Genomic DNA, 131,911 nt, shown 5'->3' on the forward strand with positions numbered 1-131,911 from the left:
GCCTCCTCACCCTGTGCCTGGCCCCCAACAAAGGGTGAGCATGTATCCTTCCTGGACACGGTGTCCAGGGCAGGGCACTCCCGAACCAGGATGCCCCCTAGGCCACAGGACCCCTCAGCCCCAGCTGACAGCAGCCGGGGATCTGGGGAGGCCCCCAGGAGGCAGGGCGGCAGCCAAGCAGAACACCATCCCTGGACCCACTCTCCAACTGCAACCAGGGCCCGCTCCCCCGAAGGCACCAGCTCTCCCTAGGGGCAGGACCTTGATCCAGAGCAGGAGTGGAGGCCCCCAACAGGGGACGGCTGGAGAGGCCCTGGGCTCACGAGCCAGGGAGCGGCGCCTCTGTGCCCGGAAGCCCCTGGGTCCTGCCTGGGCTGCTGGTAGCTGCTGCGGGCCGAGGGGTCCGGACGCCCCTAGGGTGCTCTGGGGCAGCTCCTTTGGGACCCTCAATGGAGCCAGTAAGTCCAGGAGGGCGCCGATCCGTCCAGGTGGGTGCATGGGCCGGGACAGGGTCTGGCTGCTGCCGTGGCTGTGCCCATCTGCCGAACAGGTCGCTAGGAGAGCACTCCCTGAGCGAGGGTGCCGGGCAGCCCGGGGAGGGAGGACACAGTCCCCGTCCAGGCCCCCGAGGCCCCCATAGCAGGGAGAGCCGGCCCTCCTCGCTGTTCTTCCCGCGGGATCGGGCCGGCACCTCGGCTCAGGGGAGAGAGGGTCACAGAGGACAGCCAGCAGGCAGGTGGCCCAGGAGTGTGGGGGGCCGGTGGGCCTGACCGTGTCCTGAAGCACCCCAGGACCCTGCACCCGACACCCTGGGGGAGGGGCTGTCCCCACTTGCCAGGAACACATTCCTCAGGGAAGGCCCGGCAACCTGCTCTCGTCGGGTTCAAGAAGGGCCAGGCGGCTTTGGAAGGGGCCAGGAGCTGTCACCAAGGGCCCCCGCATTGCCCAGAGGCGGCGCGGGCCAACAGGAAAAGCACTCACCGCCCACGGAACCTCTGTGACAAACTCAGAGCCACGGAGAGCGTCATCAGCAAGTCACTTGCCAGTCCCAGTGGGAAGGATGGGGCACGTCTCCAGGGAAACGAGACGCCAAGGTCTTCCTGGGGCCCCAGTGGAAAGCTCCTTCCAGGACCCACCTGGCCCTCCACATCCCACCCTCCAGGCCAGGGACCGGAGCCCAATATCCAGCAACCTGACACATCACGGAAAAAAGGAGCTGCTCTGCCTTCACCATGACGACGCGGCACACCCCCTCCCTGCCCCGGCCCCTCCCCTTCAGGGCTGCATGCGGGGAGGAGAGGCCTCCCCTGTCTGCAGAGAGAGGTCGCCCCACCTGGGGCAGAGAGGGGACAGGGGCAGGAATGAGCCCCTGGGAGGGGGGCATTGGAGGTGGGGGGCACATCCTGCCACCCAGGCTGGCGTGGGGCACTCATGCCATGCAGACCAGAACGGGCTTCCCACCGGCTCCTGGGGATGTTGGACCGGGGCTCCCCGACCAGGGCTGGGAAAGGCTTCCATGAAGAGCCAGAGAGCACACGGCGCAGACCCTGCGGGGCACACGGGGTCTCGGTGGCAGAGTCTCCCTTCTTGGGGTTCTCTGTGATGGGTTTTGCAACCCTTTCAGGATGTCAAAGCACGCCCCGCCCTCAGAAATGCAGGCCCCGGCCAGTGTCAGCCCCAGGAGGTGGCCTGCTGCTCCCGCTGACACCAAGGACATGTTCCTGAGGCGGCCCGCTCGGGATCTCCAGCAGCCGACGCAGGTCTACACGTGCAAGGGTGCTTCTGACTCGCAGCACTCAGGAACAGCCTCCACCCTGAGCGTGGCGCCCTCTCCAGCACGTGCCAGGGTGGACCTGTGAGACCAATAAAAACCACAGCGGAGGCGAGGCGAGTCACTTAGGAGACCAGGCCATGAAGAGACTGTGGCCGGGTCTGGGGCGCCCTCTCCTGCTGGTTCGACTGGATTGCAGGTCCGGGGGAAGCCCAGCAGCCCTGGGGAGGAGGCCCGGTGGGGAGGAACTGAGGCCTCCTGCCACAGCCTCCAGAGGGAGAGTCATCACGAGGGCTCCCCACCCAGTCAGATAGGATGGCTGGGCCCCAGTGGACACCTGACCGCAGCCTGAGAGGGACCCTGAGCCACAGTCCTGGCTCCCCGAGAGCCCTCCCAGAGCCTGTCCCTCAGAACCCTGGGGGGGTGACACGAGTGCTGGGGGGGTGAGACGAGTGCTAGGTGGGGAAGGACCGAAACGTGAAGTCGTCTGTTACCCAGTAGTCGGAACCGGTGCCCAGCGTCCAGGGGGCAAGACACGGCGTGAGCCAGAAGGAAACAAACCGACAAGAACCCCCAGAAGCCATCAGGAAAGCCTGGAGATTCTGATGACACGAAAACTAAAATCCCCTCTGTGACCAAGCACAACCCGCAAACCACACAGTCAAGAGACAAGTGATAACGAGGGGAGAAAATAGTAGCAAGAGGTGACTAAGGGCTCGCGTCAGTCACACACACACAGAGCCGGACACACGGACAAGGCAAAGTGCAAGGACAAGAGAGCAAAAGGGGGCGGAGGAGAGGAAGGGAGAGGGAAGGAAGCGTCTTCTCCACCGGGATGCAATTCCTTGGGAGCCCGTCTGACCCCAGGGCAAAGAGATGCTGGGTCGCCAGAGCCGCCGCGGAGAAGTCCCGCCGGGCCTCAGAGCCCAGCAAAGAGGAACCAGGGCGGACGGGCCAAACCCAGCGGCCGGCTCCCGGGGGGGGGGGGGTGGGTGGTGGCGCTGCGGGGAGTCGCCTGAGCAGCATCACCAGCAGCTGGGAACCCTCCCGGTGCGGGAAGGTTGGCGGGTAAGGCGGGGCTTCCCCGGAAACACTGGGCTGGACCCAGCGGTCCCATGGGTGCTGGAACCAGCCCTGCGGGTGTTCCCAGGCACCCTCCCGCGGGAAGACCGGCTGGAGGGATGGCTCCTGTTGGCACCCACGTCGAGGGAAGCCACCGCCTTCTCTGCGGGGCTCGCCTTTCCTACCTCCCCCAGGAGACAGTCAGGCCAGGAAGCGCCCCAGCCCACGACCGCCCGCAGCAGAGCAGGATTCCCTCCCCGGCGGCCACCGCTGTCAAGGGACGGGGAAGACTTTGTTACCCCACCGCGCGCCACCGCGGAATGGTGCACAGACACCTCCAGACGCCACTTCCCCCAAGACGGCCGCCCGCCCCGCTCTGCCCACCTCTCCCTGGACGCTGCCGGGTGGGCGCGGCCCTGCTTCCCCACGACCCCCCAGACGCGCCCCGAGGCACTTTCGCAGCACAGTGGAGTGGGAAGGGCGGGGCGGCCCCTCGACGGCGCCGAGGCGAGAGCGGCTCACGGGGCTTCCCGGGCCCTGATCTCAGGGGACGCCTGTCCGCCTCGTCCCCGGGGGAAGACAGTGACCACCGGTCTGCAAAGGAAGGGGACTCGGCGCATGCCCCGCAGGGCCGGCCCAGGACTCGCAGGCGCGGAAGGCGGTGCCGAGGCGGGGGCGGGGCGTGGAGGGACAGCCCTAGTCTCCGCCCGCCGGGGCCCACAGCTGCCTCGCTCCCCGCCTCCGCTTCGGTCGCTCCTCGTAAGCTCCAGGCGCCCACGGGAAGCCCCGCCCAGCCCCGCCTATCCGTCCTCCTCTTCGCCTGTCCTCGCCAATGACCATGCTCAGATTGCACGGAATTCCCGCCCCTCGCCCTTGACTGACGCTCCTGCTGCCCAGTGGACGACACCCCGTCGCGTGCGCGCCGCTGCGGCCCTGCCGGGTGTGGCGCGGCGCTCTCAGGCTCCTAGGCGTTCCCGGGGCGAGACCCAGGGCGCTGGCCGCAGAGTCGCCGGTGCACACGCAACAGTGCCGCCTTGTGTTTTGGGTGTGGACCTGCGCTTCTCTAAGCGTTCCATTCCCGAGAAGGGGCGAGAAACGTCCAGAGGTCGTGGCACCTGCCCGCCGCTGCCGGGGCGTCGGCCGTGGGCGCAAGTGAAGCGCCCCGGGAGCGCGGCGCGACGTCCGTGCCTTCCGAGGGCGGCCCGGGTGTCGCCGCGGTGCGCGCGGGAGGGCGCGGCCGTGGGCATTTCCGCGCTTGCGCGGGTTCCTGTCCCGCCCCGGCCCCGGCCCCTCCCTCTCGTGGCCCCGCAGTAGACGCAGCCCCTCCCTCCCGCGGTGCAGCGCAGCCAGGGCTCTGCTCCGGGAGTCGTGGAGTCCATCACCGCGGAGCGTTATCTCAGCGGACCCACGCGGTGTCCTCCGCTGGGGTGGGCCGAGTACCCTCCGCCTCCCGCCCGCGAGATCCATCCCAGCCCTTGGCGGGGGCCCGTGGTTCTTCCCGCTCATGGCCACGGAACGGTCCACGCTCGCGGAGCCGCAGGCTGAGCTTTTGCTGGTGAGGGACAAGGTCGTGGTTTCCCGTGGCTGGTGGCCCTCACGGAGGAGCCTGCTGGGAGCACGCCCGTGTAGGGTTTCCTGTCATCGGGTTGCCACGCCCATCTTGAACGCTCGAGTCCACGCAGAAGTGTAGAAGTGGATGTGTAGCTTTATTTGTAATTCTCTTTCTTTCTTCCTTTCTTTCCTTCTTTCTTTCCTTTTCTTTCTTTTTGAGTCGGGGTCTCACTCTGCGCCCAGTCTGGAGTGCAGTGGCGCGATGAGGGCTCACTACAGCCTTGACCTCTCCACCCCAGCGAGGGCTTCAACCTCCAGCCTCAGCCTTCCGTGTAGCTGGGACTACAGCCGCACGCCACCACCATGTCCGGCTAATTTTTTACTTTTTGTAGAGATGGGGTCTCGCTTTTTCGCCCAGGTTGGTCTGGGATTCCTGGGCTCAGGTGATCCACCCCAGCCTCACAAAGTGCTGGGATTCTGGGCACCGGGCACCGGCCGCCGCGCCCGGCTTGATGTGTAGTTTCAATAGAAACCACCAAGGTCTTCAGGGTGGCCTGTGCATCACTTTACACATACTCAAGCGAATCATTGAGAGGTGTTTGAGGCCGGGCGCGGTGGCTCACGCCTGTGATCCCAGCACTTTGGGAGGCCGAGGCGGGTGGATCGTTTGAGGTCAGGAGTTTGAGACCAGCCTGACCAACATAGTGAAACTCTGTCTCTAATAAAAATACAAAATTAGCCGGGCGTGGTGGCGCCCTCGCCTATAATCCCAACTACTCAGGAGGCTGAGGCAGGAGAATCGCTTGAACCCAGGAGGCAGAGGTTGCACTGAGCCGAGATCGCACCACGGCACTCCAGCCTGGGTGATAGAGCAAGATTCTGTCTCAAAAAAAAAAAAAAAAAAAAGTTTTTGAAACAACTTGAAGCAAGTTATCCCATGTATAAAAAAGCATAAAGTTATTTATACTATTTTTCTGTGCAATCACCCACATAATTAACCAAGTTAAGACCCATTATGCAGCCGGGCGCGGTGGCTCACGCCTGTAATCCCAGCACTTTGGGAGGCTGAGGCGCGTGGATCACGAGGTCAGGAGTTCGAGACCAGCCTGGCTAATATGGTGAAACCTCGTTTCTACTAAAAATACAAAAATTAGCTGGGCGTGGTGGCGTGTGCCTGTAGTCCCAGCTACTCGGGAGGCTGAGGCAGAAGAATCGCTTGAACCCGGGAGGTGAAGGTTGCAGCAAGCCGAGATCGCACCACTGCACTCCAGCCTGGGTGACACAGTGAGACTCCGTCTCAAAAACAAAAACAAAAAAAACCGTTATGCTACACGTTTTGTAGTGATTTTGTTTTGTTTGTTTGTTTGTTTTAGCTTTTTTATAATTTCAACTTTTTTGTTTTTGAGATAGAGTCTCACTGTTGTCGCCCAGGCTGAGTGCAGTGGCACCATCTCGGCTCATTGCAACCTTTGCCTCCCAGGCCGAAGGGATCCTCTCACCTCTCACCTGGGTTGGTCAGGCTGGTCTCAAATTCCTGACCTCAGTGATGCACCAGCCTCGGCCTCCCAAAGTGCTGGGATTACAGGCATGAGCCACCGCGCCCGGCCTGATGTACTTTAAACTTTTTTTTTTCTTTTTTTGAGACAGAGAGTTTCACTCATGTTGCCCAGGCTGGAGTGCAATGGCGTGATCTCAGCTCACCACAACCTCCACCTCCTGGGCTCAAGTGATTCTCCTGCCTCAGCCTCCCGAGTAGCTGGGATTACAGGCATGTGCCACTGCACCGGGCCTCCATTTGATGTACTTTTAAAGCATTATTATTTCTACCTTGCATTTACTATGAACACAGCCTTGAACGTGCATCCATCTCTCTCTAGAATAATTACCTGTAAGTGGAATTGCTGGGTCGAGATATATGTACATTAAAAAAAATTTTTTTTTTTTTTTTTGAGACAGGATCTCAGTCTCTCGCTCAGGCTGGAGTGGAGTGGCTCGATCACAGCTCACCACCGCCTCAACCTCCTGGGCTCAAGTGATCTTCCTATTTCAGCCTCCTGAGCTGCTGGGACCACAAGTGTGTGCCACCATCCCTGGCTTTTTTTAGAAAACTTCTTTTTGTACAGACAGGGTCTCACTGTGTTGCCCAGGCTGGTCTTGAACCCCTGGGCTCAAGTCCTCCCTCCTTGGCCTCTCAAAGTGCTGGTTTTACAGATGTGTCCCACCTTGTGTGGCCTGCATTTAAAATTGTAAGAGACACTAGGGAATTGCCTCCCCAAAAGACCCTACCTTTGATACTGTCCGTCCCTCGCATTGTACCCTCAGCGTTTACACCACAGCCTCACCAGCACCTTTTGGGCTAACAGCTTTTTAGGTAGCTGAAAATTAGATGGGAGAACTGTAGCTTTTCGCTTTTTCCTTCTTCCCTGTTTCCTAGTCCTGTTCCCCTCCCTCCCAAAGGGGTCATTTAAAATGTGGTGTCATTTGGAATGTGTTTGTTCAATTGTATTTTAGTTTTCTGAGACAGGGCCTCGCTTTGTCACCCAGGCTGGAGTGCAGTGGTGTGATCATAGCTCACGGCAGCCTTGATGTCCCAGACTCAAGTGATCCTCCCACCTCAGCTTCTGGAGTAACTAGGACTACAGGCATGTGCCACCACGCCAGCTAATTTTATTTTTTTGTAGAGACGAGGTCTCACCCTGTTGCCCAGGTTGGTCTCCTATTTCTGGCTTCAAGCGATCTGCCCGTCTCGGCCTCCCAAAGTGCTTGGATGACAGGCGTGAGCCACTGCCCTGCACCTGTGGATTTTTTGTGTGTATGGTTTTGCCCACCGTAACTGTCCCTGTGCTGCATTCCTATTCTGCTGACTGCTTCCGTCATTCAACAGGGTTTCTCAGCTCTTTGTCTGTGGCCCTGGAGACATACAGTTGACTCCTGTGCTCCTGCAGAGGATTTCAGAGCTTGGATGCAACACATTTGATCATTCCCACCCTGAGTGATGCAACCCCAGGGCTTCAGCTCCTGGTGTGCCACAAACCATGCCACGAAGGCCATGGCACGGAATGTGGCCTTAGCGAGAAGGGAGAATTGCTCTTGCTGACGTATCAAGGGGTAGGATTGCTGGGTTCAAGAACACTGATGCTTCATTTTCTTATGTTTGTTCTGTTCTTTTTTTTTTTTTTTTTTTTGAAAGAGTCTCACTCTGTCACCCAGGCTGGAGTGCAGTGGCACAATCTCGGCTCACTGCAACATTCACCTCCTGGGTTTAAGCAATTCTCCCACCTCAGCCTACCGAGTAGCTGGGATTACAGGCGTGAGCCACGACGCCCAGCTAGTTTTTGCATTTTTAGTAGAGACGGGGTTTCACCATGTTGGCCAGCCTGGTCTTGAACTCCTGACCTCAAGTAATCCCCCCGCCTCGGCCTCCCAAAGTGCTGGGATGACAGGCGTGAGCCACCGCGCCTGGCTCCTTTCCCATTTTCTAAGGGACAGTCAGTCTCCTCCATACCATTTGTCACACAGCCTTTCCCCCATGATGGCACTGCCATACTCCCGCTAAATGCGCAGGCATCTGTGGTCTCCTCTGCACTTGTCCTTCCAGGGAACAATGCAGTGGGCTCCTTGCTTTGCATCTCGCCATACCTGGTGCACCTGCCAGCTCCCTCAGCAGGACCTTGCAGACAGTTTCAGTCATTCTTGGCCATTTTCTTCTCCATGTGAAGTTTCCCATCATCTTGTCCCGGACCATTAGACACCCACATCCCTGGCTTCCTGGGACTCTGGTGGCGTGATGGGAAGAGCCCACTTCTCAGCATTGCTTTTTTCAAGAGGATCTCATTCTTAGTCCAGGCGGCAGGAATGGTTTCCCCTGCTGGCCTCAGCTCTGTTGGCAAGGGATACCTGCAGTCTGGGGCCTGGAGTTGGAGCGCTCCAGACACGGTCCCTTCCTTCCGGGAGTTTCTTTCTCGTGGGTGAGCCAGAAGCAAACACCTCATCCCACAGTTCTGAGGGCCTGGGTGGGGCCATCGTCCTGGTCCAGGTAAGAGACCATGGAGTCTGGCCAAGCACGTTGGCTCCTGCCTGTAATCCCCGCACTTTGGGTTAGGGTTAAGGCAGGAGGATCACTTGGCTCCAGCAGTTCAAGACCAGTCTGGGCAACCTAATAAGGCCCCATCTCTACAAAAGAAAAAAATAGTTATCCAGGCATGGTGACGTGTGCCTGTAGTCCCAGCCGATTGGGAGGCTGAGGCAGGAGCATCTCTGGAGCCCAGGAGTTCGAGGCTGCAGTGAGTGTTGATCATGCCACTGCATTCCAGTCTGGGCAACAGAGCAAGACCCTGTCTCAATTAAAAAAAAAAAAAGCCGGGCGTGGTGGCTCACACCTGTAATTCCAGCACATTGGGAGGCTGAGGCGGGCAGATCACCTGAGGTCAGGAGTTTGAGACCAGCCTGACCCACATGGAGAAACCCTGTCTCTACTAAAAATACAAAATAAGCCAGGCATGGTGGCACATGCCTGTGATCCCAGCTACTCGGGAGGCTGAGGCAGGAGAATCGCTCGAACCCGGGAGGCAGAGGTTGCGGTGGGCCAAGATCGTGCCATTGCACTCCAGCCTGGGCAATAAGAGCGAAACTCCATCTCAGAAAAAAAAAAAGACAGTGGAGTCCTAGATGGCGAGGGTAGCAATGGAGAAACCCACTTCAATTTCTTTGAGCCAACGGTTGGAAGGATTCCCGTGGGAAGGTCAGGAGGGAGAGGCGCCAACAGGTGGAACTCCAACAGTTCCCCCGTCCTCACCTTGTAGGGCTGCAAGATTCCTTGGTGCCTGTCTGGGCTCCAGGGCCCCCACCCACCCCTGCAGGCTTATGTGCGGATCAGCAAGAGGCACTCTGCTCTCGGGGCAGGTACTCGGCTGGAGGCGAGGACACGGGAGGGATTTCAGCCCTCTCGCTCCCCAGGAAGATGTCCTTGTGCAGAGAACAGCCTGCACGACCTACTAGGGCACCCAGGATTAGGCTGTATCCTCCGTCTGCCCAAACTGGCTACAGAAAGTTCATTTTAACGCCCACTAGAGAGTGAGGAGACTGTAGGTGCAATTTCTTTTTTCTTTTTTTTCTGAGACAGATGAGTCTTGCTCTGTGGTCCCAGGCTGGAGTGCAGTGGTGTGATCTTGGCTCACTCAAACCTCCACCTCCCAGGTTCAAGCCAGATTCTCCTGCCTCAGCCTCCCGAGTAGCTGAGATTACAGGCATGCGCCACCATGCCCAGCTAATTTTTTTATATTTTTAGTAGAGACGTGGTTTCACCCTGTTGGCCAGGCTGGTCTCCAACTCCTGACCTCAATTGATCCACCCACCTCGGCCTCCCAAAATGCTGGGATTATAGGCGTGAGCCACTGCACCCGCCCTGTAGGCAGATTATTATTATTATTATTTTCTGAGATAGTTTCTCTCTGTAGACTAGGCTGGAGTGCAGTGGCATGATCTCGGCTCACTGCAACCTCTGTCTTCCGGGCTCAAGCAATTCTCCTGCCTCAGCCTCCCAAGTAGCTAGTATTACAGGTGTGTGCCACCACACCCAGCTCATTTTTGTATTTTTAGTAGACAGGGTTTCACCATGTTGGCCAGGTTGGCCTTGAACTCCTGACCTCAGGTAATCCGCCCGCCTCGGCCTCCCAAAGCGCTCGGATTACAGGCGTGAGCCAGGGCGCCCAGCCATACACGAATTTTTTTGAGACAGTCTTGCTCTGTTGCCCAGGCTGGAGTACAGTGGTGTGATCTCAGCTCACTGCAATCTCTGCCTCCTGAGCTCAAGCGATCCTCCCACCTCAGCTGGGATTAGAGTGTGCCGCCACGCCTGGCTAATTTTTAAATATATATATATATATATATATATATATATATATATATATATATTTTTTTTTTTTTTTTTTTTTCTGAGACGGAGTCTCGCTCTGTCACCCAGGCTGGAGTGCAATGGCGTGGTCTCGGCTCACTGCAACCTCCGCCTCCCGGGTTCAAGCGATTCTCCTGCTTCAGCCTCCGAAGCAGCTGGGATTACAGGCACCAGCCAGCATGCCCGGCTAATTTTTGTATTTTTAGTAGAGACGGGGTTTCACCATGTTGGCCAGGCTGGTCTCGATCTGCTGATCTCATGATCCGCCCGCCTCGGCCTCCCAAAGTGCTGGAATTACAGGCGTGAGCCACTGCGCCCAGCCAATTTTTAGTTTTTAATTTTTGTAGAGGCGGTTTTTCGCCATGTTGTCCAGGTCTCAAATTCCTGGGCTCAAGTGATCCGCCCACCTCCGCCCCTCAAAGTGCTGAGATCACAGGCGTGAGCCACGGCACTCCGCCGCAATTCCTGACTTGTACTGCCCCAGTGGTGTTACAGCCTCGAACCCAGTTTCCAGACCTAAGTCACCGCCGGGATCCAGAGTCCCATGATGGAAAGGGAGGCTAGGTTCCCCTGGGAAGGACCTTGCACCATTGCTGCAAGTGCACCCCAGAAATCGTCCCAAGCTTTTCTCAAAGGGACCTGCAGCCATTTATAAAAGCGACATATCATCCTGGAAAACAGGTGCGCTCGAGCAGGATTTCCTCCCGTCCTTCCTGTCAAAGGACGGGAAGACTTTGTTACCCCACCGCGCCCCACCTGCAGAATGGTGGACAGATACCTCCAGATGCCACTTCCCCCAGGACGCCCGCCTGCTCTGCGCACCTCTCCCCGGATGCTGCCCCGTGGGCGGGTGGGGGCGGCCCTGCTTCCCCACGACCCCCAGACGCACCCGGAGGGACTCTTGAGCACAGTGGAGTGGGAAGGGCGAGGTGGGGCGGTGCCCAGGCGACAGCGGCTCATGGGAGGCGGCGCCCGAGACGCAGCTGGTCGGGACGGTGCGGGTCAGGGTGGGCGGAGCGGGGCTAGAGATGCCCCGGGGTTTCCCAGGCCGTGAGTCTCCGTGGAGATTTCTCCTCGACCTCTTCCCCGCGGCAATGTGCGAACCCTGGGTCTCCAGGAAACGGGGATACGGGGCATGGCTCCCAGCAAGGCCTGGTCCAGCCTCTCCGGTAGGGGAATGGGTCTCCCCCTCCGGCCTCCCGGGTTGACAAAGGAACGCGGGCCCAGATCCCCGTATGGCGCTTCACCGCCGGGGCCTCTAGCCTAGAAGGAGGCACGGAGCGCGTGTCCGAGACCCGTGCAAGCTCAGGGACACTCTCGCGGTCGCCGGGAGGCCCACCTAGGTTACTTTCCTTTTTTCCACTCTCAGAAATATACGTCTGTCACAGTTAACGGCAAAGCCTAGGGCAAGAGTTCTACGCCCAAGATGGCCAGCCGGAAGCGGGCTTCTCGCGACCATGTGGCGAAGCCCCATTCGTCAGCTGGCCACCCGCGGCCCTGGTACCCGGTCACCTCTCTGATCTGCGCATGTGCCGGGCTACGCCCGAGCGCAAGCGCCAAGAGCGGCTGCGTCTATGGTCATGACGTCTGACAGAGCGTCCACCCGTCTTCGCCAGGACTCTATGGTTCTTACGCGCGCAGACAGACCGCGTATATAAGCCATGCGCAGGCGGAGGAGCGCCTCTTTCCCTTCGGTGTGGTGAGTAAGCGCAGTTGTCGTCTCTTGCAGTGCCGTTGCTGGTTCTCACACCTTTTAGGTCTGTTCTGGTCTTCCGTTCCGACTCTCTCTTTTTCGTTGCAGCCACTGAAGATCCTGGTGTCGCCATGGGCCGCCGCCCCGCCCGTTGGTGAGTCTTGAATCCGTGTACTTTCACTGCTGGGAAACGGGCGGGGAAAGAAGTGCCTATGGCCGCTGAAAACAATTGTGGGGTGGAGCCTCCCCCGTGCGGCGGCCCTGTCTTGGGAACTGACCCTATGTTTTACACCTCCCGGCTATTTTTTAGTCAGCAATATTACTGTCTGTTCCTTCTTTCCCGTGTCGGTGTGGAAGCGACGGTTCCCTCATATCTCTGCCTGTGTCCTGCAAGCTCACCGTATTTTCGGGCGCTCGATACGCTCTTGGGGCCTTTGTGTGCGTTCTCTGTCTTATTTCCGGGCGACGTGCCGCGTGCGTTGTCGGACGTGAAGGGCAGTCCGGGAAAAACGGGTGCGGCCGCCTCCTGTGTCCTACAGGGGGCGCCAGACGCATTTCCACTCGGCTCGGAGGTGGATTTAGTGCCACGTGCCCGAAAGTCTTAAATTGGGTGACCTGAGCTGTGCAGTGATAATGCGGCGATTTTGTAGTACGCAGTGTCTTGAAGAGAGAATTTTTAACTAGGAAAGTTTGTTGCAAAGTGTTTATAGGAAGCGTAAGACAAAGTAACGGAAGATGGTGGCTGTTGTTTCTAGTCTTGGGTGTTCTCTGTGTTGCAGCAGCCAACTGTTGCTTTGTAGTTTATTTCCCCGAATGGAAACGGTTTAGAAGTGGACGTGCATTCCCCACCCTTTTTCCGTCCCTCGTTTGGGTTGTTCCTTGAGGGGCAAAGTGCCTGTTGGGCTTTCTGTGAACCTCACCTAACCTGTGTTTTTTCACTCCCCTGCAGTTACCGGTATTGTAAGAACAAGCCGTACCCAAAGTCTCGCTTCTGCCGAGGTGTCCCTGGTAAGTAGTGGAAGAGCCCCTGCACTGGTTGGCTCTGCGGACTCAGCGTCCGTCTGTGACACCCCCTGCATACTTACCCAATCCTTTTAGATGCCAAGATTCGCATTTTTGACCTGGGGCGGAAAAAGGCAAAAGTGGATGAGTTTCCGCTTTGTGGCCACATGGTGTCAGATGAATATGAGCAGCTGTCCTCTGAAGGTAAGGCAGGATTCTTTGTTCGTCACCCCCCAGTCCTTCCTCCGTGCTCCCTCAACCCCACCCACATACACCTGCACTGGAATTGGGAGTTGATGAAACATGAGCCTTACAAAACTCAGCCAACACAATTCCCCCGAGCTGGAGATAGTCGTGGTGAATGTTTCTCTATTATCTTCTCTCACTTTGCTGCTTTTCTTCTCCCTACCTAGCCCTGGAGGCTGCCCGAATTTGTGCGAATAAGTACATGGTAAAAAGTTGTGGCAAAGATGGCTTCCATATCCGGGTGCGGCTCCACCCCTTCCACGTCATCCGCATCAACAAGATGTTGTCCTGTGCTGGGGCTGACAGGTGAGCTTGGTCTGGGCCTTTTAAGGCAGTTGGAGTCTCTACATTATTAGGCTTACATTATTTTATCAGAGCATAGAGGTGGCCCCAGTGACTCAGCCACTATGGCTACTAGAAAAGCCAGGCTGGCAAGTGACTTTCAGTGGTCACTCAGGACCCCTTCCTGTGGACTGTTGCAGATACAAACAAAGCATGAGTAAGTCTTAGCAAGCTCTTCCCCACAGGTTAGGGGAAACAATGGTGATGGGAGTAGCTCTTCTTGCTTTTAGCTGAATGACAACCATCTTGCCAGCAGGTAGCTGAAGCTGGCAGAGGAGCCCAGTGGCGCCTTTTCAGTGGTTCTTGGGATGCTCCGCAGCCAATTAAGCCGACTGAGTTCCTTTCCTCATGGGGACCCAGTGTGCAATGGCTGCACACAGCAGCTTCCTTGGTAGTGTACGCAGCCTGTTGGTTGTATGGGTTGCTCTAAGGGACCTTGGAGACAGGCCTTTCCGGTGGATGTTCGTGTTTCTGACCTTGCACTACCCCAATGTAGGCTCCAAACAGGCATGCGAGGTGCCTTTGGAAAGCCCCAGGGCACTGTGGCCAGGGTTCACATTGGCCAAGTTATCATGTCCATCCGCACCAAGCTGCAGAACAAGGAGCATGTGATTGAGGCCCTGCGCAGGGCCAAGTTCAAGTTTCCTGGCCGCCAGAAGGTATGTAGTGCTGCAGCCCCCTTCTCCCACCTTTCTTTGCCCCAGGCCTCCTGACTCAGTTCTTTCCATTGCTCCCTAGATCCACATCTCAAAGAAGTGGGGCTTCACCAAGTTCAATGCTGATGAATTTGAAGACATGGTGGCTGAAAAGCGGCTCATCCCAGATGGCTGTGGGGTCAAGTACATCCCCAATCGTGGCCCTCTGGACAAGTGGCGGGCCCTGCACTCATGAGGGCTTCCAATGTGCTGCCCCCCTCTTAATACTCACCAATAAATTCTACTTCCTGTCCACCTATGTCTTTGTATCTACATTCTTGACGGGGAAGGAACTTCCTCTGGGAACCTTTGGGTCATTGCCCTTTCACTTCAGAAACAGGTTGACAACTCAGCCCTGCTCATGAGGCAGCAAACCCTGCAAAGGGCTGGGACTGGTGGCCTTATGTCAGTTGTCTACTCTGGAGCTTGACTTGGACCTCCCCAGGTCCTAGGCAGTAGGTTGAAAAACACTGAAGTGCTTTTCATGAAGCACAGCTGCAGCAAAGCCTTGCAATCCCAGGCTGGGGTCAGCCTACAGTTGTGTTGCTTATTACAACACATGCGGACCAAGAGGGGCTTGTGGGCTAGAGGCTGACCAGCAGCGTTTATTTAGCAAGGGTAGGTGTGCATCACATTGGGCTTGTTCTCACCCATCTGGTTTGGCCATTCCTCCTTGGTGGGAGTCATCCAGGTACTGCTGATGTCACCTGCGATTTGCCCCATTTCCTATCTCTAGCAACCTCCTAGGCCCCATGCCCCCACCCCTTCTAGAGCCTGCATTCCCAGGGCCTTCACCACCTGACCAAAGGTCTAGGCTAACCTTTGGTCATTTGTAACAAAAAGACCTCGGAACAGACACGTGTGTGGCATGGTTTGGCCTGGGGATCTTAGATGTCTGACCTGAACTATTGTAGAACAGCGCTGGCTTTTGGGGGAGCAGCAAAAATGAGAGGAGTGCTAGGTGGGTGGCCTGAGCATCTGTATCCAGGGACAGAACTCCAAAGGCTTTTGGTCCCAGAGCTGGGGTATGTTGGCCCCAGCCCCCAGCCTGTGGCTCCCAAAAGGCCTCTGGTTTTTTGTAATCTCAGTTTACAGCCATTTCTTAGGTTTTTAATTACCTTTATTTTATTTTGCCAAACATACCTGGGAATACCTTTTATTTTTTTTTTACCTTGGGGTGATGGTTCCAAACCATAAATGTGATTATAGTTAACACATGACCCTTCTAGCGTCCCAGCCAGTGTTTTTCCTGACCTCTGTTCTTTGGAGAGGAGGATGGAAGGGAGGGGTCCGGCACGCTGCTGGCATTTTGCTGTGTCCTGCAGCCCCTTTCCGGGGCACCTGGGTTCACACAGCTTTTTAGCTTACGTAACTGGTGCAGATTTTCTGTGTGGAGATGTTGCCTTGACCAGCCTTGGCTGGACTTTACCAGGCATGCAGAAGCCTGTGCCAACACAGACTACAGCACCCAGGAGGTGCGAGTGTGGCTGCTCAGCGGTTATAACAGGCCTGACTGCATTGTTCACCGGATTACAATGAACCGAAATGTTTCCCGGTGTTTGCTGGTTTCAGGGAAGGAGTTTGATATAGCAGATTAACCACCCTCCTTGTAGCTATTGGGGCTTAATGGTTTCCTGGTGATTCTTACCAATCCACAATAAACACGGCCCATTGGCGTATCTGCTGCACAAGTGTCCTATCTCACCAATCTGGGTTTTTGTTCTCAGTAACTTTCCTTCTTGTCATACAACATCTTGATTCCTCTTTCTGAGCCCTCCCTTCCCCTACCCCAACCCAGAGCCCACTTTGTCTCCACTCCTGATACTACACTACCTGGCAGGTGGCATGAGTGCAGGGCCCCTGGCTTCCTCTCCTAATCTAGGCACAAGCCCAACCAAAGAACAAGAGCCAAATCAAACAAGGCAGGCAGGGGTGGACTACAGTCACAGGGCAACTGTAGTTGAAGCCCCCCAGCCCCAGGGCTGGATGGACGGGGGAGGCTGGGGTTTAAGTCCCAAAAGGCAGCAGGCCCTGGGGGGGTAGGGGGACGCTCAGGCGGCAGGGCACAGCTGAGGGGACAGGAGTGATAGCAGCAACAGAACAGTGAGGCTGAGAGGTTGGACGCTGTGCGCCTGGCTCAGCTTCAGCTCCACCTCCACGGGGTAGTGGTCACTGATGTTGAGGGCCTGGGAATGGGTGGTGGGGCAGTGTCAGTGCCCGGGGCCGAGGGGCTTCCCTGTGACCCTGCTGCTGCCCTCCCTCCTCATGCCAGCCCCTTCCCTTCACCTCCTCCTCGGTGAGCTGGAAGCTCGTGGGGAAGTCAAAGGCAGCCGCAGTGTGCAGCAGACTCCGGCAGCGCTCCCCGTGCAGCACGATGCGGTCATAGGTGCAGTGGGTGCTGGCCCGCACTGTGGTGTCCTCCCCGTCGGCAATCACCCAGTGGAAGCCTGGCTCAGTCCGCAGCTCCAGCTTGTCCAGGCGCTTTTTGGTCAGTGAAGCACAGTCAGCATTGAAGTCCCCGAGCAGGATCACGTCCTAGAGACACAGCAGCCAGCCATCAGGCTGGCCGCTGGGCCGCCCTATCCTTGTCCCTCCTGTACAAACTGCCCAGGCCTACCTTGCTCTGCCAGTGCTGGGAGACCTCCAGAAACACATCGTAGAGGGCGTTCAGCTCCTTCTCTACGGCCTTAGGAGTTGTGTGCAGCGGGACCAACACCAGGCTGGGAAGGACTGCAAGGCCCAGGGACCGAGGGCTGCCATCCACTCCTGGACCTTCTCCCCCTAGCCCGTCTGGGTGAGGAAGCCCCCAGTGGAGCCAGCCAGAACTCCCCTTCTGCTCCCACATACCAAGCCCACCCTTCCCTTCCTACCATTGCTGGGCAAAGAGAACTGGGCCACAAATGGCTCCCGGGCAAAGACGTCATCCTCATCGTTGTACACGTAGGAACTCAGGACCTGTGTTTTGTGTGACCTGGGAGGACAAACGGATGGGCAGCAGTGGCCCCACGTCTTTGATTTTGGCTTGCAAGTGCCAAACGGCGCTCAGGGAGGGGCCCTCCACTAACAGCGGCAATGTGGGCACAGCCTTCCCAACCTGTCTCTAGAACTTTCAAAAATCAGACATAATTCATATGCCATAAAATTCACCTGCTTCAAGTATACAACACGGTTCTTTTGTACATTCATAAGGCTGTGCAACTATTGCTACAATCAATTTTAAAACATTGGTATCCATTACCCCTAATAAAAACATAACATCCATTACCAGTTACTCTCCATTCTCCCCTCCCCCCAGCCCCTGCAACCATTAATGTGTTCTCTATCTTGTACATTTGCCTATTCTGGATATTTCATATGAATGAAATCAGCTCATCAATGTTTTCTGTGTTCGTCCATATGCTGTGGCACGTCTGTGCTTCATTCCTCTTTCTGGCTGAATAATATTCCACGGACTGGGTATAGTACATTTTGACATTTGGACACTTTGATGTCATTCTTTTCTTTTTTTTTTTTTTTTGAGACATGGTCTCACTCTTGCTCAGGCTGCAGTGCACTGGCACAATCATAGCTCACTGCAGCCTTGAAGTCTTGGGTTCAAGTGATCCTGCTGCTTCAGCCTCCCAAAGCGTTGGGATTACAGGCATGAGCCACTGTACCCTGCCTACCCAGTAATTTTGGAGCACATACCAGATGTCATATCATTTTATTTATATAGAGAATCAGTTCTCCTTCCCTGCAGCCTCCTTTGCCCTCTGGATCCTGACTCCAAAGGGCTCCCTGCCAGCCTGTCCTCCCAGGGACTTAGAAGATCGGGTCTACCCAAGGCCCATAAGTGGTCCCCACGGAGCCTCTTCCCAGGAGCTGCAGCCCTTGCTGGCCACTTTCATAGAGGGGGCCAGCCACACCCTGAGCCCCAGCAGCTCCCACAGGAGAGAGGAGGAGGGACCCCACATTTGTGCTTATAGAAGGAAGGCCTCCTGCTCTATGGACACTCCGGCGGGGGTCGAGGATGGGAAGAGCCCAGAATAAAAGGTGTTGAGAAGAGAAAGCATGCAAAGCAGGTGAGGCTGTCCCAGGATGGGGGGCCTGTGGCCCCGGGGACTAATGAGCCTACCTCACATTAGGGCCAAGGACCGCCCCCCACCCTGCTGCGCTGCCAGCTCCGTGCTCACCGATAGAAGTACACATACGTCTCCATGTAGGTGCTGCGCCCCAGCTGGGGGCTGCTCAGGGTGCTGTAGGGCCCAGAGCCATCAAATCTGCCAAGAAAAGGGGAGGCGGGGTCAGGGCCTCAAGCCTCTGGGTGTGCCCCTGATTAGACCCACAGAATCTTCCTCACCGATTGAGTTCTCGAAGCAGGAGGGGGATGGCGCTGCCAGAAGAGTCCACCACCTCCTGCAGCACCATGATGTCACAGCGAGCCAGTATCTGTGGGACATCAGGAAGGCCAGCCTGACTCAGTGCCAACTGCCCTGAGAGGAGGCAGTGGGCCCAGGGGACTGGCACTGTTCTGGCCAAGAGTGTTAAGGCTCACTGGCTGCAGCCCACAGAAAGCAGTGGGACTGGAAATGCCCCAGGAAAAGACTCATCCCACCCACATGTCACCTGTTTCACAGAGGAGGAGACTGAGGCCAGCAGCAGGCAAGCGCCTGCGCTGCATCTCCGTGCCACACCTCTTCTTCTCCCCTCTTCTCTAGAACATACCCCTGGTCAGGCAGGGCTGGGGCTTTGGGTCATGGTGGTTAGGGGCACGGCTTCCCTGAAGTGATGAACTTACCCGAACTAAGGTGTCCATCACCTGCTCCCTGGCCACCTTGGCCAGCGTCAGCCGCTGGGCATTGAAGGCGCAGATGCGAAAGGCCTGGGCCCCATTGGCCAGGATGAGGAAGAGGAGTGCAGTTGGGTAGTGCATGGCTGTGTGTGGCTGCCGGGGACACCCCAGGAATCCAGGCTGCCCCAGGGTGCGCTCTCACTGGGCTCAGTTCTGGCTCTGGAAGCGCTGAAATATGGAACAGAGAAAGTGGCACTAGCTGCTGCCCAGCACCAGCCTCCCAGTGACCTCCCGAGATCATACCACTGCACTCCAGCCTGGGTGACAGAGTGAGACTCTGTCTCCAAAAAAAAAAAATTGTTTTTGAGACAGAGTCTTGCTCTGTGAAGATCAAGCCAAGATCGCACCACTGCACTCCAGCCTGGGCGACAATAAGACTCCGTCTCAAAAAAAAAGTGAAATCCTACAGTATTTGTCTTTTTGTGACTGGCTCATTTCACTGAGCAAAATGTCCTCAAGGATCATTCATGTTGGAGCATATGTCAGAATTTTTTTTTTTTTTTTTTGAGATGGAGTCTCACTCTGTCGCCCAGGCTGGAGTGCAGTGGCGCAAACACAGCTCACTGCAAGCTACGCCTCCCGGGTTCACGCCATTCCCCTGCCTCAGCCTCCCGAGTAGCTGGGACTACAGGCGCCTGCCACACGCCCGGCTAATTTTTTGTATTTTTAGTAGAGATGGGGTTTCACCATGTTAGCCAGAATGGTCTTGATCTCCTGACCTCGTGATCTGCCCGCCTCGGCCTCCCAAAATGCTGGGATTACAGGCGTGAGCCACCGCACCCGGCTGTAGAATTTCTTTCCTTTTCATGGCTGAATCATATTCCATTGTCTAGGCATCTGGGTAGACCACATTTTGTTCATTCATTCATTCATCCATCCATCTGGTTTTTTTGTTTTTTTTTTTTTTTTGAGACGGAGTTTCGCTCTTGCTGCCCGGGCTGGAGTGCAATGGTGTGATCTCGGCTTACTGCAACCTCTGCCTCCCAGGTTCAAGTGATTCTCCTGCCTCAGCCTCCCAAATAGCTGGGACTACAGGCAGGCTCCACCACGCCCAGCTAATTTTGTATTTTTAGTAGAGACGGGGTTTCTTCATGTTGGTCAGGCTGGTCTCGAACTCCTGACCTCAGGTGAGCTGCCCACCTTGGCCTCCCAAAGTGCTGGGATTACAGGTGTGAGCCACCGTGTCCTTTTTTTTTTTTTTTTTTTTTTTTTAAATAGAGACAAGGTCTCACTATGTTGCCCAGGCTGGTCTTGAACTCCTGGGCTCAAGCAATTCTCCTGCCTCAGCCTCCTAAAGTGCTGGGATTGCAGGAATGAGCCCTGGTGCCGCAGCCTCATGCATCTCTTGACCTCGTGATCTGCCCACCTCGGCCTCTCAAAGTGCTGGGATTACAGGCGTGAGCCAGAGCGCCCAGCCCCTGCTTTCAGTTCTTTTGGGTATATACCCAGAAGTGGAATTGCTGGATCATATGGTAGTTCTAGTTTTAATTTTCTGAGGAACTGTCATATTGGTCTCCCTGGTGACTGCACCATTTTACGTTCTCGCCAACAGTGCACAAGCGGTCAAGCTTATTCTTTTATTGTTTATTTATTTGGGACAAAGTCTTGCTCTGTCGCCCAGACTGGAGTGCAATGGTGCCATCACAGCTCACTGCAGCCTCCTGAATTCTATGTTTCCCAGGCTGGTCTCAAACTGCTGGACTCAAGTGATCTTCCTACCTCAGCCTCCCAAAGTGCTGGGATTTTTTTTTTTTTTTTTTTTTTTTTTTTTGAGACAGAGTCTCACTCTGTCGCCCAGACTGGAGAGCAGTGGCGTGATCTCGGCTTACTGCAACCTCAGCCTCCTGGGTTCAAGCAACTCCCTGCCTCAGCCTCCCGAGTAGCTGGGATTACAGGCACCCACCACCACGCCCAGCTAATTTTTATATTTTTTAGTAGAGACAGGGTTTCACCATCTTGGCCAGGATGGTCTCGAACTCCTGACTTCAGGTGATCAGCCGGCCTTGGCCTCCCAAAGTGCTGGGATTACAGGTGTGAGCCACTGCGCCCAGCCAGTGCTGGGATATTATAGGCCTGACCCACTGCGCCTGGCCTAGTCTACCTTTTTTTTTTTTTTTTTTTTTTTTTTGAGATGGAGTCTTGCTCTGTCACCAGGCTGGAGTGCAGTGGCGTGATCTTGGCTCACTGCAACCTCTGCCTTCCGGGTTCAAGTGATTCTCCTGCCTCAGCCTCCTGAGTAGTTGGGGCTACAGGCGTGAGCCACTGCGCCCGGCCCCCCCCGCCTTTTTTTTTTTTTTTTTGATAGTCTCATTCTGTTGCTCAGGCTGGAGGGCAGTAATGTGATCTCAGCTCACTGCAACCTCCACCTTCCAGGCTCAAGTGATGCTCTCACCTCAGCCTTCCGAGTAGATGGGACTACAGGTGCATGCTGCCACACCAAGCTAATTTTTTTTTTCTTTTTTTGAGATGGAGTCTCACTCTGTCTCCCAGGCTGGAGTGCAGTGGCTCGATCTCAGTTCACTGCAACCTCTGTCTCCCAGGCTCAAGAGATTATCCTGCCTCAGCCTCCCGAGTAGCTAGGATTACAGGCGCGTGCCGCCACACCCGGCTAATTTTTGTACTTTTAGTAGAGACAGGGTTTCACCATGTTGGCCAGGCTGGTCTCAAACTCCTGACCTCAAGTAATCCTCCCACCTCAGCCTCCCAAAGTGCTGGAATTACAGGTGTGAGCCACCGCGCCCGGCTACCAAGCTAATTTTTTAAATTTGTTTGGAGAGATGGGGTTTCACCATGTTGTTCCAAGACCCCAGTGCTTTTCGCCTCCATTAGCAACTACAGGAACATCTTCGTTCATCTCTGTCTCCCCACTTGTGAGATGTTCTCTTTAAGATAAACTCCCGGCAGTGAAGGGTGTGTGCATTTTAAAAGGTCTCAGATATGGCCAAATCATCCCCATTGCAACCTGTGATGGGGACTCTTTCCCATGCCCCTGCCACCACTGGGGAGCCCTTCTTGTTCATCTCACCAGCTGGAGCCCCCCTCTCTCAGTTTATCTTTGTCTCACACTCACCTGACCTTGCAGGGCTCGGCTCCTTGCTCCACGCCCTGTCCATGTGGCTTTTGCATCCTGAGGCATGAGTTCCTCTGCTCTGTCTGCCTGCTTTTCTCTATCAACCTGTCACCTTCCCTTCGGGCTCACTTCCTGCCTCTCTGAGGCTCTGTCTGTCTCTGTCTCACTTTCCCTCTCGTCTCTGGTTTCCCTTCTCTGTCTCTCTGTTGCAGTGTCTCTCTCCTGGCTGGGTTTGATGTCTGTTTCTCCCTGACCACCTGCTCTGTCACTCATGCTAGTTTGGGTTCCCTACCCTGGTGCCTATTCTGGGATATACATGGGCATGTGGGCAGCCCTGGGCTGGCACAGGCAGCCTTGGAGGCTCTGGCGTCAGGGACCCCCATGAGGGCTACCAGTAAGAACCAGAGAGAGCGACGGTTCCTGGCTTCAGCCCCAAAGCCTGGCTGTCAATATCAGCCTTGGTGGGAGCCCTAGGCTTCCCTCTCCCTCCCAAACCCTCCCCAGGCAGAAGGCAACTTCCTCCCTTCTTCCGTCTCCCCAGGGGGCTCCCATACCTGCTCAGACCAGCTTGTCACCAAGTCTGCCTCATCCTTAAGTGGATCGCGATACCCCAGAAGAGCAGCTCCTGCCTGAATAGGGCTAGGAGGGGAAAAAAAAGAGGAAGAGGCTGTGTTCCTGAGCCACCCGGCCAGGAAGGGCCTGGCTGGGCCGGACGCCCCACCCTTGCCAACAGGCAGGCCCGCCCCGTCTCCGCCTGGCCGCCAACAAGGAGGACGAGCACCGGGCCTGGGAACTGCTGACCTGCCCGCCCACCTTCCCACCCAGACCCCGCCTTCCCAGGCCAGCGGGACATGACAGACCTGTGAGTCACTCAAGCCTGGCAGGCCAGCTGTCTCCGCGGCTGAGCAGCAGCAGTCCCTTAATGAGCAGTTACCTGTGCCAAGGGCCTGGGGCAAGGAGGGGCTGGTGCCTGAGTGAGACCCCGAGCTTCGCTCGCCAGGCCCGTCGCTCAGCTCCCGGTCTGGGTCCCCAGTCAGCAGTTGCTGGGGAAGGCGCAGGAGCTGGAAGTCATGCCTGATGCCACGAGACCGGGCACCCCAAGGGCGTGAGTCTTCTGTCCCTGTTGTTGGGTTCTGAGTCCCAGTGTGGCTGCACACTTCTGAGTTAGGGGTGTTTGATGCAAGCGCTCTGGAGACCCAAAGAGAGGGACAGTCCACACATGATCTGGCCATAGTCGTGAAGTCAAGGGAGGACTGAGGATCTGCCCCAGAGAGGAGGAGACCCAGGGAGCTGGCAGTCCAACGTCCTGGGGGTCCTGCAGTGACGCTGTTGGGACGAATGAGGTGCTCGGACAGGGTCTGTGAGCAGGAGGTGGGGCTGAATCCACTCAGCTTCTCATGGGATGGCTGTAGCTAATGGATTCGACGTGGTGATAGAAGGCTGGACAAATTTTAAAAAATCAATAAATTATGGGCTGGGCGTGGTGGCTCATGCTTGTAATCCCAGCACTTTGGGAGGCTGAGGCGGGTGGATACGAGGTCAGGCGTTCAAGACCAGCCTGGCCAACATAATGAAACCCGTTTCTACTAAAAATACAAAAAATTAGCCTGGCGTGGTGGTGGGCGCCTGTAATCCCAGCTACTCAGGAGGCTGAGGCAGGAGAATTGCTTGAGCCTGGAAGGTGGAGCTTGCAGTGAGCCAAGATCACACCACTGCACTCGCACTCCAGCCCGGGTGACAGTGCGAGACTCCATCTCAAAAAAAAAAAAATCAATAAATTATGGTTTAAAAATAAAAAACAGGCCAGGTAGGATGACTCACACTTTGGGAGGAGAGGCGGGCGGATCACCTGAGGCCGGGAGTTCGAGACCAGCCTGACCAACATGAAGAAACCCAGCCTCTACCAAAAATACAAAAATTAGCCAGGTGTGGTGGCTTGCGCCTGTAATCCCAGTTACTCAGGAGGCTGAGACAGAAGAATCGCTTGAACCTGGGAGGCAGAGGTTGCAATGAGCTGAGATCTCGTCACTGCACTCCAGCCTGGGCAACAGAGCAAGACTCTGTCTCAAAAATAAAAATAAATAAAAATAAAAATAAAAAACTGCCGGGTGTGGTGGCCCATGCCTGTAATCCTAGCACTTTGGGAGGCTGAGGTGGGTGGACTGCCTGAGCTCAGGAGTTCGAGACCAACCTGGGCAACATGGTGAAACCCCATCTCTACTAAAATACAAAAAAAAAAAAAAAAAATTAGCCGGGCGTGGCGACCTGCGCCTGTAGTCCCAGCTACTCAGGAGGCTGACGCAGGAGAATAGCTTGAACCCGGGAGGCAGAGGTTGCAGTGAGCCGAGATTGTGCCACTGCACTCCAGTCTGGCGACAGAGCGAGTCTCCTAAAAATAAATAAATAAATAAATATAAAATAAAAATAAAAAACTGGCTGCTTAATGCATAGGGGGCTTTCTTTCCAGGTCATGAATATGTTTCAGAACTAGAGATAGTAGCTGACATTGTGACTGTATCAGATGGTATAAAATACTGTTTCTTGTATTACATATGATACACAATATGTTTGTATATATTGCTGTATATATTGTATATTTTGCCATACAGTAGATTATACATTGCTACATACACATAGTATCATGTAGTACTGTAACTATGTAAAATTGTATATGTGGCTGGGCGGGGTGGCTCACGGCTGTAATCCCAACACTTTGGGAGGCCGAGGCGGGTGGATCAGAGTGTGATGGCGGGCGCCTGTGGTCCCAGCTACTCGGCAGGCTGAGGCAGGAGAATCGCTTGAGTCTGGGAGATCGAGGCTGTAGTGAGCCATGATCCCATCACTGCACTCCAGCCTGGGTCTGGCTGGACCCTGTGTCAAACAAAAAACAGAAACACTAGAGAGACAAAAGGCGAGCGCAGGAGGCTGCCAGGAAGCGGGAGCCCCACGGGGTGACGGCCACTTCCCGCCGCCCCGGGGCTGGCCTCGCTGCCGTCAAGCGGCCCGTGCGCGCTTTGCGACAGTCGGTCGGGCTGGGCACCGGCGCAGGTTCGCTTTCCGGCGGTTGCACCGGGCCGGGGTGCCAGCGCCCGCCTTCCCGTTTCCTCCCGTTCCGCAGCGCGCCCACGGCCTGTGACCCCGGCGACCGCTCCCCAGTGACGAGAGAGCTGGGCCGGGCGCTGCTCCGGCCTGACCTGCGAAGGGACCTCGGTCCAGTCCCCTGTTGGGCCGCGTCCCCTGTCCGTCCGTGCGCGGGCCAGTCAGGGGCCAGTGTCTCGAGCGGTCGAGGTCGCAGACCTAGAGGCGCCCCACAGGCCGGCCCGGGGCGCTGGGAGCGCCGGCCACGGGCCGGGTGGGGATGCCTCTGCACGTGAAGTGGCCGTTCCCCGCGGTGCCGCCGCTCACCTGGACCCTGGCCAGCAGCGTCGTCATGGGCTTGGTGGGCACCTACAGCTGCTTCTGGACCAGTGAGTGGGCCCAGGCCGAGGCAGGCCCGCCCGGGTACCCATGCCCGGCCGGAGGTGGGACTTAGGGTGGGGGACGCCGCGGCCCCGACCTAGCGGGCGAGCCCTGAGCGCCTGACCTCTCCTTCCCCGCCAGAGTACATGAACCACCTGACCGTGCACAACAAGGAGGTGCTGTACGAGCTCATCGAGAACCGAGGCCCGGCCACGCCCCTCATCACCGTGTCCAATCACCAGTCCTGCATGGACGACCCTCATCTCTGGGGTACCCGGGCCAGTGTGCTGGGCAGCGGGAGGAAAGGCGAGGATTCGGGACGGGCCCAGCCTCGTCAGAACAAACCCCTTCTCGCTGCCTTTTCATGGAGCCCTGGCCCTCCGATTTCCGGGTGTTCTGCCCCAGGGCTGAGACTTGGATTTGTGGCTCCTGCAGCATCCCTGAGGGAGCATGATTTGGAGAGGGCCTTGGGCATGGAGCAGGACCAAGGAACGGCCACAGGGCATATCTTACAGCTCCTTTAACGTCAGGCCTCCAGAACCCTCTGTTCTCTAAACCATCCAGGGCCCCACAGTCTTGGGAAAAATTTGGGGGTTGGACATAGGATATCCTGTGAGGAAGTTCTGGGCCAGGGACTGGAAGCCCAGTGTCCTGGCTTCAGGTTTGCCCCTGGCTGGGCGTGTACCGTTCAGCCCTATTTAGGAGCCTGGTTGCCATACCTAGAGGTTCCTGCTCTGCTGACTTTACAGGAAGTTGCTTGGCTCTGGTAACCAGATGGCCGGGTGGAGGGGTGCCCGGGGCTTCCACTCCTGAACAGAGGGCTTAGACTGTCCTAGAGTTCATGGGGAGCCACCTAGCCACACTGGAGCCCTTCAGAGCTCACCCTGGCTGCTGGGTGGAGAAAGGCCTATAGATGTCACAGGTGGATCCTGGGAGGCCAGGAAGGAGGACTTGGAGCCATCCACTAGCCTAGACTGGGCTGGTTGCAGTGACAGTACAGGGAGAAGTATAGAAGAATGGGCATTGTCCAAGTATGTTGGGGAGGTAGGCAGTCCAGGTGCAGTGATTAGTAAGATGTGGAGGGTGGGGGAGAGGGAGGAGCCAGGGAGAACTGAATGATCTGGCCTAAGGGTCTGAAAGATGCCACTTTGGGCTGTAGGGAAATGGTACTGCTGCTGTCCCTCATTCCCTGAGATGGGGTGAAGGAAGGGCACTCCCTGGGGATACGGGAAGTTGGGGCATGAAGCCTTTCCTGTCCTCTAGGGATCCTGAAACTCCGCCACATCTGGAACCTGAAGTTGATGCGTTGGTGAGGAGGAATGGGCCCCTCGAAGTGGGCCGGGCCGGCCCCACCTGCCTCTGCCCAGATTTGCCCTCCTCCTGCTCTGCCCAGGAGGTGGCGTCCAGCAGTCCAGGCAGGGCATGGGGTGGGGCCCCGCAGGCCCTCCCCTGTGCCTCCCTTCTGCATGCTGATGCTGGGGGCAGGGTGGTGGAGCCGGGTGCAGGGGGCAGGACTAATTGCATCTGTCCCTGCTTAGGACCCCTGCAGCTGCAGACATCTGCTTCACCAAGGAGCTACACTCCCACTTCTTCAGCTTGGGCAAGTGTGTGCCTGTGTGCCGAGGTGAGCTGCTCCTCCAGCGAGTGCAGGGAGGCACTTCTGGGGCAGGAAAGCTGGTGGCCAGTGTCTCTGTTTTGGAGGGACCTATGGGGGTAGGCATCCCGGGAGCCAACATGAGGCCCAGCTCCATCACATGCCAGCAGAGGGGACAGAGGCTGTGGGAGGAGGGATGGGTCCTTGGAGAGTCCTCAACTCTCTGCAACTGCCCAGGGATCGTGTGGACCTGGAGCCTTGGCATTAGAATTCAAGGAGGCATTATCCATACCCCCTTCTCTCAGGGATGTCACTAAGAGACTCATTGAGAACAGTGCGTTGTCATTGGTCCATGGTGGCAGTAGCATGTACCTGCAGGCCAGAGGGTTTTGCTTCTAGGAGAACAAACAGGCTTGTGGGGTGAGAACCCCAGGGGATAGGGGCCATTTTGATCCCTATTCTCCAGACAGGGAGGATCACAGAGATTAAGCTGCTGGCCCAAGGTCATGGGGTAGGAGGTGGCAAAGCCAGGATTTGAATCCAGATTGCTCCTTCCTCTGCAGGAGCAGAATTTTTCCAAGCAGAGAATGAGGGGAAAGGTGTTCTAGACACAGGCAGGCACATGCCAGGTGCTGGAAAAAGAAGAGAGAAAGGTAAGCCAGGCATAGCGGTTCACACTTGTCATCCCAGCACTTTGTGAGGTCGAGGTGAGAGGATCACTCAAGCCCAGGAGTTTGAGACCAGCCTGGGCAACATAGTAAGACCCTGTCTCTTTAAAAATAAAAATATTTTAAACAAAAGAAAGGTAGAAAATATGAGTTGTATGTAGAATATGAAGGTTCTAGAATAATCCTATTAAGAATTTTGGATTCTGGCTGGGCGCGGTGGCTCACGCCTGTAATCCCAGCACTTTGGGAGGCTGAGGCCAGCGGATCACGAGGTCAGGAGATCGAGACCATCCTGGCTAACACAGTGAAACCCCGTCTCTACTAAAAATACAAAAAATTAGCTGGGCGTGGTAGTGGGCGCCTGTAGTCCCAGCTACTCGGGAGGCTGAGGCAGGAGAATGGCGTGAACCCGGGAGGTGGAGCTTGCAGTGAGCCGAGATCGCGCCACTGCACTCCAGCCTGGGTGACAGAGTGAGACTCCGTATCAAAAAAAAAAAAAAAAAAAAGTGCCGGCCATGGTGGCTCCTGCCTGTAATCCCAGCACTCTGGGAGGCCGAGGCGGGCGGATCACGAGGTCAGGAATTCGAGACCAGCCTAACCAACATGGTGAAACCCCGTCTCTACTAAAAATACAAAAATTAGCCGGGCGTGGTGGTGTGTGCCTGTAATCTCAGCTACTTGGGAGACTGAGACGGGAGCATTGCTTGAACCCGGGAGGTGGAGGTTGTGGTGAGCTGAGATCCTGCCATTGCACTCCAGCCTGGGCAATAAGAGCGAAACTCCGTCTGAAAAAAAAAAAAAAAAAGAATTTTGAATTAGCTGGCTGCATTGGTGCATGCCTACAGTCCCAGCTCCTCAGGAGGCTGAGGTGGGAGGATCACTTGAGCCCTCGATTTTTTTTTTCCTTGAGACAATGTCTGTTTCTGTTGTCCAGGCTGGAGTGCCGTGGCGTGATGATGGCTCACTGCAGCTTCTGTTTCCTGGGTTCAAGGGATCCTGTCACCTCAGCCTCCTGAGCAGCTGGGACTAAGGAGTGTGCCCAGCTAATTCTTTTTTTTCGGTAGAGTTGGGGGTCTTACTACATTGCCAGGGCTGGTCTTGAACTCCTAGACTCAAGCGATCCTCCCGCCTCAGCCTCTCCAAGTGCTGGGATCACAGGCATGAGCCATTGTGCCCAACCCAGCCCAGGAATTTGAGGCCAGCCTGAGCAATATAGTGAGACCCCAGGTATAGATAGATAGGTAGATAGGTAGGTAGGTAGGTAGATAGATAGGTAGGTGGATAGGTAGATAGATAGGTAGGTGGGTAGGTAGGTGGGTAGATAGGTAGGTAGGTACCTAGGTAGATAGATAGATAGATAGATAGATAGATAGATACATACATACATACATACATACATACATACATACATACATAGATAAGATAGATAGATTGATTAGATAGATTAGATAGCCAGGTGGGGTGGCTCACGCCTGTAATCCCAGTGCTTTGGGAGGCTGAGGTGGGTGGATCACCTGAGGTCAGGAGTTTGAGACCAGCCTGGCTAATGTGGCGAAACCCTGTCTACTAAAAATACAAAAATTAGCTGGATGTGGTGGCGCACGCCTGTAATCTCAGCTACTCGGGAGGCTGTGGTGGGAGAATCGCTTGAACCCAGGAGGCGGAGGTTGCAGTGAGCTGAGATCATGCCACTGCACTCCAGCCTGGGCCACAGAGGGAGACCTGGTCTCAAAAAAAAAAAAAAAAAATATTTTTGTATTTGACTGTGCTCTCTCATCCAGGTGGTGACATGCTTGTATCTGTGGTTAAGAGATAGCATCTGCCGGGCGCGGTGGCTCATGCCTGTAATCCCAGTACTTTGCGAGGCCGAGGCGGGTGGTTCACCTGAGGTCAGGAGTTTGAGACCAGCCTGACCAACATGGCGAAACCCCGTCTCTACTAAAAATATAAAAATTAGCCGAGGCTGGGCGCGGTGGCTCACGCCTGTAATCCCACCACTTTGGGAGGCCAAGGCGGGTGGATCACGAGGTCAGGAGATGGAGACCATCCTGGCTAACAGGATGAAACCCCGTCTCTACTAAAAACACAAAATTAGCTGGGCATGATGGCAGGTGCCTGTAGTCCCAGCTACTCGGGAGGCTGAGGCAGGAGAATGGCACAAACCCGGGAGGCGGAGCTTGAGGCAGGAGAATGGCGTGAACCCGGGAGGCAGAGCTTGCTATGAGCAGAGATGGCGCCACTGCACTCCAGCCTGGGTGACAGAGCGAGACTCCGTCTCAAAAAAAAAAAAAAAGAGATACCATTCTAGTTGCAATGTGGCTGCAGCAGGGCTAGGTGGACATGAGGAGCCCAGTTCAGGGCTGTCACAGTAGCTCCAGCAGCAGATGATTGTGGCTGGGCCTCCCAAGTGTCACGTTGGAGAACCGGAGAAGGGGACTTCTTTGGGATGTACTGTGGACTTGTTGATAGATTAAGTGTAGGTGGGGAAGAGAACTCAAAGATGACACCAGGTGTTGGAGCTGAGCCACGGGGAGAAGGGTGCAAAGGGAAAGCAGTGCGGGGGCTGGGAGGGGAGAGGGTGAGTCCTGTTTTGCTTGTGCTGCATCTGAGGAGCCCCTCACCTGTGGAAGGAGAGCAGTCCCAGAGGCAGTGGGGTGTGCAGTTCTGGAACTTAGAAGAATGATCAGGGGGCTGGGTGCAGTGGCTCACGCCTGTAATCCCAGCACTTTGGGAGGCCGAGGCGGGCGGATCAAGTCAGGAGATTGAGACCATCCTGGCTAACACGGTGAAACCCCGTCTCTACTAAAAATATAAAAAATTAGCTGCGCATGGTGGCAGGCACCTGTAGTCCCAGCTATTCAGGAGGCTGAGGCAGGAGAGTGGCGTGAACCCGGGAGACGGAGCTTGCAGTGAGCTGAGATTGCGCCACTGCACTCCAGCCTGGGCGACAGAGCGAGACTCCGTCTCAAAAAAAAAAAAAAAATTATCAGGAATAAAGATACTGGGAATTCAACCACAAAAACCACAAAGTCACAAATACAGAGTGACAGTCTTCAGAGAGAGGGCAGAGGCCCAGGATGGCACAGAGGGAGAGAGAAGCCACCAAGATGGCAGGGAGCCATGGCCAGAGAGAAAAGCAAACCAGGCGCCTGTGGCACCATGGAAGCAGCAGGTGATGCTGGAGAAGCGTTTCCATGCAGTGACAGCTGCCAGAGCCAGATTATTATGGCCTGAGGGCTGGTGGTGCTGCAGTTGGGGGGGAATGGAGACCGCAGGGGGGGAATGGAGACCGCAGGGGCGGCAACTCCTCCCAGAGGTTCAGTTGGGAGGAAAAAGAGACGGAAGGGTAACCAAAGGATATTAGAGGTCAAGGAGGGGTTTATTATTTCTAGCTGGTCAAAGTAGAATGTGGTAAAACCCAATAAAGTAACAGCAAATAACAAAGAGGGGCTTTTAATGGAAAGCTGCAGTGCCTGCCCCTCACCTCCCTAGCCCCACTCCTCAGAAGCAGCCCCCTGGAGCGGTTTCTCTTTCTGCTGCTTTTGGAGGCTACTTCTGTCTCTGTAAAGGAACTTCTGTCTCTGTAAAGGAACAAGCAGAGGCCACAGTGTCTTGGCAAATGACCGTGGCATCGTTTATCCCAACCTGTTCTGAGAGATGGGGACTCTGCTGATTCACCCCTCGTCCCTGCCTCTTTAGTTCCTTCAGCAAAGAACTAATAATATGTCATTAAGGCAAAGGCAGTATTTGGCACACTTGGCTTCTGTGTTCCAAAAAATTCCCTTTTTCTCCAAGCGTAGATTTTAATATGGTATTTAAGTATCAAAGTGATTTGACACAAGTGACACAAGTGAGCAGTAGTAGCATTTGCAAAAGCTACAAATGATGAAGTCTTGCTCCAAAAGCATATTATTATTATTTTTTAAATTCCAGTTTCAAGCTCAATGGATAGGTTGCGTCAGTGGGTTTTAGTAGAGAAGGGGCCAGTACCTATGAAGACTCCCCTGTACTATTACACATGCTGCGTCCCAAGTAGGGAAACTCCAGTGGGTCATCACCCCCTCCCTCTAGCCCAAGTGGGCTGCTGGGTCAGGGCACTGTTTGGGTTGGGTTGAGATTCCTGGATCCCTAACTAGCACCTTCCAAAGAATCGGCCTTGCAGAGAACAAAGTTCATTGCCAGAGGTATTCCCAATGTCTGTCTCTCGCTCTGTGATAGGGCTTCTTTACTCCCCACTTTATAAGATGAGGATATCTGCTATACCCCATTCCTTCAACCTCTCCACCTCTTTCCTCTTTTGTCTGCCATGTGATTACTTTTCCATCACCAAGGTTGATGTGTACTTACTGTCTCCAAGCGTCCCCAGGCTTCCAGCCAGCACGCAGCAGCCAACATTGGCTTCAGAAGGAAGGAGGTTTGCATTTCCTTCTCTTGGGTCCAGTGCCATGGTCTCAGGGTTATCTCCAATGTGGAAAGTTGCTACACCAGGAGCAGTTTGACTCCACTGTTTTTCAGTCTAGCAAGTTTGAGTTTTTCCCAAGCTCTTGATGTGTGTTCAAATGAATGTTCTCCCTTTCCCAAGAGACCTCCCTATAAGGGAGGGTCTAGTTTCCCGGGGTGCCCTGAGAAGAAGGGGTCAGCAGGGGGGAGGAATGGTGGAGGCTGAGGCCTCAGGCAGGTGCCCTGTGAGGAGTGGCTGTGACAAGCGGCTGAGATCCCAGCAAAGGGTTGTTGCCCAGAATCTGGGGCCTAAGCGAGGTTGGAAATCACAAATGCACTTGGTTTCTCTAGCAGCTGGCACATGGTAGGATCAGCCCAGGAGGGGCACCTTCAAAGAGAAAGGAACGCATGAGGCTCCGAGAGCGGTCGGCTGGCAGCCAGGGCCTGGCTGGGGAGGGAGGGCAGGTGGTGCGCTGACCTGGGGATCTTTGAGAGCGTGCAGGAGTATGTGGCTGAAGCGGCCCAGCTGGTGAGCCACTGAAGATGGGGGTCATAGGTAGATGGAGGAATTGCCAGGTCAGAATCTCGGTAGGAGATGACTTGAGCTGATGCTGCCTGGCACATAGGGGTTTAGAAGATATTAGGAAGGAAGCCCCACAGCGTGCCCAAGTGCCATGCAGGCCCTGGAGACGGTCATTGGAGGGCGTCTGTGGATGGCGCAGTGGGGGATGGGAAGTCCCTAATCTGCTGGGGCTTTCCCAGCAAGCAGGGACTGAGGGGGATAGTCCCCAACACATGGGCCCCAGGGAGAAGGGCCTGTTTCATTGAGGTTTGGAGAGTGTTGAGGGTAAGCTAACCTGTCACCCCACGCCCCCGAGAATGGTTACTGATAGGGAGAGGCCTTTTCCTTGCAGGAGATGGCGTCTACCAGAAGGGGATGGACTTCATTTTGGAGAAGCTCAACCATGGGGACTGGGTGCATATCTTCCCAGAAGGTCAGCAGGGCTGACTGGGTCGAGCCCCCCCAGTATGAGCGGGATGGGCTCCCAAGCTTCGCCTCTGTGCTCTCTCACCAGGGAAAGTGAACATGAGTTCCGAATTCCTGCGTTTCAAGTGGGGTAAGGGCTGCTGGTCTCTGGCCACAGCCATCCTCCCGGCCCAGAGATGGCCCTGTGGGCCCCTGGCTCCCGCCCCCTCGGGCTGGGTTGTATGGGGGTAGATGGGCGTGTTGTAGCGCCAGGAAGGGGACAGGTGCTGAGACTAGGCCTGCCTCTCGCAGGGGCTTGCCCAAGGGAGCTGAATTGAACTGGAGGATGTCGGGGGTGGCAGTGGCCAGAGGCTGGCACAGAAGCTTGGCTCAGGGCCCAGCTTATGCTAACATTTCTACCTCCCCACTGGGCAGGAATCGGGCGCCTGATTGCTGAGTGTCATCTCAACCCCATCATCCTGCCCCTGTGGCATGTCGGTGAGCCTGGGGACGGGGACAGAGAGATGGCATCTGGGGTGGGGGGCCTGGGACTCCCTCTGGTCCCAGGCTGCCCTGCTCCACCCCACGTCTGGCCTTCTGTCCACTGTGCTGCAGGAATGAATGACGTCCTTCCTAACAGTCCGCCCTACTTCCCCCGCTTTGGACAGGTGGGTGGGGACTGCTGACCTTTGGCTGTCTGCCTGTCTGCTGTCTGCCCCGTGTCTCCCACTCAGCACTATGGAGGCCAGCTGCAGGAGGAGCTGAGCATGAGGCTACAGCAGGGGACAGAGTGGAACATAGACAGGGACTTCCTGGCACTGAGACATTAAAATGAGAGCAGAGGAAGTCAGGCTGGGGCAGAGGTGGGCTGTGGGGTCAGGACAGGACAGGTCATCTACAGCACAGGACCCAGGACCAGGACCTTGTTTTAGAGGAAGAGTGGCCCCTGGGGAGTGTGTGGCACAGCAGGGCCGGGGCTTAGCTTCTGGCTCCCGGGTTGCTTGGGCTGGGGCTGTGGGCACTCCTACTGCTCCTCATCACTCTTGGCGGCCACCCCACAGAAAATCACCGTGCTGATCGGGAAGCCCTTCAGTGCCCTGCCTGTACTCGAGCGGCTCCGGGCGGAGAACAAGTCGGCTGTGAGTTTCCTCCTGGGTCCCCCGTAGCTGTCCCCGGACCCCCTGCTGCTGGCTTCCAGCAGGGTGCCTCCACCCTCTCCATCCCGTCACCCTCCCAGGGCACCTTGGCCAAGCTTCCCGAGGGGTGCAGGCCATCCCTGGTCCTTTCCCTCAGGTGGAGATGCGGAAAGCCCTGACGGACTTCATTCAAGAGGAATTCCAGCATCTGAAGACTCAGGCAGAGCAGCTCCACAACCACCTCCAGCCTGGGAGATAGGCCTTGCTTGCTGCCTTCTGGATTCTTGGCCTGCACAGAGCTGGGGCTGAGGGATGGACTGATGCTTTTAGCTCAAACGTGGCTTTTAGACAGATTTGTTCATAGACCCTCTCAAGTGCCCTCTCCGAGCTGGTAGGCATTCCAGCTCCTCCGTGCTTCCTCAGTTACACAAAGGACCTCAGCTGCTTCTCCCACTTGGCCAAGCAGGGAGGAAGAAGCTTAGACAGGGCTCTCTTTCCTTCTTGCCTTCAGATGTTCTCTCCCAGGGGCTGGCTTCAGGAGGGAGCATAGAAGGCAGGTGAGCAACCAGTTGGCTAGGGGAGCGGGGGGCCCACCAGAGCTGTGGAGAGGGGACCCTAAGACTCCTCGGCCTGGCTCCTACCCACCGCCCTTGCCGAACCAGGAGCTGCTCACTACCTTCTCAGGGATGGCCGTTGGCCACGTCTTCCTTCTGCCTGAGCTTCCCCCCTACCACAGGCCCTTTCCTCAGGCAAGGTCTGGCCTCAGGTGGGCCGCAGGCGGGAAGAGCAGCCCTTGGCCAGAAGTCAAGCCCAGCCACGTGGAGCCTAGAGTGAGGGCCTGAGGTCTGGCTGCTTGCCCCCATGCTGGGGCCAACAACTTCTCCATCCTTTCTGCCTCTCAACATCACTTGAATCCTAGGGCCTGGGTTTTCATGTTTTTGAAACAGAACCATAAAGCATATGTGTTGGCTTGTTGTAAAATGTCTCTGGCCTCTCTGTAGGGGTGAAAATGGGAAGTGACTGCTGGACAGAAAGGCTGAACCCTTAGTGCCCTGGGGACATGGAGCACACTTGAGCAGATGGGCATCAACCTCTTCTGCACCAGTCACTTAAGGCTTCAGTTATTGTCTGTAATCCCTGTAACAACATTGCAGAAATAGGGATTAATCTCCTCATTTTGCCAAGGAGGTGGAGTGAGGCTAATGAACTTGCTTCAAAACCCAAAGCTAGCCAGGTAGATTGGGGCCACACTTCAGAGAGCCCCAAGTGTGGAGAATCAATTGGATCCTACCTGGGCTGCATCATAGGTGGGAGAGGAGCTCTGAAGAGCCCAGCAAGTAGCCAGCCATGAGCAGTGCACGCTGTGATCAGGAGGTAGGATTGGGGTTGCCCAGTTGGAGCTGGGGGTCCTGGGTGGGAGCAAAGGCAAATCCAGGGTGGTGGCGTAGGTAGACACAGTATTAAAAATACTATAACAGAAACGTGGAAAGAAAGAAAATACAGAACCACCAAAGATGAGCCAGCAACAAGAGAAGATTCAGACAACCAGGTCTTTCAGCAGTGTTGGTGCCTAATTATTTCAAAATAAAAGGTTTTTAAAAAAATGACCAAAAAGGGAAAAAATTACCTGGGAAAAAACAAACACTTGTAATTAAATATAGATAGAAGCAGCTGGGCACCATGGCTCACGCCTGTAATCCCAACACTTTAGGAAGCCAAGGTGGGCGGATCATTTGAAGTCAGGAGTTCGAGACCAACCTGGCCAACATGGTGAAACCCCATCTCTACTAAAATACAAAAATTAGGCCAGTCGCAGTGGCTCACACCTGTAATCCCAACACTTTAGGAGGCCGAGGCAGGCAGATCACCTGAGGTCGGGAGTTTGAGACCAGCCTGACCAACATGGAGAAACCCCGTCTCTACTAAAAATACAAAATTAGCAGGGCATGGTAGCGCATGCCTGTAATCCCAGCTACTTGGGAAGGCTGAGGCAGAAGAATCGCTTGAACCTGGGAGGCGGAGGTTGCGGTGAGCCGAGATCGAGCCATTGCACTCCAGCCTGGGAAACAACAGCGAAACTCCATCTCAAAAAAAAAAAAAAAAAGGCTGGGCATGGTGGCTCACACCTGTAATCCAAGCACTTTGGGAGGCCGAGGCAGGCAGATCACGAGGTCAGGAGATCGAGACCATCCTGGCTAACATGGTGAAACCCCGTCTCTACTAAAAATACAAAAAAATTAGCCAGGCATGGTGGCGGGTGCCTGTAGTCCCAGCTACTCTGGAGGCTGAGGCAGGAGAATGGCGTGAACCCGGGAGGCGGAGCTTGCAGTGAGCCAAGATCACACCACTGCACTCCAGCCTGGTCGACAGAGTGAGACTCCGTCTCAAAAACAAACAAAAAACCCCCAAATAATTAGCCGGCGTGATGGCGCACACCTGTAATCCCAGCTACTCAGGAGGCTGAGGCAGGAGAATCACTTGAACCCAAGAGGCAGAGGTTGCAATGAGCTGAGATTGTGCCACTGGACTCCAGCCTGGGCGATAGAGGGAGACTTCATCTCAAAAAACAAACAAACAAATAAACAAACAAAAAAACACACCAGGCACAGTGGCTCACGCCTGTAATCCAGCACTTTGGGAGGCCGAGGCAGGCAGATCACAAGGTCAGGAGATCGAGACCATCCTGGCTAACACGGTGAAACCCCATCTCTACTAAAAATACAAAAAAAAAAAAAAAAAAAAATTAGCCAGGCGTGGTGGCAGGTGCCTGTAGTCCCAGCTGGAGGCTGAGGCAGGATAATGGCGTAAACCCAGGAGGTGGAGCTCGCAGTGAGCCGAGATCGTGCCACTGCACTCCAGCCTGGGCAACAGAGCGAGACTCCGTCTCAAAAAAAAAAAAAAATTAAAAATAAAAGAAAGAAAAAGGAATATTTTGATACATGCTATCAAATGGATACTCTCAAAGGATTTTCAAGAAACATTATGTTAACTGCAATAAGCCGGAAACAAAAGGCTGCATATTATATGATTCCACTTATATGATGTACTTACCGGCTTCAGATCCAGAGTCAAAAAGTAGAAGGTTGGTTTCCAGGGCCTGGGAGGATGGGGGAATGGGAAATTGTATAATGGGGACAGAGCTTTAGTTTGGGAAGATGAAAAGAGTTCTGAAGATGGATGGTGGTGATGACTGTACAACAGTGTGAACGTACTTAATGCCACTGAACTGTACAGTTAAGAGTGGTTAAGGCCGGGCGTGGTGGCTCACACCTGTAATCCCAGCACTTTGGGAGGCCGAGATGGGCGGATCACCTGAGGCCAGGAGTTTGAGACCAGCCTGGACAACATGGTGAAACCCCCATCTCTACAAAAAAAAAAAAAAAATTAGCTGGGCATGTTGGTGGGTGCCTGTAATCCCAGCTACTCAGGAGGCTGAGGCGGGAGAATCACTGAAACCTGGGAAGCAGAGGCTTCAGTGAGCCAAGATTGTGCCATTGCACTCCAGCCTGGACAACAAGAGCGAAATTCCATCTCAAAAAAAAAAAAGAAAAAAAAAAGGCATTTCACAGAAGAGGAAACACAAAAGGCAGAGTGTGCACGGTATGGGTTTCCTGTGGCTGCAGTAACAAAGTGCCAGAGACTGGGAAGTTTAAAGCAACAGAAATTTATTCTCTCCCAGTTCTGAAGGCCAGAAGTCCGAAATCAAGGTGGCACCAGGGTGGGTTCCTTCTGGGGCTGTGAGGGAAAGTCAGCTCCAGGCCTGTCTTCTGGCTTCTTCCGGTGGTTCCCAGCGATGCTCCGTGTTCCTTGGCTTGCAGAGGTGTCATTCCAATCTCTGCCTTCAGCTGCATGCGGTGCTCTCCTCCCTGTGTCTGTCTCTTTTTCTCCTCCTTTAAAAACACCATGCATTGATTGAACTAGGGGTCACCCTTATGCAGTATAACCTCACCTTAACTTGATTCTGTCTGCAATGACTTTTATGGGGACACTACTCAACCCAGTGCATATACTCTATGACCTAGCAATTCCCCACCTAGTTATATACCTATTGAAATGAACATCTATGTTTAACAAAAGACACATACATCGGCTGGGCGCAGTGGCTCACGCCCATAATCCAAGCACTCAGGCCGAGGCGGGCAGATCTTGAGGTCAGGAGATAGAGACCATCCTGGCTAACACAGTGAAACCCCGTCTCTACTAAAAATACAAAAAATTAGCTGGGCATGGGGGTGGGCACCTGTAGTCCCAGCTACTCAGGGGGCTGAGGCAGGAGACTGGCGTGAACCCGGAAGGCGGAGCTTGCAGTGAGCTGAGATCACGCCACTGCACTCCAGCCTAGGTGACAGAGCGAGACTCCGTCTCAAAAAAAAAAAAAAAGAAGAAGAAAAAGAAAGACGTATACGTAATTGTTCACAGCAGCATTAGCCATAACAGCCCAAATGGGAAACCAACCAAATGTCAACAGTTGAAGGACACAATCAATGGTGACGTATTCATCCAGGGGAATACTATGCAGCAACATTGTTACATGCATAGTAACATCCCAGCACTATGCATTAATCTGCCAATGTTGAGCAAAGAATCTAGACACAAAATAATACTTCCCTTCAGAGTGGAGGAGAAGGCTGAGTGCGGTGACTCACACCTGTAATCTCAGCACTTTGGGAGGCCAAGGTGGGTGGGTCACCTGAGGTTAGGAGTTCAAGACCAGCCTGACCAACATGGTGAAATCCCGTCTCTACTAAATACAAAAAATTAGCCGGGCGTGGTGGCACATGCCTGTAATCCTAGCTACTCGGGAGGCTGAGGCAGGAGAATTGCTTGAATCCGAAGGTTGCAGTGACCCGAGATGGCGCTATTGCACTCCAGCCTGGGCAACAAGAGCCAAACTCTGTCTCCAAAAAAAAAAAAAAAAAGAGTGGAGGAGGGAAAAATATTATACTGAATAATTTCCTTTATTTAAAGCCTCAAAACAGCCAAAACAACACATCCCATCATTTTTAGGAATGCATGCTTAACTGGTCAAACTATAAAGACCAAAGTGATTAGCCTAAGAATCAAGTTCATGGTCACATTGGGAAGTGATAGTAAGGGTATGAGAGGGGCTTTCGGGGCAATGATATTCAAATTCTTGACCTGGGTGATGCCATGGAACTGTCTGCTTTGATAAGCATTACACTGTACATCTTTATTTTGTGGGGTTTTTTTTTTTTTTTTTTGAGACAGAGTTTCGCTCTGTCACCCAGGCTGGATGGAGTACAATGGCATGATCTCTGGTCACTGCAACCTCTGCCTCCTGGGTTCAAGCGATTCTCCTGCCTCAGCCTCCCGAGTAGCTGGGATTACAGGCGCATGCCACCATGCCCGGCTAATTATTTTGTATTTTTAATAGAGACGGGGTTTCACCATGTTGGCCAGGCTGGTCTCGAACTCCTGCCCTCAGGTGATCCGCCCGCCTTGGCCTCCCAAAGTGCTGGGATTACAGGCGTGAGCCAATGCGCCTGGCCTACTTCTTTTCTTTTTTGGGTTACGTTTCACCATAGAAATGCTTTTTTTTTTTTTTGAGACAGAGTCTCGCTCTGTCGCCCAGGCTGGAGTGCAGTGGCACGATCTCGGCTCACTGCAAGCCCCGTCTCCCGGGTTCACGCCATTCTCCTGCCTCAGCCTCCCCAGTAGCTGGGACTACAGGCGCCCGCCACCACGCCTGGCTAATTTTTCATATTTTTAGTAGAGATGGGGTTTCACCGTGTTAGCCAGGATGGTCTTGATCTCCTGACCTCGTGATCCGCCCGCCTCGGCCTCCCAAAGTGCTGGGATTACAGGCATGAGCCAAAGTGCCCGGCCCTTTTTTTTTTCTTTTTTTTGAGATGGAGTTTCGCTCTTGTTGCTCAGGCTGGAGTGCAATGGCACGATCTCGGCTCACTGCAACCTCCGCCTCCCAGGTTCAAGCAATTGTCCTGTCTCAGCCTCCTGAGTAGCTGGGACTACAGGTGCCCGCCACCACGCCCAGCTAATTTTTGTATTTTTAGTAGAGACGGGGTTTTGCGGTGTTTGCTAGGCTGGTCTCAAACTCTTGACCTCAGGTTATCTGCCCACCTCAGCCTCCCAGTGTTGGGATTACAGGCGTGAGCCACTACGCCCAGCCAGGATTTCAATGAACAAAATGCTTTTACCCTAAAGATGAAGTCCCCAGACAGAAGGTGCTCATTGGTGCTGTCAACATTTGGTGATTGGTTCAGTTTAGATATCGCCTCCTGGTGGGAGCAGCTTCATGGGTGCCCCTCTCCTTACATCCCTCCCAGTCCCATGTCTCAACCTTTGGAACATTCATGACCCTGTATCATGACCTGCTGTCCTGCATGTCCTCTAGACTAAACTGTCAACTTCCGGGGCAGAGTCCAGGTGCCTGGCCCATAGCAGGTGCTTCAGGAAGCCTCCAGGGCCATCACTCCAGGGACCCCTAGCAATGCAGGGAAGAATAAAAGCAGCCACAGGTGGGTTTCTTCCCTAAGCATGGAAGCAGCTCAGCAACAGAGTCCTGGCGGAGGCAAGATTGCCTTCCGCATTCCAGAGGAAGTATTTGCCTTGAAACTATGTAACAAAAGTAACAGAAACATAATAGACATGCTTTCCTTTTTAAGTTTGCTGGATTCTCCTGGGATACAGTGAAGCTCCAGTGAAAACCTCTCTCCTCAGCTAGTTAAGGCCTGGAAATGGCCACTTGGGGGTTTCCCTAAGCACCCGAAACTCAGTGAGCCCCCAAGTGACCTCGTCTCCCAGTCCCCAACTCAGAGAGACCCAAAAGCTACAATCTTCTTTGACTGTATCGTCAGACCCACTTCCTCTCTCCAGCTCAACTGCCACTATCCTAGTCCTAGTCTGAATCACATGTGACAATCATGACTACAATCTTTTTTTTTTTTTTTTGAGATGGACTCTCACTCTGTCGCCCAGGATGGAGTGCAGTGGCGTGATCTCGGCTCACTGCAACCTCCGCCTCGCGGGTTCAAGTGATTCTCCTGCCTCAGCCTCCCGTGTAACTGGGACTACAGGCGTGCGCCACCATGCCCAGCTAATTTTTGTATTTTCAGTAGAGATGGGGTTTCACCATGTTGTGCAGGATGGTCTCGATCTCTTGACCTCATGATTCGCCCGCCTCGGGCTCCCAAAGTGCTGGGATTACAGGCGTGAGCCACAGCACCCGGCCCGTTAGGGTGTCTTTGATGCCACGCTTCGCTCTGGGTTTTCTCCTTCCTCTTTGATTGCTCCTTGTCCGATCTCTTTTCTGGACCCTTCTCCTCCTGCCCAATGTAAGTGCTGGGTGTTCCCCTAGATGCTATCCTGAGCCCGCTTCACTCCTCGTTCTAAGGGATTACAGTCTCCTCTCACCTGTATCAGGGAGGGTCCATCTGCAGGAAAAAGACACCACTTTTGCAATTTTAAGGAAAAGGATTAAAACAGGGATTGGCCGGGTGCGGCGATGCGCGCCTGTAGTCCCACTTTTCCGGAGGCTGAGGCGGGAGGATCGCTTGAGCCCGGGGACTCGAGACCAGCCTGGCCAACATAGCGAGACCCCGTCTCTAAAGAAAAAAAAAAGACAAAAGAAGAGAACAACAACAAAAAAACCAAAATAAAAATAAAAATAAAAACGGACGGGCGAACGCGTCGGGTGGACGTAGGGTTCCGCGAAGCCTCCCTGTCCCTCTTGTCTCGTCCTAGTCGGTCTAGCTGGGCCCCATCCCCTTTCCCACTCGGAGCGTGAGTGCCTGGAGACACGTACAGCCAACCAGTGAGAAGGAGTGGCCGCGAGTGGCATGCACTTGGTCCAATTACCTGCGGCCCTGCCGGTCGGCCCGCGCTGGGGCCAATGGAGGTGCGAGGCGGGGCTCGGGCGGGGGCAACGGTCACCTGATCTGCTGCTGTCGAGGCCGCTGAGGCAGTGGAGGCTGAGGCTGTGATGGCGGCCATGGCGACGGCTCGAGTGCGGATGGGGCCGCGGTGCGCCCAGGCGCTCTGGCGGATGCCGTGGCTGCCGGTGTTTTTGTCGTTGGCGGCGGCGGCGGCGGCGGCGGCGGCGGAGCAGCAGGTCCCGCTGGTGCTGTGGTCGAGTGACCGGTGAGCGGGCCGGGGTGGGATGCGCTGTGGCGGCTGAGGCGCCCTCGCCCGACTCCGGCGCTGTCCTAGGCGAGGGGTGGTGAGGCCCGGAGGTGGACTGTTCCTTGCTCGGGGGCTCGCAGCGAATCTGCCGGCGACAGAGCTCCAGTCCACATGCGCCCCCGTCTGACAGCACCTCTTCTGTCCCCTGCCAGGGACTTGTGGGCTCCTGCGGCTGACACTCATGAAGGCCACATCACCAGCGACTTGCAGCTCTCTACCTACTTAGATCCCGCCCTGGAGCTGGGTCCCAGGAATGTGCTGCTGTTCCTGCAGGACAAGGTGCGCCCGCCCCAGCCCACTCTCCCCCGGTCATCGGGAGGCAGCCAGGCCCCTTCCCCCCATGACACTGACGCCCATTCCCCAAGGGAAGCTTCAGTGACCTTGTCCCAACTGTAGGGAGGTGGGGGTCGTCTCATGGGAAGGCCTGTAGTAAACGCTTCAGTGGGCATGGCGACAGCCTCGGAAATGGCACCAACTTGATTGGAGGAAGCGACGGATCAGAGGCCAGGTACCTACTGAGTACCAAGCACTTTGGATATCTGACTTAGTCCAATATGGTGGGTGGGGATTATCGTCCCTGTTTGTTTATAGATGAGAAGACTGAGGCTGGAGGTTAAGTGACTTGTCCAAGCTCATACAGCTAATGGGTGGCAGAGTTGTAATTCTAGCTGCGATGATCATAATAATGATAATTGGAAAATGCTCACCTGTTTAGTGCTTTGTAGGCACTTGCTACACTGATGTCATTATCTTGGTTTCACTGCCAAGGAAAGTAAGGTTTGTCGAGATACAATGTTTCACTACAGTTGATAGATACCACTTTGGTTCCAGCCTGAGTCTGCCAATCCTCCCTCCCAATTGGAGCTCATAACCCGCATGCTGTTTTCCTTCCCATCCAGGATCTTTGCCCCAAAAGCAGGCGTGGAGACCATGAGATGACTCTAAGATAGCAAGTCTCTGCTAGGCCCTCCCTTGTTGGTGGCCTGTATGGCTCATTGCCCTTGTAGTCTCCCTTGGTTGCTGTGTGGGCAGATGGCGGTGGCCTGAAGTCTTTTCAGGAGGTGGTAAATAATATAGTCAAATAGGAACTGAGTCCTAGTTCTACCATGTAACCAGCCATTGGAGGCATGAAATAATCTTTGTGAATGACAGTTTCTACATCTGTAAAATGAAGACACCACCTATATCAGAGGGCTGTGAGTGGGAAATCTTTTTTTTTTTTTTTTGACACGGAGTCTCGCTCTGTTGCCCAGGCTGGAATGCAGTGGTGCAACGTCAGCTCAGCTCACTGCACCCTCCGCCTCCCGGGTTCAAGCAGTTCTCTGCCTCAGCCTCCCGAGTAGCTAGGATTACAGGGCGCCCACCACTACACCCAGCTAATTTTTGTATTTTTTTGTATTTTTAGTAGAGATGGGGTTTCACCATGTTGGCCAGGCTGATCTTGAACTCCTGACCTCGTGATCCACCTGCCTCAGCCTCCCAAACTGCTGGGATTACAGGCGTGAGCCACCGCGCCCGGCCTGTGAGGGGGAATTCTTATAATCCACATAAAACATCTAGCCAGGATCCCCCAGTCTTAGGGCATTCACCCATTCATTCATTTGCCCAATATGGAAAGCCTACTATGTGCCAGGTATTGTGAAGTGTTGGGGATATGGCAGTGAGCAGAAGAACCCAAGCCCCCACCCTCAGGAAGCTGACATTCTTGTGAGGGTGGCCAGTAAATACTAAGTCGGTATAGGATACGATGTCAGTGTTACGGCCTTTAGGGAAGGAAGCAGGCTAAGGGGACAGAGTGACTGGGATGCTATTTTAGATAAGAGTGGTCAGGCCAGGCCTCATTGAGGAGGTGATATATGAGCAGCGATCTTAATGGAGGGAGGGAGCCGTTTGGGGAAGGACATTCCTGGAACAGCAAATGCGAGGGTCCTGGGCGAGGTGTGCTCTTGGCCAGCTCAAGGAAGAGCTGGTGTGGCTGGAGCACAGTGAGTGAGAGAAAGGGGTAGGAGATGTAGGAGATGGTTTGCAGGTGGCTAGGCGATGAAGTAGGACCTTGTAGGCCATGAGGGGGAAGGTCAGTTGCAGTTCGAAATGTGTGAGAAAGCCTTGGGTAACGTGGAGCAGGGAGTGGTGTGATTTCTCAATTAAAGAAAGCCCACAGGACCCACCAGCAGTTCCTGGGCTTTCCGACTGAGAACCCCGGTGGCCAAACAGCAGCAAGGTCCTGCCCACAAGGGAGGGGAGGCTGGGCGAGTGTGTATACCAAACAGGTTAGGGAAGCTGATTAAAATCTCCTCAGGGCCTAACTGGGAAGGGCCAGAGGAAGCTGGGGATGGGAGTGGAGGGTAGGAGCAAAAGGACAAAGGACATCTGTAGGTTGTGGAGAAAAAGGGATGGGGTCGGGGCCACTGTGGTCCTAAGAGCTCAAAAGACTTCAATGCTCAATGCTTCCTCCAGCGTGTTCTGAGATCTTCACCTCTCCCCTTCCGCCAAAAGCAGGTGGGGGGAGGGTCCTGTCCAGACTGGACATAGCCGACTCTCCTTTTCTCTGGCTGGGAGGCCTGCCACAAATGCTCTTGGCTGCCCCACCCCCTCCCCGCAGCTTCCCTGTTCCCTCCCCAGTTCCTCTTGTCTGTAGGGCAGGCAAGGCAGCTGACTCCTACTCCTGAGTTACCACAAGTCAGCTGCCTGCAGATCTCCCCACCCCATGACTGCCTTCCATGTCTTCTCACCCTGCCCTGAGAATGCTGGAGGGAAGAGGTGAGTCTCCCACCCCACCCCCACCAACACACAGTTGCGCTCCACCATACTGAACCTGACTCTCAGTGAGACTTTGCTGGCCCTGAGAATGCACGGGGAAGGTGGCTGTCCCCTGCCTTGGCCCCCATCACTTGCCAAACCTCCTCAGATGTCTCCCCTATTTCCCTATTAGCTGAGCATTGAGGATTTCACAGCATATGGCGGTGTGTTTGGAAACAAGCAGGACAGCGCCTTTTCTAACCTAGAGGTGAGAGTCCTCTCCCAGCCAGGGGCCATGGGGGACATTCTGTGCTCCTTCTCCCAGCATAAGAACTGTACTCTGACCTCATATCAGGGTTACTTGGGTCTGAGTCTCTTCTGGGTCAACCATCCCCCCCAAAAACAACAACAACAACAAAAGCCACCTCATACTCTTAGGGAGCAGAGACGCTGGCTTTGGGGTAGAAAGGCCTGGGGCCTGAATGTCAGGGGCTGGGGTGTGGGCCATTTTCTTGGTGAGCCTTTATGGGTATGGCTTGCCAGAGGAGAGCTGCCAGAGAGGTGTGGGGGGCTGGGCCAGGCCCACTGGCCCCTGGCTAACTCACCTTTTGCCTCTCCCCTGTCCCCAGAATGCCCTGGACCTGGCCCCCTCCTCACTGGTGCTTCCTGCCGTCGACTGGTATGCAGTCAGCACTCTGACCACTTACCTGCAGGAGAAGCTCGGGGCCAGCCCCTTGCATGTGGACCTGGCCACCCTGCGGGAGCTGAAGCTCAACGCCAGCCTCCCTGCTCTGCTGCTCATTCGCCTGCCCTACACAGCCAGGTACTGCCCACATGGCCCAGCCACCAGCCTCGGGGCCCAGAGAGCAGCAAGGCCCTGGGCTATGGCATGTGGTGGCACCGTTTGGCTAAAGATGCCAGTACTCCCCACCCCCTCACAGCCCTTCCAGAAGGTGCCCTGTGTGGCCAGAAGAGGAGGGGAGGGCCTCTTCTGTGACTCAGGAGTTGGTGCCTAGCACTGAGCTGGGCCTCCAGAGATGAGGCAGATGTGAGCCCTGCGGGTGGGGAGCCTTCTCACCTAGCCAGGCCCTTGTCACAGAGCAGGTGGCCAGGACTTGAGTGTGACTGAGAAGCCTCGGGGTGGGATGGGCTTCCAGGAGGGGGCACTGAGGTAAGAGTGTGCAGGCTTGGTGCGTGGGGCTAGTGGGGAGGAGAAGCTGGGGTCGGGGAAGGGTAGTGGGCAGTGCAGGTCCAGGCCGCCTGAGGACTCTGGCGCTCTGTTTGTCTTCCATAGCTCTGGTCTGATGGCACCCAGGGAGGTCCTCACAGGCAACGGTGAGTAGAATCAGGGAGGATGCACGTCCTCATCTAGCCCTTGGGTGGGGGCCACAGAGAGAGCTGGCCTGCAGTTCCTCGGCCTCCTCACTCCCAGGGTGGCCCGCCTGCTTCTCGGGGCAGCTGGCAGTGGAGCAGGGAAATGCTGGCTCCCAGGACCAGCCAGGGACCACCTGACAGAAGACCCTGTCCAGCCAGACCCCACTTGGCAGAGGGGGGCGGCTCTCTGTGCTGGAGGCTGTGGAGCCAGTTTCTGTGCAGGCAGCGTGAATCCTAGAGTTATGGGTTTAATAAGACTGCAGACATTTGGAAAAACAATTCTGGGGACTCATCTATTTGCAATAAAGGACAGTCACTCCCCATGGAAAGGCAGTCGTGAACCTTTCATGGGTGGATGTGGAGTTTTCTGTATTGATATGTATTTTCTTATGTCACATAGGTAGGGCTTGGCATTAGGGAATCGATGACTGAAGCCACAGTTGTCTCTGGGGGAGGCTGGGAATGGGGGTGGGATGAGAAGTAGCTGCTCCTAAGGATCCTCAGTGGAAAGTAAAAACACCACTTTCAGATGGTCTAGAAGGTTTCTAAAGCAGACAGTGGGGAGTGTTTCTTTATGCAGGGTGCCTGGTGACCTGAGTCTCTGCTCTCCTTGTTGACCCTCAGATGAGGTCATCGGGCAGGTCCTGAGCACACTCAAGTCCGAAGATGTCCCATACACAGCGGCCCTCACAGCGGTCCGCCCTTCCAGGGTATGTGCCCTTCCGGCAAGGGCTCTGGGGCGTGCAGGGAGAGGCAGTGTGGTGAGTCTGCTTGGAGGTGGGGAGTGTATGCCACAGGTAGGCTGCCCAGGAGGCCCAGCATAGGGGAAGCATCAGGCACAGAACCCCTGTGGTGTGACTATTTGGAGTGGCTGACTCTGGGGGCAGGGCTAGGATGAGCACTCAAGTCCTGCCTCCCCATTCCAGGGGCAGCTTTCCATCTCGTCCTGTGAGGCTTGTGGGTGGCAGACTTGGACACTAAGTCTAAATGACCCTAAGTTTGAGGGACTAGGAATGTCATCAGGGTTTAGGGGGCATCAGGGAAGGCTTCCTGGAGGAAAGGTCTCCTCTGGCTGATGGGACTTTGAGATAGTGGACAGGGTGTCCTGTTGGGAGGGGAAGGAGGGCACGACAATTGGGTTCGAGTGTGACACTCTCCCAGGGCTGCTGAAAGAAGGCTGGTTGGGTGTTTCTGCAGGTGGCCCGTGATGTAGCCGTGGTGGCCGGAGGGCTAGGTCGCCAGCTGCTACAAAAACAGCCAGTATCACCTGTGATCCATCCTCCTGTGAGTTACAATGACACCGCTCCCCGGATCCTGTTCTGGGCCCAAAACTTCTCTGTGGCGTACAAGGACCAGTGGGAGGACCTGACTCCCCTCACCTTTGGGGTGCAGGAACTCAACCTGACTGGCTCCTTCTGGAATGACTCCTTTGCCAGGCAAGGGCACTAGGCTGGGGAGGACTGTGCCACCACAGGTGACCTTCCCATCACTGTGGGTCGCAGGTGGGGCAGGGAGCCAGGGTCAGGTCTGTGTGTTGGGGTGGGGATGGCCATGGTCTGGTTGGGGTCTGGGCAGCGTGAGGATGTAGGAGGTGTCATGGCATGGGGTGCTGTTGGAGGGGGAGTTGCTCAGACTTCTGCCTCCCCATGCTTGCGAGTCTTTGGTTGGGACCTTGGTTGTTAACACCTCAAGGTTACCTGGGAACCTGTCACCTCCCCCTTGAGCAAAACCTCTGGGACTTTGTGTGGGCAAATACCAGGCCAGCTACCTGAGCCATTTATGGGGCAACCATGCCCTTCTGTTTGCTCTCGCCCCCAAAGCCCAGCCCAGGCACCTTAGTGACCCTAAGAGGGAGTAAAAGGAGGGGCAGTGAGCTCAGGGGAACCAGAGGAAGGACCCCCATGCTGGTGGCAAGGGGGACCTGGGTCCTGGCTTCCAGCTCTGTTCTGACCTTGCAATGTGACTGGATCCTCAGTTTTCCTATCTGTCAAGTGGGGACACTGCTTCTTCAGGTGGCTGCAAGGACCCAAGGCAGCTTAGGTAGGAGCAGAGCTGAGGAACTTGTTCCTCTAAGATGCCAAAGGCCCTCCCAGAGCCTCAGAGTGCGCCTCTTTCTCTGGCCCCACAGGCTCTCACTGACCTATGAACGACTCTTTGGTACCACAGTGACATTCAAGTGAGTCCTGGGGGTGGTTGAGGTATGGGTGGGCTGGTGTGGCCCCAGCCTCCCCAGCTCACCTGACATCCCTGCCACCTTCCCCAGGTTCATTCTGGCCAACCGCCTCTACCCAGTGTCTGCCCGGCACTGGTTTACCATGGAGCACCTCGAAGTCCACAGCAATGGCTCCGTCGCCTACTTCAATGCTTCCCAGGTCACAGGGCCCAGCATCTACTCCTTCCACTGCGAGTATGTCAGCAGCCTGAGCAAGAAGGGTAGTCTCCTCGTGGCCCGCACGCAGCCCTCCCCCTGGCAGATGATGCTTCAGGACTTCCAGGTATGGAGCGGGCGTGGCCCAGCTTCAGGTGGGGGAGCCCAGGCTAGTGGTTGAGAGACGAAGAGAGGCTTGGGCTTGGGCATGTAGTTGAGAGTCCTGTCCCTGCGCTGCCCCTGTCCCAGTTCTTGCTGGGCCTCCCAACGGTCCTTTCTGACCCGTGTCTGTGTGTCTGCCAGATCCAGGCTTTCAACGTAATGGGGGAGCAGTTCTCCTACGCCAGCGACTGTGCCAGCTTCTTCTCCCCCGGCATCTGGATGGGGCTGCTCACCTCCCTGTTCATGCTCTTCATCTTCACCTATGGCCTGCACATGATCCTCAGCCTCAAGACCATGGATCGCTTTGATGACCACAAGGGCCCCACTATTTCTTTGACCCAGATTGTGTGACCCTGTGCCAGTGGGGGGGTTGAGGGTGGGACGGTGTCCGTGTTGTTGCTTTCCCACCCTGCAGCGCACTGGACTGAAGAGCTTCCCTCTTCCTACTGCAGCATGAACTCCAAGCTCCCCTCAGCCCATCTTGCTCCCTCTTCAGCCCGCTGAGGAGCTTTTTTGGGCTGCCCCCATCTCTCCCAACAAGGTGTACATATTCTGCGTAGATGCTAGACCAACCAGCTTCCCAGGCTTCGTCGCTGTGAGGCGTAAGGGACATGAATTCTAGGGTCTCCTTTCTCCTTATTTATTCTTGTGTCTACATCATCCCTGGCTGTGGATAGTGCTTTTGTGTAGCAAATGCTCCCTCCTTAAGGTTATAGGGCTCCCTGAGTTTGGGGGTGTAGAAGTACTACTTAACTGTCTGTCCTGCTTGGCTGTCGTTATCGTTTTCTGGTGATGTTGTGCTAACAATAAGCAGTACACGGGTTTATTTCTGTGGCCTGAGAAGGAAGGGACCTCCACGACAGGTGGGCTGGGTGCGATCGCCGGCTGTTTGGCATGTTCCCACTGGGAGTGCCTGGTAGGAGCATGGGGTGCTTGGTTGTTTCCTTCCTAATAAAATAAACGCGGATCGCCATGCGTTGGGCCTCTTGTCGCTCATTTCTGCGCTGGGCTTTAGGCGCGTGCTCGCCGGAGGGATGCGGGAGGATGGAGCCTGGCGAGGGGGAGGCGAAGAGGCATCCGCGGAGACCGGGAGGGGCTTCAGCAAGCTGGGCCCTAACCGCTGAGGGTAGGGAGGGGCGGTCGGGCCGAGTCTCGGTGCGCTTCGGCGTCTCAGGAGGCCGTCGTGACAATGGCAGCCTTCGCGTCGTGAGGGGGCCGCCCCCGGCTGCCGCAGCGGCGCGCGCCCGGCCGCGGGGCCGCGCCGAGACTCCCGGGGGGGTGGGCGGGGGTAGGGGAGGTGGGCGGGCGCGCGCGGGGCGGGGAGGGGCGGGGCGCGGCGGGTGGGGCGGGGCGCGCGCGGCTCCCGCGCACGGATTCTTCCCGGGCCGCAGCACCGGCCGCCGGCCCGCCCCGCCCGCCCCGCCCCGCGCCTCTCTAGACTCTCGGCGAGCAGCGTCGCCCGCGGAGCCGCGCTGGTGCTGTGGCCCGGGCCCTGGCAGCCCTCCCGGGAGGCGAGCCGGGGAGGCGGTGGCCCCTGCCGGGTGCGGCGGGGCGCGGGAAGAGGCGGGACTCTTTGACGCGGCGGAGGGGTCGGGCGACGGCCGACGCGCCGCCATCTTTGGTCCAGTGCGGTGGTGGTGGCGGCGGCGGTGGCGGCGGCGGCGACTGCTGCGGTGAAGGAGGAGGAGGAGCCGAGCGGGCGCTGGCACCGAGGCCTGACCATGGACGAGGAATACGATGTGATCGTGCTGGGGACCGGCCTCACCGTAAGTGCGGCCCCGGCGCCCCTGGCCCTGCGTCGTGCCCTCGCCATCCCCCGCGATGATGCGGCCGCCGGCCCATCCTCCTGTCACTGCCATCTTCTGCGCTCCGCTCCCCGAAAAGCCGGCGCCGTGCCCACCCCGCTGCTCCCCCCGCGACATCGCCTCTGCTCGTTGCCATGACCCCATCTCCCCGAAGAGGCCCCCTTCCTGGCCGCCTCCTGGGCTACCCGGGTCCGACCCCCGGCGCCCTCCCATCTTCCCTACCCCTGCCCGCTGGACCGGAAAACGCACCCCCACTCGGCCCGATGCCCCCGACCCCGCCCACCCATCGCCCCCACCCATCACGGCATCCACCCGTCGCCCGCACCCATTGCCCGCCTAGCGTTGCCTCTCAGCGTCCCTTCCCATCTTGCGCTAATCCCGGTGGGGATGAAGTAGAAGGACCTGGGGTCAGGGGGCCTCGCCAGAGTGGGCCCTCAGCCCGCCTCCTTATCGTCTTCTGGGGCCAGGGGATCCAGGGAATGTTCCAGAAGGAACAGCAGTGGGGGCAGTAAGCACATTCCCGCAACCCCACCTCGGTTGCCCATGGAGACCTCAGGCTGGGTAGCATCTGCAGCCTTTGTCCTTGGGCTAGTGACAGTGACTGGTGAGGGTGTTTATCTTCCCCCTTTCCCCGAAAACCCCGTTGGCCTACTCCCCTCAGAGACTCTTCTTCCTCGGTCCAGGCCCAGATGCCCCTCCTCAGCGGCAGGGGCTCCTGCTATTTGAAGAAAGAGCGAGCAGTCCAGGGTGGGGCCTACAATTTCAAGGACTGTGCTAAGCCTTTCTTTTCCTCCCTTTCGAGTGTCCTTTGCAGTCCAGCTGGGTCTCCTCTGTGCCTTATTGTGTTTTATCGGCCTTTTTGTGCGGCTCTGCGTAGGTAGATGCCTCTCGGCGTGTTGGTACTGGAAGGCCATCCTGTGTCTGCTGGATGCCCTGCCTCCCTCAAAGCCTCCGTTATTTCACTCTCCGCCTTGTGAGGGGGACGGGACTCCTTTGCCCAGCAAGGTTGCAATGGAGAGTGTGGTCGTATGAAGCCATCACCCCAATTTTAGGCGAGGCAACTAGCCAGTGGGGATGGTGGGTGGAAGGAGCTGTCCACTGAGGCAGGTTTGGGTGGGGAACAAATCGGGTCTGCTGGTAGGAGCGGAGGCAGGTGGGAGTGCAGCGGATGGTGTCACCCTCCCCCAGGAATGCATCCTGTCGGGCATCATGTCTGTGAACGGGAAGAAGGTGCTGCACATGGACCGGAACCCCTACTACGGGGGCGAGAGCTCCTCCATCACACCCCTGGAGGAGGTGAGGCTGCCCAGGCCCAAGCCTATCCCTGTTAACCTCCCACATAGCGGCACAGGGTGGAAGTAGCTCCCCAGGTGCCTGGAGCAGGAGGAGGTGGTCCCTGAGGTGTCTCTCTCTCTCCCTTCTGCTTACAGCTGTATAAGCGTTTTCAGTTGCTGGAGGGGCCCCCTGAGTCGATGGGCCGAGGCCGAGACTGGAACGTTGACCTGATTCCCAAATTCCTCATGGCTAACGGTGAGGGACAGGAAGGAGGTATTGCAGGTCGGGGGTGATAGGGAAGACCCGAGGACGGTCAGGCTCCAGAGGAGGCACAGCCAGACCAGCTAGAGCCTCTGGAGAGAGCCGTGCTGATGTTGCCCTTGTGCACCCCCACAGGGCAGCTGGTAAAGATGCTACTGTATACAGAGGTGACTCGCTACCTGGACTTCAAGGTGGTGGAGGGCAGCTTTGTCTACAAGGGGGGCAAGATCTACAAAGTGCCGTCCACTGAGACTGAGGCCTTGGCTTCCAGTGAGTGTGGGCCCCCTGAGCCAGAGAAATCATGGGGTGGCAGGGAAGCCAGCTGTCTTTGGGATGGGTGGCTGTCCAGAATAAGGCACCCCCTTGTCCAAAGTCACATTTCCCATGAAGGACCAGAGAGGCCCTTCACTGTGTATTCCCTCTGCCCCATGTCATGCTGCACGGCTGGCTGCCAGGAGGGAGGTCCTCACACAGCAGGGATGTGATGTGGAGGGGAACGGGGCTCCTTTTGAAAGACTTGAGCCTGGCCAGGTGCGGTGGCTCACGCCTGTAATCCCAGCACTTTAGGAGGCCTAGGCGGGTGGATCACGAGGTCAGGGGTTCAAGACCAGCCTGGCCAACATGGTGAAACCCTGTCTCATCTCAAAATACGAAAAATTAGCTGGGTGTGTGGTGGCATGCACCTGTAATCCCAGCTACTCGGGAGGCTGAGGCAAGAGAATGGTTTGCACCCGGGAGGCGGAGGTTGTGGTGAGCCGAGATCACACCACTGCACTCCAGCCTGGGCGATAGAGGGAGACTCCATCTCAAAAAAAAAACAAAAACTTGAGCCTTTGGCAGGGCCTCCACTGAATCCCCGAGAAATCGCCAAGTGTCTGAGCCAGGAAGGCCCTTAGAGCCCATCCAGGCCAATCCCCTCTTCATCCAGGTGGGGAAACTGAGGCTAAAAAGGGTGGAGAGGTTAACCTAAGATCACAGGACAGCTGGGCTGTGAGTGGGGGTGCCTGCCCTGCTGGGATGGAGAGTTTTGTGCTGCATTGGTGCAGAACCTCCTCCCGCCGCGTTCCTTAGATCTGATGGGCATGTTTGAGAAACGGCGCTTCCGCAAGTTCCTGGTGTTTGTGGCAAACTTCGATGAGAATGACCCCAAGACCTTTGAGGGCGTTGACCCCCAGACTACCAGCATGCGTGACGTCTACCGGAAGTTTGATCTGGGCCAGGATGTCATCGATTTCACTGGCCATGCCCTGGCGCTCTACCGCACTGATGAGTGAGGGGAAGCTGGGTGGTGGCAGCCCCCTCGCCCGGCCCGCCCCCGCCCTTCCCACACCTGCCTGCTGTCCCCCTGCCCCGCATGTCTCTTGTACTCAGCCACCGGCTCACCTATCACCCTTTCCATTTCCCCCTTGCATTTGATCCTCATCTTCCCCAGGCCATTCAGGGTGGTGGGAAGACTGGCCTGGTACCTGGGTGGGGGTAAGTCAGGGGTGCTGCTATTCCCCCAGCTACCTGGACCAGCCCTGCCTTGAGACCGTCAACCGCATCAAGTTGTACAGTGAGTCCCTGGCCCGGTATGGCAAGAGCCCGTATTTATACCCGCTCTACGGCTTGGGCGAGCTGCCCCAGGGTTTTGCAAGGTGAGGACATGGGTTTTTTCAGTTGGCATAGCTGAGTAGGACTAGGGCCAGGAGTGGAGATGGCCCCCTTGAGCATTTTCTTGGTAGTATTTCCTCCTTTCCAATTCGTGCTCTTCATTTACTTCACTCCATCCTTGGGTGATGAGGGCACAACCCCAGTGCACTGAAGTACAGAAGTCTCCACACTTGAAGAAACGAATCTCCACAAATGTGACTTGCTCAGTTCCCGGCAGCACCAGGACTGGGCCCAGGGTCCCAGAACCTTGAGTCAGGGCTTAGCTGGGAGCTGACCTATCTCCAGAGAGTCCATTCTGGTCCCTCAGGCTGTCTTGGTGCGGAGCACTGATCCCTCATGCCCCCTCCCGCTGGCCCTTGGCAGTGTATTCTGAGCAGAAGCTCCAGAGAGGAAAGAGCCCGCGGAGATGGGGCCAGCGTTCACGGCAGTGACAGAGCTGGGATGAATCCCGGCGTCTCCTGCCTGCTGCCTGCCTGGGGCAGCCTTCTTTGCACTTTGGTGGAGGAAGGGTGCAGTGGAATTGGTCCCCGTTTCTCCTGGGAGGGGCCTTCACCGGAGCTGCTCTCACCACAGATTGAGTGCCATCTATGGGGGGACATATATGCTGAACAAACCTGTGGATGACATCATCATGGAGAACGGCAAGGTGGTGGGCGTGAAGTCTGAGGGAGAGGTGAGCCCTTCCCGTGCATGCAGTGCAGTCCCATGGTTGAGGCGGGGCTTGGTCACTTTCTCTGTGCTGTCGAGTCTCCTGCTGCACAGCCCCAAGGATCTTGGAGCTGGGAACTGGGGGTCCAGAAGTCTTCAGAATCATGACTGTGGGTGAGAGGTCTCTTTCAGAGGCCACATGCCATGTCTGTGGTGCAGAAAGCGTTCTTGATCACAGTGCCTCTGGGGGGTGGGGTGGGGGCGGGCACCCAGCCCGTGCGTCAAGGCCCACCTATCTGAGCGGCAGGGTAGGGCCATGCATTCAGGAGGGGCAGTAGTGATGGCTCCGAGGAGCGTCTTGTCTGCCAGAGCTGCCTGCCCTTGCTGTGAGCGCAGCCCCACGTCTACCTAAGGGAGGGATGTGACAGGGGCGAGGACTTCTGGTGCCTTCTCAGGTGGCCCGCTGCAAGCAGCTGATCTGTGACCCCAGCTACATCCCGGACCGTGTGCGGAAGGCTGGCCAGGTTATCCGCATCATCTGTATCCTTAGCCACCCCATCAAGAACACCAACGACGCCAACTCCTGCCAAATAATCATCCCCCAGAACCAGGTCAACAGGAAGTCAGGTAGGCTGGGCGCTGGTACAGCTTCCTCTAGGGTGTTCTCTTTGGGGTTACTCTTTTTCTCCCCATCAGTGTGGGAGCTCCCTGCCTTACCTCTCTGGAAAAAATTTGAGCCACATTGTAGCCACCACAACTTGGAGCCCTAGGGTTTGGGTGGCCTGGACTCTTTCCCTCTGGGAGGGTGGCGGCTTGGATGCTACCTGCTCTGCGGGGCTGGGGAGGGGCAGTCGGGCCAGACTTGTGTCCAGCCACTGGAACCCCTCTCTGCGTATGGCCAGCGCCTCTGGCCTGAGTTGACGGAGCTCTTCCTGTGGCCAGACATCTACGTGTGCATGATCTCCTATGCACACAACGTGGCGGCCCAGGGCAAGTACATAGCTATTGCCAGCACTACTGTGGAGACCACGGACCCTGAAAAGGAGGTGGAGCCGGCTCTGGAGCTGTTGGAGCCCATTGACCAGAAGTGAGGGACTGGGCTGAGCCCAAGGGGGAGAGGGAGGGAGCCCAGCAGCTGGGCTTGGGGACCAGGAAGGGCATGGCCCATTGTGAGGCCTGTCCCCTCCCCTCTGTCTGCCCCTCAGGTTTGTGGCTATCAGTGACTTGTATGAGCCCATTGATGATGGTTGTGAGAGCCAGGTAAGCAGCTCGTCCCAGCCCTGGCTCCTGGCTGCCCGCCCAGGACACCTGCCTGACTCACCCTGGGCGCTGGGCTCTGGCTGTTTCCAGGTGTTCTGTTCCTGCTCCTACGATGCCACCACACACTTTGAGACAACCTGCAACGACATCAAAGACATCTACAAACGCATGGCTGGCACGGCCTTTGACTTTGAGAACATGAAGCGCAAACAGAACGACGTCTTTGGAGAAGCTGAGCAGTGATTGTGGCCGCCCCCAGCCCCTGCTGCCCCAGCCTGTGTCTGTTCTCCTCGAGGGCTCCAGCATCCTCTGCTTCCCCCACCACGTTCCCATCACCCACCTCATTGATCCACTGACCAAATCCTTAACCCTAGCGATGGCTTGGGAGATGGGGGGTTGGATGGCATCCTCTTTCTTGGCCCTTCCTTATCCTAGGAAAAGAGGGTTCCTCTCCTTGTGTGTGTCTCTTCCCCCCACCCCTAATTCTTCTGCTCTGTTTGGGAAGACGTGGAGGAAAAGGTGACTTCTGCCCCCACCGCTCTTACCCCCACTGTAGTGGCCTTTGGAGATGCCCCCACCTCCCCCCCACCAACTCTTGCGTGTTGGAGAGAAGGGGCCCTCCCAGCACAAAGTTGCATTCCTCCCCCCTAATTTATTCTAATTTATTAACTTTGACCCACCCTTTCTGAGCCTGCAGCCTTCCCGTGTGGCCTGAGGGCTGTAGAGTGAGCTGCCCCAGCCCCTCCCAGCCCTTGCCCAGCCTGGGGGAGTGGGGAAGGCTTGGGCATGGCCCCGTTGGAGGTTGATTTGCTGTTTTGTTTCTTGTCTTTGTGTTCTGTGGTACTTGCTGAGAGAAAAGAAAAGTGAGCAAAGCAGAAGGAGGTGGGAAAACGGACCCAAACCCCAGTGTGCCCTGCCCCATGCCTTTCCTTTAGTGGTGGGAAACCCTTATCTTGCAAAGTGAATGTGTCCCCTTCCCCACCCTCTAGTGTATTTCACAGAAAACAAAACCTCCCAATAAAACGGTTGAAACCTGAATCTCTGGATCTTGATGGTTATCTCCCAAAAGCTGGGTACCTGGCAGGGCTTTGGCTGCCTGGGTTGGGGCTCTGGCTTAGCTTCACTCTGGACTGTAAAAGGTGGCATTCTTCACCAGGGAATTCCTCACCCAGAGCACACTGGGGCCAAATTGACTTAAAGCTTAAGGCTACCCAGTGAGTTGATGCTGGCACCAGGACTGCAGCCCTCAGTGCTCGATGCAGGGGGAGTGTGGTGGAGGGCGGGTGTCAACGTGGAGGAAGCAGAGGGAGCGGGGGTCCTGGCCTCTGGCTTGAAAGGAGAGGGCAGAGGGGACCAGGGGCCAGCCTTGGATGGGATTCTAAGTGAAGCAGGGAGACGGGTGCCAGTTTTCGGCTTAATGCGGGGGAACTAGGGCAGCAAGGGGACCAGCGTTGGGGTCAACAGGAGGAATTAGAGGGACCGGGGCCCAGCCTTGGCTCGGGTTAACGTCGAGGCAGCGCGAGGGGCTGGGGAATTCAGCCTCCGGGGTCCACAGGAGCCGGCGGTGGGGGCTGGGGCGGGAGTCCACGCAGGACCAGGGGCGGTCTCCGGCGGGGCGGGGCGGGGCGGGGCGGGGCGGGCGGTGGTCACGCTCCGGGCCTGCTGGCGCGCGGCGGGGCGGGGCATCCGTGCGTCTCCTGGTGGCTGACGTCACGGCGCGGGCGTCAGCTGACTGTTCGGCCGCCACCGCCGCTGCCGCTGTCGCTGTCGCCGCCGCCGCCGCCGCTGCCATGGCTCAATACAAGGGCGCCGCGAGCGAGGCCGGCCGCGCCATGCACCTGATGAAGAAGCGGGAGAAGCAGCGCGAGCAGATGGAGCAGATGAAGCAGCGCATCGCGGAGGTGCGAGCCGGGGAGCCTCGGAGCATGCGCGCTGCCCAGGTCCCCTGGCGGCCCCGCGCCACGCTCCGGCCGGCCCTGGAAGCCCTGGGGCGGTGGCCACGGAGCGCGGGCGGCGCGCCGGGGCAGGCCCCTGGCTCGCTGACTTCCAGCAGGGCACAGAAGCAAGCCGGCGACAGTCTCATCTGTGAAATGGGCCTGGAGCCGGGCGTTCTCCGAGGCTGAGGCCACTAGCTGATGACCGGCCTCCGGCAGGAGGGAGCCGAGCCAGTGTTTCTGTTGGGAGGCACGGCGGGGACGGGCCTCTCGTCGCCTCGCCTGGGCACCCAGCGTCCTGGCTCTGGCCCCTCGGCCCTCAGAGCCAGGCCTCTGCCCCCTCGGCCCTCAGAGCCAGGCCTCTGCCCTGGTCCTATGGACACCGGGCAGGGCGGTTCGTCTCCCCCTGGAGAGGCGCGGGGAGGCCTGAGCCAGACCTGGCCAGTCCACTGGCCAGGAGGCTCTTTCCAGAACCCCTTGCACCTGTGAGGCAGGCACGACCCTCCCGGGTGCCAGCGGTTCACCCACTGCTTCCGTGAGTGGCCCGTGATGGTGGTGGTCAGGGAAGGAGCGTGGAGGAGCTTGATCCTTTTGGGGAGACTCACTCATCAGGACTCGGGGCTCCAGGGGAGAGCAGGCTCCTGCCTGGGGAACTGGGGAAGCCTGGCCAGAGGAGCCTTGAAACACCAAGTCCTCATGCCCTGGCCGCACTGTCTGAGCCGGGGTGCCCAGCAAGCAGAAGGTGTATTTCTCTGCCAGCCACCTTCTTGGGAGGCCACTGGTCAGCGAGGGCTTGACATGGTACCAAGTGGGTTGGGGCTGGGGCCAAAGAGAGGCCTCCTGGGAAGCTGTTGATGACATTCTGGGGCCTGGAGGGAGGAAAATCACTCAGGGAGGGGCCAGGCCCCTCAACCACTCTGTTCTTGTTTGCCCTCTCCTCATAACCCTTGGCTTGGGTCTCGGAAGCTTCAGCTTAAAGGCTGGAGATGAAAAAGGCCAAAGGTCAGTAGGGTCGGTGGCTTCAGGCTACTGAGGGACCTGTGATCCCCAGCAGGAGACCTGAAGAGCCAGAGCAGCTCAGGGATGGAAACAGCCCCATTTGGCACTCTTAGCATTTGAAGAGCCCTGCCCAGCCTCATGGAACCTTCCATCGACAAGGGCACAGGGGCAGATTTGGACTATAACGCAGGTCCCTGATGGCCAGCCTGCCATTTCCACAGTGAGGGGTGGTTCTCATGGTGGCTGTCACTCCCCGCAGGAGAACATCATGAAATCCAACATTGACAAGAAGTTCTCTGCGCACTACGACGCGGTGGAGGCAGAGCTCAAGTCCAGCACCGTGGGTGAGCGGGGTGCGGGTGCCCCTCACCCGGGCCCCGGGCCACTCTTCCGCTGGCCCTGCGACTACCTTGCCCCTTGTGCCTCCTTGCTTCAAAGGTCTCGTGACCCTGAATGACATGAAGGCCAAGCAGGAGGCTCTGGTGAAGGAGCGGGAGAAGCAGCTGGCCAAGAAGGAGCAGTCCAAGGAGCTGCAGATGTGGGTCCTGTCGCCGCAGCCCTCGACATGGAGCTAGTGCTTACGGGGTCCCGTGGCTGGTCGGGCTCTTTTTGCACCCTGGGGGGGACCCTGTCTCCAGCTTTGGGACAGGGGTAGCATCTAGCTTGCGATTTGCATTTCTCTCTCCCGCCTCCTCGGGTCCACGCTCACGTCTTTTCACCATGGCGGCTTGTCTTCTCTCTGACCCTCTAAATGCAGTGGGCCCTTTCCCAGCATCCGGTGCCTGAGCAGCCTGCGTTCTCCCCATTGCTCTCTGTTCTGCAGCCCCTGTGGCCCTCTGTGCTTGCTGTTTGTAACAGAGCCCTCGCCCATGAGCTCAAAGTGATCCAGGACAGCAGGACCCGTCTGGGGCAATGGGGACCCAGCCTGGGCTGGGCAGGCCCCACATAGGGCACACAGGTGGCTCTGGGTCAAGGAAGGGGCTGGGTCAGGGTCGGGAAGGACATGATGTGTGATGGGGCCACCTGCACCTCGCTAGGAAGCTGGAGAAGCTTCGAGAGAAGGAGCGTAAGAAGGAAGCCAAGCGGAAGATCTCCAGCCTGTCCTTCACCCTGGAGGAGGAAGAAGAGGGAGGCGAGGAGGAAGAGGAGGCGGCCATGTATGAGGAGGAGATGGAAAGGGAAGGTGAGGGCTGGCTTGAGTCGGAGCCCCGCCCGCAGCCCCTGGGGAGGGGTCCCCAATGTGAGAGGTTGTCAGCAAAGCTGATGCCCTGTCAAGATGGCTCCAAAAGCTGCCCTCTTGAGGCACCGCGCACAGTAGACCGGGGAGGGAAGAGGCTGGTCTAGACCAGGCTGGCTGGGCACATTTTCTGTGATGATGGAAATGTTAGAGTCTGTGCCACCCAATATGGTAGCCACTTGCCCCAGGTGGCTCGTATGACTGGGGCACTAAATGGTTAATTCTGTTTGATTTGTTTCAGCGTAAATGTATACAGCCACAGAAATTCCGGGGCTACTAGTCAGACACTGCAGGTCTCAGCTGTGAGAACAAGGGGCTGTCAGGGAAAGCTCAGGATGGCTGGGGAGTGAGGGTAAAGCCAGCCTGGCCTCCACGTGTGCCACACACCTGTGCTGTGCCTGGCCAGGGCACATAGGGTGCTGTCCCTCTCCTGGTGGAAGTCACGGGTCACCATGCACTGAAGACACTACTCAGGGTTACTGCTCTGCTCGGGGCCCACCGGGCTAACCCAGGGGTCAAGGAAGGAGGGGAGGGTTGAGTTAGGCCCTAAGGATGAGGGGAGTTGCATTCGCCAGAGAGGCAGGAGGGGCGACGAGAAAGTACATGCCAGAAGCCCAGCAGGAAAGAGCTTTTCAAAACGTTTGAAGATTGGGAGCAAGTTGTGTCACGGGCCCCTGGAGGGTGTGGTGGCAGTTCTGGAAATTGTGTCACCCAGGGAATGGCAGAGGGAGAGAAGCGAGGCAGGGGATGGTGCTGTGTGGCTGTGGTAACAGGCTGGGTGCCATGGCTTTGAGGGGAGTGCAGGATTGTGGGGAGGAAGAACCTGCCAGCCACCTGCCATTTGGGTTCCGTGTTCCAGCAGCCACAGTAAAACATAGAAAAAGAAACAAGCAGGATTTTAGTATGACATTATATTTAACCCAGCGTATCCAAAATGTCACCATTGCGGCAGGCGCACTAGCTGCAATGCTGGGGTGCTGTGTGCAGCGGGAGCTACTGGTTTGTGTTTGTGTTTTTGTTTTGGTTGTTGTTGTTTTTGAGACAGTGTCTCCCTGTGGCCCAGGCTGGAGTGCAGAGGGGCGATCACAGCTTACTTCAGCCTTGACCTCCTGGACTCAAGGGACCCTCCCACCTCAGCCACTTGAGTAGCTGGGACTACAGGCGCTTTGTATTTTTGTACTTTTTGTAGAGACGGAATCTCGCCATGTTGCCCAAGCTGGTCTCGAACTTGGGAGCTACTGGCGTGGACAGTGCAGGCCTGGGGGAAAGGTTGTCACCCTCACTGTGTGTCACTGGGGCTTTTATAAAACACTGCTTGGTGGGCTCTTCCCTCCCTCCACAGGTTCCGTTTAGGGGGCCCAGCCACAAGACCCCAGGCTCTAGAATCTCTGCCCTTGAGCATCAGGCTAAAGAGTTTAGATTTGTCTTTTTTTGTTGTTCTTTTCTTTTTTTTCTTTCTTTCTTTTTTTTTTTTTTTTTTTTGAGATGAGGTCTCACTCTGTTGCCCAGGCTAGAGTGCAGTGGTTTGATCACAGCTCACTGCAGCCCCGACCTTGCAGGCTCAAGTGATCCTCCCACCTCAGCCTTCTGAGTAGCTGGGACTACAGGTGCGCCACCACACCCGGCTGATTTTTTTGAGTTTTAGTAGAGACGAGGTCTTGCTATGTTGCCCATGCTGGTCTCCACCTCCTGGGCTCAAGCGATCCTTCTGCCTCATCCTCCCCAAGTGTTGGGTTGACAAGCGTGAGCCTCTGTGCCCACCCTAGGCTTGTCTTCTAGATCGACTGTTCTCAAGGTATGCTTGGGGGACCCTGGGCGTCGGCCATATCAAAATCATTTTTATAATAATGCTATGATATTCGGCTTCCTTTTGTTCCAGAGATCACCACAAAGAAGAGAAAACTGGGGAAGAACCCAGACGTTGACACAAGCTTCTTGCCTGATCGAGACCGTGAGGTAAAGGCTGCCTGGCCCTGACCCCGGCCTCGACTCCAGCCCTGGTGGAGACCCTTGCTTAGGGAGCCAGGCTCTGCGTGCACCCTGAGCAGCCCTGGGCCTCACCCATCTGCCTGCTCCCTCTCCCAGGAGGAGGAGAATCGGCTTCGAGAAGAGCTGCGGCAGGAGTGGGAAGCCAAGCAGGAGAAGATCAAGAGTGAGTGTTTGTGGAGTCAGATGCGAGGGGCCTGGGCCCAAGCCAGCTTCCCTGTCCACAGTCTCCTGGGTGGTGCGCTGAGCCCCAAGGCTGCTCTCAGTGGGGCTGGAGACCAAGAGGCAGCTCTGCCTTGTAGGTGAGGAGATCGAGATCACCTTCAGCTACTGGGATGGCTCTGGGCACCGGCGGACAGTCAAGGTAGGCAGCGTGCAGCCTGCTTCCTGCTCACCATGGGCCCAGCCTCCCTCAGGTTCCGTGGGAAGGAACTGACCTTCCTGACTTGGGAAGCCCCAGGGATCCTGAGGATAACTGGCTCCAGGGCCTGGCCCCCTGTCTGGGGAGTGAGGCCCAGGCCTGGCTGAGGCTCTGCAGTGTCTGGCAGGGCCCTCTGGGCCTCTGCCTTGTTGAGAGCCCTTCTGCAGGCTTCCGCCTTCCCTTGCCAATTCCTGGATTCCCGGATACAGATGAGAAAGGGCAACACCATGCAGCAGTTCCTGCAGAAGGCGCTCGAGATCCTTCGGAAAGACTTCAGTGAGCTGAGGTGTGAGGTGTGCGTGTGTGCACGGTGGTGTGTGTGGCACCTGTGGCTCCAGCCCGGGTGCCAGACACCCAGTGTGATGTGGGCGCTGTCTGGGCAAGCAAGCAGCGTGCTGGGCACTCTCCTCCCAAAAGAGGGGGTCAGGCTCCTCTTCCCTTCCCTCCCACCAGAGAGAGCTTTGCTGAGAGCGGCCTGCCTTGGTTCCTTAGCCCAAAGGTGGAGGGTGCTGGGCGCCAGTCCTGTGCTCACTAAACCATGGAGCTTCCCTCAGAGCCAACGGGCCGCTGCTTCCCAGCCCCAGCATGGGCTCTCCTGCGCTGGCTGTCTCCTCCCTCCCTGGGCAGGGGTGCTGTCCTCTTGCCCACGCCCTCCTGCCTTCCTCCCTCAGGTCTGCAGGGGTGGAGCAGCTCATGTACATCAAGGAGGACTTGATCATCCCTCACGTGAGTCCCTTCAGCCCCAGTACCCGCAGTGGGTGCAGCGCCCTGGGCTTTGGCTCAGGCTGGTGGGGGCAGTGTGCGCAGGCGGGGGGTGTGGGGGAGGGGCCGAGATGGACCATCAAGACGCCGCTTTCCTGCCCTTGGCTCCCAGCATCACAGCTTCTACGACTTCATCGTCACCAAGGCACGGGGGAAGAGTGGTGAGTGCCGCCGACCCAGCCGCCCCCATAGCACCTTGCCGCCGATGTTGTCACTGGGGCAGCAGCGGGACATTGGGCTGTCACTTCTCCCCTGCAGGACCACTCTTCAACTTTGATGTTCATGACGATGTGCGGTTGCTCAGTGACGCCACTGTGGAGAAGGATGAGGTACAGCGTAGGGGGCCGTGTGAGGGGGAACGGGTGTCCCTGGGCTATGGAGGAGAAGCCAAGGGAAGGGGAGGTCAGCAGGCGGCCCTGTGCCCTCTTCCTCCCTTAGTCCCACGCAGGCAAGGTGGTGCTGAGGAGCTGGTACGAGAAGAACAAGCACATCTTTCCCGCCAGCCGCTGGGAACCCTATGACCCTGAAAAGAAGTGGGACAAGTACACGGTGAGGAGGGGCTGGCAGGGACCCCTCCAAGTTGGGGATGGCAGCCAGCCCCTGCTCACCCCTCGCCTTCCTTGTCTCCTCTGCCCACCTTGTCCTCACACCAGATCCGCTGAGCATCCAGGAGGCTGCGCGGCCCTGGCTCCTCAGCTCCCTCAGTGTGCCCCGTGGTGTCACCGGGACTCCAGGCACCCGCTCCCCTGCGACCATGCCAGGCACGCTGGGAGGAGGACGGCAGCTGCTCGTGTCCTGCCCCTGCCACATCAGTGACTGCTTTATTCTTTTCCAATAAAGAAGTGCACGTGTCAGAGCTGGAGCGCCTGCATCGTGAGAAACCATTTGTGTTAGGACCAAATTCATTTGTCATTTTGACCATTTAAAACTGTACAATTTGGTGGCATTTAGCACATTTGCCATGTTGTGTAGTCATCACCCTGGTCTGCTTCCAGGACATTCTCATCCCTCCAAAGGCCCTGTGGCCATGGGCAGGCTCCTCCCCTCACATCCCCCCACCAGGCTCTCATGTGCTTTCTGTCTCCATGGATTGACCTGTTCTGGACGTGTCATACGTGCCTGGGGAGTCTGTCACCGTGGCAGCCCCACCATCCCTGAGGTGTCTTTGTGGCACTGTGCTTCTTGACCGTGGGCACCTGTTCTTGGGCAGTGGTGGCTCTGGTGGGTGGGAAGGGGGTTCCTCCCCAGGCCTCTCTCCCAGGCCCTTGGGCTCCTGTTGAGTTTCCCGTAGGGGACGTGGCCGTCCTGTGGCCACGAAAACCCATCCTGCCTTCCTTGCTGTGGGCCGTCCCAGCACAGTCGTTCTGCTGTGGTGCCCTGTGCTCGACACTTGCCTGCCCTGCCCTAGCTAGCCCTGCTCAGACAGCCCTTGGGGCAGGATCCAGATCAGGGGTAGGTCCAGGACCCCTACTCTGCCACCTCAGTAGCTGGTTCCCCAAGTTCCACTTGGCTAAGCTGAGGCAGGCAGGCCTGGCTCCAGGAGGCTGAGGAAGGCCAGCTGACAGCTCCCTGTTTCCTCCCCTGGCCTGAAGCCAAGAAGAAAGGGCAGGGGATAGCCCTGGCAAATGTGGAGATCTGATGATGGTGCCCGATAGTGCAGAGGCCCAGTGTCTCATTCAGCGTGGCCGGGAAGTAGCCACCTGGCGTCACTAGGAATAGAGATGAGAGTAGACTAATGTTTTCTTTCTTTTCTTTTCCTTCCCTCCTTCCTTCCTTCCTTCCTTCCTTCCTTCTTTCTTCACTCCCCTCCCCTCCCCTCCCCTCCCCTCCCCTCTCCTCTCCTTCCTTTCCTCTTTCTTTTTTTTTTTTTGAGACTGGGTCTTGCTCTGTCTCCCAGGCTGGAGTGCAGTGGTGCAATCTCAGCTCGCTGCAGCCCCCACCTCCTGGGCTCAAGTGATCCTCCCGCCTCAGCCTCCTGAGTAGCTGGGACTACAGGTGTGCACCACAATGCCCAGCTATTTTTATTTTTATGTACATGAAAATTGGAACAGAATTAAAAAAAATTTTTTTTTGTAGAGATGGGATCTTGCTCTGTTGCCCAGGCTGGTCTCGAACTGCTGGGCTCAAGTGATCCTGCCACCTCAGCCTCCCAAATTGCTGGGATTGCAGGTGTGAGCCACTGTGTTTGGCTGAGTAGGCTATTTGATGCTCTGGAACCAGATAAGGTCACCAAGGATCAGTGTGTGCCAGGGGTGGTCACCCACTTTGCTCAACCGGGCCTCGTTCCTGGGGGCTGTGTGTGTAGAAAACAGAGAGGGAAACAAACAAAACAAAATGTAGAACAACATGAACTGGCCTTTGTGGCGTGGAGACATTTAAGCTGACATCCAAATGACAAGAAGTCAGCCATTCCGATGCGGGAGGGAGTGTTCCAGGCAGAGGGAACACCAAGTCTGGGTCAAAAGTGAGCTGGAGGCCGGGTGCAGTGGCTCATGCCTGTAATCCCAGCACTTTGGGAGGCTGAGGCGGGTGGATCACTTGAGGTCGTGAGTTCGAGACCAGCCTGACCAACATGGTGAAACCCCGTCTCTACTAAAAATACAAAAATTAGCTGGGCGTGGTGGCAGGTGCCTGTTAGCTACTCAGGAGGCTGAAGCAGGAGAATCGCTTGAACCCGGGAGGCGGATGTTGCAGTGGGCCGAAATCACGGCACCGCATTCCAGCCTGGATGACAAGAGTGAAACGCCGTCTCAAAAAAAAAAAAAAAAAAAGAAAAAAGGTGAGCTGGGCTGGAACAAGGGGAAGCTACCTTTTTCCCTCATCTTCACTGTCCAGCAGAAGTCATGTATTCAGGCGGTTCCCATGTCAGCATGGAAGCCAGTTCCTGCAATGTCCCCAACAGAGATGTGCTTTTCTTTACTGCCTGCTTACCTGTTCTCTTTCTCTAGACAAAGACAAGCTCCTACGGCTGCCCCTCCTGGCCCTCACCTTTCTCGCATGAAAGGTATTGCGCTTGCATGCTGTTCGACACCGTGTGATATAGTGTCCATTAGCGATATATCCCAATACTCGGCATCTTTCCACATGGGTGCATAGAGACCCTCATTCTCTCTTCAGCTGCAGAGTCGGCATGGCAGATATTGGCCAACTCCACTCCTTAGGGCCTGCCCACTTGGCAGCCTCATGGGCAGGATGAGGGCCGGCTCCCCCAGCCTTGCCCACACAGTGCCCTCACTCGCCGCCAGGAGACGCATGCCAAGCTGAGATGGAGACATGGTTTCTCAGCATGGGGTTTTGTTTCTTCTTTGTGTTTTTAATTTTTTCAACTGAGGAAAAATTCACATAACAGAAAAGTAGCCATTAACCATTTTAAAGTTTACAATTTGGTGGCATTTGGTACATTCACATTGTTGTGTGACCATTGCCTCTCTCTACTGGAACATTTTCATCCCCAAAAGGAGACCCCGTGGTTGGTTATTCAGCAGTCTCTCCCCATTCCCCCACTCCCCAGGCCCTGGCAGCTGCTAATCTACCATTTCAATGGATTGGACTGTTCTGGAAGCTTCACATCAATGGAATCATACAATACATGACCTTTTGTGTCTGGCTTGTTTTTCTTAGCATCATGTTTTTGAGGTTCATGGCTTACTTTTTATAACTAACTGAGTCGTAGTCCATTATCTGTGTACACCACATCTTGTTTATCTATTCATCCGTGGATGGGCATTTCAGGTGTTCCTACCTTTCGGCTATTATTGTAAATAATGCTGCTATGAACATTCGCGTACAAGTTTTTGTTTGACCTTAGTGTGGTTTTTAATTTGTATTTCTCTTTTCACATGTTTCAAAACTATGTGCATTTTATTTCTCCTGCAAACTGTCTATTCCTGGCATTTGCCCATTAATTGTATTGTTGGTCTTCTTTGTTTTTTGTTTTTTTTTTTTTAATAGAGACAGGATCTCACTATGTTGCCCAGGCTGGTTTTGAAATCTTGGGCTCAAGCGATCCTCCTGCCTTGGCCTCTTGTTGGTCTTTTTTTATCTAGAAATCGGTCAGGTGCAGTGGCTCCCGCCTGTAATCCCAGCACTTTGGGAGGCCGAGGCGGGCAGATCACCTGAGGTCAGGAGTTCGAGACCAGCCTGGCCAACATGGTGACACCCCGTCTCTACTAAAAATACAAAAATTAGCTGGGCGTGGTGGTGGGCGCCTGTAATCTCAGCTGCTCAGGAAGCTGAGGCAGGAGAATAGCGTGAACTCAGGAGGCGGAGGTTGCAGTGAGCCGAGATCGTACCACTGTACTCCAGCCTGGGTGACAGAGCGAAACTCTGTCTCAAATAAATAAATAAATAATACGTAGAATCCTAGGTACCTTCCATGTATGAGAGAGAGTACCCCTTTGTGTTATACAGTGCAAATACTTTTCCTCGTTTTTCATTAATTTGATGGTGTTTTTTAGACACGAGAAGTTTATTTTTAGCTAGCTGGACTCTTTTGTCTTCTATGCCTTCTGGGTTTGAGGTCGTAGTTAGAAGGTCTTCTGGAAGTCAGTGTTATAAAGGAAGTGATTGGAGGCTTTTACCAGGAGCAAGACATAATCTTGACTTAAGTTTTCCAGTCACTCTTGTAGCAGTGTGGCAAAGGGACTGGGGGAGGGCAAGCATGGGAGGCCAGTGAGGAGGCCACCACAGCCATCCTGATGAGAGGCTGGTGGCTTGGACCAGGGTGGGGACAGAATATCAGCTTCTGGATAGATTTTGGGGGGAAAGCCAACAAGATTTGCTGACGAATAGGACATGGAGTTTGAGAGAAAGAGAGGAGTCAAGAACTCCACTTTGGCCTGAGCAAGAGGAAGAAACTTTACTAAGATGCGGGGCATGGGAAGAGAAGCAAGTCTGGGGTGAACAATGAAGGCTTCGCTTGTGGAAATGGTATGTTGAGATGCCTATTAGATCCAAGCAGAGATTTGGATCTATGAACCTGGAGCCTGGAGTTCACAGGAGAGCTTGAGAGGATGGAGTGAGAAATTGCAGAGCTGTCAAGACAGACATGGCTGATGCTCTGGAACTAGAAAGATCGCCAAGGGAATCAAAGGGTAACACCTGCTCGTCCGGTCAAGCCAATGGATGAGATGACAAAGATGGGACTAAGGCCAGGCACAGTGGCTCACGCCTGTAATCCCAGCACTTTGGGAGGCCTAGGCAGGTGGATTGTTTGAGCCCAGGAGTTCGAGACCAGCTGGGCAACATAGTGAGACTCTGTGTGTATAGCAAATACAAAGATTAGCTGGGTGTGGTGGCACACGCCTGTAGTCCCAGCTACTTGGGAGGCTGAGGTGGGCGGATCACTTGAGCCCAGGAGGTGGAGACCAGCCTGGGCAACATGGTGAAACCCTGTCTCTACAAAAAATTCAAAAACTAGCCTGGCGTGGTGGCATGCACCTGTAGTCCTAGCTACTTGGGAGGCTGAGGTGGGAAGATTGCTTGAGCCTGGGAAGGCGAGGCTGCAGTGAGTGGTGTTCATACCACTGCACTCCAGCCTGGGTGACAAAGTGAGACATTGTCTCCAAAAAGATCATTATACAAAAATCAATTTTTTAAAGTTTTTTGAGATAGAGTCTTGCTCTCTGTTGCCTAGGCTGGAGTGCAATGGCATGATCTTGGCTCACTGCAACCTCTGCCTCTTGGGTTCAAGCGATTGCCCCCCTCCTCAGCCTCCCGAGTAACTGGGATTACAGGTGCCCGCCACCATGCCTGGCCAATTTTCGTATTTTTAGTAGAGACGGGGTTTTGTCATCTTGGCCAGGCTGGTCTCGAATTCCTGATCTCAAGTGATCCGCCCACCTCTGCCTCCCAAAGTGCTTGAATTGCAGGCATGAGCCACCACACCTGGCCAATCAATTGTATTTCTATACACAATCCAAAATGAAATTAAGAAAATAATTCCATTTATAACAGTGTCAAAAAAGAATAAAATACTTATTAATAGATTTTTTTTAAAGAAGCATGAGATTTGTACACTGAAAACTACAAAACATCATTGAAAGAAATTCAAGAAGACCTAAAAAATGGAAAGACATCTGTATTAGTCATGGTTCTCCAGAGAAACAACCAACAGGACACACACACACAGTTTATTTTAAGGATTTGGTTCACACAATTGTCGGGGCTGACAAGTTGGCGTGAAATTTGTAGGACAGACTGACGGGCTGGAAACTCGGAGAATTTCTGTGTTACAGTCTTGTTGTTGTTGTTGTTGTTGAGATGGAGTCTCACTCTTGTCGCCCAGGCTGGGGTGCAGTGGCATGATATCAGCTCACTGCAACCACTGCCTCCTGGGTTCAAGCGATTCTCCTGCCTCAGCTTCCCGAGTAGCTGGGATTACAGATGCCCGCCACCATGCCCAACTAATTTTTGTATTTTTAGTAGAGACGGGGTTTCATCATGTTGGTCAGGCTGGTCTCGAACTCCTGACCTCAGGCGATCCGCCTGCCTTGGCCTCCCAAAGTGCTGGGATGACAGACATGAGCCACCGCGCCTGGCCTGTGTTACAGTCTTGAGGCAGAATTTCTGCTTCTCCAGGAAACCTCGGGTTTTGCTCTTAAAGCCATCCAACTAAATGGATGAGGCCCACACACATTATCAAGGGTGATCTCTTTTACTTAAAGTCAGTTGAGGGCCAGGCATGGTGGCTCATGCCTATAATCTCAGTGCTTTTTTTTTTTTTAGACAGAGTCTTGCTCTATCTCCCAGGCTGGAGTGCAATGGCACGATCTTGGCTCACTGCAACCTCCCCCTCCCAGGTTCAAGAGATTCTCGGCCGGGCGCGGTGGCTCACGCCTGTAATCCCAGCACTTTGGGAGGCCGAGATGGGCGGATCACAAGGTCAGGAGATCGAGACCATCCTGGCTAACACGGTGAAACCTAGTCTCTACCAAAAATACAAAAAAATTAGCCGGGCATGGTGGCGAGTGCCTGTAGTCCCAGCTACTTGGGAGGCTGAGACAGGAGAATGGCGTGAACCCGGGAGGCGGAGCTTGCAGTGAGCCGAGGCCACGCCACTGCACTCCAGCCTGGGCGACAGAGCAAGACTTTGTCTCAAAAAAAAAAAAAAAAAATATTCTCCTGCCTCAGCCTCCTGAGTAGCTGGGACTACAGGCATATGACACCATGTCCGGCTAATTTTTGTATTTTTTGTAGAGATGGGGTTTCGCCATGTTGGCCAGGCTGGTCTCGAACTCCTGACCTCAGGTGATCCGCTCACTTCAGCCTTCCAAAATGCTGGGATTACAGGCTTGAGTCACTGCACCCAGCATATCCCAGTACTTTGGAAGGCTGAGGCAGGAGGATTACTTAAGCCCAGGAGTTCAAGACTAGCCTGGGCAGTGTAGCAAGACCCTGTCTCTCTCTACAAGAATAGGAAAAGTTAGCCAGGCGTGGTGGCACTTGCCTGTGGTCCCAGCTACCTGGGAGGCTGAGGCAGGAGGATCCCTTGAGCCCAGGAAGTCGAGGCTGCAGTGAGCCATGATCCAATGCCGCTACACTGCAGTCTGGGTGATAGAGCGCGACCTCAACTTGGGGGGAAAAAATCTGTCTATCTATCTATCTCTCCATATATGTGTTTAATAAAAGTGGGCAAATGACTTGAATAGACATTTCTTCAGAGATCATATACAAAAGGCCAGCAAGCACATGAAAAGATGCTGAACACCATTAGTCATCAGGGAAATGAAAAAGAAAACCTTAGCGGGGCGCGGTGGCTCACACCTGTAGTCCCAGCACTTTGGGAGGCTGAGGCGGGAGCATCGTTTGAGCCTGGGGCGGTCGAGGCTGCAGTGAGCTATGATCTCACCACTGCACTCCAGCCCGGGTGACAGAGCGAGACCCTGTGTCAAAACAAAACAAAAAAAGAAAAGGAAAAAGAAAGCAAGGGAAGGAAGAAAGCCCTCGGTTCAGGGTCGCCGGGGAAGGGGCTGGTTTGGACGGCTGTCCCGCAGGCCCTCCGGGTTAGAGACCGTCGGGGGCGTGTCTTGAGCTGGGGACGCGACTCCTCGGCGGGGGTGCACCTGAGAGGCCGGGACCAGCGAGGCCGCGCCCCGGTGGCAGGTGACCCCGGGCGCGTCTCCGAGCGCCAGGGTGGGGCGAGGCGGACGCGCGCCCCAGGCCCGAGGGGGTGTGGCGCGGGCGCGCGCGGGTTCCGGGGTCGCCCGAGGCTGCGGGCGGGGAGCCGGGGCGCGGGGGAGGCGCGCGCCGCGGACGCGGCCATCGAGCGAAGGGGGTCGGCTGGCCGGGCGGGTCCCCCTTCAGGTCGCGGGGGTCAGGGCTGCGCGCGAGGTCCCTGGTCCCGGGGAGCAGCGGCCCCGCCTGCGTCCCCTGCCGCCGCGTCCCCCTCGGCCGGGCGTCCCCGGGCGCCCCCGCCCCGCGCGGTGGTACGGTCCGGGTTTAAAAGGCTCCGGCGGCCCCCGGGCCAGCCCAGTGTGTGGGCGGCGGCGGCGGCTGCGCGCGTGGGGCCCGGGGCGCGGGGCGAGGCCGTGGGGACGTGCGAGCGGGGCCGCGGTGGGGCTCGGGGGCGCGTCCACGTGGCCAGAGGGCGGCCACCCGGAGCCAGCGGAGGGACAGGTAGGTGGCCGTCATCTTCGCCGTCCGTGCGGGGCCAAATAGCTCGGGGCCCGGGGCTCCGGCAGCCCGGGGGTCCGGCTCGGCCTGTGGGGGTCAGGCCCTATCCCTGCCCGTCGGCGCCGGCCTGCCCGACTCCTTGTGCCCCGCGTGGTGGGGACGCCAACCCAAGACCAACACCCTGCCCAAAGAGGACCCTTTGTCGCAGGGGAGCGGCCCCTCGGAGGATCAACGCTGTACTTCCCTCCCGCTAAGGGCTCCGCGAGTCCGCCGAGGGGTGCCCTGATGGGGCCCGGGCAAACTGGACCAGCAGCACGGTGGGGGGTGTGGGGGGGCGGCCGCTGGACCCCCGTCTCTGCGTGGGGCTGCCCCTTCCTCAGGCTCTCTGCTGGCCCAGCTGTACCTGTGATGCCCGAGGTTGCCACTTACAGGTGGGGGCTGGGCCTGAAACTGCCTCCCCAGGTCTCCCTCCCGACCTGTCCCCAGCCTGTTCCTAGGCTTGTGTTCCCGGGGTGTAGAGGAGGTGAAGACAGGATGTGGCCTCTCTTTTCTTTGGCCTTCCTTTCTTCTCCGGCTGTTGCATGAGGGGTCCAGCTGACAAAAGAGCCCTGGAGAGGTGATCAATCTGAGCTGAAACTTTGCAGTTTCAAGCTGGGCCTGCTGCTTGTTCCTGGCAAATGCCTTATTTTTCCTTTCTCTCTCCTGTGCCTCCTTGGTTTGGTTCCCTGCACCGCCCCCCGCTCCCCCCCCCCGCCTCCCGCCCTCAAGCTGGGTACCTCCTATCTCCCCCGGGGGCTCTGGCACTGAGAGGGTAGCGCTGAGCCCTGCCCTGTTGGCTGCCACGACACTGCTCTGCTGTCTTAGCAGCCTGGGGCTGACTGGGTGTGGCCTGGGGGCTAAGTGCCAGTCCCAGCACTGTCCCTGTGGCTCCTGCCCTGTCTCTCCAAGGCCTTGACTGTATTTGGGGACATTGCTCCTCCTTTTGTAAGGCTCCTGGGACTCCAAAGGGCAGGTAGGGCCCCCTGTACATTCCCTTCTCCAGTGAACCCCTGGGTCTGGAGGGGGAGCCATGCAGGCTGTGGCTGAGCAGAGCTTGACTGATGTGTGTCTGGGTGCGTGGCTGAGGGGCAGGCGCGACTTGGCTTTGTGTTGCATCGGGGAGGCCAGACAGCGGGCTCCTGGATGGCCAGCTGAGGCCCTTGTCGGGGAGGCAGCTGGGGCCCCTGCAGGGGACATGGTGGTGCTGGATCCTGCATCAGGCCTCCATTCCCCAGACCTCTGTCCCAGGGCTCCTGGTGGCAGTGCCACTCCAGGTGGTGTTCCTGGCCCTGCCCCTCTCCCCCAGCTTGCGATTATTCTGTGCCTGCCTCCCTCTCCCCTCAGCTCAGGCGTTGGGGGCAGCCCAGAGGCCTGGGGCTTGCTGTTCTTTGCTGTTGGTTGCCCCGGGCTCTGAGATGTGGCATCTGGGGTCTCAGTTCCAGAGGGCCTCCTGCCTGGCCTTTCCCAGCATCTGCTCTGCTACCCCCTTGGGTGTGGCCCAGCTGAGGCGAGGCCTCCTGGCTCCTTTCCAGCATGGGGGCTGAGGGACGATTGATGGCCCCCAAGCCTGCCCTCGCTGGCTGCTCACTCATGCGCCCTGGCGGAGGCCCCTCCTCTCTCCCTGTCACGGTGGCCATCTGGGGCTTTGGCGGGGTGGTGGGTGAATGGCCCAGCCCTCTGTGGCTCCAGGCCTCTGACTCCCACACACCGTCTCTCCCTAGGCCTGTCCCCAGGCGCGGCTGCCGGCCATGCCCTCTGTCTGCCTCCTCCTGCTGCTCTTCCTTGCCGTGGGGGGGGCCCTGGGCAACAGGCCCTTCCGTGCCTTCGTGGTGACAGACACCACGCTTACCCACCTGGCTGTGCACCGGGTGACTGGGGAGGTGTTCGTGGGCGCAGTGAACCGAGTCTTTAAGCTGGCCCCCAACCTGACTGAGCTGCGGGCCCATGTCACGGGGCCCGTCGAGGACAACGCTCGCTGCTACCCGCCCCCCAGCATGCGCGTGTGTGCCCACCGCCTGGCCCCCGTGGACAACATCAACAAGCTGCTGCTCATAGACTATGCGGCCCGCCGCCTGGTGGCCTGCGGCAGCATCTGGCAGGGCATCTGCCAGTTCCTGCGTCTAGACGACCTCTTCAAGCTGGGTGAGCCGCACCACCGCAAGGAGCACTACCTGTCGGGGGCCCAGGAGCCCGACTCCATGGCTGGTGTCATTGTGGAGCAGGGCCAGGGGCCCAGCAAGCTGTTTGTGGGCACTGCTGTCGACGGCAAGTCGGAGTACTTCCCCACCTTGAGCTCCCGCAAGCTCATCAGTGATGAAGACAGCGCGGACATGTTCAGTCTCGTGCGTGAGCCTTCCTTCTCTCCTTCCTCCACCCAGTCCTGGCTCTGCCTCCCAGAAGAGCCCTGTTCTTTCTGAGAGGGGACTCTCGGCTCCTCAGTGTCTGGGATGCAGACAGGTTGCGGAGGGTGGGATGACAGCCTGAACCCAGGTTGCGGGGGTCCCCTGTGTGCAGGGAGGCTGGTCACCCTGCCCTCTGCAGCCTTTCTGGCCTGGACCTCTGTGATCATCCAGGCGGGAGGGGGATGCAGAGGGAAGCTGGCGGTGGCCCGTGATGTTGGCCCAGGGCCTCACCCGATGCTGTCTCCTCCCCCTGCTCCCCAGGTGTACCAGGATGAGTTTGTCTCCTCCCAGATCAAGATCCCCTCAGACACGCTGTCCTTGTACCCTGCCTTTGACATCTACTACATCTACGGCTTCGTCAGCGCCTCCTTCGTGTACTTCCTGACGCTGCAGCTGGACACCCAGCAGACGCTGCTGGACACAGCGGGCGAGAAATTCTTCACGTCCAAGATCGTGCGCATGTGCGCGGGAGACTCAGAGTTCTACTCATACGTGGAATTCCCCATCGGCTGCTCCTGGCGCGGCGTGGAGTACCGCTTGGTGCAGAGCGCCCACCTGGCCAAGCCTGGCCTGCTGCTGGCCCAGGCCCTGGGCGTGCCGGCTGATGAGGACATCCTCTTCACCATCTTCTCTCAGGGCCAGAAGAACCGGGCCAGCCCACCCCGGCAGACCATCCTCTGCCTCTTCACCCTCAGCAACATCAATGCCCACATCCGGCGCCGCATCCAGTCCTGCTATCGTGGGGAGGGCACTCTGGCTCTGCCCTGGCTGCTGAACAAGGAGCTGCCCTGCATCAACACCGTGAGCCCCTCATCACCCCACACTGGTCCTCTGCCCTGTCCCAGGTCTACCATGCCCAGCGTGGGCTCACGGCCAGTCATCCTGTCCCAGGCTTTGCCATGGCCCTGGGAGTGGCACCTTTGCCCTCCCATCTGTTTCTCCCTCCCAGGGGTCCCTGCCCTCTCCTTGCCTCTCTCTGGCCTGCCCAGTGCCCCACTTCTGCTTCCGTTCCCAGCTCGTTCCTCCTTGCTCCGTCTCCCGGTTGCCCCTTGTCGTGAGCCAACAAGAGTCTTGTGGGCCCAGGCTTCGCTCCTCGTTCCCTGCTGTCCCTCCTCTGTCTCCCTCCGCAGCCACCAATTTCCTGGAGCACCCTAGGGCGAGCAGTCAGTCCTGGCTGGAGGGGACCGGGTTCTAGATCCCGCTCTCTTCTGGGACACAGGAACTGCCGGCCTCCATCTTGCGCCTGGGAGCTTTGACTCTCACGGGTTCCTCCTCTGTTTCACCAGCCCATGCAGATCAACGGCAACTTCTGTGGGCTGGTGTTGAACCAGCCTCTGGGAGGCCTGCATGTGATCGAGGGGCTGCCCCTGCTGGCCGACAGCACCGACGGCATGGCCAGCGTGGCCGCCTACACCTACCGCCAGCACTCTGTGGTCTTCATTGGCACGCGCAGCGGCAGCTTGAAGAAGGTGGCCCCCAGAGCCCTGGGCATGTAGGGGTGGGGACAGTCTCAGATATGGGACAAGGCTGGTGGTGGGAACACACGGGAGAGCTCTGAGGACAGGACAGGAGACGACACGGCTGGTGCAGGGAGGGAGATTTCCCTGGCTGGGTCCCAGGCGCCTGGCCCTGCTCCTCGGGTGGCCCCTCGGCCGCCCACCCTCAACATTGCCAGTTCCCACTGTGGACTGAATTGCCAGCTTCGTATGGCTCTGGGGACAGAGAACAGACCTATTGTGGAGTCTGCCTGCCACGAGAGCAGGCCTGGGGCTGAGCCGGCATTGCTGGGTCCTCTGTTGAATGAACAAGGGAGCAAATGCCTTGCCCCTCGAGTCTCCCTATGCCTGGGACAGACCCACTTGCCCCTGCCCTCTCCTTGGCTCACTACTTCCCATCCTTCCCCTCCTACCCATGGGCCCTGGGGCTGCAGCTACTTCCATTGGGGATCTGGGGGTAGCTTGGCATGAAGGGGGAGATGAACTTCTGGGCACTCAGGTACGTGTTGAATAGGTAGGAGTCGGGGGACTGCAGTGCTCTCATCCTGCTTGCCTCGTAGATGCAGTGCCATCCCCCAGGAGGGCAAGAGTTGGTCTGGGGGCGCAGGGAAGGGTTTGTGGAGAAGGATGATGAACTCTTCTGGCCCACCTGCTCTGTTCCTGGGACCCTCTTTTCCTTTGTAGCAGCTTTGTTGAACGCGTACTATCCAATTCACCCATTTTAAAGTGCACAGTTCAGTGGGTTTCTGTGGAGCTGCAGAGTGGCACAACCATCGCCACTACCTCATTCTCCTAATCAATGCCATCTTCTAGCTCTTCCCCTCCCCTGCATCCCCTGACCTTGGGCAACACGAATCACTCTGTCCTTCTGTTTGCTGAGGGCATTTTCTGGCGTCTGCACCCTCCTTTTTTTGGCCTCTGGGCTGTGGGTGTGAGTGTTGAACCCCACCAGGTCCTGACGTCAGCTCAGCCACAACCTCCAAAGTCTTTGGCTGGAGAAGACAGTGTTCCAGGTGCAGGAGGCTGTGGTGGCATCAGGCTGGTCTTGTGGCTCAGGTGCGGGTCGATGGCTTCCAGGATGCCCACCTGTATGAGACAGTCCCCGTGGTGGATGGCAGCCCCATCCTCCGAGACCTGCTCTTCAGCCCGGACCACCGGCACATCTATCTCCTGAGTGAGAAGCAGGTGGGCCTGTGGTGGGTGGCGGTGGGTGGTGGGGCGGGGGTGGGCTGGGTGCTGATGTGGCTGTCCCCAGGTGAGCCAGCTCCCGGTGGAGACCTGTGAGCAGTACCAGAGCTGCGCAGCCTGCCTGGGCTCCGGGGACCCGCACTGTGGTTGGTGTGTGCTGCGACACAGGTGAGGGCAGGGGCCCCTGCTCGGGGAGTTGGAGGGCCTCACTGGCCAGGGGGAGCCAGCCACACGCAGCCGTGCCCTTGCGGCCTCCCCCCGCCCTCCTCCACTTTCTCCAGCTAATGAGTGGAACCTCCACCCCGAGTGACGTCCCTCGGGCCCCAGGGGACGCGGCCAAGGCTCGCTGTTGCCTGGCACTATGAGCTGGACAGGCCTGGGCCCTCCCGGGGCAGTGGCGGGACCGGCTCTGGCCCGACCCTGTGCAGGTGCTGCCGCGAAGGGGCCTGTCTGGGCGCCTCTGCCCCACACGGCTTTGCTGAGGAGCTGAGCAAGTGTGTCCAGGTGCGGGTCCGGCCCAACAATGTTTCAGTGACGTCACCTGGGGTGCAGGTGAGCAGCTTGGGGGTGCCCGGCTGGGTGTGCACATGTGTGCTGGGAGTCCGCCCTGCCCTGAGCCCTCTGCTTCCCCCAGCTGACCGTCACCCTGCACAACGTGCCAGACCTCAGCGCGGGCGTGAGCTGCGCCTTCGAGGCGGCGGCGGAGAACGAGGCGGTCCTGCTGCCCTCCGGTGAACTGCTCTGCCCCTCACCCTCCCTCCAGGAGCTCCGAGCTCTTACCAGGGGGCATGGTCAGTGGGTTGGGGCTGCCCAGGATGGGGCAGGGTGGGGCCTCTCCCTACCCCCAGCGAGTTCACGGCCACCCTGGGACTGCTGCAGGGGCCACCCGCACCGTGCGGCTGCAGCTTCTCTCCAAGGAGACAGGCGTGAGGTTTGCCGGTGCTGACTTTGTCTTCTACAACTGCAGCGTCCTCCAGTCGTGAGTACCTGGCCAGCACCCGTCCCTACCCCTGGGGATAGAAGGGACCTCTGGGACAGGCGACACCTTCAGGGCAGCTGTTTCTGGGGCATCAGGGGCTAACTGTCAGGCCCTGATAGCCCCTGACATCCCCACATCTCTCTGTCCCCTGATATGGCTGCCTTCTTCCTTCAGTTCCCGATGTGTCCTACTGGGGAGCAGTGAGGGGCAGTGCAGCCTCCTCTGTTATTTCTGAAGCCACTTCCCCCCCCCAGGTGCATGTCCTGTGTTGGCAGCCCTTACCCCTGCCACTGGTGTAAGTACCGCCACACGTGTACCAGCCGCCCCCACGAGTGCTCCTTCCAGGAGGGCAGGGTCCACAGCCCTGAGGTGAGGCGGGCGCCGCATGTGAGGGGCTGGGCTCTGCGGTGCGGGCGGGGCCACCGGCTTCTATGCGTTCTCGGTTTCTTTGAGCCTTCTCCAGGCTGGGCCTGGAGAAGGGTGGCCCTGTGTGCAGCTGACAGGCGCTTTCCCCGCAGGGCTGCCCTGAGATCCTGCCCAGTGGGGACCTCCTGATCCCCGTTGGGGTCATGCAGCCTCTTACCTTGCGGGCTAAGAACCTACCTCAGCCGCAGTCGGGCCAGAAGAACTATGAGTGCGTGGTGCGGGTGCAGGGGCGGCAGCAGCGGGTGCCTGCCGTGCGCTTCAACAGCAGCAGTGTGCAGTGCCAGAATGCCTCGGTGAGGTCCCACCCGCTGCCTCCCTTCGGGGTCTGGGCTGTGGCGTGGTGTGGATCGTTCTTGTCTATGCCCAGCTCCCTGGCAGGGAACTGTCTGAGTCTCCTGCTAGGGATTCCTGTACCTGGAGGAGGGGGGCAGCTGGCAAAAATCTTGGGTAGGGGTTCTGCACATCTTATCTGGGGTCCCATGGGTTCCTTTTCTCCAGTACTCCTATGAAGGTGATGAGCATGGTGACACCGAGCTGGACTTCTCCGTGGTCTGGGATGGAGACTTCCCCATAGACAAGCCTCCCAGCTTCCGAGGTGAAGGCATGGGCCAGGGAGCTTCCCTCCTAAGGCAATCGGCACTGCTGGGGTCGGGTCTGGGGGCCCTAGTGCTCCCCACTTTCCACTTTTCTGCCGCTGCCTGCTCCGTCAGCAGTGCCTTCTGTGCCTGCAGCCCTCCTGTACAAGTGCTGGGCGCAGCGGCCCAGCTGTGGCCTCTGCCTCAAGGCTGATCCCCGCTTCAACTGTGGCTGGTGCATCTCAGAGCACAGGTGCCAGCTGCGGACCCACTGCCCGGCCCCGAAGACCAACTGGATGCACCTGAGCCAGAAGGGCACCCGGTGCAGCCACCCCCGCATCACGCAGGTCAGCCTCCCTCACCGCCCCTGCCCACGGCCAACAGGGCCCCTGGGAGTCTGAGCCAACTCTCTCACTGCCCATCCTGCTCCACAGATCCACCCTCTCGTGGGGCCCAAGGAAGGAGGCACCCGGGTCACCATCGTGGGTGAGAACCTGGGCCTCTTGTCCCGAGAGGTGGGCCTGCGGGTGGCTGGCGTGCGTTGCAACTCCATTCCGGCCGAGTACATCAGTGCTGAGAGGTGAGTGCGGCTGTGTGGGTGCCCGGGCCGTATGTGGCCTGGCCGGCCCTGACGCTCTCTGAGCCCTAGGATCGTGTGTGAGATGGAGGAGTCGCTGGTGCCCAGCCCGCCGCCGGGGCCCGTGGAGCTGTGTGTGGGTGACTGTTCAGCCGACTTCCGCACGCAGTCGGAGCAGGTCTACAGCTTTGTGGTGCGTGGCTGCCGGCCCTACCCCTTCCCGTCCCTTCTCTCTCCCGCAAGGGGCGTGTGGAGCAGCCGGGCCCGGCTCCTCCCCTCAGGGCGGCTTCTCCCGCAGACCCCAACGTTTGACCAAGTGAGTCCCAGCCGTGGCCCGGCGTCTGGGGGCACACGGCTTACCATCTCAGGCAGCTCTCTGGATGCTGGCAGCAGGGTCACAGTGACTGTGAGGGACAGCGAGTGCCAGTTTGTAAGGTGGGCCGGGGCCCTGCCAGCTTTGGGTTGGGCATCGTGTGGGGGGCCGTGGGGACGGGTGGCTGAGGGCCCTGGGCCACCCGCTCCAAGCACCCTGCTTGCCAATGTAGGAGAGATGCCAAGGCGATCGTGTGCATCTCACCTGTCTCCACCCTGGGCCCCAGCCAGGCCCCCATCACACTTGCCATTGACCGGGCTAACATCTCCAGCCCCGGGGTCATCTACACCTACACTCAGGACCCCACCGTCACCCGCCTTGAGCCCACCTGGAGCATCATCAAGTAAGACCCTGGGGGACTGGGGAGCCTGGCAGTGTCCAGAGGGCTCAGGGACTGGGTGGTCTCTGAGCTCCAGTGGGGCCCCTCCTGGAGCCTAGGCCCTCATTGGTGGAGGGGGTGGAACTGTCCTGGCTGCACAGTACCCGGCACCCACTAGGCGATCCAGGGTCAGGGAAGGCCTGGGCTGCCATGGCAGCCTTGATCACTCTCCAGGGCTGGGTGGGTGCACTGGAGGAGGGAGCCTGAGGCCCCTGCCCTGTCCCTAGTGGAAGCACTGCCATCACTGTGAGTGGGACCCACCTGCTGACGGTCCAGGAGCCCCGGGTCCGTGCCAAGTACCGCGGCATTGAGACCACCAATGTGAGTACCAGCTGCCCCGCCCCACCCCGACCCTGCAGCCCATGGCTTCACGTGCCTGGCTGTCCACCTTTGTCCCCACAGACATGCCAAGTGATCAACGACACTGCCATGCTGTGTAAGGCCCCCGGCATCTTTCTTGGGCGGCCCCAGCCTCGGGCGCAAGGCGAGCACCCTGATGAGTTTGGCTTCCTGCTGGACCACGTGCAAACGGCCCGCTCCCTCAACCGCTCCTCCTTTACCTACTACCCTGATCCCAGCTTTGAGCCGCTGGGGCCCTCTGGCGTGCTGGACGTCAAACCGGGCTCCCACGTGGTGCTGAAGGTGCGGGCGGGGTGGGGGCGGGGAGGGGCGGGAAAGTGGAGAGTCCTGGGCTGAAGTTGTCCTCCACCCCCAGGGCAAGAACCTGATTCCCGCAGCAGCCGGCAGCTCCCGCCTCAACTACACTGTGCTGATAGGAGGCCAGCCGTGTTCGCTCACTGTCTCGGACACACAACTCCTGTGCGACTCACCCAGCCAGACTGGCCGGCAGCCTGTCATGGTAGGTGGGGATGGGGAGACCCCCTGGGCAGCCCAGGGTGGGCGTGGTGGTCAGCTCACCTCAGGCCTGTCCCCACAGGTGCTGGTGGGTGGCCTGGAGTTCTGGCTGGGCACCCTGCACATCTCGGCAGAGCGGGCGCTGACCCTACCGGCCATGATGGGGCTGGCGGCGGGGGGCGGGCTCCTGCTGCTGGCCATCACGGCCGTGCTGGTGGCCTACAAGCGCAAGACTCAGGACGCGGACCGTACCCTCAAGCGTCTGCAGCTGCAGATGGACAACCTGGAGTCCCGTGTGGCCCTGGAGTGCAAGGAAGGTGCCTGAGGCGGGGCGGGATGTGGTGTGGAAGCTGGGGACCTCCCTCCTGCCCACTCATTCCCTCTCTCCACCCCCCAGCTTTTGCAGAGCTGCAGACGGACATCAATGAGCTGACTAACCACATGGACGAGGTGCAGATCCCCTTCCTGGACTACCGGACTTACGCCGTGCGCGTGCTCTTCCCGGGCATCGAGGCCCACCCGGTGCTCAAGGAGCTGGATGTGAGCCTCTGCCTGGCCTGCCCCCCACCATTCCCTTCAGGGCCGCCCCCACCCTCTGAGACCTCCTGCTCCCCACAGACGCCACCCAACGTGGAGAAGGCCCTGCGCCTCTTCGGGCAGCTGCTGCACAGCCGCGCGTTCGTGCTTACCTTCATCCACACGCTGGAGGCCCAGAGCAGCTTCTCCATGCGCGACCGTGGCACCGTGGCCTCGCTCACCATGGTGGCCCTGCAGAGCCGGCTCGACTATGCCACGGGGCTGCTCAAGCAACTGCTGGCCGACCTCATCGAGAAGAACCTCGAGAGCAAGAACCACCCCAAGCTGCTGCTACGCAGGTACCTGCCTCGCTCTATCCAGGCCACACCTTTGTCCTGCCTGGGCCTGCCCCCTGTCCAAGCCCCAACCCTGCCAGGCCCGAGCCCCCTTCTCTTGCCCTAGGACAGAGTCAGTGGCTGAGAAGATGCTTACCAACTGGTTCACGTTCCTGCTGCATAAGTTTCTGAAGGTGCGCCAGGTGGGCGGGCGGCAGGGAGGTGGTGGCAGAGGACCGGCCAGTGGTCAGGCAGGCAGCCAGCTGTGCACCTGTCCCTGGCTGCAGGAGTGTGCTGGGGAGCCTCTCTTCCTGCTTTACTGTGCCATCAAGCAGCAGATGGAGAAGGGCCCCATTGATGCCATCACGGGCGAGGCACGATACTCCCTGAGCGAGGACAAGCTCATCCGTCAGCAGATCGACTACAAGACACTGGTGAGCGCAGGGCCAGGCGGGCCAGAGGTAGGGGCGCAGAGAGAGGCCTCGCCCCAGACTGACACTGGAGTCCGCTTTCCCCTCAGACCCTTCACTGCGTGTGTCCGGAGAACGAGGGCAGCGCCCAGGTCCCAGTGAAGGTTCTCAACTGTGACAGCATCACCCAGGCCAAAGATAAGCTGCTGGACACTGTGTACAAGGGCATTCCGTACTCCCAGCGTCCCAAAGCTGAGGACATGGACCTGGGTGAGGTCCCCACCCTCTCCTCCTGGCTCCCACTCATACCCTCCTGTGCCGTGTGACCTCCGTGGGCTCTCCCGCTCCCCACCTGAACCCTGTTTCCTAAGAGGAGTGGGCCAGGCACTTGGGGGCTGCCAGCATAATCTTAAGGGCTGTCTGTGGCCCACAGAGTGGCGCCAGGGCCGCATGACTCGCATCATCCTCCAGGATGAGGATGTCACCACCAAGATCGAGTGTGACTGGAAGAGGCTCAACTCACTGGCCCACTACCAGGTGAGGGGTTGGGGCCCATTCCTCCCCAGGGCCACGTGGGAGCCAGGACCCTGCCTTGAGCTGCAGCAGGACACGGGAGCAGTGGCCCTGGCTCCCCTCGCCCTTCTCCCTGGGCTCGTGGGCTCCCCTCCTGGGTGTGGGTGGGTGGGGGCGCCTTGGCTTCTCAGCTTCCTGCACTGCCCCCCTCTGTCTCTGGGGCCTCCAGGTGACAGACGGTTCCTTGGTGGCATTGGTGCCCAAACAAGTGTCTGCCTATAACATGGCCAACTCCTTCACCTTCACCCGCTCCCTCAGCCGCTACGGTAGGTGTCCTCAGTGTGGTGGCCGTGTGCCCTTCGAGGGAACCCCCACTTCCAAGTGCCATCGATTCTGTGGAGTGTAGACGGAGGGTCGGCCAGCGAGGGCAGATGGGTCCCCACATGCTGCTGAGCTCCCGGGAGAGTGGGGCAGGGGCCAGGTGGTGGCCTAAGGGTCACATGCATTCTCTGCTCCAGAGAGCTTGCTCCGCACGGCCAGCAGCCCTGATAGCCTCCGCTCACGGGCACCCATGATTACGCCTGACCAGGAGACGGGCACCAAATTGTGGCACCTGGTGAAAAACCACGACCATGCCGACCATCGCGAGGGGGACCGTGGCAGCAAGATGGTCTCCGAGATCTACCTGACACGGCTGCTGGCCACCAAGGTGTGGGCCTCAGCCCAGAGGTTGTCCCGGCCTTACAGGGGAGGGGGCCATGGATCATTTGCTTCCAGTGGGCCTTTCTTCGGGTCTTTGCTGTGGGAACTCTGAGCCTTAGATAAAGGCCATGTCTGTCTGAGAGGCCACTGGCCCTGTAGGGAAGCCCCTCTCTTTGCCAAGGCTTTCTGCCTCCATCTGTCCTGCTCTGGGGACATCCCGACCTGGCTCCCTCATAGCCTGTGACCTCTCTGCCCCACACAGGGCACACTGCAGAAGTTCGTGGATGACCTCTTTGAGACAGTGTTCAGCACAGCCCACCGGGGCTCGGCCCTGCCCCTGGCCATCAAGTACATGTTCGACTTCCTGGATGAGCAGGCGGACCAGCGCCAGATCAGCGACCCCGACGTGCGCCACACCTGGAAGAGCAACTGGTATCACCCCGTGCTGGGCTGCCAGCAGCCTGTCTGGAGACTGGTGGGCGGAAGACGCTGGTGGCTCTGCTGAGACCCAGGGCCTGGAGTAGCATCCAGGCAGGAGGGAATGAGGCCTGGCCTGGGGTTGACACTGATGGTGCCATCAAGCCAAGGGGCCTGTTGCGTCCAGTTCTGGAGCTGGACTGCCTGGGTGGGTGGGATGGTGGTGGTGAGGCCTTTGTCCTCTGGGGTCTTGCACCAGGTAGAGATGCTGGTGGTCGGTCACAGGTGGTGAGAGCGGTGACAGGAGAAGCTGCGGAGGGGGTTGAGCCCTATTGAGAACAGAAGTTCAGCAGAGACTTAGAGGAAAGGCCGTTCACCCTAAATGTGTTGCTCTCACCACCTCTGGACAAGATGTGAGCCGGCCCGACAGGAAAGAGATGTGCACATGGGAGGGGCCCCTTGGGGCTAACTAGGGAGCCTCAGGCGCACGTCCCTCTGTTGTCCACAGCCTGCCGCTGCGCTTCTGGGTGAATGTGATCAAGAACCCACAGTTCGTGTTCGACATCCACAAGAACAGCATCACGGATGCCTGCCTGTCGGTGGTAGCCCAGACCTTCATGGACTCCTGCTCTACATCCGAGCACCGCCTGGGGAAGGACTCGCCCTCCAACAAACTGCTCTACGCCAAGGACATCCCCAACTACAAGAGCTGGGTGGAGAGGTGGGCTCCACCCTGCTGTGGGTGGCAGAGGGCAGGACCTGCCCCTCCCTGGGCTGCCTGTGCGAGGCAGGCCAGCTACAGGCAGGAAGCCCGGGGGCTGGCCGGGCAGTGAGGGCAGGGGTTCTAGTTTTTGTGATATCGCCTGAGTGACATACTCAGGGTCCCAACAGGTATTATCGAGACATTGCAAAGATGGCATCCATCAGCGACCAGGACATGGATGCCTACCTGGTGGAGCAGTCCCGCCTCCACGCCAGCGACTTCAGCGTCCTGAGTGCGCTCAGCGAGCTGTATTTCTACGTCACCAAGTACCGCCAGGAGGTGTGTGCCATCCCCACAGACTCCCAGTTACTTGGTCCTGAAGGTGCAGCCAGTGACAAAGGCAGGAGGGTTGGTGGGGGTTGGGGATTGTTCACGGTCTCTCCCCTGACCAGGGCCTGGGGCCGGCACAGGTGATGCTCTCTGGGATCACAGGTAGATGCTGGAATTTGAGGGACCCAGGAGATAAGCCACTGGCTGGGTACAAAGTGGCCACTGGGCAAAAGTTAAAGGGCCTGAGCACTGGAAGGGATGGGTCAGGCTTTGTGATGAGAAATAGCCAGAGGCAGGAGGACATAGAGGTGTGGACTTTAGGATGGAGTCTGGGCTGGACACATTTGCGAGCCTGTGGATGGCATTTAAAGCCCTGAGCCTGGATGAGCTCACAGGGAAGCCACAAGTGGGTGTGGAGGGAGAAGCGGCCCAAGCACTGAGCCCAGGGCCCCAGGACACAAAGAGGGGAGGGGAGGGGAGGTGCAGCAGCCAGCGGGGAGGATGCCTGAGAGCGCCTGGTGGGGTCTGGCAACTTGAGCCAGTGAGGACCCCTCACAGGTCAGGGAGTGGCAGTGGCCGGCTCCATCTTCCAGTGCTGCTGCTGGTGAAGGATGGTGACCTGCAGAACACTCACTGGGTCTGGCGAGGGTCACGGGGTCCTGGCGCGAGGGAGGCTTGGGCTAGGAGGTAATGGGAGGGGGAATCCAGCACGGCGAATCCAGAGTCCAGGTCACTCTAGGGACAGGCCGCACCCTAGCTGTGGAGAGGAGGAGGAGAAAGTGCTGTCGTCGGAGGGGCATTTGGGGCTGGGGAGAGCTGGTGGGTTTGTACAGGGGCTGCGGGGGAGGACGGAGGGATGAGGCGTGTGGGAGGGAGGAGCCCAGCTGGGAAGTGGGGACTTTGCATGGCAGGAGCTGCGCCCCCTACAGAGCCCAGCTCCAGGGGACTCCTCTCCCCCAGATTCTCACGGCTCTGGACCGAGATGCCTCTTGTCGGAAGCATAAGTTGCGGCAGAAACTGGAACAGATCATCAGCCTCGTGTCCAGCGACAGCTAAGGTGGTGGAATCGGTGAGGAGGGGGCTTCTTAGTCCTGTGCCATCCTCCCATCCAGGGGAATGGCTGGCTCAAGCCTGGGTCCCCGGGCTGAGCCCTGGATTGGGTATCGTGGGGCAGGTCACCCTGGCCACGATGCCCCCGGCACACCCAGGCCCCCTTCATTAGTGCCTTGCTTTGGGCCCTGCAGGGGGAGGGGTGACAGGGCAAGCCCCCACCCCAGCAGCAGCAATACCCCCACCCTCCTGCCCTGTGCCCAGGTGTTGGGACAGTCCCACCCTCCCTGCTATTTATATCCCTCTGCCTATTTATTGAATCGAACTTCGCCTCTGTCTCCATCTGTAAATATGTGTCCCCCACCGGATGTCGCCAGCCTCACTCACCTGCCTCTTCTTGAGCTGTCCTGGGCCCTGCCACCCGTCTGGGCTCCTTTGTGTAGCATTATCAGCCTCGGTCTGGCCTCTGGCACCTCACCCTTGCCATGGCTGACCCCACCCATTCCAAGGCGGGGTCACGGTACCAGCAGCACTTGGGGTGAGGCCTCCAAAGCTTCCTCAGAATTGTGGCTGTGCCACGCTGGACCACAGGGTCCCCCTCAAGCATCTCGGGGCCCTATTCTCTCTGAGCACCTGGAGGGCTGGACTCAGGCTTGTGCCAGGGCCTGACTTGGGCCTGGGGGCCCTAGAACACTCCTCCTCCTGAGCCTACTGCCAAACGTCCTCAGTGTTGTCTGCACCTGCTCCGACTCCTTCAGCCGCCCCATTCAGCGCCCGCTCCGTCCAGTGCCCGCCCTGTGGGGCCAAGGCGGCCGTGCCTTACTACTCTGTGTCTTCTGCCTCCTCTGAGGAATCTGGCCCTGTCTCACAGTCCCAGACCCCCCGTTCTCTCCTCTTTGGTTGCATGAGTTTTTCTTTGTTCATGGAATGTTTTTTCCTGATTAAATGTTGGGGAAATGCCATCCATGTGGGGCTCTGTCCTTGGGGCAGGTCAGTAGACTTGTGGATGCTGCATGAGCTGGAGCCCCATTATGGGAGAAAGGACCACTCCTTGCAGGGTCCCAGAGGGTTTGGGGAGGTTCAGGGCCATGCCCGACCCATCAGCAAACCCCGGTGGCTCTACCTTCAAGACAGATTCAAGGTAGATAGATTCTCCTCCCTTCCACCACCCCCACCCAGCTCTCCCGTGCCATCGTCTATCTCTGCCTGGATGCCAGTCTCCCTGCTTCTGCCCTGGCTCTCTTCAGCCTGTTCTCAGCGTGGGAGGCAGAGAGATCCTGTTATGATATAAGGTGGATCATGTTGCCTCACTGTTTAGAACCCTCCGGCGGTTTCAGCTGCAGCCAGCTCCTTCAAAACCTGACAGTTGCATACTGTCGAGGTTGTGGCACCCATCATGGTGCACCTACCAAAGTCTTACTCCCAGGCCTGTTAAGTAATGCAGGTGGGGAGAAGGTGACATGCAATTTATTTATTTATTTTTTTTTCGAGACAGAGTGTAGCTGTGTTGCCCAGGCTGGAGTGCAGTGGCAAGATCACAGCTCAGTGCAGTCTCAAACTCCTGGGCTCAAGTGATCCTCCCACCTCAGCCTCCTGAATAGCTGGGTGTATTAGTGCACTCTACTATGCCAGGCTTTTTTTTTTTTTTTTTTTTTTTGAGATAGGTTGCCGCTATGTTGTTCAGGCTGGTCTTGAATTCCTGGTCTCAAGTGATCCTCACCCCTCAGCCTCCCAAAGTATTGGGATTACAGGCATGAGCCACTGTGCCCGGCCAGGTGAGATGGAATCTTATTTTTACTTTTTATGTTTTTTTTTTTTCTTTGACGGAGTGTCGCTCTGTCACCCAGGCTGGAGTGCAGTGGCATGATCTCGGCTCACTGCAAGCTCCGCCTCCCAGGTTCACGCCATTCTCCTGCCTCAGCCTCCCGAATAGCTGGAACTACAGGCGCCCACCACCACGCCCGGCTAATTTTTTGTATTTTTAGTAGAGACGGGGTTTTACTGTGTTAGCCAGGATGGTCTCGATCTCCTGACCTCGTGATCCACCTGCCTCAGCCTCCCAAAGTGCTGGGATTACAGGCGTGAGCCACCATGCCTGGCCTTTTTTTTTTTTTTTTTTTTTTGGAGACGGGATCTTGCCCTGTTGCCCACGCTGGAGTGCAGTGGCAAAATCAACTCACTGCAGCCTTGATGTCCTGGGCTCAAGTGATCTTCCTGCCTCAGCCTTCTGAGTAGCTAGGATTACAAGTGCTTGCCACCATACCCAGCTGTTTTTTTTTTTTTTTTTTTCTTTAGTAGAGATGGAGTCTTGCTGGTTTTGAACCTCCTGGGCTCAAGTGATCCTCCTGTTTTGGCCTCCCAAAATTCTGGGATTACAGTTGTGAGCCACTGTGCCCAGCCAAGTGAGATGCAATTTTTTTTTTTTTTTTTTTTGAGACAGAGTTTCACTCTCATTGCCCAGGCTGGAGTACAATGGTACAATCTTGGCTCACCGCAACCTCCGCCTCCCGGGTTCAAGTGATTCTCCTGCCTCAGCCTCCTGAGTAGCTGGGATTACAGGCATGTGCCACCACGCCCAGCTAATTTTGTATTTTTAGTAGAGACAGGGTTTCTCCATGTTGGTCAGGCTGGTCTCGAGCTCCCGACCTCAGGTGATCCACCCGCCTCAGCCTCCCAAAGTGCTGGGATTACAGGCATGAGCCACTGTTCCTGGCCTTTCTTCTTTTTTTGTTTTTGTTTTTTTTTTGAGATGCAATTTTAAATAGGGTGGCTTGGACAGCCACCTGAGTTGGGTTTAAAAGCTGCCAGCTCCAGCCGTCCAGCTGTGGGGCCACGGTGCCAGACAGTGGTGGTGGTTATAGGACCGTAGGTGTTTACCAAAACTAGACAAGTCCACATAACAACCAACTGCACAAATAAGGAGTAAAATAATAAAGAGAAGGACGTGTGAGGCAGGACTGGATTGTAGCCCAGGATAAAGAGAAGTTGCGGGATGACAGCTGTGCCGTCGGCCCAGACAGAACCATCTGGACAGAGGACAGACGATAAGGGAGATGGTTGAAAATACTACCATCATATGATAATGACAGCTAAGCCACAGGAAAACAAGGCAGTTTTAACCTCAGGGGAAATCCCTCAGAAATGGATGGAATCTACCAGAAGCATCATGAGAGGAAGAGGAAGGGAAACAGAGCTAAATTGGGGCCAGGTGTGGTGGCTCGCACTTGTCATCCCAGCACTTTTGGAGGCCCAGGCGGGAAGATCACTTGAGCCCAGGAGTTCAGGACCAGCCTGGGCAACAAAGCGAGATCCCCTCTCTACAAAAAATAAAAAACTAGCCAGGCATGGTGGTGCATGCCTGTGGTCCCAGTTACTCAGGAGGCTGAGGTGCTGGGGAACAAGGCTGCAGTGAGCTGTGATTGTGCCAGCCTAGGTGACAGAGCCAGACCCTGTATCAAAAAAAAAAAATAATTAAAAAATAAAAGATCGGCTGGGCGCGGTGGCTCATGCCTGTAATCCCAGCACTTTGGGAGGCTGAGGCGGGTGGACCACCTGAGGTCGGGAGTTCGAGACCAGCCTCACCAACATGGAGAAACCCCGTGTCTACTAAAAATACAAAATTAGCTGGGCGTGGTGGTGCATGCCTGTAATTCTAGCTACTTGGGAGGCTGAGGCAGGAGAATTCGCTTGAACCCGGGAAGTGGAGGTTGCGGTGAGCCAAGATCGCACCATTGCACTCCAGCCTGGGCAAGAAGAGTGAAACTCTGTCTCAAAAAAAAAAAAAAAAAAGTGAAAGATCTAAGTTGTCAACTATTCGTCAATAATTAATGTCTAAAAAATATTAAGAAAGGAAGAAAGGAATTGAGAGCAAAAGAGAGGGAGAGAGGAAAGTGTCATCTTCATAAGCTGAAGGCCAGTGCCACCGTCACCACTGGCAGAGCTCCCCAGATTCTACAAAGGGAAACTGTTCCTCCATATGGAGTAATAGGGACTGGATATGTCATGCCAAATGAAAGAACACGCCAAACCAGACAAAATATATGGAATGCAGAGTATAAAAAAACTGGCTGTGGGCCAGTGAGGGACAGCGACGTGTGGGAGCTGGGAAACAAGGGAAGCCATGCGACTGGCCCAGTGTCCTGTGTGGAGTTTCCTGGTGGAGCCTGGCAGACACCCGGACTTTAGGAGTTGAAACTGATTCAGAGCGTCCCAGCAGCTGGAGTTTGCAGGGCGGAGAACCAGAGAGAAGAGAGCTGCACAGGGAAAGAACCCTGGATATCCACAGAGGCTCCCGTTCCAGTGTGCAGCGGACTACGACTACTGGTGAGCACAGGCGTGTGAGGAAGCTACCCAAGACCAGGGAAGGCCATCACCCCAGCAGGAGAGGATGAACGGTAACTCCAGTGTGCAAGCAGGACAGGGACTAGCAGCTGTCCCCACCCACCAGGATAGAGAAGCTCATGTTCACCTAGGCAGCACTGGCCAGGGTGCCCAGAATGGTGTTTGTTGCTTCCATAGAGGGAAACAAGCCTACAGTTAAGAGCTGCTCTGGTCCCACACAGCACATCTTCAAAGCAAGACTCAAAAGGATCAAACCATTTCCTTGTTTTCTGAGAATAAAAGCAGTTGTACCTCTTCCTTTTCACTCTCAGAAAATCTGACAGAATCTATAAAAGAGCCCTAAGGCTGGAGACACTGTATTTTCCAGGGAGCCAACTCCTTGCCCCAGACACTAGTCAATTGCCCCAGCACTTTCTTCACTGATCGTTAGAGGAAAAAAGCTCATGTTTGTTAGATTTAAAAATCAGGAAAAAAATTTAACACTAAACTTGCAAATATTTTGTGGTGTATATTACAGTTACACATTTACTATGTAAGTGCAACTGTAAAACTGAGGAAGTATTCCAAAATGTTGACAGTAGTTAATCCTGAATGACAGAACCCAATTATTTTCATTTTCTTCCATTTCCTAAATTGTCTTCAATTTCCTCGTACTCCTTGAACATCTGAATTCTAGAACCCCCCCCCCCCAGCAACCCAAGCACAACAAGAATATTGGGAGGTGCCCCAGCTGCAAATAAACTCAGACTTGGAATAGTAGCGCAGTTTTATTTTCTGTAGTAACAAACATTTAAGAACCAGATAAAACATGAGGCCCTCCCAGGAAAGTAGCAACTGTGGGAATTCCTGCCCTAGGGAAGGATGGACGCACTGCCTACAAGGAGACGCAAAGTGGGACCTCGCTCCATTTGCCCAGGCCAGGCTTAGCGGGAAACGGGGGGCCCAAAGCGCTGCATGGTCCGCACCACCAGGGAAAGCTGGTCAAGAAAGTTGATGACGGAAATTCGGAGCAGGCGACAGTCTTCAGCTTTCCAGCGGCTAAAAGTGAGGGGAAAAGAAAATCAAATTGGAGGTGGCAACTCCTGGTCCCTCGCTCTGCCCCTCAGGCACCCAATATAGCAAACCCTTGGGAGCCCTGCCATTACACAGCCCCTCAGGCAGAGACCGGCCCAGCGCACCTGGCGCTCCTTAGGGCTCATCCTTGGATGTCCCCCATGTCTCCATCGGCCGCCTCCCCCAACCCCGTCCCTTTCAGAACTTACACGACCAGGATCCTGCCACTCACTGTGAGATCCTTCCCAACCACCCTTTGGTGGGGCTCGGCATCTGGTGCCAGGGACCCATGGGCGATTTCCGCCTCCAAGGGGGTCGGGAAAGGCACGCTGAGGGTGCTGGGGGTCATTCGGTTAAGGTGCCATCTGATCCGATTTTGCCTATGTCTCAGGCCTTCTTGCTCCTCTGAAGCCCCCTCTCAGGTCACCCTGCCTAGCGTCACCCCCTTCACTCCTTACCTCGCCCAGGCCACCGTTAGCAGAGCTTCTCCCTCCATTTCAATTTCTTCCCCTCCTCCGACCACCTCTGACCGTATATGCCAGCCCCGGTCCCCCCTGCTACCCTTTCCGTCGGCCCCCCGCCCGCCCTCCTTTCCTTCTCCCCGAGTCCAGCCCTCGCTCCGCCGCAAGCAGCCCCCAGCTCGGAAAGGATACAATATGTGCGGCCGCATTCGTGACCCCCTGGCCGCAGACGCGGCGTCTCTGCCCGGACCTGGCGCGTGCGCTGGGGGAGCTCCACCGGCCGGAGCTGCGGCTGTGTCCACACCCCCGCGGCAGCTGTGGCCACCCCGGCCATCCCCGCCGTCAGCGCCTCCGCCTGCGTCTGCATCCGCGTCCCGCATGACCGCCGCCGCGCCGCTCCGACTCCACCCCGGAAGCGCAGGTCCTACGCCCCGCCCTCTCTGTGGCTCCTTCCCGAAGCCCCGCCCCCTGCGCACGACTCCGCCCACACGCGCCTGCGCAGGTCCCTGGAGAGCCTGACTGGCGCGTGGTCAGTTCCCGCCAAGCGGCCCTGCCGGGGGCCTTCTGAGGCCCGGTCAGCGGTTGAGAGGCTGCGGTTTCCTCCAGAAACTCTGCCCCTTCGCGCGTAACTCGATTCCAGAGCGCTGGTGCAAACTGACCCACAGTCGGTCCGGTCCCAGGAAGCCAGCCCTGACGGGGCTTTTGAAGACACCGGGGTCGCCTATCCCAGAGGCGCACCCCGCGAGGCTCCGCCCCTAAGCGCGCCTTGTGACCTTAGCGCGCCTGCACTGGCGGGGCCTTCCCCCTTGTCCCTGGAGGCCCCGGTGAGGCCCTGCGGTGCCTGGACGGCTTCCCGCCCCGTTTCTTACCTGGACCCGAGATCCCCAGGAGATGTGGCACAACGTCCATGTTGCGATGCGCAGAGGGAGGGTGGCAGGGTCGGGTAACCCCCAAGGATACTGCTCTTGCCCTCAAGCCCAGTGCCCAGCCAACGGGGCTTCACCATGGACTGTGAAGCATCGGATGTGCATTTTAGAGGAAGCATTTTAGAGCGGGTGGGCTGTGCAGAGCGGGGAGCCTGTCAGCAGAAGGCCTGCACGGAGGCGAAAAATGCCAGGGCCTTGAATGAAAAGTACTGGCCGTGGGTCTAGGTCTAATATAACGTGAAAACTCAGACTGCACAACTATGAGTATGAAAATGCCAGTTTAGGCCAGGCAAAGTGGCCCCCGCTTGGAATCCCAGCACTTTGGAAGGCCAAGGGAGGAGGATCACTTGAGCCCAGGAGTTCAAGACAAACATGGGCAACATAGTGAGACCCCGTCTCTACAAAAAATACAAAAATAAATTTTAAAAGTTAGCTGGGAGTGGTGGAGCGTGCCTGTAGTCATAGCTTCTTGCAGGCTGAGGAGGGTTGATTGCTTGAGCCCGGGAGTTCGACACCAGCCTGGGCAACATAGTGAAACCCTGCCTCTACAAAAAATACAAAAATTAGCTGGGTGTGATGGTGCACACCTGTGGTCCCAGCTACTAGGGAGGCTGAGATGGGAGGACAGCCTGAGCCCGGGAGGCAGAGGCTGCAGTTAGCCGTGATCGCCCCACCGCACTCCAGCCTGGTTGATAGAGCCAGACCCCGCCTCAAAAAATAAAAGAAAATGCCAACTTAGTCTCTTACTCTACATATGTAGAGAAATCCTAGAACAATACAGCGTCAGGTAAATCCTCATGATCTCTGCTAATAGTATGGTGGGTGACTTTAATTTCCTTTTTGTGTTTTCCCTCCAATTTTTCCGAAGTGGTCTTTTATGACATTTACAATTAAAAAAAAAAGTATTTAAAGTGACAGCAGTCCGGGCACGGTGGCTCACGCCTATAATCCCAGCACTTTGGGAGGCCGAGGCGGGTGGATCACTTGAAGTCAGGAGTTCAACATCATCCTGGCCAACATGGTGAAACCCCCGGCCGTACTAAAAATAACAAAAATTAGCTGCGTGTCGTGGTGTGCGCCTGTAGTCCCAGCTATTCGGGAGGCTGGGACAGAAGAATCACTTGAACCCGGGAGGTGGAGGTTGTGATGAGCCGACATCACGCCACTGCACTCCAGCCTGGGCGACAGAGGGAGACTGTCTCAAAAAGAAAAATAATAAAAATAAAAAATGAATAAATAAAGTGACATAAAATTTCCAACAGTGTTTGTCATGTTTGGACAACCTATTTTCCTCCTTTGCAGTCATAAGGAAGGATTAAACACTGAACTGTATCAGGAAATCCTGTTGGGTTTCCCTCTGAAATAGGTTCCACATCAGCCCACTTCTCGCTCTCCACTGCTAGTCTGCCGTGGAAGCCAGCATCTTTCCTTGACCTCCCTCAACAGCTTCCTGGCTGATTCTCTTTTACACTTTCCCCTCTACAACCTATTCACCACACCGCAGAATGACTTTTTAATTTCTAATTTAAATTGCATGGGGCTGGGCGCAGTGGCTCATGCCTGTAATCCCAGCACTTTGGGAGGCCAAGGCAGGCAGATCACTTGAGGTCAGGAGTTCCAGACCAGCCTGACCAACATGGTGAAACCCCATCTCTACTAAAAATACAAAAATTAGCCAGTTGTGGTGGCAGGAGCTTGTTATCCCAGCTATTTGGGAGGCTGAGACAGGAGAATGGCTTGAACCCGGGAGGTGGAGGTTGTGGTGAGCCCAGATCGCACCATTGCACTCCAGCCTGGGCAACAAGAGCAAAACTCTGTCTCAAAAAAAAAAAAAAAAAAAAATTAGCCGGCTGTGACAGTGTGTGCCTGCGGTCCCAGCTACCAGAGAGGCTGACGCAGGAGGATTGCTTGAGCCCAGGAAGTCAAGGCTACAGTGAGCTATGATCTAGCCACTGCACTCTGCACAAGTAACAGATTGAGACTCTGTCTCAATCAAACAAACAAACAAAAAAGTCCATGATATTCAGGAAAGAAAGCAGAGATAAAGGAAAGGTTTTTATAGGGAAATGGCAAGTAATAGCTGTAGAAAAAACTATCAGAAAATTACCATTTTTGCAACCACCAATGTAATAATTAATTGTTATTAACTTAATAATTGATTCAGGATGGCCAGGTGCAGTGGCTCACGCCTGTAATTCCAGCACTTTGGGAGGCCGAGGCGAGTGGATTGCGAGGTCAGGAGTTCGAGACCAGCCTGGCCAACACAGTGAAATCCCATCTCTACTAAAAGTACAAAAAAAATTAGCCGGCTGTGGTGGCACGCATCTGTAGTCTCAGCTACTCAGGAGGCTGAGGCGGGAGAATCTCTTGAACCCAGGAGGCAGAGATTGCAGTGAGCCGAGACCACGCCATTGCACTCCAGCCTGGGTGACAGAGTGAGGCTCCGTCTCACAAAAAAAAAAAAAATCGATTCAGGCAAGGATTGTCACTGGATGGCAAAAGCATTAGCTGAAAGGTTGTTGGGGACAGGATATTCACAAAGTCCCCAAATATTACCCCAAATTACTTGTGAATCAGGAAGGGAAACTGCGTCTTTACAGGGGAGAGATCTGGCAGCAGCCACCCGGATCACGTGATCAAACTGAGCGTCCTCAACAGTGGGGCAGCCTGACCCTGCCAGCTGCCTGATGAGGGGCTGGGGGTGAGTGTGGCCAGAGGAGGAAAGGATACAGTAGCAGCTGCCCTGGATGCTTCCAAAAATATTCTTGCCTGATTGCCTATGGAGAATGGCTAGTTGGGAGAGGCAAAGATGGCCTCCTGCTCCCTCAGAAGCCTGGCTGAGTGGCATTGCCAGTCCTCCAGCCGGGCCATGGAGAACACGTGTGTGCTGAGGAGCCGGCCAGTGCTGGACGTGAGTGCCAAGAGGGAAGGGACTGTGTCTTCCAGTCTCAGGGTTGCCAGCACCTGGGTCACAGGGGGGCACTCAGTGATGAGCAGGGTGTCGTCTGCAGCAAAGTCAGGCGCTGTCTGGAAGACATGGGCTGGAGCTCAGGAGAGAGGGCCGGGATGAGACATAGACATGGCAGTGAGGCACAGAAATAGAAAGCAAGCTGGATGAGCTCCCCGAGGAGTGATACAGAGGGAAGAGAAGGGGCTCAGGGACAGAGCCCTGGGGCACCAACATTGAGGGGTGGGGTGTGTGTGAAGAACCAGCAAGAGAGCCTGAGAAGGAGCAAGCGGTGGAAACAGCGGGAGAGCAAAGGCAGAAGAGGGTGAGGAATGAGGACTGCCGGCCATTCAGTGGGGCCCTGAAGGTGTATGCAGGCCGCTCCAGCTGGGCCCTGGAGGAGGACAGGGCAGTTGCTGTGTGTCTCTCATCTCTCCTGAAGGCTTTTCAGGGCTGGGAGGCTCAAGGCTGGCCACCTCTGCTGCATCTACTCCTGGGAGTACCAGGCCCGGGCAGATCTATTGGAGCTGGTGAGGCTCACATGGGACACCTGCAAAGTGCCAGCAAACTGTGGGCACAGCTAATCCATTGCCAGGGAACCTCCCCACCCCAAGGCAAATGCTGCTGTCCTCTGAGGCCGCTCTTCCTCCCGTGGGCCCTTGGGAAACGACACCAAAAGCACCTCATCCCAGCTGGGCCCTTCACTCATGCTGCTATCTCCTGATGTCATTGTAGTCACACCATGGCCGCAGGACTCAGATACTGTCCCGAGGCCCCTCCCTGAGGGGCAGGTGGTGGGTCTCAGGGCCCTTCACCGGGCAGGGGGCAGTGGATGACTCGGTGCTACCTCTCAGGGCGGACAATTGGCTCAGAGGGGCGCAGCACCTGCAGTAAACATTCTGACCCCTGTTAAAGGATCTCAGCATTGGGGGGGCTGCAGCCTGTGGCTGCTCCATCTTCATGCAGAATCCCCAGTGTCCTCTAACGATCCCCCCACTTCCTGTCTCCCATCCCTGCAGTGTTTCCTCTCTCTGGTGCTTTCCCTAACCCAAGCCTCAGAAAACGCTTTCCCTGTGTGATCTTGACGCCTCCAGCCCTCTCCTCCACTACCTGCAAGGTGGCTCTGATCTGACACATGCATGGCCCCTGTAGTGGACAGCTGCCATTTGCGGCCACCATTGAGGATATCCATTCATCCAGCCCTCCCCCAGAGCCTTCTGTCCCTTGCATAGCCCATGTGTGTCCAGGGAAGTGGCCCCATGCCTAGCTCCAGGGAGCCAGCCCTGACGGAGAATTACCCCCTACCCCAACCAAAATGATTGGACGCACAATCCAGTTCTGACCAACGAGAAGAGTGTTTATTTGCTGGGGGCATCTGAGACAGCAGAGGTGGTACACAGAGAAGATGCTGCTCTGGCAGTGAGGGAGGGATTCCGTGGAAGCTGCAGGCAGCCATCTTTTCATCCTCGGAGGTGGTGGCCTGGGATGTAGCAGATACCAACGCAGAGGGAGGCAGAAGACACTGGATGAAATCGCTCACCTGCTGCCAATGCCAATACCACTGGACTTTCACTTTCATAAGCCAAGAAATTTCCGTTAACTGATTAAACAAATTGCCTTTATTGTTAAACCAATGATTGGATATCAGAAACAGCCTAGCTAATATAGCTCCTTTTGGATAAAAGTAGAAGCCTCACATTCACCTTTAATGTTATTTCACTTTTTCCAAAATCAATCTCCTGGCACCACACAAACAAGAACACTGGTAAATGTATCACCTGAACTGCAGGCCACACATGCTCACGAGTGTGTCCCTGCCGTAGGTGGCTTTGAAGCCATATACATGGCTCTCCAGCTCTCGTGGGGGGCCAGGGGCTTCTGTGTGCTCTTCAAAGCCTTCACCCATTGGGCCTCTGTCCATCTTTCCAGCCTGGGGACCCAATATTTGCCCCACAAGGCCCAGGCAGGAGGGCCTCCAGCATGAGCAGCCCTGACCACACTGTGAGCAGCTCACTTGGCAAGGGTGAAGGGCCGGAGTGGCGTCCTCCTGATGTGGCTTCCTTCCAGCCTCTACCACCCCTGGGGGCCTCCTCCAAGGAGCAGGTGGTTAGATGTCCTCTTGTGCCCGCACACACGGCAGGGTGGAGGAGGATGAACCGGAACCCAGCCCATGCTTCTGCCCCCACCCTGGCACCCCAAGGTTTCCTCTCAGGCAACAAGGAGCACACAAAGTGAGCCCCTGTACACAGGTGACTGGGATGTGTTCATCTTCCACGGGGAGGCCAGTGCTGGGGACGAGGACAAAGGCCTACGCCCAGTCCCAGCTCTGACACTGCCTTGCTGAGTCACCCATCAGCCCTAACGCTTCCTGGACGAGACAAGCAGATAGGGTGCCCCAGAGAGGAGCTGTGTCACTAAGGGCCAGGACACCCCATCTCTGGGTCACACTTGGCCACGGCTTCATTTTTGGCTTCAGTTTGTTTACTGAACAGAAGGGAGAGGGGCCCTGTGAGACAGAGGACACTGACTCAGGTCGGTGAGTGGCCCTCACTGTATAGAGTCCATGGCTGGGGACCAAGTGGCACTGAGACTCGCCCAAAGTCACATCACAGAGCTGGGGTGCCTTGCTGACTCCCTGGCCCCAATCTGCTTTTCCATTTGTCGAACGCACACTGGCACACTGGCTGCAGCAGCTGCGGGGGTCGGGGGGTTCCAGGGCTGGCTGTCACTTGGCCTCCTGCAGAGGTAAGCTGAGGGCTATGTTGGACCCGCCAGAAGTCAGGTGACAGCTGCTTTCCCTTTCAGGATCGGGAGGGAGTCACCTGAGGGTATATTCTCAGTGGGCTAAACATGACACGCGAGAGCCCAGCTCTCCAAGCGGCCCCTTCCTCCTTCTCACACCAAGGCACTTTCAGAAGCCGCTGGATTCCGACTGGGGCTGTGCCACTTCATCGCCGGTGCCTCTGCTGTGCCGGCTCTCCTCTTCTGAGGGTGTGGAAGCAAACCCAGGTCAAGCTGTGAGGAGTGCCTAGCACCTGGCCAGAGCCAGGTACATGCCAGCTATGATGATGATGAGCCCAACCGCAACAGGAGAACACACTTAGTGCGACATGCAGCGGTAGCCTGGCGTTGGGCACCTCCCCATGCTCCGAGAATTCTATTTGGAGAAGCCCTTCTCCATTGTCTCAGTCACTTCAGGGTGCAGGAAGCGGCTGGCCAACCGTTCGATGTCGTCCAGCGTCAGGCGACTCAGGGACCTCTCGTAATCCTGGGGAGAGAAGGGCAGGAAGATTCAGGGGCTGCCAGTGCGGGGGGGCCATACACTGCAACAGAGGTAGGGGCTGGGAGCAACTGGGCCTGAAGAGGATGCCCAGGGTTACCCTTCTCACCCTCTGTAGCTGTTCCAGGACCCTGCTGGCATCTGCCGCACTGAAGTGGCGGGCCAAGACTTTGGAGATCAGCTGCCAGACCTGCGGGGGTGGGGAGTCGGCCAGCCTCTGGGCCTCGCCTTCTTCTAGTAGCACCTTCTCCAGGGGTTTGACCACTAGGTTGAGCTTGGAGTTGGGCCCGATGCTATAATCCGAGAGTCGTTTCCCATCTGCCAAAGACAGATCGATGGGTTCCTCCTCCTCCACCGCCGTGGGGGTGGCCCGGGACGCGAGGCCGCCTCGGGCGGCGGGAGCGGAGCGCTGCGGCATCCGGCTGTGAGGCATGCGGCCGCCTCCCTTGGGGTCATGTGGCGCTTGGCGCCCGCACCCCGACCCGACACACGGCTGCTGGCCTCGGCCCGCGCACCCCGGTCCCGCTTCCTGCGGGGCTCCCCGGGCGTCTCCTCTCCCTGGGTACCTGCCAGGGCCTTGCCCTTGAACAGCAGCCGCTGCTGGCGCACTGGGACGTTCAGCTTCTCGGAGACCAGCTGCTTCAGCGTGGACACCAGCTCGTCCTCTGGCACCTGGCCGCGCGGAGGGTGGGAGGCAAGGGTTGAGCCCGCGGCCCCCAGACGGCGAAGCCCACGCGTCCGCTCCCGAGGGCAGCTCTCCCGGCTCCCAGCCCTCGGCCCGGCCGCCCCGTGCCCGCCCTCGGCCCTGCCGGTCCCCCTGCCAGGAGCGGGCGAGAGAGCGCGCCGGACCCGGCGGCCCGGCCCGGGGACCCTACCTGCAGGCTGCACTCGCGGCCCTGCAGCGCCTTCACCGTCAGCTGCATGGCGGTCGCGACGGCGTCCACTCGCGCCGGCGCGCACCCCAACCACCCCCCGCCGCGCGCCGCCGCCCCGGGCGCGCGCTGGAACCGCCCGCCGCCGCCGGAAGCAGCGAGAGGGGCGCGCCCGCCGCCCGCGCTTCCCGGCCCCGCCCTCCTGCCCCGTCCACGCCCCGGCCCCGCCCCCCGGCCCAATTGCGCCCCGGGAGGAGTCCCCCCGGGGTCCCGCCTAGCACGCGCGCATCGACCGCCCTGGCCGGCGGACCCCTCCCAAAGCAACGACGCGGGGGAGTTGGGAGCAGGAACCAGTCGGGCCAGGTTGGCGTCATCTGGGAGCTGGGACATGGAGAAGGGAGGGCCAGAAGGTACGCTCGCCCCCGCGGACTGCCTGGACCACCCCACGCGCCAGGACTGCTGGCGGCGCCTGGCCCTGCATACCCACAGACGGCCCGCCCCCGCCCCCTGTCTGGTGGCTTTCTACCTCCTCCTTTCTGGTCTGGCTGCGAAACGCTCCACTGAGCTTGAGAGGGGGCAGGGGGGCTACGCCTCTGCCCTCATCCTCCCACCTCTCCCAGAGTGGGGACACCCCCGGGGAGGGCTGATAGGGAAAGCCTATGCAGGGGTCACCGTGTCACCCAAGCTGGCCCTCCACCCTGGTCCACACTTACCCAGCACACTCTTTCTACCCCCACGCCCAGGCCCCAAAGGGCAAAGAGTAGAAGGGACCCAAGCTTGCTTCTCTCTTTTATTGAAATATATTTTCTGGGCAGCGCCCACCTACCTAACTCAGCATGGCCTCTTTGGCACTGAAAGCTGGAGAATAAAAAATCAGTAAAAAAAATAAGCCTGGATTTTTCTGAGTGCATAGTGCGTGAGAACTTTGGTGGAGTATGGGGGCTGGGGCTCATGAAAGCTTGACCCAGAGGCCTCAGGGAACTGGGAACAGGCTGCTGTAGATGAAGTGGCCGATGACCAAGGCCAGCATCTCGGAGGTGCCGCTCAGCGCCACAATGAAGGGGGCCTGGGAGGCATAGTCAGCTTGAAGGCGGCGGAGGGATAGCTGCAGCATGGCCAAGGCCAGCAGGCTGTTCTGCACCCCTACCTCAATGCTGACCGTCCGCCGCTGGGCCACTGGCAGCTTCAGACACGTGGCTAGGCAGTAGCCCACCAACAGGCCAACCAGGGGCACCGTGATACCCACCAGTACGATGGGTAGCCGGATGCCTGCCAGGATGAAGACCCCCATGCGATAGGCCAGGAAGAGGCCGCCCAGGAGGAGCACAAAGCTGAAGGGCTTGATGACCTGCAGCAGCAGCTGGGAGAACTTGGGGAGCTTGGACTTGATCAGCACGCCCACGGCTATGGGGATGGCGATGAACAGCAGGGTCCCCAGGATCTTGGAGATGGGCACGTGGAGTGTCTCATGGATGCTGAGCAGGCGGCTGTAGATGGCCGAAGACAGAGGCAAGAAGCCAGTGGCAGCCACCGTAGAGATGAAAGTCATGGAGATGGCCAGGGTGACGTCCCCTCCAAGAAGGAGGCTGAAGAGGTAGCTCCCCCCGCCGCCAGGCGACGAGCAGGTGATGATGAGGCCCAGAGCCAGGGCCTTGGGCAGCATGAAGACCTTGGCCATGAGGAAAGCGTACAAGGGCATGACCAGAAACTGGCCCAGGAGGCCCAGCAGCATGGGCTGGGGGCTCTGCATGAGCCCCTTCAGAACCTGGAGTTCCACTTTGCACCCAAACGAACACTTGTTGACAAAGATAAGAGGCAGGAGCAGGTAGAGGATTGGGTTTTCCGAGAAGTGGGCCAGGTCGGCGCTGAGGGTGGCAGGGGTGTCTTCAGCAGGTGAGACCTTGATGCAGAAGTCTCTCCGCTCCTCAATCAGTGTGGGCGGGGCCTCATGGGCGTCCACGAGCTGGATGTGGAGTGGGGCCAGCCCAGCCAGGCCTGAGTGGATGCTCACCACAAAGCCACCCCCGCCTCCCCAGGTTATAGCACTCACGTTCTTGATGGTCAGCACCTCTGTGTCCAGGGAGGTGACCCTGAGCATGGGGCCAGGCGCCGTCCTGTTGGCCTGGCCTGGGTACTGGCTGGAGATCACGATGATGCCCTCACTCTCCTCAGGAAACTCAAACTCCATCACAGAGCCATCTCCAATGCTCAAGTAGCGGCCCCCAGTCGGTGGCACGGTGTGACCCCCAGCAGTGCTGAGGCTGGTGCTGGCTGTCCCTCGGGCCCCCCACGGCAGGCTGATGAGCAGCAGGGCAGCCCTGAGCATGCTTAAGGGACCTGTGCCACCACCCTCGCCCCCCAGACCAGGCCACTGCTGAGAGCTGCCCTTGTCCTGCATTAACACCATGGCTCTTCCTGGAGGACGGATGGTGTGCCCAGGCCCTCTGCGGCTTAGGAGAACATCCCCACTGGTGCTGTTGGGTTGTCCTGAGAAGGGTTCATGGGTGGGTCCCAGTCCTGTGCTGTCTTCCTTGATGGCAGGGCTCTCCCTGAGGAGGTAAGGGACACAGAGAGGCAGCTGGTGAGGGTGCGCAGTCAAGAACCCAGGAGCATGGGGATCTGGAAGCCCACTGCTAAGAGTAAAACTCAGCAGGGACCCTTGCCCCACACTTAGGAAGGGAGAGGCAATGCCTAGTGATGGCCCTTGAGTGCCATTCAGCTGTGGCTCCCTGGCCCGCTCTACCTGCCCCTACAGTGACTCGATGAAGGTCCTGCTGGGAAGCAGGTCCTCCCTCCCCAGGGAAGTTGCCAGAAGGGGCAGCAGGAGTGGATCAGACAGAGCCACATGTCTACTGGGGGGGTTTGTCCTCCTTTTGTCAGAGCTCCCACTGGGCTGAGACTTTGAGCTCCCAGAGCCACTGCGTTACATCTGAGAGGCTGTGCTCAGAGTGCAGGGCTCCTTCCCATGCCCACATGCGCCCCTACCAGAGCCTCAAACTCAGTGGAATTATGAGCGTTTCTAGCGGCCAGCAACACCCCCTTCCACTTCTCAATCTGGGCAGCGACCACCGTAGTGTCACGTCACCTCCTAGAACTGGGGCAACCAGGATGGAGACACAACAGCTTTACATCACCCCTGTCAGTTGCCTCATGCACTGTTGTGTCCCAGTCCTAGAAGAGGCTGCCTCTATAGATCCTATCCGTCTTTGGCATTGGCCTCCCGTCATCTGAGACTGGGGTGAGGCTGAAGTAGGGAGCAGAGGTTAGGTTAAGCCAAAGGTTCATCCCGGCGAGCCTCCCCTATTCCTAGCTTAGGATGACATGGCCTCTGCTGGCTTGAAGTTCGGGTCACTTACCCTGGAGGCCTTGGTCCAGCCATGTGTCTTACCTCTGAAGAGGGAGGCAGGAAAACCAGTGGGGTGGGAGAGGCAAAGTACAGGAGCTAAGATGAAGGCACCAGGACTGAAGCCACCGGGGTGATACAAACCAGTTCAGAAGGGAAAGGCTAGGGGCCATCCACCCCATGCCCCATCCCTCCAGTAGGGCTGGCGGCTCTGAGTCACTCCAAGAGGGGTTTGGCCCAGATCCCACACCATTTCTGCTTGAGGGGCCGACAGAGTTTGAGCAGATGCACCCACAAGGCAGGGGAGGGAGTCCCGGCCCTTCCAAAACGGCCAAGTGTTCGGGGTAACTGGCAGTGCTAACAGGGGCTCCTCCCTACCTGGGAGTCCGGAAGTTGTCGGACGGGTGGCTAGCAGAGCTCGGGCGCGAACCTGGGAGGGAGGAAAGGAAGGGCACGCCGCCGTCCCACAGCCGGCGACCCGCTCGGGCCGTCTCGGAGTCTGGGGGGGCCCCTTACGCCATTCCTGGGCCCCGCGGCCCCGCCAGGCCTCGCAAACGCGCGGCGGCGGCGGCGGCCCTTCCCTGCCAGGCCCGGCCGGGCGCCCGAGTGGGCGATCGCGGAGCAGGGTCGGGGCCAGAGGCCGCCTCCCTTCCGGAGGCTCTCACCTGCCACAGCCACCGCGCAGCTTAGCTGCAGCGTCTGCCTGGCCGGCAGACGCCCGCGAGCTCGGCCTGTCAGGGCCCCGCCCCACCGAAGCCCCTCCCTTCCCCGCCCCGCGCGTCAGGGCCCCGCCCCCCCCTCAGCGTCCGGCTCAACTCCGGCTGCTCGCCGGGCTCCGACCGGTTGTGACGTCTCTGGGAGTGACGCGCCGGCGCGGGCGCGGTGCGGGTGAGCTGGTCGGCGCTTGGCGCTGCCTGGACCAATCGCTTGGCAGCGCATCTGAACCTGTTATGATCGCTGGGGCGACCCGCTCTGGGAGTGAGCCCCAGGCATTCCCGATTACGCTGCGACCTCTAAAGGCAATGGGACAGAGGGTTAGACGTTAGCAGGGCTGGGACGCCCGTGGGCTGCTGCTAGGGCTGGGAGCCCGGGGTTAGGGTTTTGGCCACGTTGCCGCTCAAGGTGCCCAGCCCTGGGGCCCCAGGGTTGAGTTTGACCGACCTGGACGCCAGGCTCTGTGCGGAGTTCCTCCTTTCGTTCAAGTATTGACCGAGCGCCTATTTCTATTTTATGTATTTATTTTCTGAGACTGAGTCTTGCTCTGTCACCCAGCCCGGAGTGCAGTGGCGCGATCTCGGCTCACTGCAACCTCCGCCTCCCTGCAACCTCCGCCTCCCTGCAACCTCCGCCTCCCGGGTTCAAGCCATTCTCCTCTCTAAGCCTCCCGCGTAGCTAAGATTACAGGCGCCCGCCCCCGCGCCCGGCTAATTTTTGTATTTTTAGTAGAGACGGGGTTTCACCATGTTGGCCAGGTTGGTCTCGAACTCCTGACCTCGTGAGCCACCCGCCTCGGCCTCGCAAAGTTCTGGGATTACAGGCGTGAGCCACTGCGCCCGGCGTACGCCAATTTCTATACTGTGGAACATTAAGTGGACTTGTCTGCTTTTCCAAACTTTGGCGCCACTAGCAAGGTGCAGAGGCTTTGTGGTAAAGGAAGAGAAAGAAGGCAGAAAGTTGGGGAAAAATATGATGGGAATGTGTAGAAAGAAGGTCGGAAGGCAGTACAGAAGACAGTACAGAGTGGGGGGGGATCATATGTTCCCAAAGCTTATTGGTGCAACTGGAATCAATCTGCACACTTCAACCTCTTGTCAAGACTGTGATGGAGTCGGAGGTATTTGCCCCGGGTAGGTGCACAAGACGCATGGTTGCAGATGTGGAAACAGAACAGAACAAAACCACCCACGTCTCTAATGTTTCAAATGAATGATATACATTTGTTTTTATTATTTATTTATTTATTTTTGAGACAGGGTCTCGCTCTGTCGCCTAGGCTGGAGTGCAGTGGCACAAGCTCGGCTGACTGCAACCTCCGCCTCCCGGATTCAAGCGATTCTCCTGCCTCAGCCTCCTGAGTAGCTGAGATTACAGGCGTGCGCCACTACCACCCGGCTAATTTTTATATTTTTTAGTAGAGACAGGGTTTGCCATGTTGGCCAGGCTGGTCTCAAATTCGTGACCTCAAACGATCCACCCGCCTCAGCCTCCCTAAGTGCTGGGATTACAGGTGTGAGCCACCGTGCCCAGCCAAATAATATACTTTTAATAAATTTATTGACATTTAAATTTATTTTAAAACTTTATTTATTTATTTAGAGACAGGGTCTCGCTCTGTTACCCAGGCTGGAATGCAGTAGTGCCATCATAATCACTGCAGCCTCGAACCCCTGGGCTCAAGCGATCTTCCCACCTCAGTATCCCAAGTAGCTGGGACTACAGGAGCATGCCACCATGCCCAGCTTAAAAAGTTTTTTTGGCCGGGTGCGGTGGCTAATGCCTGTAATCCCAGCACTTTGGGAGGCCGAGGCAGGCGGATCACGAGGTCAGGAGATTGAGACCATCCTGGCTAACACGGTGAGACCCCATCTCTACTAAAAATACAAACAAATTAGCCGGGCGTGGTGGTGGGTGTCTGTAGTCCCAGCTATCTGGGAGGCTGAGGCAGGACAATCTCTTGAACCCCGGGTTGGGGGAGGTTGCAGTGAGCCGAGATCGCGCCACTCTCCTCCAGCCTGGGCAACAGAGTGAGACTCCCATCTCAAAAAAAAAAAAATTGATTTTTGTGTGTGTTTTACAAAGTTCAAGTTAGTATGTGCGCATAATATGAGCAAATATACATATGCTGAGGGTTGCTCCAAGGGTTTGATGTGTGGATGATCAAAAACATTTGCAGCCATAGCTCTCAGCCATTGTTTAGCCTCCAGGGATCACTAAGGCAGAAGTGATTTGTGTGTTTGTACTTGGTGTTCTGGAAAGGTTGTTCTGTCCCTTTCAAATGGGGTTGAAGGGTCCTGATGGAAGTAGACAGTATTTAGACTAGGACAAGTGAAAGGGCTGGACTAGGCACATGCTGGGGCTGAAGACTGCAATTTGGAAAACGGCAGTAAGGGTAGGGATTGTCTGAGGATGGGGTAAAATTGGCCAGAGGGAGAAAGGAGTCAGCTGGAAAAGCCAAAGAAGGAAAACCAAAAACGTTGTGTCCTTCTTGAAGGAAAAGGGAATTTTTGTATTCCACTTGCCTGTGCTGTTGGGCCTGCCTGACGCTGTCAGTAAAATTCACCTGGAACTAGCCACTTGGCAGCCACCAATTCTTGTTTTTGCCAGGTGTCAAGGAGAGCAAATGCAGTCAGAAGACTGCTGTCTGTTATTGTCAATCACTTCAGCCTTCCCTGAAAAGCCCAAGTGGGCAGGTGGGATATCTGACATGAAGAATTTGGTGGCTTTGTCTGCAGGAAAAGGGAATAGCAAAATTAAAGGCAAGACAATGTTCCTAGTTGGTTTAGGGAATCAGTAATTTACCCCAGGGTGCGGGTGGCTCACGCCTGTTATCTCAGCACTTTGGGAGACCGAGGCGGGTGGATCACTTGAGCTCAGGAGTTCAAGACCAGCCTGGGCAACATGGCAAAACCCCGTCTCTACAAAAAATACAAAAATTAGCCTGGCATGGTGGCATGTACCTGTACTCCCAGCTACTCGGAAGGCTGATGTGGGAGGGTCGCTTGAACCCCGGGAGATGGAGGCTGCAGTGAGCTGAGATGGCACCACTGCACTCCAGCCTGGGCAACAAAGTGAGACCTTGACTCAAAATAATAATAATAATAATAATAGTAATAATAATAATAATTTACCCTAGAAGAGAAGGAGGAAGAGGTGAGGTTATCTAGTGCCCAAAGAGAAGTCATCTGGACCGAAAAAACAGATGGAACAAATGATAGCAACATCAACACATTTCAGATGGGAGGCCCAGGTGTTATGTAATAAGGTCACAGTGGTGACCCTGAGAGGCATGCCTACCTCTGCTCTTCAGGCAGGGACCTCTAGAAACAGGATTTTTTTTTTTTTTTTTTTGAGACAGAGTCTCACTCTATCGCCCGGGCTGGAATGCAGTGGCACAGTCTTGGCTCACTGCAACCTCTGCCTCCCGGGTTCAAGTGATTCTCCTACCTCAGCCTCCCAAGTAGCTGGGATTACAGGTATGTACCACCACACCCAGCTAATTTTTGTATTTTTAGTAGAGGTGGGGTTTCACCATGTTGGCCAGGCTGGTCTCAAACTCCTGACCTCAGGTGATCCACCCACCTCGGCCTCCCAAAGTGCTGGGATTACAGGCATAAGCCACCGTGCCTGGCCCAGAAACAGTATTTGATAAATAAAGAGGCCAGGTGAGGTGGCTCATACCTGTAATCCCAGCATTTTGGGAGGCTGAGGAGGGAAGATTGCTTGAGCCCAGGAGTTTGAGACCAGCCCGGGCATCATGGGAAGACCCTATTTCTACATAAACAGATTTTAAAAAAAATTTAAAAAGGCATGGAAGGCATATGCTAGTGTAAGTATGAGGTACATTGAGTATCCACAGGGAAGTGTAATGACACCTGTCACTTTTGCCTGCCCAGCATCAGGTTGCAGCACCTTAGTTTTCTTTGGGGGAACCATCCCTCCTCCACTCTCAGTACACATGGTTTGCATGTGGATGACCCCAACGCTGGGCCCTGGAGTGGGCACATAACCAGGTATAACCAGCCAGCCACTCAGAGTGGGCAGACATCATGCCATAATCCAGTCTGGACCAGTGAGGGTTAGTCCCCAGGAACTTGTACTGAAGTATTGGGAATGCCATCCTAAGTCACAGAGAGGGAGACTAAAAGAAAATGGTATTTATTTGGAATGGGTACTGCAATGGGAATGTGTGTGCCATAGTAAACTGTGTATATTCAGGGAGGCGAAGGGAGAAAAAGGGTTTTGTTGTTGTTTTTTAAGGTAGGGTCTCACTCTGTTGCCCAGGGTGGAGTGCAGTGGTGTGATACTGGCTAACTGCAGCCTTCACCTCCTGGACTCAGGTGACCCTTCCACTTCAGCCCCCTCGAGTAGCTGGGACTACAGGCATGTGCCACCATGCCTGGCTAATTTTTTTGCATTTTTTGTAGAGATGGGGTTTAACCATGTTGCCTTACACTGGTCCCAAACTCCTGGGCTTAAGCAATTCTCCTGTCTCGGCCTTCCAAAGTGCTGGGATTACAAACATGAGCCATTGCAGCAGGCTGACAAAGGTGTTTTTTGTTTGTTTGTTTGTTTGTTTGTTTTTGAGATGGAGTTTGGCTCTTGTTGCCCAGGCTGGAGTGCAATGGCGCGATCTCAGCTCACTGCAACCTCCGCCTCCTGGATTCAAGCGATTCTCCTGCCTCAGCCTCCTGAGTAGCTGGGATTACAGGCACCCGCCACCACGCCCGGCTGATTTTGTATTTTTAGTAGAGACGGGGTTTCACTATGTTGGTCAGACTGGTCTTGAACTCCCGACCTCAGGTGATCCGCCTTCCTCAGCCTCCCAAAGTGCTGGGATTACAGGTGTGAACCACCGTGCCCGGCTGAGAAAAGTTTTTAAAGAAAAAATGAGAATTACATAATTGTTTTCAGGTAATTATTCTTGGCTACAAGGATTAATAACAAAGGTGGCATCAGTCCAAATTTTGACAGGCAGTTGCTGGGTAGATGTGTTCACAGAAGTATTTTCTGTGTGTAAGGTGATGAGACTGCAAAAACTATATCACTATGGTGATGATAGCCGTTGTACAGGGTTATAGTTTTTGCAGTCTCATGATGGGTTTTGCTATCAGGCATCACACATGAGAACCTTCCCTTCATGGCCTTCCCCAGCTCCGGTTTTCAGGTTTTTTTTTTTTTTAAGGTGGGGTCTTGCTATGTGACCCTGGCTGGAAGTGCAGTGGCTTTTCACGGAGCGATCCTACTACTGATCAGCATGGGAGTTTTTATTTGCTCTGTTTCTGAGCTGGGCTGGTTCACTCTTCCTTAGGAAACCTGGTGGTCTCCTGCTCCCAGGAGATTACCATATTGATGCTGAGTTTAGTGAAGACACCAGATCAGAATAGCATACCACAGCCCAGAAATCCTGGGCTCAAGTGGTCCTCCTGCCTCAGCCTCCCCAGTAGCTAGGAATACAGGTGTGTACTACCATGCCTGGCTAATTTTTAAAAATTTTTCGTAGAGACAGGGTCTCCCTATGTTGCTCAGGCTCATCTCGAACTCCTAGGCTCAAGGGATCCTCCCATGACAGCCTCCCAAAGTGCTAGATTACAGGGGTGAGCCACCGCACCTGGCCTAGCATGGAAGTTTTAACCTGCTCCATTTCCAGCCTGGGCTGGTTCATTCCTCCCTAGACAACCTAGTGGTCCTCCATTCCCAGGATACTGATGCTGAGCTTTTTGTGGACACCTGATCGGCCTGGCATACTACAGCCCAGAACTCCTGGGCTCAAGCAATTCTCCTGCTGCAGCCTCCTGAGTAGCTAGGACTACAGGCATGTGCCACCACACCTGGCAGGGTTTTTTTTGTTTTTGTTTTTGTTTTTTTTTTAATGAGACAGAGTCTCACTTTGTCACCCAGGCTGGAGTGCAGTGGTGCGATCTTGGCTCACTGCAACCTCCGTCTCCCAGGTTCCAGCAATTCTCCCACCTCAACCTCCTGAGTAGCTGGGACTACAGGCCTGCATCACCATGCCTGGCTAATTTTTGTATTTTTACTAGAGACAGGGTTTTACCATGTTGGCCAGGATGGTCTCAAACTCCTGACCTCAAGTGATCCACCCACCTCAGCCTCCCAAAGTGCTGGGATTACAGGCGTGAGCCACTGCACCTGTTTTGTTTTTAATACAAGTGACTCCATTTTGCTTCTGGCAACTTTCACATTTCCCCTTTTTGATCGTGATCTTTCTTCAAAAGCAGTAGGTTTGGATTGTCCCTCAGTGCTGGGATGGACCTGTCCTGGGTTGTTGGTCTGGTTCCAGATAAGAGGGAGTGATTGACAACTAAGAGTCAGTGTCAAAACCCCTTTAGGCACATCTGAGCAACAATGGAAATTTGGAGAGAGTTGCACTCAGACTAAGTCTACCTGAAGTCCATCGTTAAATTCTATTTTTTCTGTTCTGTGGTCTTTTGGCCATCATCTGGAAGCCCCGTGCCAGCATACTCTGTTAGCAGCTGTACTTCTGCAGAAGTTTCACAAGTAACAAGTACAAATTGTTAAAAGGAAAATACAAATTAATATTAGTAGTAATATGATACCCCCAGTTTTCATAATAGTTTTGAGCTATGAACCTAGGCTTAAAGGCAATCAAGTGAATAAATCAAATGACCATGGGGAATTAGCTGAGACCCATTATAACCTATGTGACCTGTTATAACCTATGTTTTGTAATTTCGTGTATATGGGGCCTCAAGTTCCCCAGGGGAATTTATCCAGGTTCAGCATGTGCTATTAGCAATAGAACAGATATTTCCTGATTTAACCAATAGATGCTGAAGGATCTCTTAGGTCAGGTTCTGTGAGGTTACTGACAGAAGCTATTGATTGTGCAATTTCAATTACACCATTATCCTGTCAACGAAAAGGCAGACATAAGAAAGGAAAAATTAAGAGTGACAAGATTTTCATTTTGATGGGTGAAGCTCTCAACTTCTTTTTTTTTTGAGATGGAGTCTCGCTCTGTCGCCCAGGCTGGAGTGCAGCAGCATGATCTTGGCTTACTGCAACCTCCAACTCCCAGGTTCAAGCAATTCTCCTGCCTCAGCCTCCCGAGTAGCTGGGATTACAGGTGCGTGCCACCACAGCCAGCTAATTTTTAAAAAATATTTTTGGTAGAGATGGGGTTTCACCATGTTGGCCAGACTGGTCTTGAACTCCTGACCCCAAGTGATCCGCCCACCTCGGCCTCCTAAAGTGCTGGGATGACAGGCCTGAAGCCACCGCGCCCAGCCGAAGCGCTCAACTTCTTGTTCTGGTTTGCAGTTTGAATATCTCTGGTTATGGCATCAGGTGGTTTGGAGAACTTCCTGTGTGACCCATACATCAGGCATGAGACTTGTCCCTGGATATTTATACCAAGTTTTCCAGCTTCAGCTTCAAGGCCTTTAGCAACATAACAGGTTTTTTTCTTAGTTGGAGAGTTTTAGCCAAATATTAGAGGAAATTAGGAGGATTTGGGGTCTAGTCCCGTCTTCATGTAGATAAGAAACAATGCAAAGGGCTGCAATCTAATAGCAGGCATGTTTTAGTGTTTTTCCTTTAGAAACAACTTTTTCTGGGAGGCCAAGACGGGCGGATCACGAGGTCAGGAGATCGAGACCATCCTGGCTAACACGGTGAAACCCCGTCTCTACTAAAAATACAAAAAAAAAAAAAAAAAAAAAAAAATAGCCAGGCGTGGTGGCGCACACCTGTAGTCCCAGCTACAGATTTTTTTTGAGACAGAGTCTCGCTCTGTTGCCCAGGCTGGAGTGCAGTGGTGCAATCTCAGCTCACTGCAACCCCCACCTCCCAGGTTAAAGCAATTCTCATGCTTCCACCTCCCAAGTAGCTGGGATTACAAGCATGAGCCACTGTTTTTGAGACAGGGTCTCACTCTGTCGCCCAGGCTGGAGTGCAGTGGTGCCATCATGGCTCACTACAGTCTCAACCTCCTGGGCTCAAGCAATCCTCTCCTCCTACATGAGCTCCCTGAGTAGCTGGGCATACAGGTGCGCACTACCACACTGGCTATTTTTTTTTTTTTTTTTTGTAGAGATGGGGGTCTCCTTATGTTGCCCAGGCTAGTTTTTTTTTTTTTTTTAACTTTTGTACCTTTTGTATTTTTAGTAGAGACTAATTTTTGTATTTTTAGTAGAGATGGGGTTTCACCATGTTGGGCAGGCTGGTCTCAAACTCCTGACCTCGTGATCCGCCCGCCTTGGCCTCCCAAAGTGCTGGGATTACAGGCGTGAAGCACCGCGCCCTGCCTGCCCAGGCTAGTTTTAGAACTCCTGGGCTTAAGTCATCACCTGTCTCAGCCTTCTAAAGTGCTGAGATTACAGGCGTGACTCACCATGCCCACCTAATTACTGTATTTTTGATAAAATAATTAATGCTTTTAATTTTTCCCTTTAATTAATTAGATATTTTTCATATATTTTGGTAGAAAATATTACACAGAATGTGAAAACGTACGGACACATGATTACATATAAACAGATTCCCTAGCTTTCATTTTGAAATTTTTGTCATGAGACAGTACAATATAGTAATATACGCTTGCCAGTTTATAAAAGGACAGTTGGATCCAATTTCTGACAAAATGAGACCTGTTCGTGTGGCTGAGCATTATTTGACCCCATAGGTAATCTTATGAAGGCTGAAGATCAAAATTTTGGGTAAAGCAGCGTCTACAGCAGTTTGATTTAAAATATCTTTTAAAAATCCTTTTATTCTGTATCAAATGAGTTTAGAGGTTAAATATTCAAATGTTCACATTTCAGTTAGGACTGGCTGAATTGTATGAGAAAAACAGAATTTCCAGTGGCCAATCTGGTTTGCTTGATTAGTCAGCACAGGTGGAGAGGCACTTTTCAAAAAGATATTTACAGTTGTTTTTTTTCCTCAGCTTTTTCTGGATTGTACATGACAGACAAAGCCAAATTTTTATGCTGGACAGAGATACCTTATGTGATTGCTGTGTGCTCAAGAGTTTGACCTGTTTGATCTGAGAACCTAACTTTCGCAAACATTGATCTAGTTCTTTCCTTTTTAGACTATCAATCTTTTAATTAACTGTTCCGTCACCCTAAGCAATTGTCAGCTAGGCAAACCTCCATAGATGTTTCTGAAAGGAATGACTCCTAAGTGTACAAGGCTAGGTTTTTGGTTGCCATGGAGCTGTTGTAATTTGAAAGCACCCTTTTTTTTTCTTTTTCTTGGCTGAAATGCCCTAAGGAAAAGTTATAAACAGCTTTTGAAATCACCAATGTTAGATTATCTTTTTTTATTTTTATTTTTTTGAGACAAGATCTCACTCCATCGCCCAGGCTAGAGTGCAGTAGTGTGTCACGGCTCAACGCAGCCTTGAACTTCCAGGCTCAAGTGATCCTCCCACCTCAGCCTCCTGAATAGCTGGGACCACAGGTGTGTGCCTTCACGCTAGCTACCTTTTTGTATTTTTAATGTAGGGTTGAGGTCTGATCAGGTTGCCCAGGGTGAAATTATCTTAATACAATTATCTTAATACAAGTGAAGAAGCTGGCTGGGCACGGTGGCCACGCCTGTAATTCTAGCACTTTGAGAGGCCAAGATGAGTGGATCATGTGAGCTCAGGAGATAGAGACCAGCCTGAACAACATGATGAAACCCCATCTCTACAAAAATTAGCCAGGCGTGGTGGCAGGTGCCTGTGTTCCCAACTCCTTGGGAGGCTGAGGTGGGAGGATCGCTTAAGCCCAGGAGGTTGAGGCTGCCGTGAGCTGAGACTGCACCACTGCACTCCAGCCTGGGTGGCAGAGTGAGACCCTGTCTCAAAAAAAAAAAAAAAAAAGAAGAAGAAGAAGGCCAGGTGCGGTGGCTCACACCTGTAATCCCAGCACTTTGGGAGGCCGAGGCAGGCAGATCATGAGGTCGGGAGATCGAGACCATCCTGGCCAACATGATAAAATACAAAAAATTAGCCAGGCATGGTGGCGCATGCCTGTAGTCCCAGCTACTCGGGACGCTAAGGCAGCGGAATTCCTTGAACCCGGGAGGCAGAGGTTGCCGAGATCGTGCCAGCCTGGTGACAGAGCAAGACTCCGCCTCAAAAAAAAAAAAAGAAGAAGAAGAAGAAGAAAAAGCCAACAGAGTCAGCAGAGAGGAGGAAGAAAAGAAAAGCAGATAGAGAAGTTAGGCGCCTCTACATACCAGTGTTTTAGTTTTATTTATTTAATTTTATTTTTTATTTTAATTTTATTTTTTTGAAACAGGGTCTCACTCTGTTTCCCAGGCTGGCCTTGAATTCCTGGGCTCAAATAATCCTCCTGTCTTGGCCTCCAAAAGTGCTGGGATAACAGGCATGAGCCACCGTGCCCAACCCCAATTCCTTTTGAAGGTGATTTTGTTTCAGGTCTCACTTATTTTTTTTTTCTTTTCTTTTCTTTTTTCTTTCTTTCTTTCTTTTTTTTTTTTCTGAGATAGCCTTGACCCCTGGGCTCAAGCCATCCTCCCACCTCAGCCTCCCTAGTAGCTGGGACTACAGGTGTGCACCACCACACCTGGCTAATTAATTTTTTTTTTTTTTTTAGAGACAGGGTCTTGCTGTGTTGCCCAGGATGGTGTCAAATTCCTGGGCTCAAGTGATCCTCCTGCCTTGGACTCTCAAGTGCCCAAGCTGTAGGTCCCACTTCTGACTCTAGTTATGTCATCCTAAATAACAGACAGGCTCTCTGAGAGAAAATGATATTTATTCTGGAATGCGTTGCAGTGGGAATGCATGTGCCATGCTAAACTGTATGGTAAACTGTGTGCATATACAGGGAGGCAAAAGAAGGCAAAGGTTTTTCAAGGAAAAGTGAAGAGGATCACCTAATTGTTTTGAGAGAATTCTCCTTGGCTACAAGGATCGATAACAAGGGTGACCTCAGTATGAGGTTGGACAGGGTTAGGGTTAAGTTGCTCAGCTGGGTGCGGTGGCTCACGCCTATAATCCTAGCACTTTGGGAGGCTGAGGCGGGTGGATCACCTGAGGTCAGGAGTTCAAGAGCAGCCTGGCCAACAAGGTAAAACCCTGTCTCTACTAAAAACACAAAAATGAGCCAGGCGTGGTAGCGCATGCCTGTGATCCCAGCTACTCAGGAGGCTGAGGCAGGAGAATCGCTTGAACCTAGGAGGCGGAGGTTGTGGTGAGCCAAGATTGTGCCACTATACTCCAGCCTGGGTGACTGATCCAGACTCCGTTTCAGAAAAAAAAAAAAAAAAAAAAAAAGTCAGCCGGGCACGGTAGCTCACGCCTTTAATCCCAGCATTTTGGGAGGCTGAGGCAGGTGGATCACTTGAAGTCAGGAGTTCAAGACCAGCCTGGCCAACATGGTGAAACTGTGTCTCTACTAAAAATACAAAAATTAGCTGGGTGTGGTGGTGCACACCTGCAATCCCAGCTACTTGGGAGGCTGAGGCAGAATCGCTTGAACCCAGGAGGCGGAGGTTGCAGTGAGCCGAGATCGCGCCACTGCGCTTCAGCCTGGGTAACAAAAGCGAAACTCCGTCTCAAAAAGTTGCTGGGCAGATGTCCTCGCAGTATTTTTTTTCTGTGGAAGGCTGTGGTTTCTGCATTTGCAGCCTTCCCCAGCTCTGTTTTGTGTTTTTTAACACAAGTGACTCCATTTTGATTCTGACAACTGTCATGGCAAGGAAGGCTGCCATGTTGGAAAATGAAGCCAATACAGAGAGAAAAACAAAGCCAAGAGGTGGAGAGAGCCCAAGTCCCTTGGGCTTCGGGGTCCATTACAGGAACAATGCATTCTGCCATCCTCCCTTTTTTTTTGCTTATGCCAGTTTGAGTTTGAATTCTGGCATTGTAAGTGAGGACATCCTAACTCCTACAGGGCAGGCCCAGGGGGCGATACCCTGGCAAAACAGGACCGTGGGATATGTCAAGCTTACCTCCTCTTTGGGAAGTCAGGCAGGCTGTGCTCCATGCCATCAGCTTCCTAGCCTGTGTTGGGCTGTGACACTGGTGACCCCAGTGAGGGTGCAGCCCCATGAAGAGGTAGAGGCTGTCACTGTGGCTCACTACGGTGTTCCTGGACCAGTTCAGGCACTTGGTGAATGTTTAGTGAACAAATGAGCTGAAGGAACAAATGGAAGAAGGCTGGGCAATCACAGCAGTTGCTGGAGAAGTGTCGGGGAGCCCAAGCCCCTCCCAGCCTGGCAGTATAGACACTCCGTGAGTTTCCGTTTCATTTAGGGGCAAGCTGGTAACCTTGTGGAATTGTACTTATCTGGCTTGTAGTCTTGCTACACCGGGAACTCTCCTATCCCCACTAGGGACCTTTACTTTTTTGTACAGTGGGGACAATGGCCACACTTACTGGCTAGGGTTGTGGTGAGGTGTTACCTATGGTATAACTGAGGTATTGATGCAAGAAGGAAGTTGAGATTTGTGTCAACATATGGGACCATGTGGGTACAGATGAGACAGCACTGGTCACATGTCGATCACTAGAGGGATGAGCACATCAGAGTTGATGACAGTCATCTGTTGGTATCCGATAGGTATTTGTTCCAGGGCACCCTATAGCTGCCAAAGTCCAGGGATGCTCAAGTCCCTGATATAAAATGGATACATTATAGTTATACATATTTATTCCCATAGATTTTTTTTTCTTTTGAGATGGAGTCTCGCTCTGTCACCCAGGCTGGAGGGCAGTGGTGCAATCTCAGCTCACTGTAAGCTCCGCCTCCCGGGTTCAAGCGATTCTCCTGCTTCAGCCTCCCGAGTAACTGGGACTACAGGCACCCGCCACCATGCTCAGCTAATTTTTCGTATTTTTAGTAGAGACGGGGTTTCACCGTGTTAGCCAGGATGGTCTTGATCTCCTGACCTCTTGATCTCCTGACCTTGTGATCCGCCCACCTCGGCCTCTCAAAGTGCTGGGATTACAGGCGTGAGCCACTGTGCGCCCAGCCCTTTTTTCTTTTTTTTTGAGACGGTGTGTCACTCTGTCGTCCAGGCTGGAGTGCAGTGGCGTGATCTCGGCTCACTGCAACCTCCACCTCCCAGGTTCAAGTGATTCTGCCTCAGCCTCCCGAGTAGCTGGGATCACAGGCATGCGCCAGCACGCCTGGCTAATTTTTGTGTTTTTAGTAGAGACAGGGTTTTACCATGTTGGCTAGGCTGGTCTGAAACTCCCGACTTCAGATTATCTGCCCACCTCGGTCTCCCAAAGTGCTGGGATTACAGGTGTGAGCCACTGTGCGCGGCCTGATTTTTTTTTTTTTTTTTTTTTTTGAGACAAAGTCTCGCTCTGTCACCCTGGCTGGAGTGCAGTGGCACAATCACGGCTCACTGCAGCCTCAACCTCCTGGACTGCAGCAATCTGCCTGCTTCAACCTCCGTTAAGTGCTGGGATTACAGACATGAGCCACCAAGCCTGGTCCCATAGAATCTAAACCATTTTGAGATTATTTATCATGCTTAATACAATGTAAATGCTGTGCAAATAACAATTACACTGTATTGTGTGTGTGTTTTGTTTTTGATAGGATCTCACTCTGTTGCCCAGGCTGAAGTGCAGTGGTGTGATCTTGGCTCACTGCATCCTTGACCTCCTGGGCTCAAGTAATCCTGTCTCAGTCTCTCAAGTAGCTGGGACTACAGATGCGTGTCACCACGACTGGCTAATTTTATTTTTTTGTAGAGATGGGGTCTCGCTATTTTGCCTAGGCTGGTCTTGAATGCTTGGGCTCAAGTGATCTGCCCACTTTGGCCTCCCGAAGTGCTGGGTTATAGGGCATGAGCCACTGTGCCAGCCTACACTGTATTTTTTTTTTTTTTTTGAGACGAAGTTTTGCTTTTGTTGCCCAGGCTGGAGTGCAATGGCACAATCTTGGCTCACTGCAACTTCTGCCTCCCGAGTTCAAGTGATTCTCCTGCCTCAGCCTCCCAAGTAGCTGGGATTATAGGCGCCTGCCACCACGCCTGGCTAATTTTTTTTTTTTGAGACGGGAGTCACGCTGTGTCACCCAGGCTGGAGTGCAGTCATGTGATCTCAGCTCACTGCAAGCTCCGCCTCCCGGGTTCACGCCATTCTCCTGCCTCAGCCTCCCGAGTAGCTGGGACTACAGGCGCCCGCCACCACGCCCGGCTAATTTTTTCTATTTCTTAGTAGAGACGGGGTTTCACCATGTTAGCCAGGATGGTCTCGATCTCCTGACCTCGTGATCCACCTGCCTTGGCCTCCCAAGTGCTGGGATTATAGGCGTGAGCCACCACGCCCGGCCACTGTATTGTTTTTTACTTGTACTATTTTTTATTCTTGTATTTTTATTTTTTCCAAGTATTTCCAATCTGTGGTTGGTTGAATCTGTGGACATGGAACCCCCATGGATGTGAAGGGCCGATTGTATGCTAGTCTGTCTCCTGGAGATGTTTGCAATTTTCCATAGCAAGTCTAAAGCGTGAAGCGTGTATGATCCTGCCCAAACCCATCGAACGTCCAACAGCAAACTGAAGCCTCATGTGAGCACCGATACTGGTTCATTGACAGCAACAGATGGGAAGCTGGGGGCTGGCAGGGGGCACACAGGAACTCTGACCTTTTCACTCAGTTTTGCTGTGAACCTAAAATGGCTCTAAGAAAGAAAGTTTACAAAAAAAAAAAAGGAATGGAATACATGTAGAAAGTTCCTGGTGCAGAGGCAGGACTGGGTGTTTGCTGTGTGACCTTTTCAGTCCTGGCATCACCATCGTTTCCTCCCTGGTGAGCCGCTCCTCCAGGGCACCCCTGTGCCTCCAACCCCACATGTGCCTGAGCCAGAAGCACTTTTGTCTTCTGAGGCTCTGTCTGCGCTCTGCACTCTTCCTGGGATTGGCTCCTAAGTCCATCGCCCCTAACGTGGCCCCATGAAGGACACCACAGTGCCTCCCATCTAGGAACTGCCTTCTCTCCTTTCGCTGAACTCAGACTGCTTCTGGGCCTCTGGATTTGATATTCCAGCAAAATTGCTTCTAATTTGCTGGCTCTCGCTTAGCAAAGGGAGGTATTAACCGTAACCTGGGAGAGACGCAAAAAGCCCAAGTGACTCGACCCCTCACAACCCTGACTTCAAAGGCAGCCGAAGTCTGTGGGCGACATGTGCTCTTGGATGATGATGGGGTGTGGTGGGGGCCTGGGCTGGTGTTAATCCCAATCCCTGTCCCTGTCCCTGTCCGTACAGGCCTGCACTGGGTCAGAGGGAGTTGTTGAGTTTCCGGCAGCCCCTGAATGGGGAATCTTCTCTGCCAGACAAAAAGAGTCCCACTGCTCTGTTCACTGCTTGAGTCACATCTCAGTCGCAGCGGGGCCTGTTGGTGGCAGGAGCCCTGGAGACAAAAGGCTGTCTGCTCGGGCTGTGGGAGCAGGTTGGTTAAGACTCTGGAATCTGTCCTCCCGCACCCCAGAGGACACCGCCACCTCTGACTCCGCACTGACAACAGCATCTGAAGGCATTTCTTCTGTGGGGCCATCACTTTATTAAGGGGTCATCTAGAAGGTGGGCCCCCTGACAAACCGCGGGACTGTGATCGGGCTCCAGCTACTTCACCACCCCGGGCCAGCCTGCTCCAGGGGTCCCTTCCTGCTGAGAGCAGGCGAGAGGCAGTCAGGCTCATGAAGCAGCCACCGGGTTTGGCTCACTGGAAGGAATCACACTGGAAACATGTTTAGCCCGCAGTGCAGAGTGGCTCCAGAAGGGAGAGGTTCTGGAAGATGCCCCAACCTGCCGGGCTGCTCCCAGAGTTGCACAGTGAGGGGCGGGCACCCAGGGCCGTTCCAGGACTCAGGATGGGGACGGAGATGGCGTGAGGAATGGAGGACAGGGCTAGATGGGCTGACCGGGGGGAACAGTGTTACGAAAAGGAGGCGGGTACCCTGGGCTCCCGTGACAAAGTGCGGCAGGGCTAGCCCCTGCAGCCCCCATAGCCCCCACCACCTTGAGACCACGTTCTGGTCACTGCCTCGGAGCCCCGATGTGTTGGGGCCAGGGAGCGCTCCTGCCTGGGCGTGGGGTGTGAGCCTCAGCCTCTGTCCGCCTTGCAGCGCGCGTGCCTCCCTTGGTCTGGCCTCCCTCGGCCCGGTCCTGGCGCTGGCCGTGCTAGCTGGCCGTGCTTCTCCGCGGGATACAGCCTTCCATCTCCAGTGCCTCGGGCCAGCCTTCGTACTTGTTGCTGTGCTTACTGTTCTTCACGTGCTGCGGGGAGGGGAGCAGAAAGTCATGACCTTGGCCCTCAGGGACAGGGGACAGGAGTGGACCAGGACCCAGGCTGTCAGTCAACTGTGCTGTGTTGGCCAACGGTGTACTCTCAGGGCACTTGGCCCCTCCACCCATCCCAGGGAAACATGGCATCAGCTGCACTGGCCCACCCCTCATAGCTGGACTGGGGACGGTCCCCTGCTGGGGCGTGAGCAGCTGGGGAGCCTTGTCGCATGCAGGCAGAAGGGGCGACAGGCTGCCCTGGTGGGGGTGATGCCAGGCACCCACCATACCTGCTCAAAGGGGCTCTTGTTCTGCACACCCTTGGCCCCGACAAACACCCAGCTGTCCCGGAAGGCCAGCTCCTTGGCGTTCCTGCTGCCCAGCTCACTGAAGAGCTTTCTGGTCTCTTCATTCATCCTGCAGCATGGGAGGAAGGGGTGTCAGCTGTTGCTGCAGAAGGGCAAGGCTGAGGCTGGCCTCCCCAAGCACCTACTTGGTGGCTGGGTCGTCATAGGATGCCACGAACACCAGGGTGCCTTCGTGCAGTGGCCGAATAAACTTCAACAGGTCGTTGACATCTGGGGGGGCAGGTGCCACGGAACAGGGGTCATCAGGCACCACTGAGCACCCTCCCACAAGCCCGTTCTCCAAACAAGGAAACAGAAGTAGGGATTGGGCCTGGGACATGCCCCGCCAAGGGACAGACTGGTGTAGGAAGCTGAGGCATCCCCGTGACCTCCCACAGCCTCCAGACCAAGCTGGCGATGCCCCTGTCCTTTCTGAACCCACGGAGGTGACTGAGAAGCTCCAAGTACAGACAGAGAGAGCAGTATCTCAGGGGAAGCTGCCCAGGTCATTTTGCTGCAGTCAAAATGCAAGACGCTGCGCTGCAACTCACCTCCGGCCCACATGTCAAAGGCCCGGGCCTCGATGAGCTCGCCGCTGACCCCTGTGTCAGGAGGGAGGGGCCCTGCTGGGTAAGCCAGGCCAGCCTCAGGGCACGGCAGGCAGGTAGCACGGGGGGGGGGGGGGCAGCCCTTCTGGAAGCTTTCAAACAGTCCCCCAATATTCATCCATTTGTTCAGGCAGCTGCATCCCACCCCAAGCCCTGGTGCCTCTGTCTGGCATTTGAGGCCCTCCGGGGGCTCTCCATGAAGCACCCTCAACCTCCCAGAACCTTCCCTAGTTCTTTATTGCCATCATGCTTTTTTGTTCATTGGGTCACTCCTCTGTGGAGCCTTGCGCTTGCACAGACTCCTTCCCAGGCCTCCCTGGGAGATCTTGAATGGGAGGGGAAGGGAGGGCAAACACCCAGAGGCCTCCTGGGGAGGGAGCAGGGAAGGAGGGTGGCAGGCCACGCTCAGCCAGGGGCCTCACCGTTCACCAGGGCGATGTTCAGCCCGCGGCCCACGTTGTCCTTGACGCTGCTCATCAGCCTAGTTGGGGGGGGCGGGGGACAGGGAGATCCCACATGGACATGTCTGCTCCACTCTCCCTTGCAGACCCGGCCCTGGATCCCCCACTCCCTCCCTGATCCCCAGTCACCCCAGGGAGCTCACATCTTGTCCTCGAGGCAGATCTTGGGCCCAATGACGTTGGCGGCCCCGCTGACCACGCGGAAGGCCAGGTGCTCCTCAGGACATGGCTGGGGCAGGCCACACTTGTACTTCCTGGCCCGTGGCGCTGGGCAGGGATAGCAGGTGTTATCCATGGGCCTGGCCCTGAGGTCACCTGAGATCTGAAGGGGAGGTCAGGACCAGCACACATGGTAGAACAAGTGACCGCAGAGCAGGACACAAGTACGGGGATGTGGCTCAGGCCAAGGCTGGGGACACTTCCATACTCTGTGTCCTACTGGTGAGGCCACAGGGACCCAAGACAGAAGGATTTTCTGTTACTGGTGGGAGAAAAGAAAGGATGCTGAGGGCTGGCCTGGGCCACTGCACAGCCAGGAACAAAGCAGGGGTGAAGTAAGTCAGGCTGGGGGTCTAGCTGCATGGATGAGGCCAACCTGAGCAAAGGCAGTGTGGCAGGGGGTAGTGTGGCAGGGGGTACAGCCTGTCTCCCGATTTTGATGGGGGTTGGTTGGGAGGAGTGGAGCAGGATGGCTTCTATTATGGGTTGAATTCTGTCCCCTCAAGGTATGCTGAAGTTCTAATCTCTGGTACTTCAGAATGTGATGTTTGCAAATAGGGCCTTTGCAGTTCAGATGGGGTCATACTGGAGTAGGTTGGGTCCTTAATGCAACATGACTGATGTCCTTATAAGAACAGAAGTGACAAAGACACACAGAGGGAAGACAGCCATGGTACAGTGGAGGAAGAGACAGGAGTGACACAGCCAGAGGCCAAGGTATGCCTGGGGCCACTGGAACCTGGGGAGGTCAGGAAGGACCCTCCTGTGGAACTTTCAGGGTGAGTGCCGCCCCGCTGACACTTTGATTTCAGACTTCTGGCTTTCAGAATGCGGAGAGAATCCATTTCTGTTGTTTAAGCCACCCAGTTGAAATGGCAGTTCCAGGAAATGGATACAGGTTTTGGCACCAGGAAGTGTGGTGCTTAGGTAACAAATACCTAAAAATGTGGAAATGGCTTTGGAACTGGGTAGTCAGTAGACGCTTGTCTTAGTCCATTTGCTGCTGCCATAACAGAATACCACAGACTGGGTAATTTATAAAGACAACAGATTCATTTGGCTCATGGTTCTGGAGGCTGGGAAGTCCAAAAGCATGGCGCTGGCATCTGGTGAGGGTCATCCCGTGGCAGAAAGGTGGAAGGTGGAAGCAAGCATATGAGACGCAGGAAAAAAGGGGGCTGAACTTCAAGGTAACTAACTCACCCATAATAATGGCATTCATCCATTCATGAGGGCAGAGCCCTCATGACGTAACTACCTCAAAAAGGCCCTCCTCTCAATACCAATACATTGACAAATTTCAACATGAGTTTTAGAGATGACATTTAAACCATATCAAGGCTATAGAAGTTTGAGGTACATGTTAGAAAAGGTCTGGATTGCCTTTAAGAGACTGTTGGTAGGAGTACGGATGTTAAAGGTAATTCTGGTGAGAGGAGGGGAGAGCAATAGAGACAGCCTCTGTGGTCTTAGAGAATACAAATATCATCAAGAACAGAACGTTGCTAGAAACATGAATGTTAAAGGTGCTTTTGGGTTGGGTGTGGTGATTCACGCATGTGATCCCAGCACCTTGGGAGGCCAAGGCAGGAGCATCACTTGAGGCCAGGTGATCAAGACCAGCCTGGGCAACATAGTGAGACCCCGTCTCTACAAAAAATACAAAATAAGCTGGGTGTGGTGGTGCATGCCTGTAATCCCAGCTACTCAGGAGGCTGAGGCAGGAGAATCACTTGAGCTATGATTGCGCCACTGCCCTCCAGCCTGGGTGAGAGAGCAAGACCCTGTCTCAATACATTCAAAAAATAAATAATAAAAAATAAAACATTAGCTGGGTGTGGTGGCACATGCCTGTAGTCGCAGCTACTTGGGAGACTGAGGTGAGAGGATCGCTTGAGCCCAGGAGTTTGAGCTTACAGTGCACTGGGATGATACCACTGATACCACTGAACTCCAGCCTGAGCAACAGAGTAAGACCTCTGTCTCTACCAAAAAAAAAAAAAAAAAAAAAAAAAAGGTGCTTTTGGTTAAGCCTCAGAGGAAAATGAGGGACATGTTACTGAGTTATTGGGCGCTGGAGGAAAGCTGATCCTTGTTATAAAGGAACTTGGCCCAGGTGTGGTGGCTCACGCCTATAATCCCAGCACTTTGCGGGGCCAAGGCGGGAGGATCACTTGAGGTCAGGAATTCGAGCCCAGCCTGACCAACACGGTGAAACCCCATCTCTACTAAATATGAAAATTAGTTGGGTATGGTGGCAGGTGCCTGTAATCCCAGCTAATCAGGAGGCTGAGGTGGGAGAATCGCTTGAACCCGGGAGGCGGAGGTTGCAGTGAGCCAAGATGGCTCCACTGCACTCCAGCCTGGGTGACAGAGCAAGACTCCGTCTCAAAAAAAAAAAAAAAAAAAAAAAAACTTGGTTGAATTGTGTTCTAGTGTTTTGTCGAAAGGAGAATGTGTAAGTGCTGGGTGCTGAACTTGGATATTCAGCTGAGGAGATTTCCAAGCAGTGTTGAGAGCGTAGCCTGACTTCTCCTTGCTGCTTATAGTAAAATGTGAGAGACATAAGGAAGAAACTGTTGAGCACAAAGGAGCCAGAAAGCGAAGATGTGGAAAATTCTTGGCCTAATCATATTACAAAAACTGCAAAAGTGTCCCCTGGACAGAACAGCAAGGCTGTTCAAGCGTTTGCCCCAGAGCTGAGGTATGTGACTCGTGGGTCCACTCAAACCTTTCAGCAGAAATCTACAATGAAGATGGGGTTATCTAGGAAGCGTCTGTGGGAAAACTCTCTGATTTTATAGCTTGGGCCTCTATAACTTGCACAAGAGACCAACAAGGCTCTTGAGAATCTGACACCAGCAGAAACACTGCCGGCCTGGAGTGAAGGGGGCAGAGATGAGATGAAGGGAAGGAAGGGTGGCCCCGAAGGTGGGGCTGTCTCCTGTTTCAGAGCATGGGGTCATTCCAGCAGGCCCAGAAGAAAGAATCTCAGGCCACAGAGGATTCCCCTCAGGCCTTGAAACCAAATGAATTTTGCCCTGCTGGGCTTTGGACTTGCTTGGGACGGGTGACCTCTTTCTTCCTTCCAAGTTGCCCTTTTGCAGTGGGAGTATCTATCCTAGGCCTGCCCCACCGTCATATTCTGGCAGGAAGTAACTTGGCAGGAAGTAACTTGTTTTCTAGGTTGACAGTGGCAAGCAGCCCCCGTGGACCACCACAGCTGGTTTGGGGAGGAATAAATGGAAAACCGAAGCCCTACGGGACCGGGGACAGGCAGGGATGTCACAAAGGGGAGGAGCAGGGAGGTGACAGGGGCCTTACCTGCAGTTACCGAGCTCTCTGGACCTGTGGATACAGAGTGGTTTCTGTTAGTGTGGAGCCTCCCAGGGCCTGCGGCAGGGCAGCCTGGCCCTCCTTACACCGCGAAGTGTAGACACAGGCAGTCAGGCTCAGGGGCCGGGGGCTAAGCCAGGCCGACCTTGGCATGCTTCCTGCTCAAGTGTAAGTCATGTTCAGATGAAAAACTCCCTACTCTAGGAACAGGGGGAAATGGAATTAGAAAAACTACTTAGATGACCTGGCCGGGCATAGTGGCTCATGCCTGTAGCACTTTGGGAGGCTGAGGCGGGTAGATTGCTTGAGCCCAGGAGTTTGAGACCAGCCTGGGCAACATGGTGAAACCCCATCTCTACTAAAAATACAAAAAAAAATAAATTAATAATAATAATAATAATAAGCCGGGTTTGGTGGTGCGCACCTGTAGTCTCAGCTACTCGGGAGGCTGGGGCACTAGAATCGCTTGAACCCAGGAGGTAGAGGTTGCAGTGAACCGAGATTGCACCACTGCACTCCAGCCTGGGAGACAAAGTGAGACACTGTCTCAAACAAACAAACAAAAAAGTACTTAGGTGACCTATTACCAGTCAACAAGGTGGAGAGTCCCCTCTCCATCTCAGAGCCTGCAGGGAGCAACCGGGGCATCACTCCCCATGTTCAGTGGAAGCTCCCTGCCCCTTACTCTGGCCCTACTGACTCCAGTTTGGCATATAATTCTAGTGATCAGGTATTGGCTTTCCTAGATGAAGCAACTGGGTGTTGGGGGAGGCTGCGCCTGATGCCAGGAGACAGACTGGGGACAGTCAAAGGTAGCCTGCCAGGGAGGAGATAGAAAACCCAAGTCAACTCCCAACCCAGAGCCTCAACCACAGGCCCAGGTGGCCACCTTGGTGGCCTCCAGAGAAGGATAAGGCGGGGTCCCACACTCACTGGTGAAGAGTTGCTGGATGCGAGGAAAGCCACTGCCAGGCCCACCCAGGAGGATGCTGACCACGATCCATGTGACACCCACACTGACGACTAGGACCACAATGCGGAGAGGGCCTGGAGGCAGGATAGACACAGGGTGGGGTCACCTCAGATACCAGCGAACCCCAGAATGACCCCATAGCCTTGCATGACTGGATCTCCCCTGCCACTTGGCAAGAAGTGGCTGGAGGACAAGGAGGTGGAGACCTGTTGCCTTCTACCAGGGCTGAAAGGGAGACTTGAGCTCCCTGGCAGGTGGAAGGAGGAAATTGAGTTCAAATCCCAAGGCTGCTGGGTTTGGTTCTCCCTGGCGGGTCTGGGAGGGGGCCTTCCAGAACTCTCTGCTCGAGAAGGGCTCCAGCCCTCTTTCCAAGAACCCCCTCAACTTCCTGCCTCTGAAACCACCAATATATTTGGGCATCCACCTGCCCCTCCTTTCCTCCTGTTCTGAGGGAGAAGGGTCCCTACTCCCTTTTAAGACCAGTCCCGGCCGGGCGCAGTGGCTCACGCCTGTAATCCCAGAACTTTAGGAGGCCGAGGCGGGTAGATCATGAGGTCAGGTGTTCGAGACCAGCCTGACAAAGATGGTGAAACCCGGTCTGTACAGAAAATACAAAAATTAGCCGGGCATGGTGGCGCGCGCCTGTAATCCCAGCTACTCAAGAGGCTGAAGCAGGAGAATCAGTTGAACCTGAGTGGCGGAGGTTGCAGTTAGCCGAGACCATGCCACTGCACTCCAGCCTGGCGACAGAGTGAGACTCTGTCTCAAAACAAAAACAAAAACAAAACAAAACAAAACCAAAACAACAACAGTCCCGTCATCTGCTGGGACCTGGATTGCAAGCTCCCCAGCCTTCTCTGATTTCTTGTAATAGTGATCACTCTCTCTAGCTCGCTCTTTCTCCTGTATTTTCAACATCTCCAATGTTAAGGAAGCAAAGAAAACACTCTTCTTCAAAACCACATCCCCATCCTCTTTCCCCTAACCTTTCTTTTCCCTGTCAACCCCCTCAAAAGTCATCTATACTCATTCCATCATCTCACCTCCTACTCCCTCCCACCCTACTCCAGTCTGGCCTGGCTTCCACCACCTCACCAAATCAGCTTGTTGCCAAGGCCACTGATGACCTTTGTGGTGTCACCACCCCTGGTGACCTGTCAGCCTTGATCTTCCTTGACCTCTCAGTGGGCTGCCCATGTCCACCTGACAGAAGCACTAACTTCTCTGCTGGCTTTCCGGACAGCACACTCTCCTGACCCAATCTCTCTGGACACTCCTCATTCTCCTTAGTTAGATCGTCTCCTCTACCCTCCCCTTAAAAGCTGGACTTTCCCAGGCTTCCATCTCAGGCTGCCGTCTGGTCCCTACCTGTAGTGTCTTTTTATTTTTTTTATTTTTGAGACGGAGTCTTGCTCTTGCCCCCCAGGCTGGAGTGCAATGGCGCGATGTCGGCTCACTGCAACCTCCGCCTCCTGGGTTCAAGCGATTCTCCTGCCTCAGCCTCCCAAGTAGCTGGGATTACAGGCGCGCACCACCGTGCCTGGCTAATTTTTTTTTTTTGAGACAGAGTCTTGCTCTGTTGCCCAGACTGGAGTGCAGTGGCGTGATCTTGGCTCACTGCAAGCTCCGCCTCCCGGGTACACGCCATTCTCCTGCCTCAGCCTCCCTGGTAGCTGGGACTACAGGCGCCCGCCACCACGCCCGGCTAATTTTTTTGTATTTTTAGTAGAGACGGGGTTTCATCATGTTAGCCAGGATGGTCTTGATCTCCAGACCTCGTGATCCGCCCGCTTCGGCCTCCCAAAGTGCTGGGATTACAGGTGTGAGCCACCGCACCCGGCCATGCCTGGCTAATTTTTGTATTTTTAGTAGAGACGGGGTTTCACCATCTTGGCCAGACTGGTCTCGAACTCTTGACCTCAGGTGATCCACCCGCCTTGGCCTCCCAAAGTGTTGAGATTACAGGCGTGAGCCACTGCGCCCAGCTGTCTTTACTTTTTTGAGACGGAGTCTCGCTCTGTCGCCCAGGCTGGAGTTATGCGGTGGCGCAATCTCGGCTCACTGCAACCTCAGCCTCCCGGGTAGCTGGGATTACAGGCGCCCGCCACCACGCCCGGCTCATTTTTTTATATTTTTTTAGTAGAGATGAGGATTCACCATGTTGGCCACGCTGGTCTCGAACTCCTGACTTCAAGTGATCCTCCCACCTCAGCCTCCCAAAGTGCTAGGATTACAGGCGTGAGCCACCGCGACCGGCCTGTAGTGTCTTTTTAGATGATGTCATCTACTCCTAGCTCTTTAATTAAGCACCATGTGTCAATGACTTTCTATTTTCTAGTTCCAGCCGTGGCCTCTCTTGAAACCACTCCCTGCCAGCTGGTTCCTCAGTGGCCAGCTCCACCTGGATATGTCCACAAAGTTACCACCTTAGCAAGTCTGAAGTCCAATTCCCGAGTTGTTTCTACTCTCCACCCCGCCCCAACCTATCCCTCCCCAAGGATCTTCATCTTACTTGTCCAGGTGACAGTAGGGCTGTCATCGGGTTCATGTCGAAGCCCACAGCCACTTTTGTCACTTCCCCTCTAAGACCACGCCTCTCCACCTGGACTGCCTACCTCCTCTCTCTCATCACTCATTTTCCAAAAAGCAGCTGGTCTGCTACCTGCGTTGGGAGATACTGACTATACTAATCCTCATGTCATAGCTCGGGGAGCTGACGTCCTCAGAGGTGAAAGGATTTGGTTAAGGTCAAGGAACGAGTGTTTGTGCAGAGTCCTCCATTTCCAAAACCAAACCCAGTGGTTCACCCGGGCCTCTCCAGACACAAGATGTCGCGACGCTGGGCCTCCAGCCAGGTGCCCTTTTCAACTCCCTCCCGTTCGCTGTGGAAGCCACCCACCTGCCAACCTCATGTCCACTTCTCCTGCTGGGTTGGGACCGCCGGCAAGTGCACTGTTTGGGGGCAAAGCGGAAGGACAGGTTTGGGTGGGGGTCGGGGCAAGCCTGTGCGGGACCCCTGCTGGGGGCGGGCGCGATCGGTGCTACGACCTGTTTGTCCAGCCGCCCGGCCAGGCAGGGCTCCTCGGAAACGCGCGGGGAAACCCTGCCTGGCCAGGAGGGGCCTCAGGAACCCGTTGGCTCACGATCTTGCCCACAGGAGCCTCCGGGGCTGGGACGAAGATGTGGTTCTCCTGGGCTCCGGCCGTTCCTCCGGGCCTGGGGGCTGGCGACGCGGGCCGGGCCGGAGATTTCTCTGGCCGTGGGGAGACGTGGGCTCGGTCAGGGAGGTTCCCTGTCAGGCCCGCCGACCCGCTCCGCCCCGGGAGAGGACGCAAGGCCGCTGCGCAGGGTGGCCAGGCAGGCCCGGCAATGGCGGCTAAGGGCGGGGCCACAGCCCGTCGGCCCCGCCCCCGGCAGCAGCTGCGCCGTCTGGCTCCACGCAGGCCCCGCCTCCAGACCCGCCTCTACCGCTCGCGCTGGCCGCCGCACGGGAGGGGCCTGAACCTGTCCCGCCCCGAACCTGTCCCGCCCCTGGATCCCTCGTCGGCCCCACCTCCGCAGTGCGTTCAGGCTGAACCCACCGGCCGCCGAGTGGGAGGGGCCCACGTCGGTCCCGCCCCGGAAGTCTCCCCTCGGCCCTTTCTCGGGTGGGAGAGCCCTGCCTACCCAGGCTTAGAGGGCTGGGGCTGCGCTTGCACCCTGAGGTCGGATTTGTGAGTCGTGGGAAGACGCAGATGGATCTGGGGCAGAATTAGAACCTGTTCCAAAGTTGATCCATGCGCTTTGTAAAGGCAAGGGAGGTACAGAGGCGCAGATAGGGAAGACCGCAGGATCCAGCGTGAGCCTCTGGCTGCCTTTCCTTAGGGTCTGTTTTCTGTCCAGAAGCGCGTTCCTGCTGTCTCTCGTTATCACTTTTATAATGGGACGGGGCGTCTCAAACTATTTCGACATCCTTGAAAACTCTTGCCTGCTCCGCCTGCCTGATCTCTAACACCCTCCTCCTCAGAGCTGCTCAAGCTGTGTTGTTTACGCCACACCCCACCCTAAAAGCAGAGGAGAATACAACTTTCGGGGGCAGTGGAGGGGGGAGTTTAGCGCTATAACCCGAGGCTTTCACAGCAAACCAGAATTTATTTTGAGGCCTCTCAGGTTCAGCTTTCAAGTCACGTGACTTTCGCGTCCTACACAACTCTTATTTTCACTTGAAAACAAGTGTGACGTCGTGAATTCCCTAACAATAGGAAAAAAGAAGGCTCCAGAAAGAGCGGTGCTTGGCTTTCCCAGCGGCTCCAAGCGGTGCCCGGCACCCAGCTGGCTGTATGGACCTGGGGTGGTCTCCGGCCGCAGGCACACGCGGCCCTTCGGCCTTTCTCCAGTCACCCCAATTCTCCCTGACTGCCTGGCTATCTCCCCTCCGCGCCTGCCCGCACGCTGCCCCCAACACTGCCCGGGCTCCCTCTGCCCATGAGAACACGGGTCAAGCTCCCGTCCCTTCTGCCCTGCCGGCTGCCCCAAGTGCGCCCTGACCACCTACTGCGCTGGCATGGCCGGGGCCACCCTGACAGCTGATCCATCATCTGTCTGGAGAGCAGCAGCAGGGCCGAATGAGAACCACGGAAACCTCCCTGCCCTTTGACCCAACTTACGGGAATCTCCTACCCTTAGGGAAACAATGCAAAATATAGAGAAAGTTTATAGAGCCGGGCATGGGAGAGCCCTGGTTAGAATCCAGCAGTTTCTATACTGGAGTACTCAACAGGGTCAAGGTCCCTTTCAGCTGCCTGCTGCTGGGGCCAGGGCTTTGCATTTGCGTTTTGTCATGGAATTTGACAGCCTCTCAAGTAATTATGGTAACGAATCTTGGGCTCCATGCCCTCCTCAGGGGGGCCCAGTCGAAGAAGCTCCAGGTTACTCACACCCTTGAGCTGCCAGCCGGTGTTTTTCAAAGACAATATTTACATGTTGTTCAGAGCAGGCATTTATGAAATTGTTGCTTTAATGAGTCCCCCTGAGCATTCCGAGACAACTCTCCCTTCCTTGGGGACACCACGTGGGTGATGGGCCAGAGTCCTGGGATTCAGTTCCACGTCTTCCGTGCTTCCTGGGGCAGCCTTGCAAAAGTCCCTTATTTTCTCTGGGATGGTTTGGATTCCTGTGGGGGTCTGGCCAGCACGGTGACTAGAGCACATGGTCTGTCACCATCCAGGCCAACGTCCTGGGGTACACTCACAGTCATCTGTTCTTCCAGGTCAGCCCTCATAGATCAGGGCAGCTTCAGCAGTTCTCAAATAGCAGATGTTACAAAATGGGGGTGGGCAATCCTGCAGCAGACGTCTCTGCACTTTCTGTTAGAAGGACACCCCAGGTATTTTTGAGCACTGTTCTGAAGATGGAAAAATCCAGAGTATACATACACTTAAAGCTGGGAGGGGCACCTGCCGGG

The 131,911-nt window shown here is 56.0% G+C and overlaps 11 protein-coding genes, 2 long non-coding RNA genes and 1 other non-coding gene across 46 annotated transcripts; 7 read left to right on the forward strand and 7 right to left on the reverse strand.

Annotated features, from left to right (window-relative positions):
• Nucleotides 1-7,537: 7,537 nt before the first annotated feature.
• On the reverse strand, nt 7,538-11,299 carry LOC134729796 (uncharacterized). Its single transcript, XR_010111230.1, has 2 exons — nt 11,167-11,299; nt 7,538-8,557 (listed from the first exon to the last, which is right to left on the reverse strand). It is a non-coding gene; the product is annotated as an uncharacterized LOC134729796 (long non-coding RNA).
• A 568-nt stretch (nt 11,300-11,867) lies between these two features.
• On the forward strand, nt 11,868-14,635 carry RPL10 (ribosomal protein L10). Of its 2 annotated transcripts, XM_063601713.1 has the most exons (7): nt 11,868-11,976; nt 12,079-12,124; nt 12,920-12,978; nt 13,069-13,176; nt 13,386-13,524; nt 14,057-14,219; nt 14,299-14,510. In XM_063601713.1, the coding sequence occupies exons 2-7, from the start codon at nt 12,102-12,104 to the stop codon at nt 14,449-14,451; spliced, it is 645 nt and encodes a 214-aa protein (XP_063457783.1). In that variant the 5' UTR covers nt 11,868-11,976; nt 12,079-12,101; the 3' UTR covers nt 14,452-14,510. The 2 variants fall into 2 exon arrangements, with proteins under 2 accessions (XP_063457783.1, XP_054962725.1); XM_055106750.2 differs by lacking the exons at nt 11,868-11,976; nt 14,057-14,219 and having other exon boundaries at nt 11,987-12,124; nt 14,299-14,635.
• On the forward strand, nt 13,874-14,008 carry LOC112438570 (small nucleolar RNA SNORA70). Its single transcript, XR_003026976.1, has one exon. It is a non-coding gene; the product is annotated as a small nucleolar RNA SNORA70 (small nucleolar RNA).
• A 718-nt stretch (nt 14,636-15,353) lies between the features above and the next one.
• Nucleotides 15,354-24,457, reverse strand: DNASE1L1 (deoxyribonuclease 1 like 1). 2 transcript variants are annotated; one of them, XM_024927317.4, is made up of 9 exons: nt 23,091-24,457; nt 22,711-22,795; nt 19,033-19,254; nt 18,595-18,683; nt 18,428-18,514; nt 17,126-17,226; nt 16,873-16,985; nt 16,542-16,790; nt 15,354-16,441 (listed from the first exon to the last, which is right to left on the reverse strand). In XM_024927317.4, the coding sequence occupies exons 3-9, from the start codon at nt 19,165-19,167 to the stop codon at nt 16,307-16,309; spliced, it is 909 nt and encodes a 302-aa protein (XP_024783085.1). In that variant the 5' UTR covers nt 19,168-19,254; nt 22,711-22,795; nt 23,091-24,457; the 3' UTR covers nt 15,354-16,306. The 2 variants fall into 2 exon arrangements, with proteins under 2 accessions (XP_024783085.1, XP_034806299.1); XM_034950408.4 differs by lacking the exon at nt 23,091-24,457 and having other exon boundaries at nt 22,157-22,971.
• Nucleotides 24,458-25,490: 1,033 nt separating this feature from the next.
• On the forward strand, nt 25,491-35,401 carry TAFAZZIN (tafazzin, phospholipid-lysophospholipid transacylase). 15 transcript variants are annotated; one of them, XR_608620.5, is made up of 13 exons: nt 25,491-25,623; nt 25,757-25,921; nt 26,879-26,924; nt 27,154-27,239; nt 27,773-27,862; nt 33,232-33,312; nt 33,394-33,435; nt 33,720-33,782; nt 33,900-33,952; nt 34,346-34,423; nt 34,578-34,811; nt 34,932-34,977; nt 35,157-35,401. XR_608620.5 is itself a non-coding variant. In XM_008952682.5 (11 exons), the coding sequence occupies exons 1-11, from the start codon at nt 25,515-25,517 to the stop codon at nt 34,677-34,679; spliced, it is 915 nt and encodes a 304-aa protein (XP_008950930.1). In that variant the 5' UTR covers nt 25,491-25,514; the 3' UTR covers nt 34,680-35,401. The 15 variants fall into 15 exon arrangements, 9 of the variants coding, with proteins under 9 accessions (XP_008950930.1, XP_003806387.1, XP_008950945.1 ...); XR_010111227.1 differs by having other exon boundaries at nt 25,757-25,885; XR_608618.5 differs by having other exon boundaries at nt 34,578-34,977.
• Nucleotides 35,402-38,068: 2,667 nt separating this feature from the next.
• LOC112438360 (uncharacterized) lies at nt 38,069-42,174 on the reverse strand. Its single transcript, XR_008955230.2, has 2 exons — nt 41,813-42,174; nt 38,069-38,310 (listed from the first exon to the last, which is right to left on the reverse strand). It is a non-coding gene; the product is annotated as an uncharacterized LOC112438360 (long non-coding RNA).
• Nucleotides 42,175-42,219: 45 nt separating this feature from the next.
• On the forward strand, nt 42,220-50,198 carry ATP6AP1 (ATPase H+ transporting accessory protein 1). Its single transcript, XM_003806349.5, has 10 exons — nt 42,220-42,538; nt 42,733-42,859; nt 45,513-45,587; nt 45,949-46,142; nt 46,614-46,654; nt 47,318-47,403; nt 47,891-48,129; nt 48,822-48,869; nt 48,957-49,188; nt 49,365-50,198. Exons 1-10 carry the CDS (start codon nt 42,381-42,383, stop codon nt 49,572-49,574), a joined length of 1,410 nt encoding a protein of 469 aa, XP_003806397.3. The 5' UTR covers nt 42,220-42,380; the 3' UTR covers nt 49,575-50,198.
• Nucleotides 50,199-50,664: 466 nt separating this feature from the next.
• GDI1 (GDP dissociation inhibitor 1) lies at nt 50,665-57,163 on the forward strand. Of its 2 annotated transcripts, XM_003806350.4 has the most exons (11): nt 50,665-50,989; nt 52,217-52,324; nt 52,459-52,558; nt 52,700-52,834; nt 53,636-53,834; nt 54,070-54,201; nt 54,791-54,890; nt 55,321-55,492; nt 55,808-55,952; nt 56,071-56,125; nt 56,216-57,163. In XM_003806350.4, exons 1-11 carry the CDS (start codon nt 50,945-50,947, stop codon nt 56,366-56,368), a joined length of 1,344 nt encoding a protein of 447 aa, XP_003806398.1. In that variant the 5' UTR covers nt 50,665-50,944; the 3' UTR covers nt 56,369-57,163. The 2 variants fall into 2 exon arrangements, with proteins under 2 accessions (XP_003806398.1, XP_063457784.1); XM_063601714.1 differs by having other exon boundaries at nt 50,720-50,989; nt 56,071-57,163.
• Nucleotides 57,164-57,809: 646 nt separating this feature from the next.
• FAM50A (family with sequence similarity 50 member A) lies at nt 57,810-64,348 on the forward strand. 2 transcript variants are annotated; one of them, XM_003806351.5, is made up of 13 exons: nt 57,810-58,026; nt 59,318-59,402; nt 59,497-59,596; nt 60,096-60,241; nt 62,175-62,251; nt 62,381-62,447; nt 62,584-62,645; nt 62,912-62,988; nt 63,374-63,428; nt 63,577-63,625; nt 63,723-63,793; nt 63,903-64,013; nt 64,118-64,348. In XM_003806351.5, exons 1-13 carry the CDS (start codon nt 57,916-57,918, stop codon nt 64,124-64,126), a joined length of 1,020 nt encoding a protein of 339 aa, XP_003806399.2. In that variant the 5' UTR covers nt 57,810-57,915; the 3' UTR covers nt 64,127-64,348. The 2 variants fall into 2 exon arrangements, with proteins under 2 accessions (XP_003806399.2, XP_034805761.1); XM_034949870.3 differs by lacking the exon at nt 57,810-58,026 and adding an exon at nt 58,112-58,594.
• Nucleotides 64,349-71,935: 7,587 nt separating this feature from the next.
• PLXNA3 (plexin A3) lies at nt 71,936-87,304 on the forward strand. 6 transcript variants are annotated; one of them, XM_063601974.1, is made up of 34 exons: nt 71,957-72,080; nt 73,838-74,458; nt 74,780-75,319; nt 75,805-75,987; nt 77,071-77,199; nt 77,270-77,370; nt 77,631-77,754; nt 77,837-77,993; nt 78,082-78,181; nt 78,436-78,550; nt 78,700-78,900; nt 79,106-79,202; nt 79,339-79,529; nt 79,617-79,762; nt 79,832-79,952; nt 80,058-80,194; nt 80,305-80,475; nt 80,739-80,832; nt 80,914-81,153; nt 81,227-81,370; nt 81,449-81,683; nt 81,764-81,906; nt 81,985-82,241; nt 82,345-82,411; nt 82,505-82,651; nt 82,738-82,897; nt 83,061-83,164; nt 83,370-83,466; nt 83,659-83,849; nt 84,105-84,274; nt 84,768-84,980; nt 85,151-85,301; nt 86,253-86,361; nt 86,720-87,304. In XM_063601974.1, the coding sequence occupies exons 2-33, from the start codon at nt 73,865-73,867 to the stop codon at nt 86,346-86,348; spliced, it is 5,616 nt and encodes a 1,871-aa protein (XP_063458044.1). In that variant the 5' UTR covers nt 71,957-72,080; nt 73,838-73,864; the 3' UTR covers nt 86,349-86,361; nt 86,720-87,304. The 6 variants fall into 6 exon arrangements, with proteins under 6 accessions (XP_034805383.1, XP_063458044.1, XP_063458045.1 ...); XM_034949492.4 differs by having other exon boundaries at nt 71,936-72,080; nt 86,253-87,304; XM_063601975.1 differs by having other exon boundaries at nt 79,429-79,529; nt 86,253-87,304.
• Nucleotides 87,305-91,437: 4,133 nt separating this feature from the next.
• LAGE3 (L antigen family member 3) lies at nt 91,438-93,520 on the reverse strand. The gene is made up of 3 exons (XM_014343600.5): nt 92,390-93,520; nt 91,946-92,074; nt 91,438-91,721 (listed from the first exon to the last, which is right to left on the reverse strand). Exons 1-3 carry the CDS (start codon nt 92,575-92,577, stop codon nt 91,607-91,609), a joined length of 432 nt encoding a protein of 143 aa, XP_014199086.2. The 5' UTR covers nt 92,578-93,520; the 3' UTR covers nt 91,438-91,606.
• Nucleotides 93,521-97,406: 3,886 nt separating this feature from the next.
• On the reverse strand, nt 97,407-100,385 carry UBL4A (ubiquitin like 4A). Its single transcript, XM_034949651.2, has 4 exons — nt 100,226-100,385; nt 99,917-100,022; nt 99,460-99,668; nt 97,407-99,338 (listed from the first exon to the last, which is right to left on the reverse strand). The coding sequence occupies exons 1-4, from the start codon at nt 100,271-100,273 to the stop codon at nt 99,228-99,230; spliced, it is 474 nt and encodes a 157-aa protein (XP_034805542.1). The 5' UTR covers nt 100,274-100,385; the 3' UTR covers nt 97,407-99,227.
• Nucleotides 100,386-100,999: 614 nt separating this feature from the next.
• SLC10A3 (solute carrier family 10 member 3) lies at nt 101,000-104,329 on the reverse strand. 5 transcript variants are annotated; one of them, XM_003806353.4, is made up of 4 exons: nt 104,231-104,319; nt 103,944-103,995; nt 102,273-102,771; nt 101,000-102,185 (listed from the first exon to the last, which is right to left on the reverse strand). In XM_003806353.4, exons 3-4 carry the CDS (start codon nt 102,627-102,629, stop codon nt 101,196-101,198), a joined length of 1,347 nt encoding a protein of 448 aa, XP_003806401.2. In that variant the 5' UTR covers nt 102,630-102,771; nt 103,944-103,995; nt 104,231-104,319; the 3' UTR covers nt 101,000-101,195. The 5 variants fall into 5 exon arrangements, with proteins under 5 accessions (XP_003806401.2, XP_008951039.2, XP_063457776.1 ...); XM_008952791.4 differs by having other exon boundaries at nt 101,000-102,771; nt 104,231-104,329; XM_063601706.1 differs by having other exon boundaries at nt 101,000-102,771; nt 103,579-103,995; nt 104,231-104,303.
• Nucleotides 104,330-119,778: 15,449 nt separating this feature from the next.
• Nucleotides 119,779-129,651, reverse strand: FAM3A (FAM3 metabolism regulating signaling molecule A). 6 transcript variants are annotated; one of them, XM_008952806.5, is made up of 10 exons: nt 129,517-129,651; nt 129,368-129,420; nt 126,429-126,542; nt 125,484-125,507; nt 122,084-122,207; nt 121,902-121,960; nt 121,423-121,473; nt 121,018-121,102; nt 120,815-120,941; nt 119,779-120,518 (listed from the first exon to the last, which is right to left on the reverse strand). In XM_008952806.5, the coding sequence occupies exons 2-10, from the start codon at nt 129,378-129,380 to the stop codon at nt 120,423-120,425; spliced, it is 693 nt and encodes a 230-aa protein (XP_008951054.1). In that variant the 5' UTR covers nt 129,381-129,420; nt 129,517-129,651; the 3' UTR covers nt 119,779-120,422. The 6 variants fall into 6 exon arrangements, with proteins under 6 accessions (XP_008951054.1, XP_008951052.1, XP_034805558.1 ...); XM_008952804.4 differs by having other exon boundaries at nt 121,423-121,494; XM_034949667.3 differs by having other exon boundaries at nt 121,423-121,497.
• Nucleotides 129,652-131,911: the final 2,260 nt, after the last annotated feature.

Source organism: Pan paniscus, chromosome X, assembly GCF_029289425.2.
Source record: "Pan paniscus chromosome X, NHGRI_mPanPan1-v2.0_pri, whole genome shotgun sequence".
NCBI lineage: Eukaryota > Metazoa > Chordata > Mammalia > Primates > Hominidae > Pan > Pan paniscus.

Excerpts from the sequence above, each read along its gene's own strand:
- RPL10 (XM_055106750.2), top strand. The coding sequence starts at position 12,102 with ATGGGCCGCCGCCCCGCCCGTTG. Across the intron at positions 12,979-13,068 it reads CTTCTGCCGAGGTGTCCCTG|ATGCCAAGATTCGCATTTTT; the intron begins GTAAGTAGTGGA and ends CAATCCTTTTAG. Across the intron at positions 13,525-14,298 it reads TCCTGTGCTGGGGCTGACAG|ATCCACATCTCAAAGAAGTG; the intron begins GTGAGCTTGGTC and ends ATTGCTCCCTAG.
- DNASE1L1 (XM_024927317.4), bottom strand. The coding sequence starts at position 19,167 with ATGCACTACCCAACTGCACTCCTCTTCCTCATCCTGGCCAATGGGGCC. Across the intron at positions 17,227-18,427 it reads ACGTATGTGTACTTCTATCG|GTCACACAAAACACAGGTCC; the intron begins GTGAGCACGGAG and ends TTGTCCTCCCAG. Across the intron at positions 16,442-16,541 it reads TCCAGCTCACCGAGGAGGAG|GCCCTCAACATCAGTGACCA; the intron begins GTGAAGGGAAGG and ends ACCCATTCCCAG.
- TAFAZZIN (XM_008952682.5), top strand. The coding sequence starts at position 25,515 with ATGCCTCTGCACGTGAAGTGGCCGTTCCCCGCGGTGCCGCCGCTCACC. Across the intron at positions 26,925-27,153 it reads AACCTGAAGTTGATGCGTTG|GACCCCTGCAGCTGCAGACA; the intron begins GTGAGGAGGAAT and ends GTCCCTGCTTAG. Across the intron at positions 33,783-33,899 it reads CCTGCCCCTGTGGCATGTCG|GAATGAATGACGTCCTTCCT; the intron begins GTGAGCCTGGGG and ends ACTGTGCTGCAG.
- ATP6AP1 (XM_003806349.5), top strand. The coding sequence starts at position 42,381 with ATGGCGGCCATGGCGACGGCTCGAGTGCGGATGGGGCCGCGGTGCGCC. Across the intron at positions 42,539-42,732 it reads GTGCTGTGGTCGAGTGACCG|GGACTTGTGGGCTCCTGCGG; the intron begins GTGAGCGGGCCG and ends GTCCCCTGCCAG. Across the intron at positions 47,404-47,890 it reads CAGCGGTCCGCCCTTCCAGG|GTGGCCCGTGATGTAGCCGT; the intron begins GTATGTGCCCTT and ends GTGTTTCTGCAG.
- GDI1 (XM_063601714.1), top strand. The coding sequence starts at position 50,945 with ATGGACGAGGAATACGATGTGATCGTGCTGGGGACCGGCCTCACC. Across the intron at positions 50,990-52,216 it reads TGCTGGGGACCGGCCTCACC|GAATGCATCCTGTCGGGCAT; the intron begins GTAAGTGCGGCC and ends ACCCTCCCCCAG. Across the intron at positions 52,835-53,635 it reads GACTGAGGCCTTGGCTTCCA|ATCTGATGGGCATGTTTGAG; the intron begins GTGAGTGTGGGC and ends CGCGTTCCTTAG.
- FAM50A (XM_003806351.5), top strand. The coding sequence starts at position 57,916 with ATGGCTCAATACAAGGGCGCCGCGAGCGAGGCCGGCCGCGCCATGCAC. Across the intron at positions 62,646-62,911 it reads GGCACCGGCGGACAGTCAAG|ATGAGAAAGGGCAACACCAT; the intron begins GTAGGCAGCGTG and ends TCCCGGATACAG. Across the intron at positions 63,626-63,722 it reads CAAGGCACGGGGGAAGAGTG|GACCACTCTTCAACTTTGAT; the intron begins GTGAGTGCCGCC and ends TCTCCCCTGCAG.
- PLXNA3 (XM_034949492.4), top strand. The coding sequence starts at position 73,865 with ATGCCCTCTGTCTGCCTCCTCCTGCTGCTCTTCCTTGCCGTGGGGGGG. Across the intron at positions 79,203-79,338 it reads CAAGCCTCCCAGCTTCCGAG|CCCTCCTGTACAAGTGCTGG; the intron begins GTGAAGGCATGG and ends CTGTGCCTGCAG. Across the intron at positions 80,195-80,304 it reads AGCGAGTGCCAGTTTGTAAG|GAGAGATGCCAAGGCGATCG; the intron begins GTGGGCCGGGGC and ends TTGCCAATGTAG.
- LAGE3 (XM_014343600.5), bottom strand. The coding sequence starts at position 92,577 with ATGCGGGACGCGGATGCAGACGCAGGCGGAGGCGCTGACGGCGGGGAT. Across the intron at positions 92,075-92,389 it reads CGAATGCGGCCGCACATATT|CACCCTCAGCGTGCCTTTCC; the intron begins GTATCCTTTCCG and ends AATGACCCCCAG. Across the intron at positions 91,722-91,945 it reads AGTGGCAGGATCCTGGTCGT|CCGCTGGAAAGCTGAAGACT; the intron begins GTAAGTTCTGAA and ends CCTCACTTTTAG.
- UBL4A (XM_034949651.2), bottom strand. The coding sequence starts at position 100,273 with ATGCAGCTGACGGTGAAGGCGCTGCAGGGCCGCGAGTGCAGCCTGCAG. Across the intron at positions 99,669-99,916 it reads CAAGGGCAAGGCCCTGGCAG|ATGGGAAACGACTCTCGGAT; the intron begins GTACCCAGGGAG and ends TGTCTTTGGCAG. Across the intron at positions 99,339-99,459 it reads TCCTGGAACAGCTACAGAGG|GATTACGAGAGGTCCCTGAG; the intron begins GTGAGAAGGGTA and ends TTCTCTCCCCAG.
- SLC10A3 (XM_063601704.1), bottom strand. The coding sequence starts at position 103,747 with ATGGGGTGGATGGCCCCTAGCCTTTCCCTTCTGAACTGGTTTGTATCA. Across the intron at positions 102,772-103,610 it reads TCCTGCCTCCCTCTTCAGAG|GGAGAGCCCTGCCATCAAGG; the intron begins GTAAGACACATG and ends TTACCTCCTCAG.
- FAM3A (XM_057301165.2), bottom strand. The coding sequence starts at position 126,499 with ATGGATCGTGGTCAGCATCCTCCTGGGTGGGCCTGGCAGTGGCTTTCC. Across the intron at positions 121,103-121,422 it reads CTTTGACATGTGGGCCGGAG|ATGTCAACGACCTGTTGAAG; the intron begins GTGAGTTGCAGC and ends CTGCCCCCCCAG. Across the intron at positions 120,519-120,814 it reads ACAAGAGCCCCTTTGAGCAG|CACGTGAAGAACAGTAAGCA; the intron begins GTATGGTGGGTG and ends CCCTCCCCGCAG.